This window comes from Antechinus flavipes, chromosome 2 (genome assembly GCF_016432865.1).
Source record: "Antechinus flavipes isolate AdamAnt ecotype Samford, QLD, Australia chromosome 2, AdamAnt_v2, whole genome shotgun sequence".
Lineage (NCBI taxonomy): Eukaryota > Metazoa > Chordata > Mammalia > Dasyuromorphia > Dasyuridae > Antechinus > Antechinus flavipes.
The window spans coordinates 497,056,955-497,201,133 of NC_067399.1; the positions used below are offsets into that span (position 1 = coordinate 497,056,955).

At 39.2% G+C, this 144,179-nt stretch overlaps 1 protein-coding gene across 1 annotated transcript; it reads right to left on the bottom strand.

Annotated features, from left to right (window-relative positions):
- Positions 1-861: 861 nt before the first annotated feature.
- Positions 862-115,833, bottom strand: ZNF618 (zinc finger protein 618). Its single transcript, XM_051979976.1, has 14 exons — positions 115,794-115,833; positions 71,177-71,433; positions 43,168-43,245; positions 42,383-42,421; positions 39,740-39,829; positions 38,849-38,884; positions 38,659-38,736; positions 37,527-37,616; positions 26,619-26,870; positions 22,847-22,930; positions 21,418-21,462; positions 18,570-18,647; positions 10,177-10,278; positions 862-9,468 (listed from the first exon to the last, which is right to left on the bottom strand). The coding sequence occupies exons 2-14, from the start codon at positions 71,340-71,342 to the stop codon at positions 7,952-7,954; spliced, it is 2,655 nt and encodes an 884-aa protein (XP_051835936.1). The 5' UTR covers positions 71,343-71,433; positions 115,794-115,833; the 3' UTR covers positions 862-7,951.
- Between the last annotated feature and the right edge of the window lie 28,346 nt (positions 115,834-144,179).

The following is a 144,179-nucleotide window of genomic DNA, read 5'->3' on the forward strand; positions in this document are numbered from 1 at the left end:
CCCTATGCATGTGGCCCTCTGATCTAGTACAACTTTCTTTTCATAGATAGAACTTGCCAGTAGCACCCTCAGCAAGTGATGAGCTAACCTCTGCTGGAATAAGGGGAATTCTAGGAAGCAATCCACATCATTGCTGGGAGGGAAGGAAGGAAGAAGGGAGAAACAGAGGAAGAGAAGAAAGGGTAAGGAATAGAGGGAGGAGGGAAAAAAGAAAAGAGGGGAGAAGATAGGCTGGGGGAGGGGGAGAAAGCCAAAAGAACAGAGAGAGGAGGAAGGGAGAAAGGGTTCTGTCCTCCCAACCACCATGTTCATGTTGATCTTGGTGTACAACCCAAATGGTTTAACACATGAAAGCTCCTTGAGCACAGGACCTCTGCCTTCCCTGGAGCAGGAATCCCCAGGCACACTCCTATCAGCTATCAGAATATTCTCCCACAAACCATATGCTTTATAACTTAACTCTATTAGCCCTGATTCTGCCACTTGGTTGTTAGTTACTTTGGACAAATCATGTAACCTTTGTGAACATCCGTTTCTTTATCTGTGAAATGGGCTGGGAGAAGGTGTCACACAGCAAATTTGGAATCAGAGGCCTTAGCTTTGAAACTTACATACTCCCTATGGTGTAGGGGAAAAGGGGCTGGGCCTGGAGCACCAGCCTCATAGGGGCTACCTCCACTATGGGTGAATTCTCCAATCCCAGCCCCAGCCCCTTCATCTCCCTCTGGCACACTGGGGTTTGCAGGCTGTCCTCTCCCTCCTGGCTAGCCTCCTCTGAGAAGCCTCCATCTCAGCAACATCTCCCAGACCTGACACCATCACTGGCATTTTAGAAACAAACCACAGCACCAGATGCAGCCATTTTCCTAAAGGTCGTTTTATTGTAAAACCATAAATACAACACTGACATGAAAATCATTAAGCAACTGATCCTTTCTAACAGTTACAGTATGTCTTTCCACCTTGGCATCAGCCACTGGAAAAGAAACTTGTAGGAACGCTTGAGACCCATCTCAAAGCAGGGTCACTGAATTCTGGACAAGGGCTTTTGGCTTACAGATAAAGAACGGAAAATGGGAACTGCTCCTTTTCTCACTGGAAATGCCCCGCTTTCCGACAGCAACAGACTGGTTAAAAACAGCAACATTGACACGGCTCAATTTCCTTTTTTTTTTTTTTTTTTTTTTTTTTTTAACCTTTTCTTTTCTTTCGTAATTTTTTTCTAAAAATCTTCCCCCCTCCCCCTCCATCTGATATCAGTCTATATTTCAAACAGCACTAAACGTTTTTGGCTGCAAAAAGGGAAAACAGAACCGTAACGTTTAAGGAGAACAAAACGAAACAAACACAATAAACCAAAAGAAAAAAAACCTAAAAAACAAAATCCAACAAACAAACAGAAAAACCCTAAACCCTTGAGCTGGCCCCAAGCGTTTAAATATCACAATGAGAACTGGGAACTCAATCGTGCAATTTGGCTCTCTAGAGAGTCACTTGATCCACACCAACAATACAGGAGACTTCAAACAATTTCTTTTGTTTATTAACACAGCAAGTGTGACATTAGGTAACCTTTTATTTTTATTTTTTTTAAATACAGTACACGGTACACAGGGCCCCCATGGGTTGCCCTGTGCATTCCCCTCATGAAGACATAGCCAAGCGTTGGCCGTTTATAAAAATATTGTGTTGCTACAAAAGTATAAATTAATGCTACCGGTATTAAGAAATATTAAACACATAAAACTTATAAGGATTAAGAAAAATATTCATTAATACCTGTAGAAAACTCTGGCCTAAAAAAGATATTTTGTTTTTTTTTTGTTTTTTTATATTTTTGTATTTTCTCTTTTTTTCTTTTTCTTTTTCTTTTTTTTTTTTTTTTAAAGATGACTTGAGTTTCTTACACTCACAGAGAAAGACACACCCTCAGGTGTGTCTATGGTATTGCCTAGAACGTCTGTTATCTACAGAAAGAGAAAGGAAGATGGATACCCACAGTTACTGAGGGAAGGGAGCAGGAGAGAGAGGGAGAACAGTTGGTCATGGGCTTGACCTGATTATGAATGACTCATAATTCAACTCCAACAGAGGTCATAGGGGAAGGAACACCGACAATAGTGACAGCAACAAAAACTTTTCCAAAAATAGTTTTACTTGGGTTGTTATATAAAAGGTTTTCCTGACATTTGTCCAAGTGGGTTTGCACCTTGACTTTCCCACCCCACGGGTCAGTGGGTTTCCCCTAGCCTTCTTTGCACAGATTCTCCTAACCTTTCTCTCTTAGGGAATGCCCTTAGCTCCCACGGAGGGAGGATGCCCAGGAGAAAGGTCCCTTGCCTCTCCTTCTTGCCCTTCTCCCCCCAGACCCCTAGTACAGCCGGTCTTTTCTCTTGTTGGTTACCAGCCAGCTTGGATTTCAGAAAGCACCGAAGGAATCTGAGACCCCTGAGGTTTTACACGAGGCTAGGCCATGCCCCAAATTTAAGGAACTTTGGTTATAAAAAAAAAGTAAGTTGCCCATTAGGACATGATCTGTCCTGTGTCCCTTGGATGGGTGGGTGGGTTGGGTTCCCTAGCAGATGAGTGGGCAGGGGACCCACGTTTGAACAGTGATGTGAATACCCAATGACAAATCTATCATATCTTCCTCCTTCAATAACAAAGATGAACACAACTTGGTTTTTCATTATGACCAAGGGAAAAGAACAGTAACTATCTTCATGCAGCTGCCTACACCACAATTTGACACTCTTAGCAAGTAAGAGAGTGAGCCCTGCACCTCAAGGCAAACCTGGAACTCCTTCTGCTGAACCCAGGGCTCTAGCAATAATAGTTCTGCAAACAAAACCAACAAGTAAAACAAACAAAAATCAAAAACAATGTGAAAAAATCCAACCATTCCCCAAACCTCAACTCCAAACCCAAACAAAACCCTAAAAACAATTAAAATTAGGGGGAAGGAAACTCCAGGACAAACATGCTAAATCATTGGTTTACCATACCTGGCCTAGCAAACAAATGCTACCGTCACAGATGAGGATTGAGCAGAGGGAAGGAGAGGAGGGCAGGCCAGCTAACTTATTAGACTTGCTCATTCAGAATGACCCATGTTTCTTTCAGGACAAGGCTGGTGGCACGGGGTTGGCTTGGGCCTCCTCTGGGACCACGAGCCTCAAGGTTGCAGGAAAAACTGAACAAAATTTCTTGGTTTTGATTCCCAGGCAATGGGAGGTGGGGAGTAGTGGAGGGGAGGATCTAGCAGCCAGCTCCTGGCCTGGTAGACAGGCAGGAGATTCTCCTCAAACCCTAAGTCTCATCCTTCAGAAATTTCCCCAGAGATGAGAACACAGCAGCTATTTGAGACAGAAACAAATGTTAAAAAATCACAGCCTAATTATTTTTGGGGGAAAATGGGGATGGGGTAGAGGTTCTGTCTAGTTGGGTTCAAAGCAACTGACAGAGCAGTTAAGATGCTTTGAATTATGGCCATTTCCTTAGAAAGAAAGCCTGTCTTTCTACAGAGCAGCATCCCATCAAGTTGCCCCAACTTTCTTTGCTGCTCCACAGGAGCCAACTCTCGCTGGCTTTTATTCATGTCCGACCCATCTCCAGGATTCTCCCTGTTCGCTCTGTGTCTGCCCATCAGGTACACTCAGCTTTTTGTGTTTCTCTCCAGAAGCCTGCTTTCCCAGACTCAGAACTATGAAGAACTGACCTACTCTCCTGCCTCCTAAGGCTGGACCCCAAAGATGGAGCCCAGGGGCATTTATGGCTGGGCCCCTTCTCTGTCTCTCAGGAGACTGGGATTGGAGGGTTCTATTTTGTCACTCACAGAGACGCTCACAATGATCATCCACCCCTACATCCCCTTCTTCCCCTATCCCTCCATGAGGACTCCTTGAGTCATTTAAAAGGGAGCTGACTTGGCTGAACATACCAAAACTTTCCCAAGGTAAAAGAATAAGGGAATAATACCAATTCACAAGAACAGGGAGGGGTTTAGTGTCCTAGCTGAAGGTATTCCCTGAAATTGTGTTTCTTCCTAAAGGTGAATGACATAAATTTTAAGAGCTCTCTCGGTAGGAGTCCACCCTAGGTAGGGACTTTCACAATGAAGAAGGGCCTCTGGCCCACCCCACCAAGAACCTCATCCTTTCTTGCCCAGTCAGAGCAGCAATACCCACAGCTGACTAAGACGGTAATGCAATGAGGTGGACACAGAGTGCTTCTGAGAGACAGAGCAGAAGCAGAAAGTTGTGGGACAAAAAGGGACACGTGGTGCTTCTCCGATGGAAATGCCCAGGTGGTCTAGTGTGGGTGGCCACTGTAGTCCCCCTGTCACTATTCTGGAAGCCTACACGCTTTCTTTGCCTCACCAGCATGAGAAATGAAGAACAGCATAATGACCTACATTCCTCTCATTTGGGTGTCTTACAGACTGGTCCCTACTAGCGTCTCTCAGGAAAGAAGGAAATAATGCTTCAGGATTGCTTTACAGGTGGTAAACTCCTAGATAGTGGAGAGGAAGAGGTACCCAGAGCAACCTTGTTGGCAAAGAGAGAGAAAGGGGATGAGGATGGAAATGCTGGACCACTATCCCTCACCTGGGAGTTTTATATTTCTATAAAACAAAACAGGCACAGAACATTTTTTATCCTGGAGATTCAGAGGTTCTGTAAGAACTGTCCTTTTCAAACCACAGGTACCATTCTGTGGAGGACCTGAGAACAATTTCACTTTAGATGTTGTCCTTCAGGCCCTGTGGTCAAGCGAGAGACATCTCATCAATCCCCAAGATCACAAAACTCCTATGACAGGTCAAATGCTGTGCTAGCGACTGAATGCTAAAGGAGTTGTCCAAATTCTTTGGCTGTGTTAAAATCTGGAACAACTGAATATTGCTGAGACTAAGAAAAGGATGGGGGTTGGGAATGGGGAGGGATTGGCTAGGCCATGGCTATTTTCTGGCTGTGACATGCAATTCTTTGTAATGGCATTTGTCTTGCATGAGAACTCTAGCCAAGAGACTCTTGTCAAGGTCTCTCCAGTTCCCAGTGCCAATTTCTGGGGAAGCAGAGGGAAGAAGAAAGAAATCTTCACCAAACCTATTAATGAATTGTTCCCCTTTCACAGCCCTTTGGAGACTAAGTTTACAAGAAGCAGTAAGCTTCCCAAGAAAGGAAAAAAAAATACAAAGTGGAATTCACTTAAAATCTCAAGAATGAGAGGGGACAGTCCAATCCCTGGATGTTGGTGAGGGAAAGCAGGGGATCAGGCAAAAACGAGGTAAGACTGGTTGTTTACTTTGAATTTAAAAATAAACATTTTCATCGCAGTACAGTTTCTAAGCTTCATAGTGGTAGGGGCCAAACACTTGTCTAAGAATCACATACAAAGTTCATTTCCCTGGGTACAGTAAATCATACACAGGAGCAACTTGGGAGGGAAAAAATACAGCAAAATCCCTCCCACTGTGCTCTCCCAGATCATCATCTCCTTTTAACAAAATGATACAATTAACTCAGATGCAGAAACCATCAATCACCTTGATGATTTTTCCTTTTTAAATATGGATGGGAAGATTAGGGAAGGTTGCAGAGACAAAATCTGTAAATCAAAGTGATTCCTCCTTTCCCTAAAGATGATGATCTGGGCCTAGGGCTCTCAGGATCTCACTAACTTTTAACCAAGCTCACTACTACTGATGGCACAGGGAAGGAGGGAATTCAAGAATTGCTTATAGACCAATTAAAAACAAAAGTAGATAGGGTTTCTACTTTCCTCCTCATGGCATGAGGCCTTTGATTGCAGAGGTATCTCATGGTAAAATAGGGTAATGCATAAGTTATTGATGATGTAGATATTCCTTACCTAAGCTGTTAGAATTTGTCTTTGAAAACAAGGCAAATCATGTAGGAAAACCATCTGGGGTCACTTTCTGAAAGGGCCAACAAGAGCCTCAACTCTTCCCAAAATAAAGATGAGCAGAGGAAGGCTACACCCCAGGAGGGTTACCTTAAACATGCAGATCAAAGGCCATACAGTACATAAGCCTCAAGAGACAGAGTTCTGAGCCTTTCCAGCCCATCTCTATCCAGTGAGGATGAGGGTACCAAGTGGAGAACTGGCATCTCCAGGATCAGCCCAGACAGGTCACCGCCCGTCACTGAGTCCATAGCTCTCAAATCCCCATGTGTAGGGAAGAGAAATAAAAATTTCACAACTGGGAGGGACCCCCAAAATGATGCAATCAAGCCAGCCTCAACGTAAATACACTCCTAAAGGCAAAATCCCCTGACACTGGACTTTGGCACGGAGTCTGTAGAGGCCCACAGGGCACCCAGTTCTATTGCCTTGTAGGAATGGGATTCTGAGTCAAACATCAGGAACCCTGGGACTGACCAACTTGCGCCCCCTGCTCTGAGGGTTCTGGGTAGCAGGGCCAAGGACAAGGGGGAAGCTGTGGGTCTGACATGCCACTGGACAGGAACTCTGATCAACTCACAGGCCTCTAATGAGCTAGAACAATTCAGTGATGTGATGAGTAGTGTAATGCACTATAGGTATTTCAGTTAGACATTCCTGGTCCTGGAGATGAATGAGGCAAAACGAACCAGGAGGGAATATGCTTTTCACTTACATTCAGAAAGTATCCTAAGCCACATGCTTCCACCAGATGCGATGCTATGCTTGTGAAATCATGGAATCCTCTGCATCGTTAGGCCCCAACCCCCCACCCCAACCCGCTCGCCCCATGCCTTCAGAAGGAATACATCCTTTGGAGATCTGGACTATACAGGGAAGGCTTAGTAAAACGTTAGGCTGTCGCTTACACCACGGAGATGAGCTAGTTTACAGTGTGACTTGGGAAGAAGGGGTAAAAGGAAGGGAGGAAGGGAAAAGATATATTTTTTAAAAAAACCATAAACATAAGTTACAGACATTCAGTGCCTCCTAGAGGGTTCTAAAATCAAACTTTAAAAACAAAAAAACAAAAACTAAAGAAAGGTTAAAACCCACTAAAATGTTAAAAAAAAATAACCTCAAAAAACTAAGGTATGGAGACAGTTTACTAGAGTAACTACTTTTCTGAAAATTTTTCTTCTCCATCTTATATTTTAAAAAAGCAAAAAATCCTATTTGTTTCCATAATGTCTCCTTTCCTGATCTGAGAGATAGGTGTGTTTCTAGAACGCAGCTGCCTTTATAACATGTGACAGATGTTAGGAAGGCGGCTGATCAATGCCCTGAAAATATACAAGGTAATTGGAAAAGCAAAGTCCAGTGCAGATATTGTCCACTTAATGCAGATTCAAATATCCATGGCAAGACAGCCCCAGAGGGGAGAGGGTGGGGGAGGAGGGGATGGGAAAAGGGAGAGAGAGGTTTGAAGGGGAAAGGGAAGAGAAATCAAAGAAACTTCAAGTCACTTTTAGATCTCAGCTGCCTGAAGACTTTACAACATCAGCCTCCTACTGGTCTACACACCTGAAAACATGGAGAGTCTGTTTTAAAAAAAAAAAAAAAAAAAGCCCTGATGGAGACAAGAAGCATTTTCCTGGTAAAGTACTCCCTCTCTCACATACACTCATTTTTCCTCGCATACCCCACGCAGTGCAACATGTACACACGGGTACGTGTCCATGAGCACAGGGGATATATGTGTATGTGTGTATGCGGTTCCACGGTCTGCACAAAGAGACCCACGAACCACATATTCCCATACACAATGTATGTGTATTTATCCATATGGTATACGTACATATGTACATACACGCCCGTGTGTCGCTACACACACTCATGTATATACACATAGAAAAAGCACTTAAGTTTCCAGGGGCATTTATAATGAGGTCCACAGTGTTTAGAACTTAAATTCCTTTTCTTTGATTGCGACAGTGTTTTATAGTTATTATTATTATTATTATTTTTAAACTAAAAGACAGTTTTAAAGCATGTTGGACTTCAAAAACATGAGTTTGTTCATGTCTTCGGGGCTAAGAAGCCGCCTCCTTTTAATGAGAAGTGCTTGCTCACACATATTTACACACTCACTCCTGGCCCCCACGGCGGGCACCGCGAGCAGCCAAAAGGCAAGTTTGGCTAGTTTCGTATGCTTTTGGGTCACGCAGGACCAGTACTGAAAGAGGTCGGGGGTGGACTGGAAGAGAGGTTCCTGCAAATAGTCATAGACTTCATTTTTCCCAAACCGGTCGTCTTCCTGAGCGGTGGCGGTCTCGCCGGCGGCCCGGGGCTTCTTGGCGGAGGAGGGCTCGAAGTCCGCTTCCTCCGTCCAGGACTCCTTCACCTCGTTGATGAGCTCACACACCTTGCCGATGATCTCCTCGTGCTGGTAGGGCGGCACGGGCCGCAGCTTCTGCTGGGGGTCCAGGATCATGGCGACCTTGTGGGCCGAGTGCACCTTGAAGTTCTCCTTCAGGGCCTCCAGGAAGAGGTGGCAGAGCTTGCTGACGACCCCGGCGTCGTTGGCCTTGGAGGTGAAGAGCTTCTCCAGCTTCACGTAGGTGGGCAGCACCAGCTGCAGGGTGGGCCGGCTCTCGTGGCTCAGCTCGATCACGGCCTGCTTCACGGGCGCCAGGATGGCGGCCAGGTTGCTGAGGAGGTGCTTGTTCAGGTTCTGGATGAGGTTCATCTTCTTGGCGCGGCTGTAGAACTCGCAGATCTGCTCGTAGCGCTCGTGCACCAGCAGCAGGGAGTCGGTCACCGAGTTCCAGCAGGGCGGGGGCGAGGTCTCCTCCAGGGAGCCGAAGGTCTCCTTGGAGAGGCCCGTGGAGCCGGCCAGGTCTTCGCAGACGTTCAGCAGCTCGATCACCTCGTGCATGTTGCGGGCCTGCAGCGTCCGCTTGTTCAGCACGCTCTGCACCACCGAGTTCAAGGCACAGGCCGAGCAGCGAAGGCACATGCCGGCCTTGGAGAAGGCGGCCGAGTTCACCCGGCAGTCCGTGACGTAGACCGTCCTGATCTCGGACATCACGAACTCGGACAGCACGTTCTGGACCCAGTGGTGCACGAAGTCCCCGCTGTCCCGGATGTCCACGCCCTTGATGCCCAGGACGTAGCTCTTGATGTGGTTGCCCTCGGCCTGGTAGGCCGTGAGGATGTAGCAGGAGTCGGGGCCGATGCTCTGCGAGTGGCAGGTCACGCCGATGCCCAGGCAGGCGTTGCTGCCCAGCGCGCAGGTGACCTTCACCTTCACCTGGTTGTACATCCGGGGCAAGTGTTTCAAGGCCAGCGTGTTGAAGTTGCCGAGGATCTCGGTGACCGAGAAGGCGCCGTAGCGGGCGCCGCTGTCCACCAGGGTCTGCGCCAGTTTGAGGAACTCCTTCCCGCTCACCACGCTCAGCGTGCCCAAGTCCGCGCACATCACGCGCAGCAGCCGCTCCGCGATGTTCTGCCGCTCCTTCTCTGGGATGGTGCTGTTGGGAGCCGAGCCGCTCACGGAAGCTACGGAGATGGGGGGACAAAGCAGAGAGCGATTAGTCCTCGCCCAGGACCCTCGGGGCAAGTGCAAGCCGATTTCCTTTCCTACACATGACATAAACACAAATGACGGCCCACACTTACCTGGCACCTACTATGTGCCAGGCCCCACACTAAGTGCTTTTACCCCATGCCCTCCTTTGATCCTCACAACAGCCTTGAGCGGTCCGTGCTCACATGATCCCCATTTTACAGAGGAGGGAATGGACTGAAGACTTTACCACATCAGCCTCCTACTGGGCTCCACACCTGAAAAACTGGAAAGTCTTAAAAAAAAAAAAAAGCCCTAATGGAGACAAGAAGCATCTTCCTGGTAAAGTATCCCTCTCTCACACGCTCATTTTTCCAGAGGGAAAACAAAGGGGAAGTGACTTGGCCGGAGTCATCCAGCCAGGGAGCTTCCTGACTCAAGATCCAAACCTATCGGCTTCAATGGGCCACAGTTTCTGCATCTATAAAGTGCACCTTTTCCTCTCCTGCCTCTCTTCTCCGAGGCGGGACAGCTTGAAAACTTCCGATCATAATTAAAGATAAAAATCATAATAGTGATGGCTCTGAGGCCCACAAAGTGCTCTATCCGTATCATCGCACCACGGGCAGAGGTACAAGGCCGGGGCGGCGAGAGAGCCCGGGACGGGGCGGAGGCCCCAGAGAGCCACCCTCACTACGTACTGTTGTTGGTGCTGTTCCTTTGAGGCTGTGGCTTCCACTTCTCCTCCACGACAGCCGGAGGCGACCGCGGCTGGTTGAAGGCGATGTTGTTCTCATTGTCAGCTGCAAGACACAAAAGACGATGATGGCTAAGCCTCAGCTCAGAAGGGTATTCTCACCCCCCCAGCCAGGGTCCGAGCTCCCAGATCCGGACAGGACCGCAGAGGCAGCCTCCCGTTAGGAGAGAGGGTCACAAGTTTATGTCCCCAGCTCTGGGCGGCTTTTCTCCCAATTAAAGAGATGGCCAGAATCCACCAGCAGAGAGGAAGACCACCTTGGCAACTTTTTCCCAGTGCTTTCCTGATCACTCTCACTCCGGCTCCACCACTAACTTGCTTTGTGAGCATGATCAGTCCTATTCCACTTCCTCTGATCCTCAATTTTGTCTTCTATAAAATGAGAGGGTTGGACTAATTAGTCTGGAAGGTTCCTTTCTGCCCTGCCATTCTCTGTGCTTCTGTATCCTAAAGTCCTTCCCTGCTACTACATCCCAAGGTCTTTTCTAGCTCTGATATTCTGCATTCTGAAGTCTCTTCCAGCTCTGACATTCTCTATTCTAAGCCTTTTTAGCTCTGACAAGCTGTATTTAAAGGTCTCTTCTAGCTCTGATGCTATGTTTTAAGGTCCATTCTAGTTCCAACATTTTGTGTTTTAAGGTCTCTTCTAGATCTGACAGTTTATGTTCTAAGACACACTTTTAGTTCCATCATCCTATGTTTTAAGGCCTTTCTTGCTTCACCATCTTTTATTCTAAAATCTCTAACATTCTGTGTTTTAAGGTTCATTCTAGCTTCAACATCTTGTGTTTTAAAGTCTGATATTCTGTGTTTTAAGATCCATTCTAGCTCCAACATGCTGTATTCTAAGGAATCTTCCAGGTTTGACACTGTGTTTTAAGGCCCTTTCTAGCTCTGACAACTTGTGTTCTAAAGTCTGACATTCTGTGTTTTGAGATCCATTCTAGCTCCAACATCTTGTATTCTAGGGTCTCTTCTACTCTGACATTCTGAATTCTTAAGTCCTTTTCTAGTTCTGACATTCTGAATTACATTCTGAGTTCTAAGCCCATTTCATTTCTGACATTGTATACCAATGGCTTTCAGAGGTCTAACACTCTCTTCCAAGGGCCCTTCTATATTCTATTTCCAAGGCTCCTGCTCCTTCAAGCCCTGATATTTGATGTTCCAAAGGCTGTTCAGGTTCTGATGTTCTAATTACCAAAGAAAGGCCCTTGCAGCTCAGACATTTTATATTTTAGTACACTGACCAACTCTATCAGTCTATGTTCAGGGTCCTTCTAGCCAGTATTCAGTATTTTGTATTTTGAAATCCTTTTCTATAACACAGTATAAAATTCCCTGGTTCTGGAGCCAGAAGACCTGGGTTCAAATCTCCTCTCTGATTTCACCGCCTGTGGAACTTGTGCAGATCACTTAGCCACAAAGTCCCTTCTAGCTGTGGTCTCAAGATCCCTTCCAGCTCTGTCATCTATGAGTCACAACCACGAACACACTGGCCACTGTCCATGGCAGGGCAGGGTGAGAGCAGAAGCTTTCTGGATAGGAAACTGAGAAGGTAGTTTATTAGAGGGAATTATCCTCTCTGATTCAATACCAAGTTAATGAGATTTATGTATTTGGGCTTGATCCTCCTTATCAGGCAGGTTGTGAACTGCACAGATCATGGCTCCTCAAATTCACTCAATGGCACCAAGCTTTTAATCCCAGTTCAGTCTAGCTGTCCCTTTTATTCCTGTGCACTGGATTGCCAGGAAGGCATTATACAGTAGCACCAGACCTGAACAAAGCAGTCTAAAGGAAGTCAGAGCTGTATATTGTACTGTATAATTACAGAATATGTCCCCCCCCTTTGTATTTTGCTGTTCTAGCTCAGAAACTCAGGCACCAATTTGCATTTTAATTGCTTCTCTCCATTGTGTTGCTGTTTGGGGATGAGGATGCACCTATAATCTTCCCTAATTACAGTTTAGCCTCTAAAAGTCACTAAGGGAAAGGCTGGAGGGCCAACAATTCTGCTGTCAAGAACTGGAGTTCAGAGGATTTCATTATTCTCAAGAGAAATGAAACCCAACCTGGAATATAACTGCTAATAATAATTAAAATAATAACAATAATAGCTAATAGTTATGGCGCTCTAAGGTATACAAAGTGCTTTATCCATATTATCTCATTTGATCCTTACAATAGCTCATGGCTTTGATATCATTATCGGCTGATTTGCCAAGTTCCTACAAGTCAATAAGCATTTATTAAGCATCCACTAAATACCTGGTAATGTGTTCAGTGCAGTCTCACAGGTCATCTAGTCCCAAGTGCTTACTCTATCAATTAGGAGGCTGAGGCCCACCGAGGGTAGACTGATCTGCCCATGTCGTACAGGGCTATTCCCAGAAGTCTCATGTCAGACGATTCAAGGCCTTCCTAACAATCCCTCCAGGTTTCTTCTCTCTCATAATCCCCTAAACCACACCCTCTGTTCCAGACTTCTGTTTATATCTGGCCTTTTGTATCTCTAAGATTTCAATTGAGGGGCTGTCAGTCAGGCCACTGTTTCTCTTCCTAGACCTTCCCTGAACATCCCAGGGCTTCTCTTCCCTGAGTTTCTGTAACACTTCCTGTTTATTTCTATGTCTCATCTGACACTGAGCACATGAGGCTTTCTGTTATTAGTGAACTTTTATAGGGCTATTTATCTTATTTTTCCTACTAGACAGTAAACCAATACAAGGTTTCACTCATCTTTGGAATAACCCCCACCCTTACCCGCCTATATCTAGCACAATTCCAGGTTGCCCAGAGTAGGTACCCTGGAAATATTTGTTGATTGATTCACTAAGTGACCCAATTAATGGATATCTGCACACACACAAATATCAAAGGAAATATTTCAAGATTGTTTCTTTTTTTTTTTTAACTTTACCCTTCCCCCGAATAAAGTCCTTATTTTGTGGAAGGCACTAGGCTGATTCGGGGATGCAAAGATAAAAATGAAAAATACACCCCTTCCTTTAAGCAGCATATATAGTCCTGGGGGAGCACACTATGTACACAGATAGATAAATATAAAATAATTTGAGAGCGCCATCTGATCTGAGCCCTGAAAAAAGCTAGGAATTTTAAGATACAAAACTGAGGAGTGGGGGCAGAGATGGGAATCCTGTGCAATGAGATGATACTAAGGTATCTCAAGCTTATCTTGTTGTGATAGCAAAGAACTAGAATTTGAGGGAATCCCTTTCCATTGGGAAAGGGCTAAACAAATTGCGAAATTGTGATGGAATATTATTGTGCTGAATGATGAGCAGGAAGATTTCAGAAAAATCTGGAAAGACTTACATGAATTGATGCTGAGTGAAGTGAGCAGAACCAGAACACTATACACAGGAACAGCAATATTTTAAAATGAAGAACTATGAATGAGCTAGCTCTTTTCATAAAGACAATGATCCAAGACAACATCAAAGGATTCAAGATGAAAAATGCTATCCACCTCCAAAGAAAAAATTGATTTGGTCTGAATATAGACTGAAACAACCTCTTTGTTTTACTCTTCCTTCCTTCCTCTTGTCTTCTTATACAAAATGACTAATATGGAAATATTGATATGACCATACATGTATAACCTTTATTAGGTTGCTTACTGTCTCAAAGAGGATGGAGAAAAAAGAATTTGAAATTCAAAACTTTTCTAAAAAATAATGCCAAAAGTTGTTTTTACATATAATTGAGATAAAATAAAATTTTATTAAAAAAAATAAAGGACACGGGGGGGGGGGGGAATCCCAAGCTGATAAAACTGTGTTTTATTCTTGAAGCAACAAAGAAGCACTGAAGATTTTTTTGCAGGGGAGTTATATCACCAGAACTGTGCTTTGGTAAGATATTTTACTAGCAACATGGATAACAGCTTGCTGGGAGGAGGAAGGGAAGATTTGAGAGAGAGATGAGAGAGGAGAAAGATCATTTAGAGGCTATTATTATAATGATCCATACTAGATGTAATGATAGTTTGAACTGGGACAGCAGTCATGTAAGTGGAGAGAAGGGAATACAAATATAGACAAAAGATATTTTGGAGGAAGAAAAGATATGACTTGATGACTGACTGAATGGAAAAGTAAAAGTGGGGAGAAGTTGTGAGTTTGTGGTTACAAACATGGAAGGTTTGTAAAGATGGATGATGACTGAAAGGACAGTAGGAAGAGGGGGATATAGCAAGAGATATTGTAAAGATAAAATATATATGACCTCATGACAGACTGGTGGAGGGAAGGATAATAGGAGTGGGGCAACAAAAAGATGGTGATTCCCTTAGGAGACAAAATGAAGTAACTTTGGGCACTTTAACCATTTGTCTAGAATCAAACTTCTGAACTTTTATCATTAGAAAGATCCTTTGAGAGCACCTAGTCCAAGCTCCTCAATTTACAAATGAGGAAACTGAGGTCCGGGGCAATGACCTGTCCACATTGTCCACATATGCTAGAACAAGATCCAGGGCTTCCCCACCCCAGTCCAGCACTCTTCTTATTACAAGGTGCTATCCTCTCATATATACTCCATGGTATGTGAGCCTTTTGAGCTGTTTTCTTCCTTAAAGACTCCTACCTTTGGAAACTTCTCCCTTACTCCTATGTGCAAGGCAGTTATGTCTTTCTCATCTGAACAGAAGTAAAAACGCCCATATCCTGATTCTTGTTATCCATGGTTAAACTCACAGACACCCAGGCCCTTGTGTTCTCGGGTCACTGAGTGACACCTGTCTCTCCCACTCAAACACACACTATCCTCACATTCTTAGTTTCCTGGGAAGCACTGAGATGTTAAGAGACTTAGTGAGGATCATACATCAGAGGCTGGATTTGAACTCAGGTCTTCTCGTTCTGGGGCCAAGGCTCTATTTCCTATACTACACTGCCTCTTAGGTAATAGATACATTAAATAAATTACTTTAATCTCTGGGCCTCAGTTTTCTCATCTATAAAATGACACAGTTGAACCAGATGATCTCAAAGTACTGTCTAACCTTGACTAATGGTTATTCCATGAGGTGGGGAAAAGGCAGAGTACAGAAACTAAGAAATGCTGAGAAGAAGGGAAAAGGATAGTGAAAAGAGGAAGGAAAAAACATGAGCTAAAGAAGAGAATGCCAAAAGTAGGAAGGAGGAGGAAGAATGCGCAGGAAACATTTCTTCTTTCTTCAAAGACACTCCAAAACTTGAACATCTTCCTCTAAAAAATTGTTACTGATCCTCAATCCCATTGCTTGGGTTGGGAATATCCTTAAGACTAGGCTTCCAAGCAACCCACCTGGAGGCCTTTCCAACCCCCAGAACCAACCTTCCCATGAAAGGGCCATTCCTGGGGTCCTCTCTGTCTATTTTTTACATGAACCATAGAAATGTAAACCCAGCCCCTATACAGACTTGGTTTGTCCAGAGAAACCTGCTTTTCATGCTAAGCCAAATAAAGACTTGAAAGAGACAATTGGATACTATTCTGGATACAAATGATCCAAGAGTAACTTTCTAACAACCCATCATCTAACACTCAGAGGGCAGGGGCAGCTGGGTGGCACCATGGACAGCGCACTAGCTCTGGAACCAGAAGCATTTGAGTTCAAAACTGACCTCAGATACTTGATACTTACTAGCTGTGTGATCCCGAGCAACTCATTTAACCCCAATTGCCACCCCCATGTCCCCCAAATCAAGAAGGCAGCAGGCAGAGTTTGTTGGGGGCAGAAGGGAACCTGTCCCAGTAGACTGATGAAGAAAACAGCCACAGGTACAGTGTCTGTGGCCTTTTTCAAACAGCTAGTTTAATAAATCTTATTTTATTACTGGGATATTCTGAATCCTGTTCACTATAATCACTCAGTCCAAGACCAAGAGTTAGGTTAATGATAGTTTCTTTCTTTTCCTTTCTTTTCTTTCCTCTAGCTTTCCCTTCCTTCTTTCTTCCCTCATCTCATCCTTTCTTCTCTCTCCCTCTCTCCCTTCCTCTATCTTTTTGCTTCTACCTTTCACCTTTCTCTCTTCTCTCTCTCTCTGCCCTGGCCCCTCACTTTTCTCAAAGACTCAGTCTCCCTATCTCACTCAGGCAGGAAGTACGGTAACCAATGAAAGATCCAATACCACGAGTGGCTGGCATAGAAGCACTTGATCTGTTCTACCTTTTTTAGGCAGCCTAGTGGCCTCTACCTCCTAGAAGCTCATTATAGTGAAGTTGATGCAATATGAAAATTTGATAAGTTTTGACCCTGCTGCAGTTCAGAACTCCTGAGTGCAATCAAATCAACAGCCTCAGTTTCCCTGGTAGTAGGAATTACATCTCTGTGCTTTACACTCAGCAGCCTAATGATGGTTTACAAGATAACATGGAAGGCAGAGGAGAACAGGACAAGAAGATTATTCTTGTGTCCAATCTCTAATATAAGGTGAAAAGTGATGAATGGTTAAAAAAAAGTCCTCACTAAAAGTAAGAGAAAACAGCAACAACCAGTCTGCAATGGGTAAAATAAATGCCACAGGTTGCTGACCTCTCCTATCCAAGGTTATAGCATCTGACTCTTGTGAAGACAGGAGAATCGAATCTTAATTTGTCCCTGGCTAGGGGAAGATGACCACTCAAAAGATTTAGAGACCTACATTGTCCCCTGAGATGACACTGTTGGAGGATGTAAGGATCTATCTCACAGGGCCATTCAGCTAATGAAATGAAGATAGTTACTATTCTTAGGATGAATAAGCTGGAGAGAGTTCTAATTTAATATGCTCCCGACAAGTTCCACTCTTGCCTTTGCACCTTTCTCAGCAGAGTGAACTTAATTAGATGCAGTTAAGTCCCCTGGGGGTATAAAGCTGGTACTCTTGCCAGAATGTAGAATGATCCCTAACCTTCCCAGGAGGAATAAAAGGGTGGAATTACTGAAGCCTCTGAAACCTATGGCACAGGAAACTGTTCGGGCCACTTGCCCAGGGCCACCATTAGCAATCCAAGTGTAATGTAATTACTAGCAGTACTGATTAACTTCATAAGCAGGCACCAAGAGATATAAGGCAGGAATTCCTACTCAAAAAAAAATGCCCACCCACTCTGCTGCCTGATATTTCACTCTCAAAACTATACTCCTCTGGATGTTAAAGATATTTCAGTCTCCAGAGGTGCCTACTAAAATAAAAGAGTAGCATCATCACCCATTACCCAGAATGTGGGGAGGCTGTAGGGGTTGTAGGAGGAAACAGCCAGATGATAAGCTGATAAGCCTGGCCAGGAAGGATGGAACGGAGAGGCAGAGGCAAGACCAAAAGATGTCTAGGAATGAGAAGTCACTAGTCCCTCTGCTGTGGGTCAGACCTCAACTGATAAACTGTGTTCAGGTGTGAGCCCACAGGGTAGAAGGATACTGATAAACTGTAGAGGAGAACAATGGGAATGGTCAGGGCCCCGAGTCTGTCACATGAGGTACAGCAGAAGGAAATGGGGTATTTAGTCTGAAGAAGAAAAGATTCAGGGGAAAACTGAGAGTGGTCGTCAAGTCTAAAAAATCTGACTTTCAGGAGAAAACCAGGAACAATGATTAGAAGCAAACTCAGACATGCTGACAGGAAGAACTTCCTTTCAGTCTGACTAGCCACCCAGAAGTAAAATGAGTTGCCTAGGAAGCTGGTGGCTTCTCCCTCCTTGGACACCTTTAAGTAAAGACTACAAGCCTCTATCAAGTTATGCTCTAGGAGACAGTTTTATGGTTAAACTAGATGGATGCTAAGGTTTCTTCCAACTCTAAATTCTGGGATTCATCGATTTAACAATTTAGTCATAGATCAAACTTTAGTGTTAGAGATAGGTTGTCTGGTGCTGTAGCCAGACCCAGGGCTTTGAAGCCAGAATTCAACCCTGACTTGGTTAGACAAGCTCTAATGACAATACAACTCACTGGAATAGTTTTTTAGTACTTTCACATATGTGATGATTGTGAAGTTGGGCGAGCTAGTATTATTATCCCCATCTCACAGATGGGTAAACTGAGGTCTAGGGGGCTCAAAAATGCCCAGGTCATATAGGAAGTGACTGGGAGAACCAGAACCACAATCTTTTATCTTCTAATTCCTAGGCCTGTGCTCTGTCTGCTGTACTGGATTTGAATAAAACTCTCATTTGGCTATGGGGAGATTTCCTGATGTGTGTGGGCCTCCCCTCCCCCCACAGGATAGGCTACCTCACAGGTAAATGCTGGCTGCCTTCGGGGGCAACACATACCCTGGGTCCTTGGCCTTGGCTCCCCTTGCCAGAGGAACTTGGCTCTCGGCCACCTACCCGCCCAGGGCTTACCTGCATGGGACTGCATGTGCTCCAGGAGATTGTTATAAAACTGGAACTGGATCCCACAAGCGCCGCAGGTGTAAGGTTCTGTTTGGGAAAAACCATTTCAACCTGGTTACAATCAGCACGAGGCTGCGCAGTGCATATGTTCATGCTGCTGTCTGCCGGCTGGCTTCCCTCAGAGTCCTGCACCTCCACCTGCCTAGAGCATGTCCATCAGACACCTGCCCTGCTGCCTGTCCTGCAGCTGCGTGCTTACGGCCTTCCAGATTTCTCCAGAAGAGAAGACTGACTTCCTGGGACATTTTCCTTTTGTATCTATAGCTCTTCTCCAACTCTGTATTTTTAAGGAGGGAACTGACAGATTCTCTTAGGCTATTTCCTTTTGACCTAAAAGTGATATATTTGGGCAGGTAAATGGCACCACAGGGAGATTTTAAAATAATAATAATTATCAAGCTCAGAGAGTGACTAAGGCCTTTGTTTACATTTCTGAAAGGAAGTGATGGAAGAACAGAAAAGAAAGGAGACCTGAGAAACCCTTCCTAAGCTGTGGGAGATGCGAAGGCAAGACTGCTCAACAACCAGGGAAACCAGAGCGCCATGGACTCCTAAGCTCCGGTTCTTCTTGGCAAGTGGCGCAGAGGCCCAAAGAACCATGGGCCCAAGCCCTGGGAAGTCTACCAGTCCAGGACTGTTGACAGAACTATTGAGCTTCTTTCAGGGACTGACTGATGGAAATAAAGGACAGACAGGACTGCAGCTCGGGGGAAAGACAAGACACCTGGTTAACCTTTCACTGAGAGGAGTCACTGGATGTCTTGGTGGCTTGCAAGATGTGCACCCTTACAGACATGCTATATAATGTCCACCTACAATATGCTGTCCCATCCTGATCCCATATCTCTTCTTGCATTTCCCCTGCCCCACTCTGTCCTTTCAGGCCCAGTCAGAATGCACCTGAGGATCACAGACTTCGAGGTGTGACCTCAGAGCTCAGAAGAGGAAAATGAGGGGAGGGAAGGGACTAGCCTGATTACACAGGGGATGGGATTGGAACCCCAGCACCCTTTCCACTGTAGCAGGCTGCTTCCCTTTCTTCTGAGCATCCCTGGAAGGGATTATTTCTCACATCTGCTTCCACTTGCCCCTCCTCTGCAGAGGCTGGTATTCTTTCTTGGTATCACATTAAGCACCTTTTCCTTTATGGGGCCTCCCTGACTACCACCACCCAACCGACAGTGATGCCCCCATGAAATGAGTCTGAATGTAATGTGTTTGCACTTGTGTGTGTCATTTCCCCAGAAAAGGTCTCCTTAAGGGTGGACTTTTTTTCTCACCCGCCTGGCTCACAGCAGCTATTTAATTCTTGCTGATTGTCTTATCTTGCTCCTACCACTATGTGAGCATTCTGATGGCACAGATTGTGTCTTATTTATCTTCCACACAACAGCAAGCATGGGACCTTTTATAGAGTGGCCAGATGTTGTTTAAAGTGAATCTTACACCTAAGGTCTAGGTTTGGGGCAGAAAACGTATGCTCCCTCCTGGGTCCATTCTGCCCACTCTTTAAGTCCTAACACTGGGAGATGCTGAAGAGGAAAAGGACAAGAAATGGAGAAAGGAAGAAAAGGAAGGAAAAGGCATGATAGGAATGTCTAGACAATGAAATCAGTAATGGAAGAGATGTCCAAGAAATTCCATTTGATAACCAAGAGGATTATTCGTAGGAGAATAAATTCACCAATCTCATTCTTGACCAGAAGCCCACCAATCAATTTGGGAACAAAAGGCCTGAAAAGTGAGGGGATAGCAACAAAACTCAGGGTTAAAATTGACAAGTGATTACTTCCCTAAATTATGCCTTCCATTCCTGGCAGATAATAACTCATTTAAGAATCAAGGACGGTTTTTCCCTACTCTTTGCAGAAACTGTTCTCTCTCCTGCTCTTTTAAAGCCAGTTGAACGCTGCCCTATCCTCCTTCAAAAAGGGTGGAGCAGAAGCCTTCCTGTTTGAGATCCAGGCATAGTATGCCCTCAAATCACCTCTCAGCCACAGCCTAAAGAAACCCCCCAAATCCCCTAAAGAAAAAAAAATAGCCAGACCAAGAGACAAAGAGAAAAAGCAAATTCCTTTTCTCCTCATTACAGTCTGCCTTGTGCTATGTTATCTGTATACATGTTAAATTCCCCTCTCAGTAGAACATAACCTTCTTGAGGATAAAGGGTAGGTCTTTGTTCATCATTCAGTACTCAGAGAAGTGTCTAGCACATAGCAAGTACTTAATAAGCATCAGGAGAATTATAGGATGTAGGAGTAAGGTAAGGGAAAGAAGACAGATGGGAAGGGAGAGGGGGAAGAGATGGGAAGTGTGGGGGGAGAGAAAGATGGACAAAAGGGAGAAGTCAGACCCCGAACTGCAGGTTTCAGAGGTACAAAGGAAGTAAGAACCAAGTGAAGAACTGTCTACCAGACACAGTTCTAGATATACAATGAAGTGTTTCTTTAATAGATAGTCAGCTTACTTGTAAATCACCACTGCCAGACAGGAAACTTGGGGAAAGTCAACATCTCCCATAATACCAGGCCCTTCCACAATCCAGCCCACTATCCCAGCCACTGCAGTCCAAGCAAGTGCCTCCAATTGACCCAGATGCCAGGCTCAGAGTTTGGGAAACTAGGTCATATTTTTCAAGAGCTCCTAACCAAGCCACAGATGCTTAGATAATGCCCATACCATACCTCCTCCCCACAACCTTCCCTAGACTTCCCAGGCATCCCAAGAGAGACATCATAACTGAGAGGCTGGTATCAACCAAAAGAGCCTGGGCACCATCCCGATGCCCATCACTTACTCTGCAAGAGCGGGAATGGGTTGGAAATCAGGGGGCTTGCAGCTTCTGCAAATAAGAAACAGATTTAGTGGAGACAGGCTCCAAAAGGCTTTTTTGTGCATGAAGATGCAGCCCATCCCACAATGAATTCCCCTACCTCTCCAACCTAACTTCCCACTGGTCCCCACTATGCACCTCTGTTGCAGCCAGTTATTCTTACAGTCTCCTAAACCTACCCACCCTTCAAGGACAAGCTCAAGCTCCATGTCCCTCTATAAAGATTTTCCTATCTATTCCAGCCCATAGAAAGCTCTCCTTTTCTAGGATTGTGAAACTTTTACTGTCTGTATCTCACAAGTCCCGTGTTAAGAATATCCTGTTTCATATTATTCTTGAACTGACCTCTAAATGGGCAGAGACAAACCACCTCCCTAGTATCCCACATTGTGGGACCATTCTTATCCAAAAAGATAGAAAGAGAAAGAGAAGATGTGGGACAGTAGAAAAAGTACAGGGCTCTAGGTCAGAAAAACTGAGGGCACAAGTCTGGGCTCTGCCACAAACTAGTGACCTTAACAAGGTCTTTGTTTATCACTAAATAGGAGAAAATATACCCTACCTTACTTCCCTGCATGAAACCTAGGGGACCCCAGATGTGAAAAGGCTTTGAAAAGATAAGACAGTGTGAAATGTAGTCTCCATTTTAAAACATTTTAGAAATTATTTTATGGTTAAGGCTCAAGTGCTATGGGTCAGGGCTTGTGGTTCCCATTAGGGATATCTAAACCTATGATTTCCTTGGTGTTTAAAGCTCCTAGTAAAGAAACTTCTTCTGCCATGAAAGCCAGAACTGTTCTATAACGTATCACAGAGAATTTCCTGGGAATGCCAAGAATTTATGTGACTCATACAGGATCCCACGGTCTCTGTGTCTATGTGTCTGTGTGTGAGAAAGGGAGAAACAGAGAGGAGGCACAGGCGCATGAAGCTTCGTCTGGCTGACTCTGGGGCCAGCTTTATCTCTCCCACCCCACTCTTTCCTCTTACAGGGACTATTACAAACAATATTACCCCTGGGTCTGTGTGGATAAGGCCTTACTTCACCAGCTTACTTCAAGGCTAACCTAAAGGGAAGAAGCGGGGTTATTTTTTCCATCACTGTGTCGGGATGAGTTTCTCTCAGTGCACTGGGGTGGATGGGCAACTTTTTGAATGTGACTGGATTCACAAGTTTCCCTTGGAAATGTAGAGAAACAATAGGAGTGCATCTAAGGAACTTGCTGGGTATGCTGGGGATAAGCATGCTCTACTGTGGGTCTATTAACTGCAAGTTGACTCAGGATCTGAAGCTACATGAGGGTTTGGGGGAAACCATGGTAGTCCTTATGGGGTAATGGTAAAGCAGGAAGGTCAATGGGAAAAGCTCTCTCTACCTGGGGCTTATACTCACCACTTGAATTCTGAGAACTGCTATTCGTTTCTTCAAAGTTGTTTTGTGCTTTGCTCTCGACTCTCCTACTGAAGGCGCTTTCTGCTGGGTAGGGAATAGAGAGATAAAAAAAGAATAGAGAGATAAAAAAGAAAGGTAGGGAATAGATAAAAAAGAAAGATAAAAGAAAAAAAGAAAGGGGGAGGAAGAGAAGGAGAGAGAGAGAGAGAGAAAGAGAGAGAGAGAGAGAGAGAGAGAGAGAGAGAGAGAGAAAGTGATTGGTCATCACTAGTCTTTAAAGGAAGATGATTAGAGGAAGGGAAACAGAGGTCCTTGTATCCCCTAAAACCCAATAGTGGCAACAAAACCTTGGAATATGGACAGAGAATGGGAAGAGAATGTGATCAATTAAATTACAATTGGTCCATAGAATAGTTCTTTAGCACTGTCTTGACAAGATGCCAGCTGATTAGCAAAAATGCTATGGTACAACATTTCCATCTTATGCCCATCTTCCAGTTGGCCAGGTCTCAGTGGTAGTAATAGCTCAGTGAGGGAGGGCCAAGTATGGATTCTGAATCTTTAAGAGGAAGATTTAGAACCAAAAAGACTAGGTTCAAATCTTCTGCTAATACACAGCTGAGGGAACTTTTAGCAAATCACTTATCTCCTCTGGCTCCCTCTTTTCTCATCTGTAAAAAGAGGGGTTATCTCTTTCTGGTCTAGATGCATGATTCTATGATATGGAAATAGATGATATAGAAAGAACACTGGGCTGCAGGTGATAAAACCTCAGTGTCTCATCCTAGCATTGCCATTCAGTAGCAGGGTGAACTGGGAGAAATAACTCAAACTCTCAGTGCCAACCTCAAACTTCCCAGTTTCCCCACATGTAAAATAAGAAAAAAAAATCACCTGCCCTGTCCAAATTGAAAATCTTGGTCTTTTAAAGTGCAAAACACTTCGAAAAAATGGCAACTTACTACACAATAGAAATTATCATCTAACACACATGACACATTTGATATATGAAGAAACTGAGGACCAAAAGGGGGCGGGGGGGGGGCTGGAATTCTTCCAGGGCCATACTGAGAAAGGCTCTGAGAAGATGTAGGTTTTCTGGTTCTCAATCCAGGATACTTTCCTGGGATCACTCATCTCATCTTTGAAGGGACATTCTAAAGAAGAATCTGGCTCCAGTTGGAAAAATTTTAAAGGAGGCAGTAGAAAAAGGAGGAAGGAATGAGAAAGAAGGGACAACTGGCTAGTGGGTCAGCTAACTATTTCAGCACAGGGTTCTAAACTTGACAAAACTTCTCAAGGATTCAAAGTTGAAAGGGGTTGAATCACTGGAAGAAAGGAGGAAATACTGTATTCTGAGTAGCAATAGAGTTACTGGCTCCATCAGCTTAAAGTCTTCTATTAGTTACCCTATGGAAACAAAGGGAATTTTCCTCTTGAACAAGGTGGGGAGCTGGAAAGAGAAGTATCCTATAGGATTTATTTAACACTCAGTTGTCAGGGAACTTAGACAACATTTCTCAATTCCTGTCCCAATCCAACTCTCCACTAGTTATGAAAACACAATGCAGCCCATTCTGCTGTGGATAATCAGAACAGAACCAAAGAACCTTGATGTTATCATATCCGATCCCTTTGTCTTAGAGATGAGAAAGTAACAGAAGCAGCCAAGTGGTGCAGTGGATAAAGTATTGGACTTAAACTGAGAAGATTTGATACTTATTAACTATGTGATACTTATCTCAGATACTTATTAACTGTGTGATCCCTTTACAAGTCATTTCACCTATGTCTGCCTCAGTTTCTTCAACTCTAAAATGAGGATAACAGCATCTACCTTCCAGAGTTATGATAAGAATCAAATGAAAGAGTATTTTTAAAGCATTTAATATCATGCACATAGCAAATAATATGGTCATAATTGCTTAATAAATGTTTCTTCCTACCTTGCTCCCCATCAACCCCCTTCATCTTAGAGTTGAGGAAATACACAGACTACAACAATCAAGATTTCCATTGAAGCATCCAGAATTTTCATTTCAAGATAACCTGCCACACCTCCCTTTCCCCTCCATGGTTCATTTTGCAGTGGGGATCATATGGAAATCTCTTTTCTAAAAGTACTGTCCACAAAGGTCTTCAGGCTATATAACTTACACAGAGTATAGTGGAGGAAAGGATATAATGGGACTGTTCATAAAGTTGTTGGTGAGGAGGGTAAAGTAAAAACTCAATGAGGGTTAGGGGACCCACTCTCTAGTATAACTTCTGGGAAGCCAAGATCAGCTATAATCATTCCTTCCATGGGGATGGGATGGAGAAGTACCTGAATCAACTGGAGAAGATACACAAACACAAAAGAAAAAGTCGACGGCAAATTCTGATTCAATGAATATCCTGTTCTTACTGCCTCATTAAAGGAGTGAAACTAGAGTGATTATGGAGGTAAAGAATAAAATAGGCTCTAAAACAAAAAAAGATGGTTATATAAGGAAGCTATAACAATGATGCTGATCAAAGGGTTAGAAATCACCTGCAATTTCATTCAGACCAAATAAAGTCATGAAAGAGAGCGTTAAATAAAACATCAACTGATTAAACACATATCCATGGATTTACAAAGTCCTCTGGACCCATCTGGCAGTTAAATGAACTGTTCACCTTTTAGATCAAGTATCTGGATTTTCTTTTTAAGGACTCAGTCATCTTCAATTCATTCCATGAGAAAGCTGACAGTGCATACAACTTAATCCACCTTGATTGGTCATGTCTTAGCTGACCATCAAGCTCACTCTACTGACCCACCTAAAACAAAAGTTTCTTTTTTCAAAGATAATGACAGTATTTCTGGAAAACATATTCAGTCTCTGAGAGATCCTCATTTAGAGAAATAGTAAATCCTAAGATTTCCAATATCAGGCCCCATGATAAGAAATGTATTCTTTAAACCATATTTATACAGTGCTGGCACATAGTAGGAAACTGATAAATGCCTGCTGAATGAATGAATTTATATAATTAACTTGACTGAACTAATATCCATCAGTAATGGTCAAATTAGGAGAGTCTTTCTCTATTCAGAATTCTGTTTATAACAGCCATTTACGCCAGTTTTTGTGAAAATGTAACACAACAGCCACTGTGTTTTCACAACTGCCAGGAGCCCAGAATAATTACTAGCCTAATGGTTTATTAAACTGCCGTTCTCATTAAAGCCTCTGAACACATCAAAAGGATGTTTTTCTAAAAAATAACCTTGGGAATCAAATGTAAACACAAGCACATTTTATCACTTTGCTACTTATCAAGCACTGTTTGGATGGTCTATTAGCCCCTAATGAGGGCTGGAACCATCAGTTAAAAAAGCCAATCATTATGTTGAAAACTTGACATGTCAGCACAAGGACTTTCTCCCAACTGGCTGATCTTTCATCAACTTTTATCAAACACAATAAACAATAATTTTCACTACTTAGTCCAAATGTTTCCCATTAGCTCAGGAACCAGATTTTAAACCAGATTTATTGCCACCCTTATAGTTAGTCTTGTCTTATCAAGGATTTTCCTCAAGAAATAGATATGTATGGGGGCTGCTGGTCTCTTTATTGACAGTTCACATTTCTGGAGGCTTCACTTCCATGCCTTTTTGCTATGTGTAGCAATGGGATTTGCTCTAAGACTGGGATACATACAGAGAAAGGCAGGGATCACTTCAGAGGTGGAAAGCCCACCCAACAGTTAAGAAAGTTGAGGGCACAAAAGCCATTGGTACCTGTGGTTGCCTTGCTTCCTGGGGATCCGGAATTTGGAGCGCGGAACATCTGGTTTTGGGAGGCTGGAGGGGCACCCGAGGAGGTGCGTTGTAGAAGGGTGGAGCACCGGACTATGGAAGCTGGTGTTTTTTTGCCCGACTGGCTCGCCTGTGTCTTCACTGCCATGAAGAGTGGAGATCGAGAGAACTCTGGATGTGAACACTCAGAACTAGTGTCCGGCTCGTCAGACGGCTCCCACCCAGCGGAGGTACCTGGCAGGATCGGGTCCTCAATGTCGGCTTGCCCGAGGCTCTCCTGTGGGCTGTGCCGCCATCTTGGATTGGCAGCCTCTTATGACCATGGCCTCCCCCACCAACAAACCTCCCCAAAAAGGCAAGGAGATGGGAATAACTTCACCAAATTCTATCCTCTCTCCTCATTCCTTGAAAAATGACATGGATCCCTCCCTCATACCCCCTTCTACAGGGAAACCTGAGTTACTCAGAATCACCAGACCATGCCGTGATACACTTTAGCCAAGTAATTACTTTGGGGGTGGAGGAAAAGGGAGGATAGAACCACTGTAAATGAGGACTGATCCCCACAAAAGAGATGCAAGGAATGAGAAAGATTTTCTAGTCAGCATGCTTAAAAACCTAGAACTATTTCCCCATCACTAAGTTCAAATGAAAAGATACAAGGTCATGATAAGAACAGATAATGCTGGTTCTTGATTTTTAACATATAAGGGACCAGGAGGCACAATTTTTGAAAAGTAGAACAAGCGAGATGTGAATGACAATTCTCATAAATCCAGAGCACTCTCTGGTTTTCCAAAAGCTCTGCAGCATCTAGAATCCATCAATTTCTAGGAATTCTTAATATTTTATTATAACATGATGCTGGGCAACCAGGACTTAACATCTATACAAAACATTAATCATCAAAAAGTCTCCTACATTCCTGGCCTGGGGCTAAGGCATCTACTTTTGACATGTGGCCACCTCTGGATGGATTCTTTGTACCCAGTAGTCTCAAAGGAAGAGAAAGAGCATGTCCCACATAGTCCTTCATGGAAAAGACCCATCACAAGGACCATTTCCTAACCCAACTACAACCAGGATATTAGGACTCATATTCAATAAATAAATTCAATAACATTTATTAAGAACTTATTATGTATAGGGGTGCTGGAAAAAAAACAAAAGAACATAATAGTCCCTACCATAATAGAAGGTAACATTCTATGGGATAGATATTTAAGAGTGCTTTAATGATATAATCCCAAATAACTAGATAATTTTGCTGTGTTATTTTCTTAGGCTATTATATTATTAGGCTATTCAGATACTGTATTCATTTCTGGGCATTTCTGTGAAAAACAAACCTGGTAGGGAGGTGGAAGGGGGTGGAAAGGAGTGGGAGGTGGTTTTCATTTATTCTAGGACTCAATATTCCTCCTTTTTGATAAGACAGTTACTCTAATTACAAGAAATTCACGTATCTAACACTTTTGGTAATACCAATAGGTATCCCTGATTGGACATAAGGCTACTTGGTACCTATGAGGAATTAAAACTCAAATATTTCCTATCTCATCTTACCTATGCAACAATCTGTGTGGTTCATATTTTTTCTATACACAATAATGGCTGAGTTCAGTGATGGCAAGATGATAAATAATTTTTCATAGCATTAGTCCAAGACATTTACTTCATCTACCATACCTGAGGTCACAAATTCTTCCAGGTGCCTTACAGGAAATACTCAACTCCAAACTCATCCCTCTAGTGTCAACAAACTATTAGTCTCTTTTTTTCTTTCTATGATAGTTGTACATACCTGAGGAAGTAGATAACTAATAGCTTTCTATTCCCTTCAGGTACTATCAGTAAGCAGTTTGTCAGGTAGGCTTCACTACCTTAATTTTGAGGACTCTCCAGTTCTCATGCCTTCCAAAAGTAGACTTTGGCTCAATGAATGCCATAATCTGGTTCAAATCACCAATTTCGTAAATCAAATCAAGGTTCAGAAAGAAGTGGTGTGACCTAAAGTCAGCCTACAATTTAATGGCAGAATTGAGATTAGAATCTAGGTCTGGGGAGAACAAGAGTTAAGCAAGTTACATCTTTACTGAGATGAGGCTAGAGAAGGTTAAACTCCCTTTGCTCTCATTTTTCATTATCTATTTTGACATGATTGTGTGTAAGATGTTGATCTAAACCTAATTTTTGCCCAACTGCTTTCCAGTTTTCTCAACATTTTTTTATTAAGTGAGGAGTTCTAACTCAAGTAATTTATGTTGTATTTATCTTTCAAAACAGATTCATTCCTCCTTTTCAGTAACTCTAGCTCATAGCCATGGGAAATGTGCTTTTCAAGGGAGAGGGAGCTGGCACAAAAGAATATATGAGAAAAGGATGATGAACTCTAGAAGAAAAAAGTAGAATTACTTATAATCAGCTTAAATGGTATCTGAAAGTACTTAGTAACATTCACGAAAGATGATGTACATGCAAACATGCTCACATCCAAATAATTGCAAAATAAATATGATAGTTAACTCTACAAATTTAACTTTACTAAGTTTGAAAAACCAAAAGTTAGCATTTTGGAAGTAGCAACATTAATTTACTCAGTCCTGGGAAGTGTATGAGAATACAATATTTATTAACATCATATCATACTCCATAAACTTTCAAAATTATTTTACACCTTTCCCTTCACTGAATCCTCACAATTACCCTGTAAAGCAGACAGGGCAGAAATTATTATCCCTACTGTACAGATTAAGAAACTAGGCCCAAATGAGTTGTTGTATATTATTGTGACAGAATAGTATTGTGCTATAAGAAAAGATAAGCAGGATGGTTTCCAAAAAATCTGATTAGATTTACATGATCTGATGCAAAGTGAAGTGAACAGAACCAGGAGAACATTGTACATTGTAACATAAATATTGTAAGGATGACCAATTGTGAAAGATTTAACTACTCTAATCAAGACAATGATCCAAGACAATCCCAAAGGACTCTTGATGAAAAATGCCACCTCTAGAAGAGAAAAGAAATGCTATCTACCTCCTAGGTTAACTGAAAACTGAACAATAGTATTTTTATTTTATTTGAAGCATTTTAATTTGTGTTTTCTTTTGCAACATGGTTATTGTGGAAATATTAAGAGAAGAGGGAAGGAGAGAATTAAAAAACTTTTTAAATGATGTTAAAATATTTTCTACACATGGTTGAGAAATATCAAACAAAATGAATAAAAGCATTAATGTTTAAAAAGTAAACTAAACCCAAGATGGTAATATGAATTATTTAAAGTCCATAGAACTAGGCAATAAAAGATTCAGCATGATGACTCAGTTTTTCCCATTTCTAGTTCAATTTTGTTACCTGAATTAATCTGTTTTTCTAATTCCTTATATGTCTGCTGATATGTCACATGCCAACTAATCCTAAATCTAACCTTGTTCCACAGAATCCTGCCATCTTCTAGTTAGCCTTCTTGCCTTTTCTTCTATATTCTTCCAAATTTGTCTAGGTCTTATGGAACAGGGTCTTTAGTCAAACTTTTGGATTAAATACAACTTGGTAAAGCTATCTCTTGCAGTCACTTTCTCTATCCACAATGATAGCTGGGTTTTGTGACGAAAAGATGGAAGCCCCTAACAATTATTCAATACCAAGCCACCTACTTCCTCTCCACCTGGTAATCCCAAATCTTTTCAAGTGCTTTAAAAGAAATATACTTAGCCCCAATTTCATTTTTCTAGACCAGGATTCTTAACCTGAGGTCTTTGGATAAATTTCAGGGTATCTACAAATTTGGACAGGAAAAACATTACATCTTTATCTTCATTAACCAGTAGCTGAAATTTTCCATTTCCTATAATGATGAATGTAGGCATGTACCTAGGTAGGTTCACTAGATTGCCAAATGGGTCCATGACATAAAACATTTAAAAAAATGCTCTAGCCAACCTTAGAAACAATGGAGAAATCACTAATATCACATGTTTCTTTCTAGATTACCCCCAAACCCCAATAAAATGATTATTTTCTAAGCTGAAACACCATCAAGAAAAGCTGCTATTAATTTGGAACTATGCTCAAAAAGTTATCAAATTGTGCATGCCCTTTGATCCAGCAGTGTTACTACTGGGCTTATATTGCAAAGAAATTTTAAAGAAGGGAAAGGGACCTGTATGTGCAAGAATGTCTGTGGCAGGTCTCTTTGTAGTGGCCAGAAACTGGAAAATGAATGGATGCCCATCAATTGGAGAATGGCTGAATAAATTGTGGTATATGAATATTATGGAATATTATTGTTCTTTAAGAAATGACCAGCAGGATGAATACAGAGAGGCTTGGAGAGACTTACATGAACTGATGCTGAGTGAAATGAGCAGAACCAGGAGATCATTATATATTTCAACAATACTATTTGATGATCAATTCTGATGGATGTGGCTATCTCCAGCAATGAGATAAACCAAATCAGTTCCAATAGAGCAGTAATGAACTGAACCAGCTACACCCAGAGAAAGAAGTCTGGGAGATGACTATGAACCACTACATAGAATTCCCAATCCCTCTATTTTTGTCTGCCTACATTTTGGATTTCCTTCACAGGCTAATTGTACACTATTTCAAAGTGTGATTTTTTTGTACAGCAAAATAACTGTTATGACATGTATATTTATATTGTATTTAACTTATACTTTAACATATTGGTCAACCTGCCATCGGGGGGAGAGGATGGGAGAAAGGAGGGGAAAAATTGGAACAAAAGGTTTGGCTATTGTCAATGCTGTAAAATTACCCATGCAAATAACTTGTAAATAAAAAAATAACTATAATTAAAAAAAAAAAAGAAAAAAGAAAAGCTGTTATTTGCCATCCTGTTATCAGGAGAGTTTGCTTGGTCCTAGTTGAAGTCTCTTGTATTGATGCAACAATGTATCTGAGTATTCTGCCATCTAAGTCTTTATCTGGTTTTCCAGACAGGCAGAAGCCCAAAGCACATTTCTGGACATCTCAAAAATACATGGGCTATTTCTCATGCTCCTCTATGGAAAATATGACATCAAAAACTCATAGCATTTAGTTCTGGAAGATACCTTTTAGTTTAATCCATACTGAAAAAAGAATCACCATCGTAACATATATGACAGATAGTTATCTGGGCTCCACTCCCTCCAATGAGGAACCTCATGAAGCTTTTCATTCTACTTCGGGACAGCTCCCATAGTTAGTAAGTGTTCCCTGTAATAAAACCTTAACATGCTTCTTTGCAACTTTTACTGGTTATTCCTTGTTCTACCTTCTAGGCCAAACAGTCAAAATAAATCTTTTCACAAACTTCAAATACTTAAAAGATACGTTTGTGAAAAGATTTATATCACATTTATATTTTATACAAGTTCAATCCCTACTCATATCCCTACTATGTCCTAGAGACTGTGCTTGGTTTTAGGAATAGGAAAACGAAACAATCCCTGCCTTTAAGGGATTCACATTCTAAGGAGCAAGATGATGTGTATATATACATCTTATATACAAAATAAACACAAGGTAATTTTTTTATGAGGAGGAGCACAAGCAAACGGAGACCCTTGAATTGAGTTTTGACAAAAATTAAAGATTCTAAGATTGAGAGGTAGGAAGGGATGCATTTTATTTCCTGGGCTAAATATTCCAGTCCTTCCTCCTTAAAACTAAGAGGGAAGAGAAGATGGTGGCTAGATGAATGGATAAAAGGGACTAGAAGGAGAGTAGAAATTCTTGGTAGTCTGTCCTATGGGGAGTTAATCTATAGAGAGCAGGATTAGAAGCTATGATAAAAAAATTGCCGGGGATAGACTTGTTATTGTTGAGTTATTTCAATCAAGTCCAACTCTTTGTGACGCCATTTGGGGTTTTCTTGGCAAGAATACTGTGGTGATTTGCCATTTCCTTTTTAAGCTCATTTTACAGATGAATAAATAGGGTTGAGTGACTTGCCCAGGAAGTTAGGAAAGCTAGGAAGAATCTGAGCTTGGATTTGAGCTCACAAAATGGAGTTTTGTAGACTGTAGGCCCAACACTCTATCCATTATACCACCTAGATGCTCACAGAGATCATCCTACCCGACTCCTAAAGTTGGGAGATTTTGTGATCTGGTATTAGCCCTGGAGAACTAAGACTCAAAGACTGGATCATTTCACTTCTTTCATGATATTTTTTTGGAATGCCTAGATCAGACATCAGGCTTTCCCCCTGAGAGTTCTCAGGATTTCAGGGAAGGAGGACCACAATTAAGCTTCACTATATAGCTAGGAAAGTTAGATTGGGTAAGCAAAATTAGATTTCTGAAAACAAGATGCTGCAACAGTGCATTCTGAGAGTGTGGGGTTTGATGAGGGATGTGGCCTATCACAGGTGGTCAAGTGAGCCTCTCCATCAAGCCTAGAAAGTGGTTCAGTCCAAGCTAATGAAGATAGAGGAAAAACTTGGAACTCTAATCTGGATGAGGCTAGAAAATAAGCAAATGAAAGTAAAAGGGAAGGAACTGATCAAGAGGTGTCTCCAAATGTCCAGGAGAACACATGGTGGTGTCCTAGTAGAAAAGGAGGGAAGAAGAACAGGAAAGATGAAGTGTTTCCAAGGGGCCCTCTGTACAATTAGAAATGCTATAGCACCTAGACTAGGCCCCAATCTGTTCACTAGAATCCTAGAATCTTAGAGCTAGAAGGACCTCAGAGACCATACAGTCTAACTCATTTAATGTTACAGATGAAGAAGTAGGGCCCAAGAGAGAGGAAGTGATTTGCCCAAATATACACAGTGAGTTGTTTGAGACACTGATGAAGACCCTCAGGCTGGTTAGGGTTCTGCAAAGACACAGGGATAAGGCTGTCAGAAGGTGGATATTACCAGAAATTGCTGAGTAAAGTTGGAAAGGAGTGAAGTGAGGACTGGAATGAATGGGAAAGACAGAAGGCAGCTCTTCCCAAGAAATAAAGACAAGGCACATTCTTAGTTGGTTAACAACTTTATTAAGTGACATAATTAAAAATTAATTGAGTGTAAACACATTCTGGACATCCTATCCCCAGGCCCTCAGCAGATGTTCCTGACTGCTCCATTAGGGACCATGTAGGAGAGGCCCAAATGTGCCAGCTCCCAGCACCTAGAGTCACTGGGCGAGTGGGGAGAGGGCACCGTGCACTGGTTTACAGAAAATCCCAGGATATATATTTTTCCAAGAGAACCTGGCTTGTCTGAGGAAAGAGCCCTGTGACAGGGATGGGAATCAGCTGACAAAGAGGGACCTAGAAAAGTCAGTCTCTTGTGAAAGGCCAAATTTCCTCTCCCCAATCACCAAACAACAAAGCAATAGACTTGGACAGTCATCTCTCCTCACCCCAAGTTTGCCCAAGAAAAACTTCTCAAGATCATCTCAGAGAGAACTGGACATTGAGTCTCCTCTCCTTACATGTGAGGTTCTCTCCCTCCATGAACCTCACAGCTATATCAGCTAGCTACCGGTCAAAGCCCAGCTTTAAGGACCCTTGGCTTCTTGTCATGTAGTGGACACTGACAGATGCTTTCTTCCCAGTGAGCACTGACACACAAAGGCCCTCTTCCTGCTAAACATCAGCAGATGCCATCTGCCTAGTAGACAATGTCAGGTGAAAATGACAACCTGTCTGGCAGGTACTGAGAATCTCTCCTTCCCAGCAGTTACTGACATACAGATGCCTACTGGCTGGTGAGTGCTGCTCTGCAAAGATACTCTGTCCAGGAGACATGGGATTGAAACTGATAGATGTCCTCTGTCTAGCGGGTACTGAAAAGATATGGGTAGCCACAGATGCTTATTCACTGGTAGGAACTGACACACAGATGACCTCTGTCCAGCAGATATCATCAGCGGATGCCCTTCTTCCTCATGGGAACTGATGCTAATAAATGCCTTCTGTCTGATGGGAATTTCTTTCCAGTAAGCACTGATACACAGATTCCTATTTCCTAGTGAGTAATGATACATACACAGGTGCTCCCTGTCCCTGTGTGTCCAGCACACAGACAGAAACTTTCTGTACAATGGCAGAAACCCTCTGCCCAGGGCATCCTGACACATGCATGAATGAGCATCGGTACCTTTACAGATACACACAAAGAAGCTATCTCACTGTACCATCTTACCAGTGGCCCCTTTCATTTCTGCCATCCACAGGTTTCTCTCTGTGCTATCCACTCCTCTGAAGTACAACCTGAGTGGGAGGCTTTTGCCCTTCTTCTCTTGGAAAAGTCAAACAGGGGTCTGACCTACTGCAATGGATATAGCCTGCATATTTCCCTCATGACATAAATACAGCAGAAGGGACTGACTATCATGGGAGTGGGGGATCACAAGATCATAAGAGTTAGATCCTAAGACTTAAGATCATCATCTAGTCCAATTTCCTCCTTTCACAGATGAAGTCAAGGTTTAAGAAAGCCAAGTGTCTTGTCCAATGATATACAGAAAGTAATCTGGGAGTTCAACAGAAGCCCTCCAATGCAAACCCAGTCTTCTTTCTACTAAATCCTCTGCTTCATCTAGCCCCCTCTCCAGAGGCTTCTGGGCTTTCAATCCCATGGCCCTTAACTTTGTGTGTGTGTTCTCTTCTTAAAGTCTCCCAGATGTGGCTCCCCTGAAACTCCCACCTCACTATGGAAAAGATTTTGATCTGAAGGCTTCAGTTAGGAATTCTTGGGGAAGCTGCCCCACCTTTCCCCAGGCTTGGTCTGGACAACTTTTTGCCATGGAAGATGGAGAAACTGGTTACCATTGCCATCTTTAGATGATATTTCTTGGCCCCAGCCTCATGCCATCCCTGTGTTCCATGTATATGGCAGTCCAGAAAACAACACTTGAAGAAGGTGAGATTTCTTCTGTGGGCCCCCTTTGCCCTTTTCATACCTAGGAATCATGGTGAATATCTCCAGTCTTCCTTCCTTCTCAACTTTCTGTCAATTGTCATAAGACAAAGCCTACCCTGGGAAAGGAGAAGAGGTCACCACTATCCCTTTTATCCCACACCCACGTCTTCAATACCACTATGCAGCAGCACTCATCTGGGGGTCTAGAGCTAGCATATGTATAGAAGGGAAAGAGAGATGGGACAACTAGAGGGTCAATCTCCCCAGAGTCCTATAAAGAAACGCCAAGAATGCTTCTATCCAACAATCTCTGTGTAAGAGACGATACATCTGAAATACCCAAGACAAGTGGAAACCTTTGTTACATTTACAAGGCACGAAAACCCAATGGGATCTAAGGCCCCCTGTCTACCAAACACAGGTCTTTGGATTCTCTGAGTGGCCCTGATAGCCCAGAATAGCAAAAGGACATGGTATCAGGTGGAGAGACAAAGCCTTAATGAAGGATGCTTGAATTAGTCCATGCCCAAAAGCTCCACAGTAGAAGGTCACAGTCAAAACTCACCCCTCTGAAGAGAAGAGAGGGGCTTTGCAAGCCCAATGGCCCTAGCTGGGTTAATGAGACAAAGGTTACTACAGGGATCAGACACTCTTATCCATCCAACACAGGCCAGAGAGAATAAAAGAGAATCACAATTCCATCTAGAGATGGAAAAAGTCTCAAGACCAACTATTCCAATCCTCTTTTTTTACATATGTGAAAACAGATATAGAAGAAAGTGATTTGTCTAAGGAGAGGGAACAAACAAGTAGCCGAGAGGGGACACAAGCACAAGGCTCCAGCTTGCCCATCAATGTCTTTTCTACTACAATGCGTTGTCCCCTTACTCCATTCAATGAGTACAACCAGTGGATACATTTCCAGAGTCCTGGAACTAAAAGGATTTGGGATGGCAGGATGGCTCAGCATCGGTCCAGTTTCATATCCTATTTCAGATAATAACAATCGATTAATCTCTCAGGACCTCAGTGAGATAGACTCAGCAGTCTCTAACGCTCCTTTCAGTTCTATGTTGATAATTCTAATTCTGAACAGGAGCTTAGACTTCTATCGGGAGGAAAGGAGAAAGAAGAAAGAGAAACAAGGCCTTTCCCTACAAAGGGCATCCCATAAACCCAGCTGGAAAGCCAAGTCACCTCCATCACAGGGCCCAGAAGCAATGCCCACCTGTCAGGGGGCCCAGAGAGAATTTTCACCTAGGGGCATAAGGCTGGACCACATACCCCTAAAGTCCTTTCAGTCCTGAGATCTTCATGATCCCCTAGGGGCCAGAAGCTGCCGGGGCTCTCATCCCAGGAGACTTCCTAGGCAGCTCAGAGCACAGCCTGAGGCTTTTGGAATTAAGGGGTCCTGGCTACATCCATCGCTCCATGATGTAACTTAGCTGAACAGCCAAGAGAAGATGCACCCCGCCCCAGAGCAAGTCAGGCCTAAGGATGAGGTCATTTCTCCTCCTCCCGCAGCAGTCCAAGCTCTCCTCCCCAGAGATCCTCCGCCCAAAGGGGTCCCATCTATCACAGGATCACAGACTTAGAAGCACAAGAGACCTCAGAAAGCATCTAGCCCATTTTACAGATGAGAAAACTGAAGACTGCCCAGGGATTTACCCAACACACCCAGGTACTTAAATAGCACAACCAGGACTTGAAGCAGGTCCGACTTATAACCCAGGGCTTCCCCCCACAGAACCAGGCCACTGGTGCTCCAGGGTCGGACTTTAGGCAGCTAACAATTCTCAGTGGTGGAAATTGCCAGCTATGACAATGTCCTGCCACCAGGTGGCTCCATGTCACATGCACCGTTAGGAGGAGAGGATGCAGCTTGCGCACTTCAGCCGCAGCAGGACCCGGGCTCCCGACTCTCCCCCGCCCCCCCAGGACCACGACACCGACCCTCCCCTCTCCCCCACCCCGGCTGCCCCTTCCTGCCATCCCTAGCAAATACTCACTGATGGGGGCGTGAAGGGCCACGTGCTCCTGGTAAGGGGTGTAGTACTTGTACTGCTTGCCACAAAATTCACAGGTGTAGTTACCAGTTTCTGTGGAAAAGAATAGAAATGGGTTGGCAGAGGAATCGCCTTTTCACCATCGACTCCCTCCTCCAGGAGAATCTGGAAGTCCAGGTCGGATTGTCTCTACTCTAGCCCTCATGCCCACTGCGCCTGCCTTCCCTCCTCCCGGAGCCTAGGGACGCCAGGCTCGGATGCAGGAGATTTCGTTTTATTGCCTTGGAGCCAGGCCTCCATACCATGTACAAGAGACTTCCTTACTTTTGTTCTTCCTTCCTTTCTTCCTCCCTTCCTTCCTTCCCAAGCTTGTAGTTAGTGACATCTCAAAATTTCAAAAAATCTTTCCTTCCTTCCTCCTTTCCTTCCTCTCCTTTTTTCCCCTTCTTTTCTTCCTCCTCCTTCCTTTTCTTTTCCTCCCTCTTCTTCTTTCTTCTTTACTTTTCTTTCTTCCTTTCTCCCTTCCTCCTCCTTTTTCCCTCTCCTTTCCTCCCTCCTTTTCTTCTTCCTTCCTTCCTTTCTTCTTTTCCACTCTTCCTTCCTTCCTTCTTTCCTTCCTCCCTTTTTCCTTTATTCTTTTTTATTCCTTCCTCTTTCCTTCATTCTTTCCTTTCTTCTCCCCTTTCTCCCTTCTTCCTTTTATTCCTTCCTAACTTTCTTCTTTTCTTCCTTCCTTCCTCCTTCCTTCTTTCCTTTTTTTCTTCCTTCCTTCTTCACTCCCTCCCTCCCTTTTTTTTTCTTTCCTCCCTCCACCCTTTCATTTTTATCCACTTATCACATGAAGATGAAAGACAAAGAAAACATTCCAGGGCAAAGTGTGGTAACAACATCAAAGTCCAAAGGATTTCAGGTATTGACTGGTGCCTTATGTTAGAAAGATGATTAACAAAATGAGCAGCAGGATCAGGCTTTAACATCAACTACTGAACACCGTCCACCTGCCTTGATCCCTTCGTCCTCCCCATCTCTCTTTTAAGAGTTAGTAAGCCACTTTTTGCAGAATCCCCTTTGAATGACTGGCCATATCCGCAGGGACCCCTCCCCCAAGCCCTTGAACCCTCCCAGGTGAGCATACTTGGCCCAATTTTCTGGAATGGCTCTGGAGGCTCCTCCTTTACTTCATCTGTAGCCACGACAGATTGCTCAAAAGGGTCTGCAGGAGAACAAATGTCATTTAGCTTCCCAAGGATGCCACTCCGTGCGAGGGCCGGGACCCTGGTCATGGGAGAGGGGAAGAACAAGGGAAGAAGAGGCCAAGGACTTACCTGCCCGATTTTCTGGGGCTCCTTCGACACTAAACACTGAGCCCGGGTAGGAGGTGGCGGCAGTAGCAGAGGGAAGGAAGGAAGCAAATGAGTGCTAGTATTTCACCCCAGGGAAGGGCTCTGATTCTCTCAGGGGCACCTCATCCCAGGGACCTGAGCTACCACCACCAACCTGCCCTGGGGAACCTCACTACTCTTGGAACAATCAGCTTCCTAAACAGAAGCCAAGAAACCTAACACGGGGAAGGTGGGACAGCAGGACCTATCTCAGCAGGCAATCTCCAGGCAGTAGCCAAGGACCAGGGGGAGACATAGCTGGCTATGAGGATGCCCTCACCCCACCCCAGTCAGGCGCAGACCTTGCTTCCTTATGGAGAGATCTCCCTGAGATCACCCTGCCTCCTACAGGGATCACACTCATGTTCTCCTTGTGCCCAGCAGTTCAAGGCAGTCTATCGTTTGGCACCCCACAGACACATAACAAATGTATTATTTAATTTATTTGTGGTCACTACTCAAGAGAAAGAGGGTCTTTTTTATCTTCATTTGTGTCTTGGCCTGGAGCCAGGACTGTGTTTCCAGTCCAGAGCTCAACAACTGTCATGGGCAGGGGAAGAGAGAGACAGATGGTTTAAAGAAATAACCAATGAGCCATTGAGAGGAAGAAAAGATAAAGGAGAGAGAAGGAAAACAGAAATGAGGAGAGATGATGACAAGAAGAAAGGAATGAGGAAAGAGTCTGTTATGAACCAATTCTTCTAGCAGGATGCTAGGGACAGAGACTGGGAGTAGCCCATGGCTCCCCTATGCAAGAAATGGGTCATCCTGAATCCTTCCTGGTCAATCTCATAATCTCTAGGAAGGCCCTAAAGTAGGAGTTGTCCCACTCACCATCCACAGCATGGAGGTCTCGGTGCTCTTGAAAACAGCTGTAGTATTTATATTTCTTCCCACAGATATCACACGTGTACCTAAAGTTGTCTGTGGGAGCAGTGGAGAGAAAACGGAAATGTGAAAATCTTCTGGGCCGTTGCGGGATGAGAGCAGCAGGCTGGCTGAGGGGCTCAGGTTAGTGTCGGTCAGTCTGAGAGAGCACAGGGCCTTTAGTCATGGCTCAGCATCCCATTTCTATTTTAACTTGACACCACCATCCTATACCATGCCCATCTCTTGAACTAGGGGTGCCCCGAAAAATGTCCTCAGGCCTTTCTGCCACCTGGCAGTGCTCAAATGCTCACTGCAGAGGGCTACGGGATATCTGTTGACCTCTACCTATCCTCTCCTTCAGCCGCTGATAAACTCCAATGAAAAAGCCCTTCAGTCTGGCAGAATTTACCGAGCTATTTTGGTTTCAAGATGAAAACTGTAAGCCCGGAGAGCTACTCTTACAAACTTCAGTCTGTGGGGAGAGCACGACTCACAGGCAACAAGGAGCAAAAAGTACCAGACGGAGGTCTAATAAATCAGAGGCAGCGAGGTGGCAGCAGACACAGCGCTGGGCCTGAAGCCAGAACACCTGAATTTAGATCTGGCCTTGGACATTTGTTAGTTGTGTAATCATTTCACCTTTGTCTGCCTCAGCTCCCCCATCTGTAAAATGGGGATAACAAAAGCACCCATCTCATGGGGTTGTGGTAAGGATCAAACAAAATCACCAGCAGGATGCCTTACGCTCACATGTCGACTTCTTTCACAGGGAACAGCCAGTTACCACCAACTCAAACATGGGCAAGCCACTTGCCTGCCACCCACCACAAAGGCCACGGGTGACCGGGTGGTTTTCTCTGCAGGAAGAACGTCTGCCTCTTAATTAATTGAGCTTGGGAACAGAGAGTGCATTATTCATGTGCACATTACAGTTACAGCCTCATGCTTTAAGTGCTTAAGCAAACACTTAGGGAAAGAGACTAATTGTCCTACATGTGGGGAGCTGGCAGTCCCATTCCTGATTGATATTCTGAGCTTGGCAGGCAATGGCTAGGGACAACCCGCCAAGGGGATGGACAGTAGGATGGGCTTCTGAAGATGCAAGCCAAAGTTCACAAGAAATGTATCAGTGACAGCCCTGAATTCTAGTCCTGACACTGCTGCAAGCTAGATCTAAGACCCTGGGCAAACCACTTCCTTCAGCTTATCTCCAGGCACCCCTAGGATTATTTTAGGCCTTTTTATCTGTCCAGAAGTTAAACCTCCTTTTATGGACTGTTTCTCCAGATCAGAAAAGGAGCTCCTCTATTTGTAATATTCAGTGCTTAGCAAAGTACTTGCCACATGCGTAACATGTTTTTGGTTTGTTCTTGGTTTCCTGAGGCAATCAGGGTGAAGTGATTTGCCCAGGAACTCAGGTCCTCCTGATTCTACCACCTGTCAGCCATCCACTGGGCCACCCTGCTGCCCCTGCTTAACACTTAACAAGCCCACCCTCCTTCCTTCCCTCTCTTCCTCTCTCTGTCCTTCTCTCTTGCTCTTTCTGTGGCCCTGCATCTCTGTCTCTCTCTCTCTCTCTCTCTCTCTCTCTCTCTCTCTCTCTCTCTCTCTCTCTCTCTCTCTCTCTCTCTCTCTCTCTCTCTCTCTGTCTCTTTCTGTCTCCTTGTCTCTGTCTCTCTCTGTGTGTCTCTGTGTATGTCTCTATGTTTCTCTCTTTCTCCCTTATTTATTCATTCCTGATCTTTAAGATCTGTGATTCTAATATTGCTGGGTTCTACTGTATGACTAACTCACTCCATGACAGGCCACTGGATCAGCTGTAGAGTCGAGGTGATTGGGCAGGAAGCTAGCAGCAGTTGCCCAGCCCCACATACTCTACTTGAGTGGAGGCAGGCTCTGAGAAAGAGGACAATAAACATGGGGAGAAAGAATGAGTAAGACTGAGCTGAGGGAGGAAAGAGCAATCGAGGAGGTAAAAATATCCCTGGCCATAAAGACCACAGCAACCAGCGAGTCTTTCCACACAAAGGAAGCCAAGAGGCGTACAAACCAGGCCATTGAGGGGAGGGCTGGAAAGGCAACAGGGACCCAAAATAGCAAAGGAAGGAAAGATTAAATGGGGAAATGCTTTAAATACACTCAGGCAAATCAACGGCCCAAGAAAAGAAGGGAGCTATTGAAAGCTGGGAGGACAACTGCAGGCTGAGGAGGACAGCGGAAGGTGCCCTCGCTGGGCTTCAGGAGGACTGGCTGCAGGCTTTCCTGTGACTTAGAGCTGGGGAGATCACATGGTCCAAACCTCTCATTTTACAAAAGGGGGAAACAGAGATCCAGAGAGGGAAAGTCACTTTTTCAAGGTCATGGAAATGCTGGTTCTCAGTCTCCCTCACCCTGAATCCAGGGCACTACCAAAGGGAAGGCTGGTCAGGATCCTCCCAGGGCTGCTGCTCTTATCCCTTACATAGCTGCTTTCTCCAGACAAGCTGGCCCAGATCCTGACACACACCCTTCCATAGCTGAGTCCAAAACATCAGCCTTCCCTGGGTTCCCTGATTCAGCCTCCCCCTGCCCTTCCCTTCTTTCCCACTAAATCTGCAAGATACTTACTGCCCTGGGATGCTCCTTCACCTGAGGCTGCTTCAGTGTCTGTAAGAGAAGGTGGGACAGGCTCGTGAGTCCATATAGGAAGGGAGCGGAGGACCAGAAAAACTGCTTTTGAGGCATTCCCCTTCCCATCAGACACCTTCCACTGTCTTGATCTCCCTCAATCTTCCTCCCTGGTTCAATTCCAGGTCATGTCCTTACCTAGAGGCAGCTGGCCCTAACCCCTCCTGTAAGATACAGGGAAGAACTGTAAGGAAGCACAGCCCAGAAAATTTGGGCTGCTTGTCTGGCCCAGAGTACCACCAGGATCAAATGCTTCAACCACGAGGAACAGGGGCTGAGGCACGGGCCCTGCCCCCAGGGAGCTTCAATTCAGCTGAAGAGCTGAGACACACAATCCTAGAGGACTCTGGCATTGCCTAAGTATCAAAGGAGGAGGATGCCCTAGAAAGACTCCCCTGCCAGTCCAATAAGGCCTCTCACACTGCCCCCACTTTTCAAAAGCCTTGGGTTTTCTCAGTCCTTTACCTGCATCACACTACAGGGTCAGACTAAGGGAGCCATGCTCCCCATTTCAGAGAACGCTGAGTTCTCCACATTCTTCCCCAAGAGGTAGAGATCAAGGTTCCGTGACTTTATTTTGTCCAGCCCAGAGCCTATTTGAGGCCAGAGCAGGGTCAGAAGGAAAAGTGGGGCAGAAAGAAACAGAGAGACCAGTTTCTCAACCACCCTACCCCCTCCTTCTTGCACCAATCTGAGACCAAAGCCAAGGCTGCAGAAAAGCTTACCTCGATGTGCTCGCACATGGGTCTGGAAACAGTTATAATATTTGTATTTCTTCCCACATATTCCACACTCGTAGGACCCTGGGGAAAAAAAAAGCAAGAGAAAGGAAAAGTCATTCCCTTTCATCTGAGACCAACAGCCAGGCCCAGTTGCAGTTGCAGGAGAAAGACTGAGAAGGACTCAAGTGGGAACCCTGCAGGTTTTACCTCCTGGAAGAAGCTCCAGAAAGAAGCTCCCCAGACCCAGTGGATCACTTGGGCACAGAACGCAGGAACAAATTTTAATTATGTTCGATCTCAGTTATCCACTTGTGGTTACCACTTTTGTCTGTATCGATTTGGGATTTTCTCCCCTGCCTGCCCCTCCCTGTCTAGTCATGAGGAACTTGGGGACCACAATGGGAGGCAAACACATATACAAATCTCATTGCAGGTAAGACATATGCACAATGCTCCAAACAAAAATACACTTAAGCCTGTGGAGACTCAAGTAATTTTTTTTTCTTCTCGTCTTATTCCATATTGTTTAAAACAATATTTCCCTTTGTGAATACAAGAGTCTCTAGTCCTGGCTTCACTGTGAACTAGCTTTGTGACTTTGAGTAAGACTTCCAGTCTCAGTTTTTCTCTCTAAAAAAAGAATTAATTGCCTTAGCCACTTCACTGTAAAATATAATTATCATGGATTTGAAAGAACACTGAAAAGAAAAAGAAACATACAAATATTGTTGTTAGTTATTATTGTCTCTGTCCAAAGTCATCCATTATTTAGAAGAAAGAATAAAGTTCTTTCTAAGAAACTTCTTGCTATCAATGCTGACCACACCATTTTTGCTAAAAATCAGGAAAATCTCCAACCAGTTTTTTCCATTGGAATCAATAGGAAATAAAACTGCCCACCAAACAAATCTTTATGCAGGTAACAAATGGTACCTTTTACAGTCTTCCTGGTCCAAGACAGAGCCAGGAAAACACCTGACCAGTATGGCTCAAGCCACACTCTGGACACTGCCAGCCATGGAAAAGAGAATACTATTTGCACAGAAAGAGCCAGAGACAGAAGAATGGAGAAAAGGAAAAGTTAGAGGATGCTAGCAGGCCCATGAAATGCAAACCTTTATCTGGGCAACTCTTTCTGGAGGAGTAGGAGGAGCAAGACTTTTCTTCTTCACGTATGTATGTTTTGTTTTAAAATTCTGAACTGAAGAAACATCCAATAAGATAAGCAGTTCCATATGGCTTATGTAGGCAGTTGCCAACTTGCCCAGCTTGCTTCTCCCTCCACACACACAAGTATACAAATTCAAAATGTTACATTCAAAGCTTTCCTGCTTATTAATGTTTCCTACTAACCTTGTCCCTATTCTTTTATGTGCATTTTTTTTAAAAGTGCTTCAATGACCCTCTTACATTTTACTATTACATTTTCTTCTAGTAGAGTTTTAATCATCTCTGGCCCCATATGTAGTAGTAAAAACAACTTTCATCCCAGGGAGCTGTATTAACAATAACAACAGGAGCACAGAATAGAGCCTGAGATTTGGAATCAGGAAGACTATAGTTCAAATCCTGACACAAGCTGTGTGACTTCAGACAAGCTAATTAACCTCTATGTGCCTCAGTTCTCACACTTATAAAATGGACACAATTCCTCTCAGGGTCGTTGTGAGGCTTTAATTGTTGGGACACAAGACAGTGCCCCCAGATATTTCCAGGGAAGCAGGCAGAGAGGACCCACTCAGTGACACCTTCCAAGCAAGCTTCAAGTAGCTCAGCCATATTTCAGGCTCTTCCAGAAATCAGTGGTATGGATGAGTGGATTCAAGATGGCAGCATTGACAGGTCTTTATCTGAATTCTTCCTGGCATCTCTCAGATCAAAACCAGATCAAGCTTCTGAACTGGTTTTGGAGTGATAGAATCCACAAATATATGGAGTATAACAAATTTCCAGCAGAAGATATTTTGAAAGAACTTCAGAAAAGGTTTCTTTCAATCAGGTATGGGGCGGGGAGGGGAGAGAGGAGGCAGCCGAGCGCAAGTACCTAGAGTGGTGTGGCATAACAGGGAATATACTGGGAGGCTCTTAGATAAAATATAGCAGCACTGGCTACTGTATCCTGGTTCAGAAGCCAGTGAATCAGTAGATTAGCTATGAGACATTCAATGCAAATATAAAAGGCAAATAATGAGCCTCTGAACCCCAGAATAACATGGGACTTGGCCACACCTACCCAGCACAAGAAGGAAGTGAGCAGCTTTGGTCCAAGGCACTGTAGAGGAAGCTTGGAACAATCTCCCCTTTGCCCTAAGATCAAACCTCAACCTTTAAAAAATGAGCAAAAAAAGTGAAAAAGAAAAAAAACTCTGACCACAGATAGCTTTTTTGGAGACAGAACAGACCTCAAACCCTGAGGATACTAAAGGCAAATTATCTCCAGATGAAGCCCCAAAAGGTGACAAGAGTTGATTCCCATCTCACAAAGCTCTCTTGGAAGAATTCAAAAAGTATTTTAAAAGAGAGTTAGAAGAAAAATGGGGAAAGGAAATGAGAACTTTGCAAGAAACTTTGCAAAAGGAAAGACAGAAATTATCTGAAGAAAATTCCTTAAAATAGATTTAGTGAAATGGAAAAAAATCATATAACTCCTTACAAAATAGATTTAGTGAAATGGAAAAGGCATGTAACTCCTTACAAAATGGGATTTGAAAAAGAAACCAACTCATTGAAAAACAGAATTTATGGAATGGAAAAAAAAATCCAATGAACAAAACAGCTCGTTTAAAGTTAAATTGGCCAAATGCAAAAGGAGATTAAAAAAAGCTAACTGAAGAAAATAATTCACTAAAAGTTAGAATTGAACATATGGAAGTGAATGACAAAATGAGATTTCAAGAATCAGTCAAACAAAACCAAAAAAGAAAAAGAAAAAACAGAAGAAAATGTAAAATACTTCATTGGAAAAATAATTAACATGGAAAATAGATCCAGGAAAAACAATCTAATAATTATTGGGCTACCTGAAAAATACAATGAAAAAAAAAAAGAGCCTACACATTATCGTTTAGAAAATCATGAAGGAAAATTGCCCTAATGTCCTAGAACCAGATGGTAAAATAGTCATTGAAAGAACTCACTGATTACCTCCTGAAAGAGGCCCTCAAATGAAAACTCCAAGGAATATCATAGCTAAATTTCAGAATTATCAGATCAAGAAGAAAATATTGCAAGTAGCTAGAAAGAAACAATTCAAATATTAAGGATTCACAATCAGGATTACCCAGGACTTAGTAGATGCCACTCTAAATGATCAAAGGGTCTGGAATTTAATATTCTGAAAGGCAAAGGAACTTGGATTGTAGCCAAGAATCAACTATCCAGCAAAATTATTAACATTATCTTTCAGGGGAAAAGATGGACATTCAATAAAACTGATGAATTTCATTTATTTCTGTGAAAAGAACAGAGCTGAACAGAAAACTTGATCTTCAAATACAGAATTCAAGAGAAGCATAAAGAAGTTAAAAAAAAAAGAAAGGAAAAAAATCTTTCTTTTAAAAGTTAAAAAGTTTACATCCCTATATGGGAAGATGATATGTTTAACTCTTGAGATCTGTATCTCTGTTATGGATATACTTAGAGGATACAGGCATAATTTGATTTTATTGTGATAATATAAAAAGGAAATTAGAGGGGGAAAGGGGATTGTCCTGGAAGAAACGGAAAGGGAAGGTAAAACAGGGTAAATTACATCTCATGAAGAGGCAAAAAAAGACTATTAATTGTGAATGTGAATTGGAACTCTCTCATAAAATGGAAACAGAGAGCAGACTAGATTAAAAGTCAGAATCCTACAAAATATTGTTTACAAGAAACCCATTTAGAACAGAGTGATACATACAGAATAAAGGTAAAAAGGCTGGAGCAGAATCTATTATTCTTTGGCTAAAGTAAAAAAAAAATCATTGGTATGGGGGTCAAGTGACCTGAGTTTCAACAGTTTGAGTTTGAGGTGTCAGGTGTAAATGGTCAGACCAAGAGAACTTGGCCACCACTTTCAGGATGGGAGACTGTCTTCTGCCTCTCTTTGTATCCCCAGAGCTTGGCACATTACCTGGCACACAGCGGGTGCTTAATAAATGTTTAATGTCTGCTGAAGATGTAGTGGGAACAGTTGGAACCTGGATTGTTACAGTCCTAGCTCAGTTTCCAGTTCATTATATGATCCATCCTTTATGGACCTCCATCCCTCCCTCCCGCTAAGATGAGCAAGTTGTACCAGGAACTCTCAAGGGCTCCTTCCTGTCCTAAGATTCTATGACTCTACTCTCTTGTGATGGCAATGACTCTGTCTTTTGATGACCCATGCACTGTGTCCAATCCCACCCACCAGAATGTAAACATCCACAGACAGTGTATGCCTTCAACACAAGTCCATCCATTAAGTCCAAACAAAAGAAACTTAGGGATTCCTGGGATCTCTATTTACCCTTATATGATAAAAACTAAAGCTCAAACCAACTATTTTCAATTTCTTTTTCCTCTGTCTTAATAAAAATTAAATCAACATCAAACAAGCTCGTTTGGTCAAGGGATTTTGTATTAAACAAGGTAATTTCTCTGTTTTCTGTGGCCTACTTATCCTGTGGTTCTCCCAGGAAAAGCAACCAGGGATGTAAAAGTAAAACAGAGATGACTTCAAGGCTGTCTTCTAGGTATACAGAGCGATGGGTCCAAACCAAAACATTGCCCCAAACCACACCCCTTTGCTGAACTAAGAAGCAGGTTGTAGGTTTATCAAAAGGAACCCTCTTTCACTCTCTTTACGTCTTTCCAGGTATCCCAAACTAAATTTACTTAGCCAATACAGCTCCTCATTCATCTGTCCTGGGTCCCAGCCTCCTCAAGGCCCAGGTCACAGAGAGATAGCCAGCCCAGGAGACTGGCCCAAAACTTGCCGGCAATGGAAAAGGCAGGTGATAGAGAGGGTCTGGTCTGTGAGAGCACAAGAGAGAGGAGTAGTAGAGAGGGACAAGTTAGGGAAACTGAGGACAAGGGGAGAAAGGATAGAGGAAGGGCAGGGAAGAAACAAAGAAAGGTAAGAATGGGAACCATGATAAGGAATGGATAAGGGGACTGGAAGGAAGATACTATAACAGGAAAAAACAGGGAGGAGACAATATGGCAGAATGGAAACAGCACGAGAGAGGAATTTGAGAAGCATGAGATCTAGTCCCCATTTTGCCACTAATTTGAGCCAATGGCAATTGAGATCTCAAACCAAGCTACTGGCTAGAAGTGTTTCCTGAAATTAGCCCAGGAGAGCTCTTACCCACAGGTACAGGCTGGTGTGAAAGGCTGGTGCCAAGGAAAATCAAGAAACCAGCAAGCTAGGAATGGGCAGGTGCCATCTGGGACATCCATCCTACTGCCCACTTGGCTGATGCTTCATCTATGTTGGCAGTCCTGGGGTCTCTGGGAGCACGGCTTGCCAAACACAGGCTTTAGGGCCAGGCAGCTAAACAGAGACCACAGAAACCACCACCCCACCATCCAAACCCAGATTTCCTGTACCACGTCTTTCCCGTTACTGGCTAGTCCTAGAGTTAGGCTCCTGGGCTGGCTATCTCTCCAATGATCAGGGCACAGAAGAGGATTTTCTCTCCTGGTTTCTGACAAAGTCTCCCAAATACACCTATATTCACACTAAAACCAACACATACTTCAAGTAAGGGCTGAACTAAAAGATGCAACTTTTAACTCTGAGAGGATATAAATTCTACTCTAACACTGTTTTTTCTTGTTGAGTCATTTCAGTAGTGTCCAACTTTTCATGACTCCATTTGGTATTTTCTTGGTAAAGATGCTGAAGTGGTTTGCCATTTCCTTCTCATTTGGCAGATGAGGAAACTGAGGCAAACAAGGTTAAGTCTTTTACCCACATCTAGTAAGTGTCTGAGACCAGATTTTAACTCAGGAAGATGAGTCTTCCTGATTCCAGGTTCGGTGCTTTATTCACTGTGCCACTTAACTGCCCAGATCTATAGAATGAGGAGTTTAGAATCTAAGCATTTAGAGACTCAAAAAATTCAGTGTAGGCAGACAGGGAATTCCCCACAGCTACTCTAAGACAAAGCAGTGTCTTTTTTCTTGCTGAGTGATCCCATCCCTCAAAGGTTTAGATAGTCAACAAGATTCATGCCAAGAAAATGGCACTAAGTCCTGCCAGCCCATTCTATTATCTTCCCTTGGAAGGTGAAAATGCCTGAAAACAGCTACTGAGAGATGTATCTGATTGCCAGTGTCTTCAGAGGCTCATTCTGATTGTTCTCTTGTGGTGTCCCACTCAAAATATCTCAAAAATCATAAATCTCTAAGGGAGCTTAGAGATCATTTGATCCCCCCTCCCACCCAATGCAGGAATCCCTCTTTCCAGCATTCTCAAAGAACAGTCTTTCACAGTCTTCCTGAATAATTGTAGTAACAAGAGCTTGCCATCATCCCAGTTCTGGCTAGCTTTAATCATTGGGAAATTTTTGTCTTGTATGAAGTTGACTCCCATTAGCTTCCACGCACTGGCTCTAGTGTCTGGAGCCATACAGAATGAGGCTAATTCCTCATATCTATGACAGCCTTTCAGATATCAAGACAGAAATCATGACTTTCCCCTCTCCTCAAGAAACAACTTAACTAAAAACTCCCATCCCTCAAAACATTCCTGAAATGTTTTACAGATCCTTCACCTCACCATCTTAATTTCTAGAATTTTTGCCCTCTTCAAGAATTGTTCCCAGATTATTCACACAACTAATCATCCTCTTTCCCTGCACTATATCAGCATTTATGAATCTATGTTTGATGGCAACAAGAAGGAACTGTTTACTGAATTAGAAATCATGGGAACTTTGGAAGGAAGTAACCACTCCACATTTTAAATTATGATTTAAAAAAAAAAAAGAGGAGGCAGCACGTACTCTAGAATTGAGAAAAGAGATTTCAAAGATATGAAAGAAAAGATAGATGGGATTCTATGGAATAAAAATTTATAGGGGAGAAAAAAAGAAAAAAGGAAATCTTTAAGAAGAAAATTCTAACAATGCACCAACTCTGTGGAAGAAGAAAGGGGAGCTGTACAGAAGAGGCTGATGTGTATGCATTCAATCAATAGTCAACAAGCACTGTTTAAGCACTTACAGTGTCCTAAACAAGATGCCAGAAATACAAACAAAGGCAAACATGTGGTTCCTTCTCTTAAAGAGCTCACAATCTAATGGAAGAAACTATGTAAACAACCATATGTATACAAGACACATACAGAAATATATACAGATAAAAGATAATCTCAATGGAAAATTGAGGATGAACAACAAATGTGGGACAACATAAGAATAACATCAAGAGGTTGGCAATGAACACTAAGAACAATAACTACAAAAGCATTTTTAAGATCATCAAAGAAGAGAGATGATTACCTTGTGGATTGAGTGAGGTGTTAACAACAGATGAAACAGAAGGCAGAACTACTCAACTCTTGAAAGACAGAACAAAATTGGCAATTGAACATAAGATGAGTAAGGAGAAGATAAGTGAGCACCTGTTGAATTCATTTAATCAGGTTCCTAGTAAACCACATCCCAGGATACAGAAAGACATAGGGTGCTGCTGAGTCACTATAAGTAACTAATGGAAAAGGTACTACATGACTGGAGACAAACAAATGCCCTGAATTTCCAAAAAAGGCAAAGGGAAATGTGTCCACATATTTTAGGTCAGAAAGTTTGACATCAATTCTTTTTTGATTATTTTGTTTTTGTTTGATTAAAGCTTTTTGTTTTCAAAACATATGCATAAATAATTTTTAACATTATAAAACCTTGTGTTCCAAAGACAGCAAGTAATCCAATATATATTAAATATGTGAAATTCTTCTATATATATTTCCACAATTATGCTGCACAAGAAAAATCAGATCAAAAGAAAAAATGAGAAAAAGAACAAAATGCAAGTAAACTACAACAAAAAGTGAAAATATGATATTGTAATATATACTCAGTTCCCACAGTCCTCTTTCTGGGTACAGATGGCTCTCTTTATCACAAGATTATTGGAACTGGCCTGAATCACCTTATTGCTGAAAAGAGTCACATCTATCAGAATCGATCATTGTATAATTTTGCTGTTGCTATGTACAATGTTCTCTGGGTTTTATTCATTTCACTCGGTTCATGTAAATCTCTCCAGGCCTTTCTGAAATCATCCTGCTGGTCATTTCTTACCAAACAATAATATTCCATAACATTCATGTACCATAACTTATTCAGCCATTCTCCACTTTTTTTTCTCTTTTTTTTAAATTTTATTTTATTTAATAATAACTTTATATTGACAGAATCCATGCCAGGGTAATTTTTTTTTACAACATTATCCCTTGCACTCGCTTCTGTTCCGATTTCCCCCTCCCTCCCTCCACCCCCTCCCCTAGATGGCAAGCAGTCCTATATATGTTAGATATGTTGCAGTATATCCTAGATACAATATATGTTTGCAGAACCGAACAGTTCTCTTGTTGCACAGGGAGAATTGGATTCAGAAGGTAAAAATAACTCAGGAAGAAAATCAAAAATGCAAATAGTTCACATTTGTTTCCCAGTGTTCTTTCTTTGGGTGTAGCTGCTTCTGTCCATCATTTATCAGTTGAAACTCAGTTAGGTCTCTTTGTCAAAGAAATCCACTTCCATCAGAATACATCCTCATACAGTATTATTGAAGTGTATAATGATCTCCGGGTTCAGCTCATTTCACTTAGCATCAGTTCATGTAAGTCTCGCCAGTCCTCTCTGTATTCATCCTGCTGGTCATTCCTTACAGAACAATAATATTCTATAACATTCATATACCACAATTTACCCAATCATTCTCCAATTGATGGGCATCCATTCAGTTTCCAGTTTCTAGCAACTACAAACAGGGTTGCCACAAACATATTGGCACATACAGGTCCCTTTCCCTTCTTTAGTTTCTCTTTGGGGTATAAGCCCAGTAGTACCACTGCTGGATCAAAGGGTATGAACAGTTTGATAACTTTTTGGGTGTAATTCCAGATTGCTCTCCAGAATGGTTGGATTCGTTCACAACTCCACCAACAATGCATCAGTGTCCCAGTTTTCCCGCATCCCCTCCAACATTCATCATTATTTTTTCCTGTCATCTTAGTCAATCTGACAGGTATGTAATGGTATCTCAGAGTTGTCTTAATTTGCATTTCTCTGATCAATAATGATTTGGAACACTTTCATATGAGTGGTAATAGTTTCAATTTCATCACCTGAAAATTGTCTGTTCATATCCTTTGACCATTTATCAATTGGAGAAGCCATTCTCCAATGGATGGGCATCCACTCAGTTTCCAGTTTCTGGCCACTACAAAGAGGGCTGCCACAAACATTTTTGCACATGTGGATTCCTTTCCCTCCTTTAAGATCTCTTTGGAATAGAAGCCTAGTAGAAACACTGCTGGGTCAAAGAGAATACACAGTTTACTAACTTTTTGAGTATAGTTCCAAATTTCTTTCCAGAATCATTGGATCCATTCATAGTTTCACCAACAACATATCAGTGTCCCAGTTTTCCCACATCCCTTCCAACATTTGTCATCTTTTGCTTTGATGTCAATTCTTGGCAACATCCTAGAACCCATTATTAAAAAGATAGCTTGGGAACACTTAGAGAAAGAGGTGACTGCTAAGAAAGAGCATAGCTTCATTGAGAAATATAATGTATGGCAAGCTAATGGGGATGAAGGAAGAGAGAAGGGACAACAGCAGGAAAAAAGGGAGAACAGGGAAGAAGGGAGGGACAAATAAAGGAGGGAGGGAGGGAGAGAGGTAGAGAAAGAGAAGGGAGGGAGAGAGATAGGGAGGAAAAGAGGAGGGGGAAGGGAAAGGGAAAGGAAGGAGGGAGGGAAGGAAAGAAGGAAGGAACAAAGGAACGAAGGAACGAAGGAGGGAAGGAACATTTATTAAGCTTGCACTCTATGCCATGCACACTACTAAGCTTTTTACAAATATCTCATTTAATCAAGAAAAAGATGAGTTAATTACAAAATTGAGAGGCCTAGTTACAACACTAGATGACAGAGTAAAGAACTTTTTAAAAAAATCTTAATAATCTAGAATAATGATCAGATTTGATATTTAAATTTAATAGGTATAAAAGTGAACATGAGTAAAAAAAATCAAATGCATTAATAAGATAGGGGAGGTGGATAAACAGACAGTCATGTGAAAAAGATTCAAAGATTTTAATAGACTGCAAACTCAGTATGAATCAACAATGTAACATAGCAGCCCTCAAAAGCTAATATAATCTTGACTGGTTTTAATAAAGAGAAGCACAGAAGGAGATACTCCCACTGTGATCTTCTCTGGGCAGATCACATCTGGAGTGCTGTGTTCAATTCTGAGTGGACACTGATAAGCAGTATTGGGGTTCATAGGACACTAAGGGGGTCAGGAGGCCAAGAGATCATGGCTGAGAATGAATTTCTTAAAGAAATTAGGAGTGTTCAAATCAGAAGATTATGGCAGAAATGACAGCTGTCTTCAAGGTCTTCTACGGAGGACTGTCATGAAGAAGACAAAAAGATATGAGGAGGGATTAGCCCTGTGCTGCATGGCCCCAGAGGGCAGAATGGAGATCAATGAGTAGAAGCTGAAAAAAAGCAGGTTTGGGTTCATTGCAAAGAACAAGGGGAGGGGGGAATCCAGGCTGCGCCCAGGTGTCTCTATTCCAGATTCCTGTGCAGGTCAGGCACAGACTGAGTTATATAAGATCCAAGGTACCTTCCTACTCTGAGATTCTGGGACATAATTGTCTGCTTTTTTACCATGGAACAAGTCTTGTCTTTTATAGCTCCTTAAGAATACTGAGGACATGTTCCTTTTCTCTTTTTACCCCATAGCACATAGTACAGGTGCCTCTATACATCGGATACAGTTTGAGAAAGAAACAGGTTTAAGAGAGAGAGGGTTCCTGGATCCAAAGCTCTGCAGAGAGGGGAGAAAAAGAATTTTACTACCTATTCCCCTCACTGCCCAGATTAGGCAGCCAAATGGTAAAGTGAACAGGCCTGGAGTAAAGGTGGCAAGAGATCAAATCTTGCCTCGGACACTTAGTGAGCAAATCACTTAACCTCTATTTGCCTCCGTTTCCTCAACTGTAAAAATGGGGATATAATACTTCTTTCATAAGAGTTGTTGAAAGGATCAAAATGAGAAAATATTTGTTAAAGCGCTTATCACTGTGCTGGCACATAGTAGAACCTACATAAGTGCCATTATAATTTCCAGATGGCTAGGTGGCACAGTACATAGAGCTTTTGGCCTAGAGAATTGGAAGACCATTCATTAGCTATATGACCCTGGACAAGTCACTTAACACAACACAGAATCCTCCAACAACAACTTTGCCTCAGTTTCTCCAATTGTAAAATGGAGACAATAAGCACCTATCTCACAAAGCAGTGAGCATCAAATAAGATATTTGTAAAGTGATTTAGTATAGTGTCTGGCACTTAATAGGTGTGTAATAAATGCCTATTTCCTTCTCATTGCCTAAAGCATTTAGCAAAGGGGCAGAACACTGGGATGAAGTGGGTTCGGACCATCAGCTAATTATGGTAACAACTTGTCAGCAGGGAGAAGGAGTTTTACAGAGGCCAGTCACGTACCAGAAGGACACAGGGAAGATGAGCTATCTTGTATATCCTGCTTCTGGAACATCTGTGGCTGGGCTGAGGCTCTTCCCCCAAGTCTTCATACTACCCCCAGTTTAAGGGTCACACATTCAGCTGTCACATACTCTAAGTTTATCTTGATGCACAGCCAAAAATCCAGATCTGCCTTCACTTAAAATCCACTATAGGGACTGCATCTAAATGGTATAAGGAACTAGAAAAAAGTCCTCAAAGCTAGGGATTTGGGGTGTAGGGATCCAGGCTGCAGTTGGGAGAGCTAGGTTCTAGAACCTGCTATGCTGTTAGCAAGCTGTGAGATCTTGGGCAAAGTTCTCCACATCCTGAGTGCTGGTTTCAGTATCCATAAAAGGAGAGATTTTGCTATTGACACAAATACTAATAGTTAGCTTTTCTGTAGTGCTTTAAAATCTTCCTTGGAGAAGGAGGAGTCACTAATAGGTCCATTTTACAGATGATGATACAGGGGCTGAAAGAAAGAGTTTGTGAAATGTGGAAGGATTATGAATACAGGTTCTATTCAAGCCCAGTAGTCTATCCACGGAGGTAGTTAGTGGCTCCTGTCAACGCAGCAAAGGGCCAACTGCTGTTATAAAAGATCAGCCCTGAGGAGGAGCGTGAGCCTGGCAGCAGCAGCAGCAACAAGGCTTCCTAGCCTTGCAGATCTCAAGGTGGGGCTAGTCAGGGGCCCGCTTCCTAGCCTCTGGGAGCTGCTAACAGAAGAAGAATAACTACAAAGTCTAGGGTATCAGTTTTAGGGGTAAAGCCATCACCCTACAGGGACTAAAAAGACAGTCTTAGAAACAAATAAGAATCTTAGAAAAAAAGGATCACAGAATAAAAGCATTCCTAGAATGCTAATGCTATAAAGGTCTTCAAAATACAAACAAATTTAAGGAGTCTTAGGAGTTATTTGGTCTAACTCTCTCACTGAACTGACATGGAAACTTAGGCACACATTTATACCATGAAAAAGAAAAAGAAAAAAAGGAAAGGCAATTCTGAGTCTAAGCAATCAATAAACATTAATTAAGCACTCAGTATTTACCAGGCCTTGTGATATGTGCTAGGGATGCCATGAAAGGCAAAAAAAAAAGCCCTGCCCACAAGAAGCTTATTAATTTTAACAAGGGAGATAAATAGGAATATTCAAAATACATAAAGAGTATATAACCTTAGAAAAGGGGCACTAGCAGCTGGTGGAGGAAGAGGGAGAGGAAAAATGAGGAGGGTAGGAAAGACCTCCAAGAAAGCAGTATTTAAGTCTCTGAATTCTAAAGGAAGTCAGAGATTCTTAATCACATAAGGAAGTAAAAAGGGACAGTATTCTAAGCACAGACAAATAGCTAGTGCAAAGAATCTAAGTGGTGCTACGCTTCCCAGGGTAAGCTTGGGACAAAGACCTCTTCTGGGGATAGAGAACACAGGACTTTCAAGAGAAGACAGACACAATTGTCTCTGGTAATTGCCATGTAGTGTTGGTGAAGCTAAAAGTTTGGAATGGAGGGTACAAAAGGAAAGAAGAGAGAAGAAAGGAAGAAATAAAGGGAGAGGAAGAAGAAGGGAAGGAAGAAGGAAAGAGAGGGAGAAAAAGGGAAAAGAAGAGGAAGACAGGAAAGAAAGGAAAGGAAGAAGAAAGAAAGATCAGGAGGGAAGAGAGGAAGAAAACAGGAGGAGGAGAGGAAGAGGAAGAAGAAGGGAAGGGAAAGGGGAGGAAGAGGATGGAGGGAGGGAGAGAGTGGGAAGAAAAGGAGAGAAGGAAGAGGAAAGGAAGGGGAAGAAGGAGAGGAGAAAAGAGGGAGAAAAAGAAGAAAGTCTTCACTATAGTGTAGAAGTTCTGTAGTGTTTCCAAAGGTTGTTGACCTAGCAAGATATAACCTGTTACGTGTGATGACTCAGATCACAAGATTTTTCTGTCTTGTGCAGCCAGATTGAGCATCTTCACTGAGGTGTGGGGGCATGGTACTGAGGGTGAAAGACAGCTGGAGTGAGACCCAGCCCTAACGTGGGAACTCTGGGTCAGCATCATCACTGGCAAGAGATCATCGGACTAGTTAATGATGCTTGTTGTATACTTACAATGTTTATGAGGCATTATATAGACAACATTTTCTTTGCTCCACAGGCATGCATCTTAAGGTCACAGGAACAAATAAGGATGAATTCCAAAGCCCCAGAAGGGATTGGGATGCCAGCCAAAGTAGATGATTTTTGGAGGGAAAAAAAAGAATCAGGGTTTCTCCTAGACAGTGATTAGGCTAGAAAAGATAGGATGAGAATGTGAGTGTGTCTCAGTTTCATTTTTAAAGGTTCAAGCCAACTAAGTGATCCCTGCCTGTCAGGGAGACACAAATGCCCACAAGCTCTGGGCTGTCAAACACTGTTATTCAAATTGAAATGAGAGGAAGCAACCTGGAAGAAGCCCAAGTTATACTGCTTGTACCACCAATCAACTCATCAATCAGGACTAACCTCAGGAGTCAGGCACTGTGCTGCACACTGTGGTGAGAAAAGCCAAAATGAAACAGGTCCTTCCCTCAAGGGTCCTACATTCAACCAGGGAGATGCCATACATATAGAAAAACTAGTTGTGGTAGATAGGGTGAAGTGGTAGCAGTTGGGGAGGAGCAGGAAAGACTTCATGCAGAAAAGGATGTTTGAAGGAAACTAAGAATTCTAAATAGTTGGAGATAAAGAAGGGTGACTTCCAGACCTGAGGAAGCCATGCAAAGGCAGAGAGATGAGAGGCAGAGCTTCATGAAGGAAGAACAGCAGCAAAGTTACTGTGGCTAGGACAGCAGAATGCACAAAAGGGAACAAGCCAAACAAGGCTCCAAGAGGAGGTTGGATTTGATCCTAGAAATAACAAGAGTTCCTGGAGATTCATGGTCAAATCAGCACTTTAGGGGAAAAAAGTTGGGTGGTGGGGAGGGATGAAGACAAGATGGAGGAGAGTAGATGGGTCTTTGTCTGAGCTCTTCCTGGCATCCCTCAGATCAACACAAAATCAAGCCTCTGAATGGGTTTTGGAGTGACCGAGTCCACAAATATTTGGAGTATAACAAATTTCCAGCAGAAGATATTTTGGAAGAACTTGGGGGGAGGTGGCCAACCCCAATGAAGGGATCCAGGATAGAGTGGCTTCAGAGCAGCAGGAGAATATACTGGGAGAGTCTTAGCCAAAATACATCAGTGTTGGCTACTCTGTCCTGATTCAGAAACCAGTGGATCAGCAGATTAACTGTGAGGCCTCCAATGCAACTAGAGAAGGCAAATAGTGAGCTCCTGAACCCCCAGAATAACATAAGATTGAATCATATGCACCCAGCACAGGAAGAAAGTCAGCAGCACTGGCTCTAGGGCAGCATGAAGCCGCTGTTACCCGTAGAGGAAGCTTGGAACAATCTCCCCTTTGCCCTAACGCAGACCTTAATCTTTAAAAATGAGCAAAAAACCCCCAAAAGAACTCTGATCAAAAAATAGCTTTTATGAGACAGAGAACAGATCTCAAACTCTGAGGACATTAAAGGCAAATTATCTCCAGATGAAGCCCTAAAAGGTGATATAAGTTGTCTCCATCTCACAAAGCTTTCTTGGAAGAATTCAAAAAGATCTTAAAAGAGTTAGAAGAAAAATGGGGAAAGTAAATGAGAAGTAAATAGAAATTATCTGAAGAAAACTCCTTAAAAATAGATTTAGTGTAAGACAACTCTGAGATACCATTACATACCTGTCAGATTGGCTAAGATGACAGGAAAAAATACTGACGAAAGTTGGAGGGGATGCGGGAAAACTGGGACACTGATGCATTGTTGGTGGAGTTGTGAATGAATCCAATCATTCTGGAGAGCAATCTGGAATTACACCCAAAAAGTTATCAAACTGTGCATACCCTTTGATCCAGCAGTGGTACTACTGGGCTTATACCCCAAAGAGAAACTAAAGAAGGGAAAGGGACCTGTATGTGCCAAAATGTTTGTAGCAGCCCTCTTTGTAGTGGCTAGAAACTGGAAACTGAATGGATGCCCATCAATTGGAGAATGGCTGGGTAAATTGTGGTATATGAATGTTATAGAATATTATTGTTCTGTAAGGAATGACCAGCAGGATGAATACAGAGAGGCTTGGAGAGACTTATATGAACTGATGCTAAGTGAAATGAGCTGAACCAGGAGATCATTATACACTTCAACAATACTCTATGAGGATGTATTCTGATGGAAGTGGATTTCTTTGACAAAGAGACCTAACTGAGTTTCAATGAATAAATGATGGACAGAAGCAGCTACACCCAAAGAAAGAACACTGGGAAACGAATATAAACTATTTGCATTTTTTATTTTCTTCCTGGGTTATTTTTACCTTCTGAATCCAATTCTCCCTGTGCAACAAGAGAACTGTTCGGTTCTGCAAACATATATTGTATCTAAATTCTTTTTGAATTCTTCCAAGAAAGCTTTGTGAGATGGAGACAACTTATATCACCTTTTAGGGCTTCATCTGGTATTTCTTACCAAATCCATTTATCAAATGGAGAATGGTTTGATTTCTTATAAATAAGAGTCAATTCTCTATACATTTTGGAAATGAGGCCTTTATCAGAATCTTTGACTGTAAAAATATTTTCCCAGTTTATTGCTTCCCTTCTAATCTTGTCTGCATTAGTTTTGTTTGTACAAAAACTTTTCAATTTGATATAATCAAAAATTTCTATTTTGTGATCAGTAATGATCTCTAGTTCTTCTTTGGTCATAAATTCCTTCCTCTTCCACAGGTCTGAAAGGTAAACTATCCTGTGTTCCTCTAATTTATTTATAATCTCATTCTTTATGCCTAGGTCATGAACCCATTTTGACCTTATCTTGGTGTATGGTGTTAAGTGTGGGTCATGAGGATGTATTTTGATGGAAGTGGATTTCTTTGACAAAGAGAAGATCTAACTCAGTTTCAATTGATCAACGATGGACAGAAGCAGCTATATCCAAAGAAAGGACACTGAGAAATGAATGTAAACTGTTTGCATTTTGGTTTTTCTTCCCGGGTTATTTTTTACCTTTTGAATCCAATTCTTCCTGTGCAACAAGAGAACAGTTCGGTTCTGCACACATATATTGTATCTAGGATATACTGTGACGTATTTAACATGTATAGGACTGCTTGTCATCTGGGGAGAGGATGGAGGGAGGGAGGGGAAAAGTCAGAACATAAGTGAGTGCAAGGGATAATGTTGTAAAAAATTGCCCAGGCATGGCTCTGTCAATAAAAAATTATAATTATTAAAAAAAAAGATTTAATGAAATGAAAAAGTCGCATAACTCCTTACAAAATAGATCTGATGAAATGAAAAAAGCATATAACTCCTTACAAAAAAGATTTGACAAAATGGAAAAAGAAACCAACTTGGTGAAAAACAGAATTTGTGAAATGGGGAAAAAATGAACAATGAACAAAGTAGAATCAAACAGATGGAAGTGAATGACTCAATGAGACATCAAGAATCAGTCAAACAAAACCCCCAAAAGTGAAAAAATAGAAGAAAATGGAAAACAAATTTAGGAGAGACAATCTGAGAATTATTGGCCTTCTTGAAAACCATGATGAAAAGATAGCCTTGATAAGATCTTTCAGGAAATCATCGAGGAAAACTATCCTGATGTCCCAGAACCAGAAGGTAAAATAACCATTGAAAGAATTCACTGATCACCTCCTGAAAGAGACCCCAAATGAAAACTCCAAGGAATATCATACTTAAATTTCATAATTATCCGATCAAGAAAAAAAAAAAGTAATGAAGGTTATATTGGATGGGGAAAGATTTGAAGCCAGGAGACCTAGAATGGAGCAATTGTGATAAACCAGTAAATAGGAGATGATGGGGCTACACTGGTCTGGTGATTACATGAGATGATAGAAGGAAAAGGTCACAGTATAGCTCGTACAGGAAGACTCATCAAGAGGGGGCAATTGACTACATCTGAAATGAAGGGAATGGAGGCGTCCACTCCAAAAGCTGCAAAACTGACTAACTAGAAAGATGATGGTGGTCTCATTAGAAATAGAGAATTATTTTCCATTTACACTGCATATAACCTCTCTGCATATTTTTTACATGGTATTTCTGCCATTAGATTATAAGATTCTTGAAGGAAGGCATTGTATTTTTGCTGGAGTTGTTTTTTTTTTTTTTTTTTTTTTTTTTTGGTACACCCAGCACAGGGCATAATACCTAGCATGTGGAAAGCACTTAGTACAAACCAGAGTTCAAATCCAACCTCAGGCTCTTGTTAGCTGTGTGTGATCCTGGGCAAGTCACTTAAGCTGTCTCCTTCAATTTCCTCATCTTAAATGGAAATAACAATAGCACCCAGTTGCCAGGGCTGTTGTGAGGATCAAAGGAGATAATAACTTTAAGTACAGTAAGTACTATGTGAGCTCATAAGTCATATGTAGTTATGTTAGCTATTGTTATAGTTAACTATATGTTAACTAAATTACTGTCTAGAAAAGTAGGGGGAAGAGGGTAGATTTGAGGAGAAAGGGAATGAGTTCTGTTTTTCATATGATGACTTTGAGATGCCTATGCAACATCCAATTCAAAATATGAAATAGGCAACTGCATCTGCAAGTCATTTTAAGAGAAATGAACCCATGGCATGGAGGAAGAGAAAGAATGAAACAGAGACAAAGAGAGAGAAATACTGTGTGTGTGTGTGTGTGTGTGTGTGTGTGTGTGTGTGTGAGAGAGAGAGAGAGAGAGAGAGAGATAAACAGAGAGAGAGACAGAAACAGAGACAGAGGGAGACAGAGAGAGAGAGAGAGAAACAGAGACAGAGAGACAGAAAGAGACAGAGAGACAGAAAGAGAAACAAAGGGAGAGACAGAGGCAGAGGCAAAGATAGAAAGAGTGAAGACAGAGATAAAGACAGAGACATTTGACACGGAGATAGGAAGAAAGAGAATGTATGGGAGAGAGAAAGATAGGACTAGACAGACAGAAACAGAAAGAGAAGCAGAGAGAAAATACACAGAGAAGCATAAAGAACCAGTACAGCCATAGTTAGAGGGTATGAAATGAAAGATGACCAAAAAAAGAAGACTGAGAAGGAGCAATCATAAGAAGAAAACAGTGTCACAAAAACACAAAGAAGAAAAATTATATAGGAAGCAAATGGTCAATAATATTGAATGTTTCAGAGAGGTCAAAAGAATGAAGACTGGGAAAAGGCTGAAGACTGGAAAAAGGGCGAAGACTGGGAAAAGGCTGAAGATTGGGAAAAGGCCGAAGACGAGGAAAAGGCCGAAGACTGGGAAAAGGCCGAAGACTGGGAAAAGGCCGAAGACTAGAAAAAGGCTGAAGACTGGGACAAAGCCAAAGACTGGGACAAGGCCAAAGACTAGAAAAAGGCCACCAGAAGAAAGGAGATGGATCCACCTTCTGTGGGTAGATAGGCAAGCCTCCATCAGAGCCACTGTGAGCAGAGCCCCATAGTGGCACAGGCCATAGCAGCCCAGAGGTTCCGAAACAATGCTACCCACACTCATGAATTATAGAGCAAGCCTGGCCACAGCCCAAGGAAGAACCTCTGTAGACTTGGAGTACAAAGGTTCTGATCCTGCAAAATTCTCCGCCTACCCAGAAATAAAAGCCCTCAGATGTTTGGTCATTAATTCAATAGTGATTACCTCCCTTTAGTCTTCTGTTATAGCCTTAGGAGAATCCCTTCCTAACATACTTGACCAACAGAGCTGGTCCTGTTACTTCTGTGACTTCAGCCCTCGGTTTATTTTGGCCACATACACAATGAGAGACAAGAGGCCAGACTAAATTCCTTAGTGAGGAAACTCTCCTAATAACAGTTGGCACTTCAGAGTCAGAGCACTGAGCGGGGCCCTGACAGTCAGCATGCATCACAAGCAGGTCTCACTGGTTTCAAGGACATTTCCCTCACCCCCCCCCCCATGCCATGGTGCTGCTCAAGGACATCATAATGTTTTCATCCAAGTCTTCTCCTACTGGGTAAGAAGGCAAGAACAGCTCTGGCAGGTGCTACCTGCTGAGAAGGCTGCAAGGATAGATCCAATGATAACTTGATGTCTGCTGCCCTCAGCTCAGCCCCAGTTAAGAGAGCCTCAAGAACAGGCTGGTTATAATATGATGACCACAGAAACTTATAAAAGATTACAGATTTAGAGAGGGCAAAAAAATCTCAGAGGTTCTTATAGATTGTTTTTTAGATGAGGAAACTGAAGCCCTGAGATGTTAAATAACTTACTAATAAGTATCTAAAGCAGAATGTAAATACAGATCTTCTTAACTCCAGCACTGTATCCCTCACATTGTGCTTTATGTTATTACAGTGACTAGAATACTGGAGTTTTTAGAAAGACCTGATTTCAAACTTTTATCAAAGAAATCTGATGGCTATGTGACTTTAGGCAAATCTGCCTCAATTTGTTCATCTGTAACATGGGAGTAAAGATGGAGCCTTACCTTACAGAATGTAAGGTTTATATGAAGGTCAAAATATAAATATTAAAAGATTATATAAATGTTAGCTATTTAAGTTTGTGTGGAGGGTATAAAAGGAAGTTGAGGGAGTGGAGGAGACAATGGAGCAGAAATGCAATGGAGAGAATAACCACACTAATATAATCAAAAATCTTTGAAATAAATGCAGTGAGTATTTGCCCCTTCTTCTCCAAAAAGGAACTAAGCCCCTCCTAACAAATGCAGGGAACTCTTGGGCTGCAAGCTCCAGAGAACTACTTTCATGTAAAACGTGTCAGCCACAAAGAACATACCCAGATGGTGAGGCAACAGCAGCCCAGACACAAAGGAAAGCAAGGGATAGATGTGCTGAGTTTTGCTCAAGATCACTGCACCCAGCTGACCTTTGGAGGCAAGTAACCAGTGCAATATGGAGATGGGAAACTGTGTTCAAAGTCTATGTGGCCTGCTGAACTGGCAGAAGAATGCTGGCAAGGGGAGACAGCTCAGGGCAGCAGGATACCATGAAACCAGGATCTAGGGGAAAGGCTAGCACCAAAAACCAATGAGATGCAGAACCACTATGAGGAAGAGCCAAGCTGGACCCTGCCCGTTGCTGGACCCAGGAATCATGTGAATGTCTGCTTGGGGAGGAGGTGAGAAGGCTGACTCCAATACACAGTGTCTGGAGTCACACAGTGCAATGCCCCAAGTTAGAAAGACAGGATAAGTTCTCTCTCTCTCTTTTTTTTTTCATTATGATGTTTGTTTGTTTTTTTTATAATAATTTTTTATTGACAGAACCCATGCCAGGGTAATTTTTACAACATTATCCCTTGCACTCGCTTCTGTTCCGATTCTTCCCCTCTCTCCCTCCACCCCCTCCCCCAGATGGCAAGCAGTCCTATATATATATGTTAAATATGTTGCGGTATATCCTAGATACAATATATGTGTGCAGTACCAAATAGTTCTCTTGTTGCACAGGGAGAATTGGATTCAGAAGGTAAAAATAACCCGGGAAGAAAAACAAAAATGCAAGCAGTTTACATTCATTTCCCAGTGTTCTTTCTTTGGGTGTAGATGGTTCTGTCAATCATCTATTAATTGAAATGGAGTTAGATCTTCTCTTTGTCAAAGAAATCCACTCCCATCAGAATACATCCTCAAACAGTATCATTGTTGAAGTATATAATGATCTCCTGGTTCTGCTCATTTCACTCAGCATCAGTTCATGTAAGTCTCGCCAGTCCTCTCTGTATTCATCCTGCTGGTCATTCCTTACAAAACAATAATATTCCATAACATTCATATACCACAATTTACCCAGCCATTCTCCAATTGATGGGCATCCATTCAATTTCCAGTTTCTAGTCACTACAAACAGGGCTGCCACAAACATTGTGGCACATACAGATCCCTTTCCTTTCTTTAGTATCTCTTTGGGATATAAGGCCAGTAGTAACACTGCTGGATCAAAGGGTATGCACAATTTGATAACTTTTTGGGCATAAGACAGGATAAGTTCTTAACAGAAAGCTGAGGAGAGTTTTTTCCCCTATCTTCTGGTTCAGGTACAGGTCTTTCCTGCATTTTTTGTTACCTAAATAAAAAAACTTTTTTGGATTTAATAGCCTTGTTTTTCTGAGTGCTAGCAGGGAAACTGTGTGCCCTTTGGGGGGGAAGCCAAATGAGCCAGATACTGAGGTCCCTAGGATTTCCCTGGGCAAAGCACATTCCAGAGGGATTTTCAAAATGAGCCAAGATCTGAACATTCCCAGGATTTTCCTGGGCGGAGCACAAGCCAGAAAAATTTAACAAGAGGCAATCCCTAAATCATTTGCTGGGCCCCTAGTTCAGAGGGGTTGCTCCAACCCCAGGATTACATAAACACTTCCTTATCTGTTTGGCAGATAAGGTCTAGCTCTTTTGGATCTATCATTTCATTTTATTTTCCTAATAAAATTATGAGGCAAGTAGCACAATTACCACAACTGTCACTTGACAGACCAGAAAACTGGCAAAGACAAATGATTCGCCAGAAGTTACTTGTCCCTGTCTCCAAATGCTCCTCACTCTCTGGAAGGCCTGGTACCTGAAGGCTGGGCTCGGTGATGGTGGCAGCGAGTGGCAGAAACCAGGCAGGTCTGAGCCCCGGCGGGCCCTCCTCCTGAAGCTGCAGCCTTCTAAGAGGCAAACGAAGAAGAGGCAGGGAGCTGGAGGCCATGTGTTGACTCTGGCAGACTCTACATACCTTGTCATGCCAACAGAGCTACAGAAAGTGAAAACTGTCAGCCGGCACTGTGGGGAAGAGTTGGCCCAGCCGCTGCCAGCGTCACGTGCCCGGCGGTTGGCTCAGTGGCAGAAAGCCCACGTGGGCTGCATCTGAGCGGAGTGCGCTTGGCCGGTTCCCCTCCAGAGCCGTCTCTGGTCCCTCCTGAACCCCCGCAGCCTTGGATAACCTCTCTTCCTCCCAGCGGTACTTCTAACATGACAGACCTGCCCCGGCTCCCAGGACTGCTAAATCCTCAATGAGACGTATGTATTCCAATCTCTGCCCTTACGTGGAGTGCCCTCTGTTCATCCTTGACCACTTGAGCCACCCCTCCTCATGGCTTTCCCCTACGTCCCTCAGCTTTCCCACCTGATCTCTCTAAATCATTTACTATCTAAGTAGACTAGGAATCCCTCCTTGTGTGCTATTTGTTAGTCACTTTTTAATATAAACTAATCCCCCAAGTAGATCCCAAGCTCCAAGTCTTAAAGTCAGACTGTATCTGATGTACTCTACTCCAGTCCATTCACAAGGAAACTGGGATCCAGAGAAGTTGTCAGATTAAGTAACTTAATGTGGCACAATCAATCACTGGTAGAGCCAGAGTGAGCGCACGAGTCTCTTAACTGCCCAGCTAATGTGGTTTCACTACAATTCAACAAACATTTAACCGAGCAGCTGTTGCATGTAAGACCATGCTGGGTTCTAAAAGCATCCTTGAGTTAATAGCATCATAAATCTGGGGCTGGGAGGGACCTCAACTTGATCAATCCTGTCATTTTCCAGATGAAGAAACTGAGATCTAGAAAAGTTAGATTCTGACCTAAGTAGTCAGCATCAGGAGGACTCTTTCTCCAAAATGCAGGCTCTTTCTATTGCGCCTCTTCTTTCCAAAAAGCTCTCTTTAATAACTTTAATCAAAACCAACATATATCTTCACTTCTTTATGTTTCCAAAGTTCTCCATTCCTTCCCCCTTATACTATAACATTCTCCTTTTTCTCTATGTTTCTGTACTCCTCAAGCTCCATGAGGGCAAGGAGATGATCTTAGTCACTTCTGTATCTCCCACGGTTCTTTGCTTGCTAAATTGTATACAGTAAATGCTCAGAAAAAGGATTTACTAAATTGAATCATTAAGCCACCTACACCCATTCTAAGTCTCATGCTCATGGATGTTGGCAGATGCTAATCTAGCTCAAGATGCACATCTTCAGCGCAGGGCTTCCTGATCTGGGATCCACAGATCTCAAAGGAAATCATTATTTTTACTATATTTTTGTTTTCCTTTATAGTTCCCTGCGTTTTATTTTATCATTAAAAAATTTATTCTGAGGAGGGATCCATAAGCTTCATCAAAGAAGTACATAACAAACAAAAAATCTAGGTGGGTAGTGTAATCTGTCAGTCTATCTAGGCCCTGACTTTATAATCTCCTTGAAGGCCAAGGATAGAGTTGCACAGTAGATAAGATATTAGATGTGGAGTCAGGAAGATTAAAATTAACATCCTGCCTTGGGCCCTTTCTAAGTCTCAGTTTCTGGATCTGTAAAATGGGAATAATAATAACAATAATAATAATAACAACTACTTCACTAGGTTTCTGTGAAGATCAAAGGAGAAAACATATGTAAAGCACTTTGCAAATCTTATAATGTGATGCAGAAATAATAGCTATGTAGTATTTTAAAATAGGACCAAGTAATAAGCCTTGCTCCTTTTATAAGCATTTTTTGTTATTGCTGCTGCTGAAGATGATGACCAGGATGATGAGTGAAAATGGAAGACTAAGGGGCACCTGCTCAACCAATGTCCCAGAACCAACTGGAAAGTTCTATTTTTCCCCAACAGGCATTCATAAGAACCCGAGTGTTAGCAGCCCAGTTAGTGGATGTCTGTCTTATTTACAGCAGTATCCCCTAATGGTAGTTTTCAGAGTTTAAAAAATGTGAAAGGCCAAAGAGATTTTGGAGATCCACTAAGTCCTAGATTTTACAGATGAGGAAAGAAAAGAAGTGCACATTCCTTACACAGCCAGCGAACCCCAGAACTTGAACCCAGAATTTCTAACTCTAAGGCCATAGCACTTTCCAACAGGCCTCCCCGCCTGACAACCTTGCCACTGAGCCAGCTCTCTTCTGGGAGCACATCGGACATTCTGGGAGAGCCAGTCATCCTCTCAGTTACTGACTGACAAGGAGAGCTGGCTTGTTGCCTGCCTTGTCAGTCTTTCCCCATAATTAAAATCTCCATCTTTAACATCGGCCACTTTGTCCACCAAGGTCTTGCCTGGATTTCCCTCTGGTCCCCCAGTGAACCATACCACAGGAATTCTATTCCATGCACATTCTGAACAGGGTTGAGGGGAAACCCTCATCAAATGATTAATTTGGATGCTGTGGCTTCAGCCAATGTGGCAGCCGGCCTCTGCTCCCCAGTGAAGGCCATGGAACCAGCCCAAAGTACCCCCAGCTGCTCCAGAAACATACGTGCCCCTTCCAAAAGCAACATTCCCACCCTCCTCCCCCACTGGAGAAGCTGCCAAAAGCCAACCCTGAGCCTCAGGCCTCAGGCCTCACCACCAGGGGAAGCTGCACAGATAATGTTTGCAGCTTTGGGAACACTGTTTGTTTGACAGCTAATAGGGGAATGGGCGTGGGAGGGAGAGGAGAAGAGGAGGCTCCAGGGAAGAGGCATCCGGGGGCTCAAACAGAGAGCAGCCTTGAGTGATCGAAAAGGAGAGCTATTCATCCACAGAGCCAGTCCGGGGGCCTCCCAATACTGGGCAAGCACTGTGCAAGTGGCCGGATGAATGGAGCACTCAGGGCCTCTCAGCTCTGTGGAACTGAGCGCTCCCTGCCAACTGCCTCCGGACTGTGCCGGCCCCGGAGGCTCCCAGTAGCCAAGGCATGAAACGAAGCATTTGGAGGGGAAGCACTGGCCCTCAATCGCTCTCCTCCCGAGTCCTGGTGCTCCGGGGGCCTCCGCAGGTGCTCTCAGCCCATTTCCAGCTTCAGCCCTTCCTCTTCTCCTCCTCCCCATCTCACATATTCATAGGTACCTCAGCTCCCCTGGCACTGCCCCCTTCCTGCCATCAAGGACCCTCCACCTGGCCGGAGCTCTGCTGAGGTCCTGAGCTCAGAAGGAATGCCCGCCTTGCTCTCCCAAGACCGGGGAGTCCTGGAATCATGAGGGAATGCAGGGAGATGGCCGCTAGAGGGAGCTCCTGGCTCATTTTGGCAGGTCTGGCCAAAATGGCAACTCCCCTCCCTTTAGGTTCTCATTCAGGGGTTCTCCGAGTCATTTGTAGGCAACAAACAGGAGGCCTGGGAAATAAGCAGTTTCACAAAGATCCTCCAAATTCCTAGAGGCATCAAATGTCAGAACTGGAAAGCTCAGAGACCGTTTAGTCCAACCTCTTCATATTCTCTCTCACAGAGAGAATAATAAGTGGCCAAAAGTCCTGTTCCTTTAGTGGAACTACTGAGCCTAAGAGCCAAGTCTTCCCACTCCCAGACCAGGATCCTGCACTGCCTGGCAAGTCTGAGAACTTCAAAGAGAATTCCAAAACCATCTTTTCTCTCCATCACTTCTAATTTCTTCCCTGAACTCTGGAATTCAGACAATAACAATCCTAGTCCCTTAGATTAGCAGAGAATTTCCCACTCATTACCCCCACTATTTACTCACAACATCCCTGTGAGGTAGCCAGGGAAGGGGCCATCACCCCAACAAAGAACAACTTTTTAAAAAGTAATTTATAAGGTCACTCAGCTAGATACAAGACAACTAGTCCTAGAACTCACGTCTTCTTGCTCTCAATCTAATGCTTTTCCCATTCTTTCACAAGGCAGATAATGGGGCCATACCTGGCCACGTGAATCTAGCCCTGTCTTTCTCTTCCTCCGGAGGGTATAAAGTGGAAGTTCATCCAGGAACTAGGAAATTTCTTATCTGCCAGTCACCCCATTTGTGTATGTGCAAAGGATTGGGGTTACCTTCAGAGAATGCACCAAGGATGGATGAGAATATATTTAAATGTTGGCATTGGGGAAGGTTGCTCAAAGCTCTGACCTGTATATGGACTTATGCTTCACAATACTGGTACTGAATAAAAGCCCTATTTATAATAAAAATCCATTCCCTCTTCATTTCAGGGATGGGGGGGCTATAAATATGGAATATATACATAGGTTAGCAGATGTGATCACTATCCTGATTAGTTTGGCTGAAGAGCTTATTTCCTCCCCTTTAAAAATTTCTGTAGCAAGGAAAGAATCACTGGGTAGGAGAGGGATATGGGAAACAATATTGTTCGCTGCAAATGTAAGGAATGAGGATATATATTTGGAAATGAATATGATATAAAAATAAAAGATATCAGCACATTAAAAAATAAAAGCAGGGAAGTACTTTTTGTGGTAGCAAAGAAGCGGCCACAAAGTATGTACCCACAGAGTGGAGAATGGCTCAACAAACTGTGAAAGATGAATGTAACAAGAATACCACTGCACCATAAATGACTAAAATGAGGAATCTGGAGAATCATGGAGGGATAATGGTAATTGATACAGAGTAGGAAGTAGATACAAGAAAGCAATATATACAAGAAAGAAAACAAGCAGAAAGAACAAGAAAATGAAACTAAACATCATAAAATTTTGAACAAGAAGGTAGGGAGTCTAGAAAAATGGGGTGAAGCCAGATTGTGAAGGGCCAAAGCATCAGAAAATCAGAGCTGAACATGACCTCTGAGGTCATCTAATCTAATTAGGGCTCTCATTTTACAAATTCCCGGAAAGTGACCAGTAGTTGAATCTTGTTTTTCTGATTCCAAATCTAAGACTCATTTTTTCCATGGTTCCCAAAAAAGTCTTGAATGCTGAATTATACTTTAGTCTATAGGCAACAGTCACTGAAAATTCTGCCATAAATAAATATTCTACACAAGTTTCTTTGAGAAGGGGAGGATATACTCATAGTGGGTACTCAATTTTAATACCCCTAGGATTCTAATGAAAGAAAAGTGGGGAAAGGAAGGAGGCCAGGAATTAGGAAAACATTCTAACATAATGAACAACTAGCTAAAAGAATATCCTGAAGGAATCCAAGGGGATGTTTGGTAGTAATCTGATGAGGAACAGTTCTATTGCCTCAGTGAGTGGTAGAAAGAAAGACCAAAAACTATAAATATGAGAATCAAGGAGACATTCCCCTTGATTCAAGAGGCAAAGGGAAGAAATAGAACTTGATCTGAAACCCACTTTCACTGAACTCAAAAATTCTCCATACAAAGAGACTCACAAGAGAATGCCAAAAGAGTAAGAAGATAGACAGGTGGTCTTGGCTAAGATGATGGACAGGAAATAAACAATTATTCCACAGGATCCTGCTCCTATCCTGCCCATTCCCTCTGACTTGCCACTAAAACTACTCAAGACAATGGAAAAGCAGGAAGGGAGCTTCCCTCCCTTCAGCAGGCACTCTGGGCCACTCACCAAGGGTCTGCTGGTTCCGGACCCCCCCAATCACCACACAGATCTCGGCTGGCACATCCCCAGACCCGTCCTTGACGTTCTTCTTGGACTCTTTGGCGTCGTCCTGCCAGATCACCTCCTGGATGTAGTCATCAGGAAGCTCGGTCTTCACCTTCACGTCTGTCATCGTCCCCTGCTCTGAGCACAGTGAGGTCTCTGCTGGCGCAGGACTGGAGCCCTCTGCCTTGGCACTCTTTGGGCTCCTTTTTAACCTCTCCCTGCAAAGGTAAAGAGAAGAAGAGATCAGGGGACCGCTCGTCATTCAGGAAAGGATCCTCAACATTCACCTAGGGAGCCTGTAATATATTCCAGATATTTAATCCCTCAATCCTCGGGCCCCCTGACAGTTAGGGGGTTATTAAGATGTAGGAACTAAGACAACCCAATAACATGAAGAATGTTTCCATGTCAGATAGGGTAAGATGGAATTTGAAGAAGCCTTCAATCACCTCTATTCCCCAGTATTATGCTTTAAAAATAAGATCATTCTTTTAAAAGTAAATACCCTTTAAAGAATGGCTGAGCACAGAATAGAAGAAAATAAGAGAATATGACTGTGCTATATAAAAAACAATAAATATGAACTCAGAAAAATATGGACTTATATGAAAAGATACAAGATGAAGTAAGCATAACCAAGAAATAATATATACAAGATGGTAATAATCTTGATACATAAAGAATGCTGTAAAGTTCTAATGACCAAATATGGTCCCAAAGAAGAAATAGCTTCCCTGTTTCTTTACAGAGGTGGAAGATCCTGGTTGTGAAACACTTCATATAACATCAGACTTTTCCATGGTGTTGCTTAGTTTTGCTGAACTATTTCTTGCCCTTAAATTTTTTTTTGTTGTTATACAACCTTAACTCTCAGTATTCTAGGTAACTCCTGAGACTCCAAACTGCAGAAAATGTGCTGACCTGCATTGTAGAGCTCCCTATCCTTATACCTCCCTACTGGGAGTTCCCTATACCAATCAAATCATAGATTCCATCACTCAACCTTATTTCTATAAAGGATAATTCTCTGGGAGCAAAAAGGAGCAGGCATACATTGGGAAATGAACATGATATAAAAACAAGAGATATCAATAAAATGTATTTTAAAAGAATGAAAAAAGTCTAATAGATGAGCAAGTTTTAACACAGAGCATTTCAATTAATTAAAGCAAGACTAATTTAATTAGCTAGCATAATTTATTCACTTCAACTTCAAGAATTTTTAAGTTGGTGCATATGAATCCTACCTCCCTTGAAACATATTAAGACTCCTCTTTGCCAGTACGCTCTTGGAGAACAGATACAGCCTCAAAACTCATTATCCTACACAACCTGAGGATGAAACTCAAGAGGTACTTCCATGAAGAGGTTGTTCAATACACCATTAAAAACACTAAAGATGACTTTAACATGGATGATTTTGAAGGCTTTGAAGCCATGAAAGCAGCAGGTGCTAGATCAGCATAGCTACAGAGAACAATATCTTTCCCTATCTTGTCTTAGTTTTCCCCCTCCCTCAAAAGCCACATATAGCTCTTTAACTCAAGCAAGTTCTTCCTTCCACTCTGTCTTTAATTTACCAATAGAATGTAAGCTCTTTGAGGATGGCAGTTTTTTCATTTTGTCTTTTTATTTCTTACATCTACCAAGGTCTTGCAATTAGCTAGTCAAAAAGTATTTCTTAAGTACATTCTACTATGTATCAAATATTGCACTATCTACTGGTGATACAATGAAAGGCAAAAACTCTGCCTCCAAGGAGCACATATTCCAATGATGAAGCGACCTGTATAAGATAACCAGGTGATATATAAAGGCTAGATGGAAGACAATGTGGAAGAGGAAAGGGAAGGTGTAAGCTGCTGGACAGACTGAGAAAGGCATTCTGCAGAAACTAAGATCTGAACTGAGTCTTGAAGGAAGCCAGAGAAAGAGGTAGAAGTGAAAAAAAAGAAAGGGAATTGCAGGTAAATAAGCATCTAGACAGGAAATAAAATGGGGTGTTCAAAGAACTGCCAAGAAGAGGAACGACTTTAGAAAACTGGACCTCAGAGTGTGTAGAGGTAAGTGAACTATGAGAAGATTGTGTGGAAGGAAGGGGGCAGTTTAAGAAGCCACAGAGAGGACTTTACATTTGCTGCTAAAGGCCATAGGGAACCACTGAAGCTCACTGACCCAAGCCATGACATGGTCAGACCTCTACTTTCGAAACCTCCACCTTGGAAGCTAAGTGGAAGATGGATGCGGCGGAAGGGACATTTCAAAGGCTACTATAGTAGACCAAGTGAGATGCAATGGGGGGCTGACTAGGGGTGTAACTCTGGGAATTTTTTTGCAGTCAGAAATGACAAGATATAGTGATGTATTTGAGAGAGAGAAGAGTTAAGGGTAATACCGAGGTTGCTGGCTTGGGTGAAGGAAGGAAGGTGGAGTCTGTGATACTAATGGAAAATTATGGAAGAGAAAAGAGCAAAGATAATGAATTCTAGAACACACTGAATTTGAGATGTCTGAAAAGCAGGTAGTGATAGATCTGAAAAAAGGAAAGAGATGAATATGCTAGTTCTGGGAACATCTGAGAAGAGGCCCCAGGAAAGAGTTTTGAGGGACATTCTTGCTTAGTAAGTGTGACACTGATGAGGAACTAGCAAAGGAGATGGAAGAGCAGGAAAGAGTAATGGTACAAAAAGCAAGTGAGGGGACAATATTCCAAAGGCAACCAACAGTATCAAATGTTGCAGAGAGATCCAAGAGGACCAAAGATCATTGGGTTTGTCTTTTAAGAAACCGTTAGTTACTTTGGAGGTGACAGTTTCCATCAAATGATATGGCTGACTGCCAGAGGAGAGAGTGGATGTACCAAATATATATTTTTTAAAGCGTTAACTAGGAAGGATGATAGAATCAAGCAGGTGTGTGCTAAAATAATTTTGAGGACCCACATGTGCAAAAATGTTTATATAAATCCTTTTGGTAGTGCAAGAAACTTGAAACTGAGTGGTAACCATCAGTTGGGGAATGGCTGAATTAGTTATGGTACATGAATGTTATAGAATATTATTGTTGTATGAGAAATTATCAGCAGAATGCTTTCAGAAAATCCTGGAGAGACTTACATGAAGTGATGCTAAGTGAAGTGAGTAGAACCAAGAGAATATTGTACACAGCAACAAGATGATTATGTGACAATCAACTCTGATGGATGTAGCTCTTTTCAACAATGAGGTAATTCAGACCAATTCCACAAGACTTGTGATGGAGGGAACCATCTGCATACAGAAAGTGGATTGTGGGAACTATGAATCACAACACAAGTATTTTCACCCTTTTTGTTGTTATTTGCTTGCTTTTTTTTTCTTTCTCAGTTTTTTCTTTTTTGATCTGATTTTTCTTGTGCAGCATGATAAATGTGGAAATACATTTAGAAGAATTGCATATATTTAACATATACTGGATAACTTGCTGTCTAGGGAAGGGGGGAGTGGGAGGAAAGGACAAAGAAAAATTTGGAACACAAGGTTTTTCAGGGTGAATGTTGAAAATCCTCTTTATGTATATTTTGAAAATAATAGACTATTATTAAAAATAAATTTAAATAATTTTTGACATTTTAAAAAAGTTTTGAGTTCCAAATTTTATTCCTCTCTCTCCTCCCAGAAATGATAAGCAATCAGATATAGGTTATACATTTGCAATAAATAAAACATTTCCACATTTGTCATTCTGTACCAGACTTGAATAAAAAGAAAAAGAATGAAAGCAAGAAAGAGAAAAATAGCATGCTTCAGTCAGTATTTCAAACAATATCAGTTCTTTCTCGGTATCATCAATATGTTTCATCATTAGTCTTTTGGGATTGTCTTGAATCATTGCATTGCTGAAAACAACTAAGATATTCACAGTTCTTCATGGAACAATATTGTTGTAACTAAGTACAAGTTCTTCTGGTTCTGTTCATTTTGTATCACTTTCATATAAATTTTTCTAAATCTTTCTGAAATCATCCTGCTTGTCACTTCTTATAGCACAATCATATAACCATAGCTTTTTAGCTATTCCCTAATTGATGGGCATCCCTTCGATTTCCAATTCGTAGCCATCATAAAAAGAACTTAAGATTTTCTTTAATAACAGGGAGATATGAGGGTGTTTGCAGGCATCAATAAAAGAACCAATAGATATATATACAGCAAAGATCAATGAGAGAAAGAGAGAGAGAGGGGAGGGAGAAGAAGGGAAGGAGGGAAGAGAGAGGAGGGAAGAGGGGAAGGAAGAGGGGGGAGAAAAATGGGGGAGGAGCAGGAAAAGTATAACAATACGAATGAGGAGGAAGAAGAGGAAGGAGGAAAAAGAGGAAGGAGGGGATAATAACTATGGAGAATATTAAACAAGATGATATCACAGGTGCTTGAAGAATAGAGACATAATAAACATTTGTTGAATTGAACTGAATTAGTACTCAAGAAACCCATCAACACCAGAATCTAAAGGGAAGAGGAACAAAAGACTTGTCAATGGATGGACTGTTTAATCACATATTCTTTCATGTATTCTTTTCCTCAAAGTTCAAGAGCTGACTAGAAGAAGGGGATTGTAAATCTATGCTCTTAGAATCTACCTGCACCACACCCATTGAGATTTATGGAGAAACTATCTCCTTAAGGCAAACAGTGGGATGATTTGTCTTTAAGTTCTCTGGTTACCTGTACCTGAGTCTCTCCCAGTTCATTATTATCACAATGACAATGATGATGATGACAATGATAATGATAATACTGACAAGTCAAGGATGACTTCTGACATGGATTGTTTTTAAAAGAGAATCAATCCTTTGAAAGTTATGTAAACAGCTGGAGCTAGGCCATTGTGACAACACAAAATACTCTCCTTTGTTCATGTCCCACTAATTTTTTTAAAGAATCAATACAAGTAAAATGTTTGTGGCAGCCCTGTTTGTAGTGGCTAGAAGCTGGAAAATGAATGGATGCCCATCAATTGGAGAATGGTTGAGTAAATTGTGGTATATGAACGTTATGGAATATTATTGTTCTGTAAGGAATGACCAGCAGGATGAATACAGAGAGGACTGGCGAGACTTACATGAACTGATGCTAAGTGAAATGAGCAGAACCAGGAGATCATTATATATCTCAACAATGATACTGTTTGAGGATGTATTCTGATGGAAGTGGATCTCTTCGATAAAGAGAGCTAATTCAGTTTCAATTGATCAAAGATGGGCAGAAGCAGCTACACCCAAAGAAAGAACACTGGAAATGAATATAAACTGCTGGCATTTCTGTTTTTCTTCCCGGGTTATTTATACCTTCTGAATCCAATTCTTCCTGTGCAACAAGAAAACTGTTCGGTTCTGCACACATATATTGTATCTAGGATATACTGTAACCTATTCAACATGTAAAGGACTGCTTGCCATCTGGGAGAGGAGGTAAAAGGGGGAGGGGGAAAATCGGAACAGAAGTGAGTGCAAGGGATAATGCTGTAAAAAATTACCCTGGCATGGGTTCTATTAATAAAAAGTTATTTAAAGAAAAAAAAAGAATCAATACAAGTTCTTTCTCCTCCATGAAGTCTTCTCCCAAATATCCCAAGCTACAATAATTCCCATCCATGCCCCCCAAACTCCTATAGTGCACACAGTTCGCATTGTATGACTGATACTTAGCATCATGAGTCAGTGGGGCTCAGTGGATGGGACACTAGATTTGGGATCAAAAGAACTAGATTCAAATCTAAGCTTTTCTATTTATTACCTGAGTGAACATGAGTTATTATTTTGCTCTCTAACCCTCAGTTTCTACCTCTGTAAAATGAAGGTTTCTAAGGTACACTCTGGTTCTAAAATTCTATGTTCCTAAAAACATTCTAAGACATGTCCCACTTTCCCAAATGAATGTAAACTCTCTAAGTTCATTCTGTCTCATATAGAGCCTAACATAAGGCAGGAAATGTATAAAGTGCTTTAAAAAGGTTTGTGGATGATGATGAGGATGGTGACAGGGAACTTATAAACTTGTAAGATAATGAAGCTATGAATCTGTCATCTGCCTTAGGCCATTTCCTGGCTCTTGTACTAACTCTAAATCTAAGGAGTAAGAAAAAAAAAAAAAAAAAAACTGGGAAACAGGATCCTCCCCTGAGCTCCAGACTGAGCCATAGTTATTTTTCTGGGAGATGGTGAAGAAAAAAAGCTCCAACCTCCTCTGTGAGATAGAAGGAATGAACTGGGAAAGAAAAGCAAAATCCCCAGCCAAACAGCAGTGGATAAAGATCTTCCTTAGAAAGGCAAAGGAAAGGAAATTACCCTGGGGAAAAGGGCAGGAGGTAGGAGGGAGAGTGCCAAAGACAAGGGGAAGCGTCTTCAGTAACAATTCCAGCCCAGCCTCCTACAAGGAGAACACAAAGCTTCTCCAAGTGGGTCAGCCACGTCAGAGCTGTCAGTCCTTACAGCATTCATCTCGTTTGTTCATTGAGGAAAAGAGAAGTGTGATTAATAGCTCCCTATTCCTGAAGCCAATCCCACAGCCAACTCATCAAGCCCCTCCATCTCCTCCCTCCACCTCCTTAGCAACTCGCCAAACCATTCAGTTTCCTTAATGGCAAAAAAGATGAATGAATGAGGGAATGAGTAAGTCAGTGAGTGAGTGAGCCAATGCAAAGGAACAGCTGGGCCTAGCTGGCTTTTTTTCAGCTGCTCTCGCCTCCTGGGGTATGGATTGGTTCCTATCAGGATACAACTGGCTGGACCGGTTCTGACTTTCCCTGCAACACTTGTGGTAGATGGACCACACTTGAGTCAAACATAATCCTCATCTGAGCTCAGGAGATGTGTTCAGAAAACTCACGGTGCTCAGTCCCTACCAGTGTCCTGATCTCCATCCTATTCAGTTAACTCAGAAATGTTCTTCAGAGCCTCAGAGCTTTAAGTAAACCCTACTTGACATGTCCAAAAATGAAAGATATACAGTCAAGCAATTTGAACTCTATAATGTTGGATTGTTCTCTAGAAACTAAGACTGCAATTCTGGGCCAATTACTTAATCTCTGGACCTCACTTTCCCTCTCTGTAAAACAAGGAATGTGGTCTAGATTATATGTAAAAGTTGGGGGGAAAAGGGAGAGGAGAGAAAGAGGGAGAAAGAGAGATAAATTAATTTCCAGTGCTTTTTTACTACCTACAAATGAAACTATATCCTTAAAAACTGACATTCGAGGCTTTTTATAATATTTCTGTCATGCTCTATATTCCTGAAACAGATGACTCTCACTCCCTTTTAAGTGCTTTGCTTATGACATTCCCTGTACCCAGAATAGAGGAGGAATTCCCTCTCCTATCTTTCAAGCCCCAAAGGTCCCCTTCTTCCCTGGAGCCTTCAATAAAAATTCCTTTCCTACACCCAAAGTAATCTATCACCTAATTTCTCACAGTCCAGATATATCCCTGATATATATAACACTCTCTGTTATGTTAGTTACTTGTGTACCAACCAGCCAGTCAGAACACATCCTGTAAGAGTATAAGCCACTTAAAAGCAGGGTCAGTATTTTAAGGCTATCCAGCACATAGCATTGGGTGCTGCACAAGGATGTGGTTAATAAGTATTTATTTAATGAATCTGAAGACCAGGCCTTCAGAAATATCTTGTATAAATGCTTATTAAATTGAATTGCTTATAAATATCACATGTATATACACATACACTTATACACATGCATACACACATTCTCTCATTCTGGCAAGATTAAAGAACAGTAGCAGAATACACTTTTAGCAGTAATAAGAATCATAAACCATCAAACAGCACTCTCAGGTACACCCTGGGAAACCATGGAGAGACATTATTACTAGCCAAATGGCAACACACATTACTCTTCCAAAATTCCTAGCTTCTCAGTTGGGAAACAAGAAAATGCACTTGCTCCCCTATCCCTACGAATCTCCTGCCTCCTCCCATCATACACATTCAAAGCTCTAGGACAGGGTTCAGCAGCCTCTTCAAGCTCCATATGGCTTAAGTGACAACAAGGGAATGGAAAGAGATAATTTCTAAGGTCCCATAGTATTTCCAAACCCTAAGATCCAATGAGGAGATGCTAATAGGTAAAAGCAAGAAAAGGAAAAAGAGAGTGGGCAAAAATCAACCAAGTAAAGAGATAGAAGGAGGTTAGGACAAAAATATAAGAAAAGTAACAAAAGGAAAAAAATAGGTTTGTATTGTTTAAAACCAGGAAAAAGGATTCCCTACAACAGCTTGGATTTAAAACTTGTATTTACTTACTTAGTACCTGTGTGAATTTAAACAAGTCTTATGAACCTCCAGTTTCCTCATGTGTAAAATGAGAAGACTGAACAAAATGACTGAAGTGACTTCTGGTCTTCTGCAATTTCTTTGTATAGTCTAGGTAGCTATGTTGTAAATCCCTGTTCTAAGACATTTATATGATAAGATTTCCATCAATCTGTTATTATGATTTAATTTTCAATTTTGAGGTTCTAAGTTAGTTTATACCCCTTTCTCTTTTACAAAGCAAATTCATGTCTATTAATTATTTCATTTGATTCTTACAACAGCCTTGGGAACCACGTAGGACAATAAGATATCTTTTCCTTACTCCAAGGGTAATTTTTTCCTAACGCTTTATTGTAAGAGAAAAGAAATTTAAGATTTAATAGATTCTGTGACCAGTTCACAGTTATCCAGCAAATTGGTAATGGAGCCAGAATTTGAACACAGATCTCCTGACTTTCCTCTCAGTGTCCTTTCACTTACATCATGATCACCCATATAAATATCAGAGAACACCCTACAATTCCTATTGGTCATGCCCAGGAAAGGATGGTTGAGGAAATGTATCATCCCAATCAAAGGAAAGTAGAAATCCAATATAGCTAGTCACACCACAGTGAAGTGAAGAGTACTAAGATCAGTGGTACCCTTTGGAATACAAAAGAAAGGTTAAAATAAAAACAAAAAAAAAAACCTGGAATTTACAGCACTTTGGACTTGGCTTTAACAAGATAATAATCATTGACTAGGCACTGGGGATGCGTGGAAAGGCAAAAGTAGTCTCTGCCCTCAGGAAGCTTACATTCTAATGGAAGAGATATGCTAACAACTAGAAACATATGTAAGCAAGCAAGCAAATCAGACATCATCTCAGAGGAAATGCACTAGAATTAACAAGGACCAAAAAAGACTTCTTGTAGAAGATAGGATCTGAGTCTCAAAGGAAGCCAGAGGATAGAACTGAGAAGAAAAGAGTTTCTAAGGTATAAGGAATGATCAGAGATAGTATGAGAAAACAGCAGAAGAGCAGTATTACTAATGTTACTGAATACATAGTACATAGAGGGAGTAAAAAAAGTGTTCTTATAGAGGACCTGGTCATAAAAGGTTTTTACAAATCAAACAGAGGATTTTATATTTGATCCCAAAGGTCATAAGGAGTCACTGTAATTTATTGAGAAAGGAAATAATGTGCTTTAAGAAGATCCCTTTGACAGCTGAGTGGTAGATGAACAGCATAGGAGACTAACTTCAGGCAAAGAGAACAGTTATAAGTCTGGAGATGAAGAGGATGTAGAGATGTTACAACAAAGTTCAAATTCCACCTCAAATATTTCCTAGTTGTTTAACCCGGATAAGTTATTTAACCTCTCTAAGCCTCAATTTCCTTAACTTAACATTTTCAAAATGGGGATAACAACTGTACTTAATATGCAAGGTTGTATTGAAAAACCTAATTGCAATGTTTAAACTTAGCTTGGCTTGGCTGAAAAACCAAATTTATTTAATGATTAACTCAGGACATCAGAGTTTTGCCGACACCCTGCAAGTTACCCTGACTCCTCCTACCCCCCCCCAAAAAAAATCTTTCCTAATAGAAAAGTCAGTGGCAGAATTGTCAGTGGCAGAACTTTCACCTGCAAATAGAATATATATATATATATGACAAAGATGTATAACACGAGGAAATTTCTTACATTTCTTGCAGCAGTCTTCAGATCCCTAAAAAGTTTTTAGGGTCAGCATAACCTGGAAGTACTAAGTTAAGCATTAAATGAATCCAGTCTCTAAGCAACAAGTCTGGTCTCTCAGCCACACAGGGCTAAGGTTCAAACAACGCAATTAAGTTTTCCTCCACTTTTCCCCCTTTGGAGCTTTGTCAAGGCCAGCATTCCTAAACTATGGAAAGGACAGTTACCAAAAGCAAAGAGCTAGTTTAAATAACCTGAGTTGGTGAAGAGCAACCCCTTCATTATTTATCTAGAGCTTGATTAAATTCCTTTACAGAGGGATAGGGACCAGAATAGGAGCAATGTATTATCAGGGGGATCAAAAATTAGTATAAACAAGGAGCTATAAAGTCAGAGTACTTACACTTGTAACAGGAAACAAATGTACTACACAATACAGGAGATTTCCCAGGAATTGAAAGAATATATATGGCCATGAGAATCAGCCAAAAAAAAAAAAAAATGTTCATTAAAAAAAAAAAAAAAGATTCAAAATCCCATGTTTGAAAAAACTTAGTTAAGTAATGTCATAATCCCATATATCCCTAAGGAAACAAGTCTCGTTAGACAAACTCTAGAGGTAAACTAACTCAGGCTACTGAGTAAATTACATTTAAGCAGATGCTACTTCCTTGTGACTCAGTTTTAATTGTATAAAAGGTAAAACTTAGATAGACTCAGGGGGAAAGGGCAACCTTTTTCGCTCACCCCTCTGCTGGATGCCTTAATAAATTTCTTTCTACAACTTATTTTTTCCAATTCTGAACCTTGAAAAATGTGGGACTTGGCTATGCCCACCCAGCACTGGCCCAGGGTAACATAAAGCCACTATCGCCTACAGAAGAAGCTTGGGTCAATCTCCCCTTTGCCTTAAAAACAGACCTGAATCTTTTTTAAAAATGAGCAAAAAAAAAAAAAAAAGAACCCTGACCTTACATAGTTTTTATGGAAACAAGAGAACAGACCTCAAATTCTGAGTATACTAAAGGCAAATCATCTCTAAATGAAGCCCCAAATATGAGTTGGTCCCCATCTCACAAGGCTCTCTAGGAAGAATTCAGAAAGGATCTTAAAAGTTACAAGAAAAATGGGGAAAGGAAATGAGAACTTTGCAAGAAAGTTTGGAAAAGGAAATAAAGTAATTATCTGAAGAAAACTCCTCAAAAAATAGATTTAGTGAAATGGAAAAATCATATAACTCCTTACAAAATAGATTTGATGAAATGGAAAAAGCAAATAACTCCTTACAAAAGAGATTTGATGAAATGGAAAAAGCAAATAACTCCTTACAAAATAGATTTGATGAAATGGAAAAAGCATATAACTCTTTACAAAATAGACTTGACAAAATGGAAAAAGAAACCAATTTGTTGAAAAACAGAATTTGTGAAATGGAAAAAAAAAAAATGAACAAAACAACTCATTTAAAAGTACAGTTGACCAAATGTAAAAGAAGACCAAAAATCTAACTAAAGAAAATAATTCACTAAAAATTAGAATTGAACAAATAGAAGTGAGTGACTCAATGAGACAATAAGAATCAATCAAACAAAACCCTAGAAATGGAAAAAGTAGAAGAAAATGTAAAATACCTCATTGGAAAAAGAACTAACCTGGAAAATAGACATAGGAAAGACAATCTAAGAATTATTGAGCTTTTTGAAGCCATGATGAAAAAAGAGACTAGGCAACATCTTTCAGGAAATCATCAAGAAAAACTGTCAATATCTTGGAACCAGAAGGTAAAATAGTCATTGAAAGAATTCACCAATCATCTCTTGAAAGAGACTCCCAAATGAAAACTCCAAGGAATACTGTAGGTAAATTTCAGAATTATCAGATCAAGAAGAAAATATTTGAAACAGCCAGAAAGGAACAATTCAAATATCTAGCAACCACAACTGGGATTACCCAGGACCTAGCAGCTTCCACTTTAAAGAATCGAAAGGCCTGGAATATGATATTCTAAAGAACAAAGGAACTTGGACTACAGCCAAAAATCAACTATCTAGTAAAATAAGCATTATCTTTCAGGGGAAAAAATGGACATTCAATGAAATAGATAAATTTCATTTATTTCTGATGAAAACACGAGAACTGAACAGAAAACTTGATCATCAAATACAAAACTCAAGAGAAGCATAAAGAGGTTAAAAAGGAAAGAAAAAAAATAACTTTCTTTTAAAAGTCAAAAAGTTTATATCCTTATATGGGAAAATGATATGTTTAACATTTGAGAACTATATCTCTGTTAGGGGTATACTTAGAGGGTGCAGGTATAATTTGATTTTATTTATCACCACAATAGATGATATAAAATAGGAAACTAGAGGTGGAAAGGGGATTGTACTAAAAGAAATGGAAAGAGAAGGCAAAATAGAGTAAATTACATCTCATAAAGAGGCAAAAAAAAAAAAGACTTAAAACAATTGAGGGAAAGAAGAGAGGGGATGAATACTGTGCGAACCTTATTCTCATCAGATTTGGATCAAAGAGAGAATATCAGACATATTGAGCTCACAGAGACATTTGTCTCACCCTATAGGGAAGTAGGAAAGGAAAGGAGATAGGAAAGGGGAAGGCTAATAGAAGAGACAACAGAAGTAGAAGAGGAAAGGGATAAAAAAGGAGGAGGGGCTGTAAAAGGGGAGGGCTATTTGAGAGAAGTAGTGATTAAAAAGCAAAACCCTGGAGAGGAGGGAAAAAGAGAAAGGAAAGAGAAAAATATAACTTGGGAAAATGAGAAGGTGGGAAATACAGAGTAATTTTAGTGGAGAATGTGAATGGGATGAATCTTCCCATAAAACAGAAGCAGATAGCAGACTGTATTAAAAGCCAGAATCCTACAATATGATGTTTACAAGAAACACATTTAGAGCAGAGTGATATATACAGAGTAAAGGCAAAAAGCTGGAACAGAATCTATTATGCTTCAACTGAAATAAAAAAGCAGAGGTAGCAATCCTGATCTCAGATCAAGCAAAAGCAAAAATAGATCTAATTAAAAGCGATAAGGAAGGAAATTATATCTTGCTAAAGGGAGTAGGAAAGTAGTAAATGAAGTAATATCAATACTAAACATATATGCATCAAGTGGTATAGCACGTAAATTCTTAGAGAAGTTAAGAGAGCTGCAAGATGAATTAGACAGCAAAACTAGACATGGAAGATGTTCCTTATTCTATCATAACCAGATAAATCAAACCATAAAATAAATAAGAAAGAAGTTAAGGAGGTAAAAAGAATTCTAGAAAAGTTAAGTATGACAGACCTTTGGAGAAAACTAAATGGAGACAGAAAGGAATATACTTTTTTTCTTGGCAGTACATAGAACCTACATAAAAACTGACCATTTATTAGGGCATAAAAACCTCAAAATCAAATGAAGAAAGGCAGAAATAGAAAATGTATTTTTTCAGATCATGATATCATAAAAATTACATGCAATAAGAAGCCAGGGGAAAATAGATCAAAAATTAATTGGAGGGGGCAGCTAAGTGGCACAGTGGATAGCTGTGTGACCCTGGCAAGTCACTTAACCCCAATTGTCTTAAAAATTTTTTTTAATTGGAAACTAAATAATCTAATACTAAAAAATGAGTGGGTGAAACAACAAACCATAGACACAATTGATAATTTCATCCAAACAAATGACAATAATGAGATCACATACCCAAATTTATGGGATACATCCAAAACAGTTCTAAGGGGAAGTTTTATATCTCTAGATGCTTGCTTGCATAAAAAAGAGAAAGAGAAGATTAATAAATTGGGCATATAACTAAAAAAGCAAGAAAAAGATTTTTAAAATCTCCACAATTAAACACCAAATTTAAAATTCTGAAAATAAAAGGGAAGATTAATAAAATTAAAAGTGAGAAAACTATTGAATTAAAAAACAAAACTGAGTTGGTTTTATGAAAACACCAAAAAAAAAGGATAAATCTTTAGTTAATTTGATGAGAAAAAGGAAAGAAGAAAATCAAATTGTTAGTATGAAAAATGAAAAGGGAGAACTTTCCATCAATGAAGAGGAAATTAGAGCAATTATTAGGAGTTTTTTTTGCCCAACTATATATGTCAATAAATCTGATAACCTATGTGAAATGAAGGAATACTTACAAAAATATAATTGTCCATATTAACAGAAGAAATAAATTATTTAAATAGTCCCATTTTAGAAAAAGAAATTGAACAAGCTATTAATCAACTCCCTAAGAAAATCTTAAAGCCTATATACATGTTAACTATTACTACTACTTCTACTACTACTTCTGCAATGAAAGAAAATGACTTTTTATGTAAGAAAGATCTAAAGATATTTAGTTAGCTACAAGCTTAATATGAGGAGCCAATGATAAAAATTAATGGGACCTTCATTGGATACTTGGAGGAATCTGTGATCTCAGTGATCCACATTTCCAATGACAAAGAGGATTCTAACCTAGTAGAATTCCTGTCCATTCAATAGACAAGAGGCACCTGACACTGCATGACTACCAGTATAGGCTGTCCATTGGATAGCTTCATTCACTATATAATTGGTCCATTCTCATTTTTGACTACCCAACCCTTTTTTTTTCCTCCACCAGTTCTATCTATCTATATCTATCTATCTATACACACACACACACACACACACACACACACACACACACACACACACATATCTTTGTATTTGCAAGATATATATACATGGGTTAATTTTTTTCAGCATTGACAATTGCCAAACCTTTTGTTCCAATTTTTCCCCTCCTTCCCCCCCCCACCTTCCCCAGATGGCAGGTAGACCAATACATGTTAAATATGTTAAAGTATATGTTAAATAAAATATATGTATACATATCCATACAGTTATTTTGCTGCACAAAAAGAAACAGACTTTGAAATAATGTACAATTAACCTGTGAAGGAAATCAAAAATGCAAACAGACAAAAACAGAGGGATTGGAAATTCACTGGGTATAGCTGGTTCTATTCATTATTGAACAAATGGGACTGATTTGGTTCATCTTATTGCTGAAGAGAGCCACGTCCATCAGAACTGATCATCATATAGTAAGTATTGTTGTTGAAATATATAATGATCTCCTGGTCTTGCTCATTTCACTCATCATCAGTTCATATAAGTCTCGCAGGCCTTTCTGAAATCCTCCTGCTAGTCATTTCTTACAGAACAATAATATTCTATAACATTCATATACCACAATTTATTCAGCTATTCTCCAATTGATGGGCATCTATTCAGCTTCCAGTTTGGGGCCACTATAAAGAGGGCTGCCACAAACATTTTTGCACATACAGGTCCCTTTTCCTTTTTTAAGATCTTTTTGGGATATAAGCCCAGTAGTAACACTGCTAGATCAAAGAGTGTGCAGAGTTTGATAATTTTTTGAGCATTGTTCTAAATCACTCTCCAGAATGGCTGAATGTATTCACAATTTCACCAACAATGCATCAGTGTCCCAATTTTCCCACATCCCCTCCAATATTCAACATTATCTTTTCCTGTCATCCTAGCCAATCTGAGAGGGTAGTGTTATCTCAGAGTTGTCTTAATTTGCATTTCTCTGATTAATAATGACTTGAAGCATCTTTTCATATGGCTAGAAATAATTTCAATTTCTTCATCTAAAATTGTTCACAGAATTGCTTGATTTCTTATAAATCAAATTCAATTCTCTATATATTTTGGAAATGAGGCCATTGTTAGAACTTTAGACTGTAAAAATGTTTTCCCAGTTTATTGTTTCCCTTCTAATCTTGTCTGCATTAGTTTTATTTGTACAAAAGCTTTTCAGTTTGATATAATCAAAATTTTCTATTTTGTGATCAGTAATGATCCCTAGTTCTTTGGTCACAAATTCCTTCCTCCTCCACAGGTCTGAGACATAACCTATCCCATGTTCTTCTAATTTATTTATAATCTCATTCTTTATGCCCAGATCATGAACCCATTTTGACCTTATCTTGGTGTACGGTGTTAAGTGTAACCCTTTTAAGAGATCTTTTGCAGTGTTTCTCCTGTGCTAATAACTTGATTCTGCTCGCACATGTCCATCACATATGACCATGCCTCTCTATTGTCCCTTGAATGATCTACAACTCTGTTATTGTCTTGCGTGTCACCAAAGAAAGAAACATGTACTGGCCAAAAGTGTTTATTACTATGATGGCTGAGGTCCAACCCTGAGAAGTTTCTCCAATATATTCCTGTTTGGAAATGACATTGTCCTGCATAATGTCAAGTTTCCTAGTGGTTACTGGAGATTGTCTTAAAGAGCATTGCCCAGATCCTAGAAAGAGATTGTCCAACTCTGGCCTGGTCAAACCACATTAGGAGGAGTATATTCATTTTGAGTATCAGTTTCCTAAGATTTTTAAGACAGACCAGAACATATCCCAAAGAAGGAAGCCAGGTTGCAAAAGGATACAATCATGTTCTATGAGAATCAATGGGAGAAACAGGGAGTTTTGGCTCAGAGAAAAGAAAATTGAACAAGAAGATGATCACTGTGTTCAAATACTCAAAAGATCTTTTGCATGGGAGAGGGAATTAATTTACAAATGTATCCTGTGATGGGAGAAAGTTACAGAGAGGCAGACTTCTGCTCAATATAAAGAAAAATTTTCTAACATTAGACTGACCTAACAAGAAAATGGCATGCCTTGTGAAAGGTCTGGAGATGTTCCTGTCAAGGTTAAATGATCACCTGTCAAAAACACCATCATTAACTGATGATCTTAAAGGTCCCTTCCACTACTCAAATTCTGTGATCCTGTGACTAAATCATGGGGACTCCATTTTTAGATTTCTAAATGTATAATATGAGTTCACTCATGTACTTACAATTTACATATTTGCTTTAGCATCATTAGCCTTCTTAATTGGGCGTAATAAGGACATAGATTAAGCTGTGGCTATTTCCAAGGGAATGGAGGTTGAGGCCAGAAGAGGCTGGCAGTGACAACAGATCCTGCAGATAAGGTAAAAGATAAACAATTTGGCGATAGGTTAGACTCAAAGATTTGAGAAACAAAAATGAGCTTCTCTGAAGAAGCATAATTAGGGTGCAGAGAGCCAGGAAGCTATTTTTGCTTTCAGGGAAACTAAAGATAGAAAGAAGACAAGGTTGGGATGTGTGTGTGTGTGTGTATGTGTGTGTATGTGTATGTGTGTTTATATAGATGTATGCATTATATCTTACATTTTTATATACACATGTGTACATAAAAACATATGCATATTTATATTTGACCAATGCATATTTATGTGTATGTGTATATATGTCTATAATACATATATATTTCTATAAATATTTTCTCACTCCAGTAAACCACTCCAGTATCTTTGCCAAGAAAATCCCAAATGAGGTCACAGAAGTCAGACACAACTAAAAATGATTGAATGATAAATTTTACATATATTTACATATATGTGTGCATATATGTCTTCTTATTATTAAACGTTACAAATATATTTTGCATATGTGGGTATATACATGTATATGTGTATAACAACTTTGATACATATCTTTTCTCTTCTAACTGATTTTCCTACTCCTAGTCTCATATATGTGTGTATATAATTGTTATTCATTCCTTTTGTTTGTTTTTGCTGAGGCAATTGGGGTTAAGTGGTTTTTCCAGGGTCACACAGCTAGGAAGTGTTAAGTGTTTGAGATCATATTTGAACTCAGGTCCTCCTGACTTCAGGGCTCTGTCCTGGTGCTCTATCCACTGTGCCACCTAGCTGCCCCTCACCATGATGGGGGGTTGACTTGGATTTAGTGAGATAGTTACACAAAGTCGTCACCTCTCACTCTCTCTTCCTGAGACATATAGATACACACATAAATACATCATCCACATATATGTATGCACACATGTAGGTAGAGAGAGGTGGGAAGCAAGTATAAAGTTGCACACAACATACATGACAAGCAAGGCTGAATGGCAAAGCGAGTGCCAGTGGATGAGACTGTTTAGGAAGAAAGTCGGGGTAAGTCACTCCTTTGAGTCTCAATGTTTTTGTCTATAAAATAAGCGGGTTGCACTCCATTATTTCCAGTTCTGTTGTTTTAGAACTCAAGGGTTTTGTGGCAGGTAGAAGTTTTGTAGAATTCAGCAATCATTACCAAAAGGAAAAGAGCCAAAAGGAGAGTACCAATTTAGGAGTAAGGATATCTGAGTCTGAAATCTGATGCCTATGGTCACATAAACAGGAGGGAATAGTCAGGATTTAAACCTAGGCTTCTGATTCCAGGTTAACATGCTACCCTCTAGTCAATGCTAAGTGAAGGCTCCAGTGAGGAAGCATGAAAGAAACCAAGTCAGGTTTTTACCTTTAAGTAATGACAATAACAATAATAACAATAACAAACATTTATACAGCTCTTTAGGATTTCTAAAGTTCTTTACATACATTATCTTCTGATTCTCACAAAGGAGGAAACAAGCTAGGTTATTTGTTCCGAGTCACAAAATTAGTAAGATTCCTGGAGCCTAATCTGTTGCTCACCCTATACCATCTAGCTGCCTATACAGAGGACTTCTTAGAAGGCACAATTTAGGAAGCCCTTGAGAAGATCCTTACCTCTCCCTACCTTCCAATAATCACCTGTCTCCTACCTGATGCCTGAAATTTCTCTCTAACAGGAGAATAATTTTAAGTCTGCAAAGAAACATCAGGCCAAAATGCCCAGGAAGGGAAAATCTTATTTTATATTCTAATAAAGGTTTAAATGACCAATCTGGATCTTGTGCTGTGAGCAAGGTATATTTTGAGAATAGAGGGGCAGCAGGTGTGTAAGAAGTGTACGTGAGGGAGTTCAGGGAAGAAGGGCAAAGTAGGCAACAGTGTCAAACTGGGGAAGCTACAGAATCAGGCTAAGAGGGAACAAGGAAGGAAAGTCACTCAAACTTTTATTGCGCATTTAGCTGGCACCCTTTGCTTAGCCTAGTGCAAACGTTCCCCACACAGGGAGTCATCAGCTGCTCCTAAGCAATCCCAGAAATCAGCATTCAGGTCTCCATCAACACAGAGACCACCAAAGAAGAACCGGACATATCCTAGCTTCACCGCTCAGGCTTCAAGGCCATCTTCATGTCACCTGTGTCGTACACCTGTTATATTTTCGCACTATTAGTCATCCTCTTTAACACCATGCCCTTGAGTCCTCCCCATGCTGAGGGGAGGGCCTGCCACTGCAGCTATTTCTTGACTTCTGCATTTTAAATTTACAACCCAAATGTTGCTTTCCTCCCAATCTTTGCATTTAATTAGGTATCCTAATAACAAAGGCACCACAAAGTAGTTATATCACTTTGAATTAGTAGTGCAGATACTTCTAGTTCCATTTAAAAATTTTTTTCATATATCACTTTTAAAATAGAGCTCATTATTTTAATTATATCCATTTAAAATGTACAGTACAGTACTTGGGTATTCTCAGCACGAATCATTAGGTATATTAGTGAAAAAGCACTCTGAATCTATCTACATGCTGACATTCCATAATCTATTCTATTTGCGTCGCTGTAAAATAGATTTATATATAGATAACTACAAAATAGTTGCTCAATATATGCTATGAATTTTATATTTAACCTGAGTTGCACTCAGCTAGAACATCAAAAGTTAAGCAACAAAGGGGAGAGGAAGGGAATATATTTTGGAGGGAAGTCCATAGGAAATTGGGTGGTTTGCTTCTGTGGGATTCGGAATTTGAGAAAAGCTACTCTGGATAGGGTGGGGTCACATCATCTGCTCACTTTTAATAAGGCAGAATAGCTCTTTTGATTTTCCCTTTCCATATATGTTGGTTGTTTCCCTCTGCCTTCCTCACTCTTCACCTCAATTATCCTGTCAGGACAAAGCAAAGTATATTCTGACCTTGGCTGAGTGGAATTTGAGTATAATAACAATAACAGTAATAGTAATGATAATGTTGTTGTTCAGTCTCATCCAACTCTTTGTGACCCATTTGGGGTTTTCTTGGCAGAGATACTGGAGCAGTTTGCCATTTTCTTCTCCAGCTCATTTTACAAGTAAGGAAACTAAGACAGAAAGGATTGATTCACTCAGAATCACACAGCTGGTAAGTGTCTGAGGTCAAATTTGAACTCAGGAATGTGAGTTTTCCTTACTCCAAGTGTTCTATCCACTTTAAAAATCTAGCTGTGTTGCTAGTAATAGTAGTAGTAATAGTAATAGTAGTAGCAGTAGCAGCAAGAGCAGTAGTAATAGTAGTAATCTATTTAATAACAGCACTTAATGTTTGCAAAGTGCTTTACAAATATGCCATGTCCTTACCCTTATAACAATTCTCTGAGAAAGATAGTACCATTATTCCTGCTTTATAAATAAGGAAACTGAGGCCAAAAGAGTTATAAAGTAACAACAATAACTAACATTCATAAAGTACTGCTACATTCCAAGTACTGTGCTAAGCACTTTACAAAGATCTCATTTTATCCTCAACAATCCCTAGAGGTAGGCACTTTTATTATCTCATTTTACAGATGAGTAAACTGGGGCAGGCAACAGTTAAAGTGACTTGTTCTGTCACACAGCCAGTATGTGTCTGAGCTTAGATTTCAGCTCAAATCCTTCTGACTCCAGATCCAGCATTCTAGCCAATGAACTACCTATTTGCCTTGTAGGCAGAGATTAAATGATTTGGCCAAAGACAACCAGCTAGCAAACATCTGAGACAGGATTTACATTCATGTCTATTTAATTCCAAGTCCAGAGCTCTAATGTACTAGCACTCTAAAAGTCGAAAGTGGTCTATTGTCTTTGAATTGACTCTAAGCAAGATTTTGAGCTTACCAACCAATGCCATTTGTGCCACCCACTTTGAATCACACAGGGCCCAGGTCTCCATTTTCTAATCCCTAAAAGCACCAAAGAGCATTCAGAGTGCTGCACTGAAAAGGTGGCCGTTCAAGATTCTAAATATAGTCATTGCCCTAGAAAGAGGAGATATAGATAGACCTGGACCTGAAATCAGGAAGATCCAGGTCTCAAGCCTCCCTATGACATATAATAGCTGGACTGTGAGCAAGGGTACTGAAGGCAACTCAGTAAAACTCTGCTGACCTGTATTGGGAGAGCAGCTTGAGAGTTCCTCCTATCAATGAATTCACAGGGTCAGTCCTTACCCTATGAAAACATGTTATCCTAACTAAACTACCATTGTACACAAGGTTGCAGGAGAGCTGTTTAACCTACTATAGGGAACAAACATTTTCAAGTATTTCAATAAAACTTATTTATGACCACAATGTGCTAATCACAAATTATTTTAATCTATTTATTAAAACAGGATGCCACTACCACAAATCAATACCTGATTCAACATATGAATCAACACCCTGTCCTGATCATTGTTCAAATTAATTACTATATTCTCAAACACATTAATATTGGGTTTATATCTAAATATCTAATTATTCATAATTCTAATTCAGGGTGGCCTTTCATTTCCAGGTGAGGCACTATTCTACTTAATCTCTTACAACAATTTCCTTGTCTCCACTCTATATCTTCTACAATTCATTCTTTTTAGCACGGCCCAACCAATCTTCCTAAGGCTTCATTACCAACTCGCCTCTCATCTACTCAGAAGTCTCTAGGATCTAAATCAAGCATAAACTCCTGACTTTGGCATTCAAGATCCTACAGTCTCCTTCTAAACTATATCTCGAGCCTTATCTCAAGAATCATTTCCCTCAAAGGGCTTTACTTTCAAGTCAGACTAGATCATTCTCTGTCCACGGTTCTTTCTTTTTCTTCTCATTTCAATGTCAATCATTTCCCATTTCTAGAACTAGAACTCCTACTTCCTTTTCCTCAGGCTTTGACGCACCTCCCCCCCCCAAAAAAAAAATCACCTCTTCCATTAAGCCTAACTTTTCAGCCAAAAGTGATTATTCTTCTCATTGAGGTTTTCATATTATGGTCTTTGGACAACCCTCAGCACTTCTGTGTCATGATTACTCCTATAGTTGTTACAACATTACACTGAAAGATTCTTGAAAGCCAGGATCCTACTTACTGCTGTAACTGTATCTCCTAGGTCCAGCATGGTGACTCCCACGTAGTATGTTTTTAATAGTATTTGCTGAATTAAACTGAATTAAATTGACATCTTCTTTTGAAAATTAGTTCACAAAACCTCATCTAAGAAAGGTCTGCCACAGTCAATACAGGTAAGTCTTTTCTAGCAAGCAGCTAGGTTCTCTATCTTTCCCCTGAGGTAATCATTCTCCACTGCCATACGAAACAAACACCCCAACCACAAAACCTTTTCTGAATATCTGAGGCGTGGCGCGCATCACCACAAAAAGTAACAGCATCTGGGTTCAGTTTCTTTTAGGGAAAATCAACCCTCAATATGCACCACTTTAATCTGGCACAATGTGCACAGTAGGCAATTGATATAAATATTTGCTGCTATCAATTTATGTTTCTTAAACAAATTTCCCCTCTCATTTAAAGTTATTACACCCTTAAGTGCCCAAACTTTTACAAAGTTTAATTTGAATGATTAGAAAGAGAGTGTGGTATCATGTATGGAGTACTGATCTCAGAGTCCTCAAGACTTGGGTTAAAGTCAGAAATCTGATGACATATTGACTATGGGATCCTGAGTAAAACACAAACTCTCCATGTTCCCAGGCATCTCTAAAGTAGAGTTCTTAATTTTATTTGGGTTGTACATCCTTTTGGCAGTCTGACGAAATATACAGATCCCTTCTCACAATAATGTTCATAAGTGAATAAGATGCATACAATTACAAAAAAAAATTATTCTGAAATATAGTCATTGACATTTTAAAAGTTCCTAGATCTCATTAAGAACTTTTTGCTCTAACACTGATTAGATGCTGATTAGAGGAAGTTTCTTTACTACGAGTACATTATACTAGTATAATCACAAGTTTGAGCAATTCCCTTCCTCCCCCAAAAAATCATGTGAGTATGGAAAGAGAGCATATTATATCTGTCTCTATATATACACAAACATACACATATGTACATATATACAAATATACACAGATTTACACATACTTATACATACATATACAACTTTCAAGAAAAGTATTCTGTGTTCAAAAACAAGGAAGGGTGATCTGTGTGTGAATGTAAGATACAAATCTTTATAGCACATATGTGTACATGTATCTTATGCACATAAACTAAGTATATATTTTACTTCTAGGATGAATCACCATTCCTTGTTTTCAAAAACAAAATTCATTTCTTAAAAATTCAGAATCAGCAGCAGTTTAGTGACACAGTATATAGAGCAATGGCTCTGGAGTCAGGAGGTACTGAGTTCACATACAGCCTCAGATACAACTAAACTAACTAAAGTTATGTGATCTTTAAATCACTTAACCCCAACTGACTCAAAAAAAATGAGAAAAAGAGAAAGAAACAAAACTCAGGGTTATACTTATAAATGAATTCTTTGCTATTTCCTACCTGACCTTAGAAAAAGTCATTTCTCTTCTAAGGGGCTTCAGTTTCTTTATCAATAAAATAATCCTAAACTACATAATCAAAATTTTCTTCCAAATTTTACAGTCATTAGAAAAATGCCTTTTCAAGAACTAGGAAGGTACTTGAGATTATTTGTACTTTATTAAATATTTCCATAGGCAATTTCTATTATGTATTTCCATTGGTAGCTCCTGAGTTTCTTGTCTTATCGGTGTATCAACTTCTTATGATCTGCAACTTTATGGTATATTCCTTGCCTTTATTTCTTCATCTTCCGCCTCAATTTTTAACCCCTTGTAATCTGGTTTCCAATTTTACCACCTTCAGCTTATCTCCAAAATTACTTATGATCTTTTTTTAAAATTATGAATATTGTTTTCTTTACATCAGCTTTGTTTCCAAATATATATTACTGTAAGATCCGGACTAGCTCTCTGGTGGGCCTTGGGATCAACATGAGGCCTTTGACTTAGTGGAAGAGTGAAATGAAGGAGGTAGGAGAGACGCCACGTGGCTGGTCAAAAATGGAATCTGACCTCTGGGGTCTGGAGCCTAAAGTCCTCTCTGTTGCCAAGATCGCCACAGCCACGAGAACTCTTGTCTCTGGGATTCCCTTAAATACCCCAATATGACTACATCATGACACCACTGGACACATGCAGCTGTAGAACATCACATCACTACATTACCCTAAGTATACACCAACTAGATTGACACATCATTACATTACATCAAGTATGTGCTTAGAGAACCACCATCTCACACCTAGTAGGTACTTAACTGCTATCTTAGATTCAAGTACACCCTTTCAGATTTCCGGGCGCTACATATTATCTTTCTTCCCTACTCAGAGAGCCTCCTCTTATAACAAAAAAAGGAAGAAAAGGAGAGGTATCACATTAAGCAAAGCTGTGTATAGTGTTCTACCTCTTAATGAAGGGATGAAGAATATTTTCTCATCTCTTCTTCAATGTCACTTTGGTCATACAATATAATTAAAGGGTTCTGTTCCTTTTTTAATTCTTTCTATTTACATTGCTGAGTCATTGTATACATTATTTTCTCGGTTCTGTCTATTTTAATTTATATCAGTTCACATCATTCTTATGTTTCTTATTTTTTATATTGAAAAATGGTACAGTAATATTCCATTATGTTTGTGGATTGTAATTTGTTTACCAATCCTTCAATCAAGGGACTTCGACTTGGACCAACAATTTTTGGAATTCTGAACTTCTACAGCCCTTTTTAGTCATCATCTTTGACCCCTCTGTAGTATCTCACTTTGGTGACTGGCTTTATCTTGTAGAGATTTGCTTCTATACTGTCTGATTGTTCCTTTACTTCATCATTTGTAACCTATGCCCTATGCATGTATATGTATGTAAATGTATAGATATGTATAGATATAGATGTGTGTGTGTGTGTGTGTGTGTGTGTGTGTGGTGTGTGTGTGTGTGTGTATTTACCTCCATCCCAGGTCTCTGCCCTAGGCTTTCTTCTCTCTATACACATACTTATCAGCAATATCTTTATTTCCCAAATTCACTTATTATTTCTATTCAGATAACTCCAACTATTATAAATAAACAACTCCAATAGCCCTCACCTGTTCAACACCAGTCTCATATCACAAACTACCTGCTAATTTGGAACTATGCCCAAAGGTCCATCAAACTGTGTCCCTTTGATCCAGCAGTGTCTCTGCTGGGTTTATATCCAAAGAGATCACAAAAGGGGGGGAAAGACCCACACGTGCAAAAATGTTTGCATTAGCTCTTTTTGTAGTGGCAAGGAATTGGAAATTGAGTAGATTTACTCATCAATTTGGGAATGGCTAAATAAGTTATGATATATGAATGTAATAGAATATTATTGTTCTATAAGAAATGATGAGCAAGTTGATTTCAGAAAAGCCTGAAAAGACTTCATGACATGATGCTGAGTGAAATGAGCAACACTAAGAGAACAATGTACCCAGTAATAGCAAGATTATATGATGATCAACTATGATAGACTTAGCTCTTCTCAGCAATACACTGATCCAAGACAATTCCAATTGACTTATGATGGAAAAATGCCATCTTCATCCAGAGAGAAAACTATGGAGACTGAATATAGATCAAAGCATAGTATTTTCACCTATTTTATTTGTTTTTTTTTCCTTTCTTATTATTTTCTCCTTTTGTTCTGATTTTTCTTTCACAACAAGACTAATATGGAATTATTTTAAAATTATTGTACATGTATAACCTATATCAGATTGCTTGCTGTATTTGGGAGGGAAGTGAGAAGGAATGAAGGGAGAAAAGAAAAATTTGGAATTCTAAATCTTACAAAATGAATACTAAAAGCTAATCTTTACATGTAATTGGAAAAATAAATAACTACTGAAAATAAACATATATGTTAGACACATCTCCACTTGAATAACCCATGGACATCTCAAACTCACTATGTCCAAAAAAGAAATCAATTATTTTCTCTAAAGGCCTATCTTCTTCCTAACTTCCATATTTTTGCCAAGAGCATCACCATCCTTCTCATCACCCAGATTCAAAACCTCAAGGTTATCCTCAACTCTTCCCTTTACCTTAATCCCCCCCAGGTTTAATCAGTTGATCAATTCTACTTCTAAAACATTTATTCGACTATCCCTTTCTCTTCATTCTCATAGATACCATTACAATTCAGACTCTCATCATTTAGACAATTGCAAAATCCTTCTACCTGGTCTCCCTAGCTCTATTCATTTCCACTTTTAATCTACCTTCCACAAAGCTGCCAAATGAATATTTTTAAAAACAGGTCTGATAACATAAAGTCCTGCACGTAAAAGCTTTAATGGGTCCCTAGATTCTCTAGCATTTATACATTCCTCCGCCATTTAAAGCCTCTCCCAATTTGTCTCCAACCTCTCTTTCGAAACATCATTCACATTACTTTCTCCCTGCCCCGCAAAGGTGCTATGTTTCAGACACACTGATCTTCTTGTTCTCAATAAGAAACCCTCCCACTGCCTCCAAGACTTTGTATAGGCCATCACCTGTAAAACTGAAATGTTCTACCTCTTCAACTCTATTTTGAATCTCTATTTCATTCCAAGCTAAGCTCAAATGCCACTTTCTGAAAAGCCTTTCCTAATTTTTCTAGTTGTTAAATTCTCCTGCCCACCCCCATGCTGTATCTTCCCAGAATCAATGTTCATTTTCATCTTTGTGTATCCCATGCCAATATTTAAATAAAGTCTATATAAAGACCCGAGGGCTGTTTCCCCTCACGTACAAATGGAAACACACAAGCTTTGTGACAGCTATTGCCTCTCAGAGGCCTGTTTTCACAGCTTCTAGCTTGACAGCTAGGTTCCAAGGGGGTGAAGCTGCTTGAGTTTCAGACTAAGTGGGTGGCACTGAAAATACTTTTTTAAAAATATTACAGTTTGCTTTTAGCTACTATAATAAAAACCATAATATGAGGCATGTTACTCTTGCTACTATCACCTGGGTACAATCAAATACACCTCACATCAAATATACAAACCTTGCCACCATAAATGGCCTTTCCCCTTACAATTCCAACTCCACGTCTCCTTTCTTCATGATGTTACTCATTCCTTAACAACATTCTAAATCATCTGCCTTTTTAATTCCTGTCATATATCACTGAGATATTTTAATAAATAGTCAAGTAGAAAAGATTAGATTAATGGATTAAAACTATTAACCTATTAAACAACTTTAACAGTTCAGAAATTCAAAATAACTTACAGTATATAAATACATCATTAGTCTGAAATAATTCTTATACACTTAATTGTCTTACATGTACAATGTCAGTCAGCCACAACGCAATGTAATATTACAAGAGGGGAAGGGGAAGCTCAGATTTAGTCATTAAGAGTTAATCTCCTAGTTAATTTCATAAATAATGAAAGGCAGTTTCTGCAGGAAACCCCTCAATGGATAACCTCCAAAATTTGGCCTGTCAGAGCTTTCTATGAAACACTGTAAACCTCAATTCCAGCTGTCTTGGCACATGAGAGACAACTGAGTGTCCTTAACTACAAGTTATACTTACTGAGTGTGTTGTTCCAAGAAATGTCTTTAGTTTTTCCACATCTTTGGCAACACCAGTTCCATCCAATCAGTAACACAACATACATGGCTCTGTAGATACAATCTCAAAATACCCTCCTTGAAGAAATGTACTGACTATCCATAAAATCACAGATTCCTAAACTTGGGAAAGAAATCCTGGCATGGTGAAAAGAACCCTGATTTTGAATTCAGACAATCTTTGATCAAATCCTGCCTCTATTTAGGCCTTGAGTAAGCTCCTTTGACCCCTGTAGGACTTAAATTCCTCATCTATATAATGAGAGATTTGGACTACATGGACTCTTCCAGGTCTAAAATCTAAGTCAATGAAACTTATCTACAAAAATTCATTTAGCAAATAAATACATAAAATAAAATAAATAATTGAGTTCCCATATAATTAATCTGGGCTTCTGAGGTTTTTGTTTTCACGTTGGAAGGGACGACTCATCAATCCTCTCATTTTAAAAATGAGAAAACTGAGGCTATGGGAAGGAAATGGATATTCCCATAATCACATCCTTAATCAGCAGACTCCCTGTCCAGAGCCAGGCTGCCTCTCACTGTTATAGGACCTGGAAATACAAGTATCAAACTGGTCAGTCCCTGATATCCATCACTTCTTTGGCTAGAGATTCAATCACAGGACAAACATTCCTCTTCATAGTTCCATATCTATCCTGAAAAGCAAACATTTTAACCTCAATGCATTATTATTCCAGGCATAAATCCTTAGTTCAATAAAGTCAATGAGAGAAATGCATGCTTTTCTTATGTATCTTTATGTGCCCTTCTAAAGAAGCTGTGACTTGAGTAACCTCCTTTTTTCTCCCACTTAGTTCCTAAGAACTAAGCTCTCTTTTTCTACTTCCTCCTCCTCAGAGTAAGAATTGAGCGTTTTCAGTTCCTTTCTTCCAAAGCCATCTTTCTAGGACTGGAAATCAATATCCAAACACATCAATCTTCAGTCTTCTTCTATCATCAGATCAGAACCAGATGAAGGTTACAGATTCTTAGATGTGTCCTGGGGGGTCAATGTTTTCCATATATTATCAGTGCTATGCAATGACTGGAATAATTTTCCTAAAGCCTCAATCTGAACATGTTCTTCCAAGACATGAAAATCTGTAAAGACTCCTCACTGATTACAGAATAAAGTCTAGGCTACTTAACTTGACTTCAAAGTTTGCTATAATAGTGAAATAATCATCTCTCATTAGTGAGTTCCTTCCTTGACTTCCATTTTAAGGAAGGGCCCAGAGCAGCTATGTTTCATTCTCCAAATCCATCATTATGCTACAGTTGCCTTCTTTTTTTTGCCTCTGAAGACTATTTTCCCACTTGTGAGTTCCTCTTGGAACTTCCAATTTTTTATTGTAGCTTTTTATTGACAGAATATATCATGGGTAATTTTTTTTTAACAATGACCCTTGCAATTACTTCTGTTCCAACTTTTCCCTTCCTTCCCTCCTCCCCAAGATGGCAAGCAGTCTCATACATGTTAAACATGTTAAAGTATATCTATAATACAATATGTATGTACATAGTTATATAGTTCTCTTGTTGCACAAGAAAAATCGGATTTAGAAATGCAAAAATAATCTGAGAAGAAAAACAAAAATGCAAGCAGTCCACACTCACTTCCCAGTGTTCTTTCGTTGGGTAGAATTGGTTCTATTCATCACTGATCAATTGGATCTGAATTGGATCCTCTCACTGCTGAAGATAGTCACTTCCATCAGGATTGATCATCATGTAGTATTGTTGTTGAATTGATTATGATCTCCTGGTTCTGCATCAGTTCATGTAAGTCTCTCCAAGCTTCTCTGTATTCATCCTGCTGGTCATTTCTTACAGAACAATAATCTTCCATGGCATTCATATACCACAACTTATTCAACTATTCTCCAATTGATGGGCATCCATTCTGTTTCCAGTTTCTAGCCACTAAGAAAAGGATGCCACAAACATTTTTGCACGTGTGGGTCTCTTTCCCTCCCTTAAGATCTCTTTTTGATATAAGCCCAGTAGAAACACTGTTGGATCAAAGGGTATATACAGTTTGATAACTTTTTGAGTATAGTTCCAAGTTGTTCTCCAGAATGGTTGGATCTGCTGGAACTTCCAATTTGAGGAAATGCCAAGACTAGTCATCCCTAACTATTACATGTCAGCATTTCACCTGGATAACCTCTCACAGCTTTTTCAGTTCCTTTTTATATGCTATCTTCTCCCATTAATATATAAGCTTCTTGGGGACAGGGGCTACCTTTTTTGGCCATTTCTTATATTCTCAGAGCTTAAACCAAGTATTTGGCACATAGTAAGCACTTAATAAATGCTACTGATCTGAGTTTAAATCCAGCCTTAGATACTTACTAGCTGGCTCTGAGCCCTAGACAAGTCACCTAGCTTCAGTTTAATTCAGTTTCCTTGACTATAAAATTAATATAATAGCACCTACCTCTCAGGATTTATCAAATGAGATAAAATTTATTAAAGTGCTAGAACACAGTAGACACTATATAAATCCTTATTCCCTTCTCTTCTCTAACTAACTAAACATGCTACATATTTTTTCTGACCTTGGACTTTGCATATATGTTCTTACCTACTTGGAATACCCTTCTTTGACCTATCTAAATAAATCCTGCTCCTCCTTTAAAGTCCATTTTAAGTTTCATCTCCTCCAAGAAGTCTTCTATGATTATTCTATGTCACAACAAGCTCTCCTTCTTTGAAACTCCTACAGTATTTGTAGCCTCTGTATATAAAACCCAGCATATACACTCCCTTACATTATCTTTTAACATCTATCCAGTCTTCTCTAATCATATTCAAAATTCAAAAAATCCATCTGATTCAGTCAATAACTTCCAACATTGCCTAACACTAATGACTCAATAACTGCTTGTTTGTAGATTTTACTATCCCTACTTTTCTTTGCCTTGACCTAATCCTGAATCCTTTACTCTCAAATCTGCCTCACAATCCAGGCTCCATAAAACTTATGTACCATAGTCCATAGAAACCTATTTTTCAGGCCAAATCTTTCTCTTCCACCAGGTTGTCTCTGCCAAAATTGCATCCTTTCTTACTTGATACCCCTTCTTCTCTGTCCTATATTTTTCTGGTACATCAACTTTTTCTACAATCTCCAGATGAAATCTTCTACATGAGTTAATTTCCAGGGAAGAAGCTTCCCTTTTTCTAGATAATTAGAGCCTTCTCTCCCTCAACGCAAAAAATGAGAAAGCAATCAACCTGTCCTTAGAAAGTACTTGGACTTTTTCATTTGCCAGGAAATGCCCTGATCCCCAAATTGCCCACATGAATGGAGTGAAGATAGAAATGGACATCCTATCCACTAAACTGGTGAGAGCTCATATAAAGTCCTGAGGGGAGTTTCTTTCAAGACCATCTTAAATGAGCCTAAAGAATATGGTGCTTGAAACTCTCAGATAATATCCCTGGTTGTGTTCTTTTCCTTCCTTTCTCATACTATTCTGACGGTGTTTGAAGGTCCACTGACGGGGAAGGTATATGATCATTTTGGAGGTATGAGCTGATATTCTTGCTTAGGGGTTGAGCATGCTGTTCCCTTTCTTTGTTGTCCCTACCTTGCTCTCTTGTGCTCCCTTAGGTGTCTTGAGTTATATATTACTTTCCCTTAAATCAAGGGTCTTTAACACGGGTACTGTGGGCTTGTCTCTTTTAAAAATATTAACATGACTGTACTTCAACATAACTGATTTTTTTCATAACACGCTGTATTTTATTTTATGCATGTAAGACCATTATTCTGAAAAGAGGTTCATAGGTTTCACCAGACTGCCAAAGGGGTCCAATATACACAAAAAGTGTTAGCAATTTCTGCCTTGATTTTCAGAAGAAATCAAAGCTATCAATAGTCAAATGGAAAAAAAAGTTTAAAATCACTATTGATTAAAGAATTGCAAATTTAAAAACTGTAAGATACCATTTCACACACATCAGATTGGCTAACATGAAAGAAACTGAAAGTGGCAAATACTGGAGAGTATATGGAAAAATAAAGATATCCATGCACTACTGATCAAATTGTAAACAAGTTTAACCATTTTGGAGAACAATTTGGAAATATACACCAAGGACTTTAGTATAACTAGGTCTATATTTCAAAGAGATCAAAAAAAAGGGGAAGGGGGGAAGAATCTATTTTTACAAAAATATTTATGGCAGCTCTTGTTCTGTAATAGCAAAGGACTGCCCACCAACTGGAGAGTGCTTGAACACATTGTGATGGAATATTATACTGTTTTAAGAAATAATGTGGGGGAGGCAGAACCAAGATGGTAGAGAGTAGACAGGTTTTTGTCTGAGCTTTTCCTGGCTTCCCTCAAATCAACATAAGATCAAGCCTCTGAACTGGTTTTGAAGTGACAAAACACACAAATATTTGGAGTGAAACAAATTTCCAGCAGAAGATATTTTGGAAGAAATTCAAAAAACGTCTGTTTTAATCAATTGTGGGGGTTGGAGGGAGGGAGGCAGCTGAGTGAAAGCCCAGCACAGGAACCCAGGGCTGTGTGGTATCTGGGCACCAGAGGAATCTACCAGAAAGCTCTTAGCCAAAATACACCAGTGTTGGCTACTCTGTCCTCGTTCAAAAGGCAGAGGATTCAGACTCTGAGACATCCAACTCAACTACAAACGGCAAATAGTGAGCCCCTAAACCTCAAAATAACGCAGGACTTGGCCATACCTACATAGCACCAGAAAGAAGTCAACAGCACTGGCCACAGGCAATTTGAAACTTCTGTCATGTATAGAGGAAGCTTGGGACAATCTCCCCTTTGCCCTAAGAGCAGACCTCAACTTTAAAAATGAGCAAAAAAGCAAAAAGAACTCTGATCATAGATAGCTTTTATGGAGACAGAGAAGAATAGATACCAAATCCTGAGGACACTAAAGGCAAATCATCTCCAAATGAAGCCCCAAAGATTTCATATGAGTTGGTCCCCATCTCACAAAACTCTCTTGGAAGAAATCAAAAGGGATTTTAAAAAGAGAGAAGAAAAATGGGGAAAGGAAATGAGAACTTTGCAGGAGAGTTTGAAAAAGTAAACATAAATTATCTGAAGAAAACTTCTTAAAAATAGATTTAGTGAAATGGAAAAAGCATATAACTACTAACAAAAGAGATTTGATGAAATGGAAAAAGCATATAACTCTTTACAAAATAGATTTGATGAAATGGAAAAAGCATATAACTCCTTACAAAATAGATTTGATGAAATGGAAAAAGCCTATAACTCCTTACAAAATAGATTTGACAAAATGGAAAAAGAAACCAATTTTGTGAAAAACAGAATTTGTGAAATGGAAAAAAACTCCAATGAACAAAACAACTCATTTAAAAGTTCAGTTGGCCAAATGCAAAAGGAGATTTAAAAAGGTAATTAAAGAAAATAATTAACTAAAAATTAGAATTGAACAAATATAAATAACTGACTCAATAAAACATCAAGAATCAATAAAAAAAAACCAAAAATGGAAAAGTAGGAGAAAATGTAAAACACTCCACTGGAAAAACAACTAACCTGGAAAACAGATATAGGAGAGATAATCTACGAATTATTGGACTTCTTGAAAACCATGATGAAAAAAGAACCTAGACAACACTTTTCAGAAACCATCAAGGAAAACTGCCATGATATCTTAGAACCACAAGGTAAAATAGCTATTGAAAGAATTCACTAATTACCTCCTGAAAGAGACTCCTAAATGAAAATTCCAAGGAATACTGTAACTAAATTTCAGAATTATCAGGTCAAGGAGAAAATATTTCAAGCAACCAGAAATTGAAACAATTCAAATATCAAGCCACAATTGGGATTGCCCAGGACTAGCGGCTTCCACTTTAAATAATCGAAGGGCCTGGAATATGATGTCTCAAAGAACATAGAAACTTGATGGCACCCAAGAATCAACTATCTAGCAAAATTAAGCATTATCTTTCAGGGGAAAAGATGGACATTCAATGAAACAAGTAAATTTCATTTATTTCTGATGAAAACACCAGAGCTGAACAGAAAACCTGATCTTCAAATATAAAACTCAAAAGAGAAGCATAAAGAAGTAAAAAGGAAAGAAAAATATAATTGTTTCTTTTAAAAGCCAAAAATTTACATCCTTATATGGGAAAATTATATGCTTAACACTTGAGAACTATATTTCTGTTAGGGGTATACTTAAAGGGTGCAGGTATAATTTGATTTTATTGTTATGATATAAAATAGGAAACTAGAGGTGGAAAGGGGATTGTACTAAAAGAAATGGAAAGGGAAGGTAAAATGGGGTTAATTACATCTCATGAAGAAGCAGAAAAAGACTTATTACAATTTAGGGAAAGAAGAGAGGGGGAAGAATACTGTGTAAACTTTACTCTCATCAGATTTGGATCAAAGAGAGAATATCAGACAGATTGAGCTCACAGAGAAATTTGTCTCATCCTATAGGGAAGTAGGAAAGGAAAGGGAATAGGAAAGGGGGAGGCTAATGGAAGAGAGAAAAGAAGTAGAAGAGGGAAGGGATAAAAAAGGAGGAGGGGTTATAAAAGGGGAGGGCTGCTTGAGGGAGGTGATGATAAGAAACAAAACCCTGAAGAAGAGAGAAAGAGAGAATGAAAGACAAAAGTATAGTGTGGGGAAATAAGAAGTGGGAAATAAAAAGTAATTTTTAGTAATTTTAACGAATTGTGAATGTGAATGGGATGAATTTTCCCATAAAATGGAAGCAGACAGCAAACTGGGTTAAAAGCCAGAGTTCTACAATATGTTGTTTACAAAAAAACACATTTAGAGCAGAGTGATACATACAGAGAAAAGGCAAAAAGCTGGAACAGAATCTATTATGCTTCAGCTGAAATAAAAAAACAAGGGTAGTAATCCTGATCTCAGATCAAACAAAAGCAAAAATGGATCTCATTAAAAGAGATAAGGAAGGAAACTACATTTTGGTCTACCTGCTATCTGAGGGAGGGGGTAGAGGGAAGAAGGGGAAAAGTTAGAACAGAAGGTTTTGCAAGGGTCAATTTTGAAAAATTACCCATGTTTTTGTTTTGTCAATAAAAGCTATAATAATAAAAAAAGAAAGAAGTTAAGGAGGTAAATAGAATTTTAGAAAAGTTAAGTATGATAGACCTTTGGAGAAAACTGAAGGGAGACAGAAAGGAATATACTTTTTTTTCTCAGCAATACATGGAACCTACATAAAAACTGACGATATATTAGCACATAAAAACCTCAAAATCAAATGCAGAAAGGCAGAAATAGTAAATATATCTTTTTCAGACCGTGGTGCAATAAAAATTACATATAATAGAAGGCCAGGGAATAATAACCAAAAATTAATTGGAAACTAAATAATCTAATCCTAAAGAATGAGTGGGTGAAACAACAAATCATAGACACAATGAATAATTTTATCCAAGGGAATGACAATAATGAGACAACATACTAAAATTTATGAGATGCAGCCAAAGCAGTTCTCAGGACAAGTTTTATATTGCTAGACACTTACTTGCATAAAATAGGGAATGAGAAGATCAATAAATTGGGCATGCAACTAAAAAAGCTAGAAAAAGAACAAATTTAAAACCCCCAATTAAATACCAACTATGTAAAGGGGATATTAATAAAACTGAATGTAAGAAAACTCCTGAACTACTAAACAAAAATAAGAGTTGTTTTTTATGAAAAGCAACAAAATAAACCTTAAGTTAATTTGATTAGAAGTAGGAAAGAAGAAAATCAGATTGTTAGTATCAAAAATGAAAAGGAGGAACTTTCCATCCAATAAGGAGGAAATTAGAGCAATAATTAGTTGCTATTTTGCCCAATAGTATCACAATAAATCTGATAATCTAAGTGATAAGATAAACCTAATACAAAAATACAGATTGCAGATTAACAGAAGGGAAAATAAATTACTTAAAATAGTCCCATTTTAGAAAAAGAAATCAAACAAGTTATTAATTAATGGCCTAAGGAAAAATCTTCAGTGCCAGATAGATTTACAAGTGAATACTACCAAACACTTAAAGAACAATTCCAATACTATGCAAACTATATAGAAAAATAGGGAAAGAAAGAGTTCTACCAAATTCCTTTCATTCACAGATATGGTGGCAATACCTACACCAGGTAGGGTCAAAACAGAGAAAGAAAATTATAGACCAATTTCTCTAATGAATACTGATGCAAAAACATCTTAAACAAAACATTAGCAAAAAGATTACAGCAAGTTATCCTCAGGATAATATACCATGACCAAATAGGGATTTATATCATGAATGTAGGACTGGTTCAATATTAGGAAAACTATTAGCATAACTGACTATATCAATAACCAAACTAATAGAAATCATATGATTATCTCAATAGATGCAGGAAAAGCTTTTGACAAAACCAACCCCCATTCCTATTAAAAATACTAGAAAGTATAGGAATAAATGAGTTTCCCTTAAAATGATCAGTAACATCTATTTAAATCATCAGCAAGCATCATATGTAATGGTGATAAATTAGAACCATTCCCAATAAGATCAGGAGTGAAACAAGATTGCCTTCTGTCACCATTACTATTCAGTATTTCATTAAAAATATTATCTGGCATTAAAAGAAGAAAAAAATTAAAGGAATTAGAATAGATAACGAGGAAACCAAATGATGTGATGGTATACTTAGAGAATCCTAGAGAATCAACAACAACAACAAAAAAAACTACTAGAAACAATTTATAAGTCTAGTAAAGTTGCAGTATACAAAATAAATCCACATAAATGATCAGCATTTTTATGTTACCAAGAAATTCCAGCAGCAAGAGACACAAAGATAAATTCCATTTAAAATAATTGTAGATAATATAAAATATTTGGGAGTCTATCTGCAAGACAAAGTCAACAACTATCTGAACACTTTCCACACAAATAAAGTTAGATCTAATCATTTGGAAAAATATCAAGTGCTCATAGTGAGTTAATATAACAAAAATGACAATACTACCTAAATTAATCTACTTATTCAGTGCATTACCAATCAAACTTTGAGGAAATTACTTTATGAAGCTAAAAAAACAATAAATAATAAAGTTCATCTGTAAGAACAAAAGATCAAGAATTTCAAGGGAATTTATGAAAAATAAAAAACAAATGAAAGTGGCCTAGCTGCACCAGACTTTAAACTATATTATAAAGCAGTGGCCATCAAAACTATTTAGTACTGTCTGAGAAATAGATTCACAAGACACAATAGTCAATGACTATAGTAATCTAGGCTTGATAAATCCAAAGACCCCAGATTCTTGGACAAGAACTTATTATCTGACAAAAGTTGTTGGGAAAATTGTAAATTAGTACGAAAGAAACTAGGCATTGACACATACTTAACACCCTATACCAATATAAGATAGAAATGAGTTCATAACTTAGACATAAAAAGTCATACTATAAGCAATTTAGAAGAACAAAAAATAGTCTACCTCTCAGATCTGTGGAGAAAGAAGGAAATTGTAGCCAGAAAAGTACTAGAGTACATTATGGAATACATGGAATGAATGGATAATTTTGATTGTATTAATTTCAAAAGCTTTTGTACAAACAAAGCCAATGCAGACAAGATTAAATGGAAAGTAATAAACTGGGGGAAGGGGGGGAGGGAATTTACATCCAAGGGTTCTGATAAAGGTCTCATTTCTAAAATATAGAGAGAACTGACTCAAATTTATAAGAATTCAAACCATTCTCCAAATGATAAATGGCCAAAGGATATGAACAGAAAATTTTCAGAAATTAAAACCATTTCTAGTCATATGAAAAAATACTCTAAATCACTATTGATCAGAGAAATGCAAATTAAGACAACTCTGAGGTACCATTACATACCCTTCTAATTGGCTAAGATGACAGGAAAAGATAATGATGAATGTTGAAAATGTGGAGAAACTGGTTCACTAATACATTGTTGGTGGAGTAATGAACTAATCCAATCATTCTGGAAAACAATTTGCAACTATGCCCAAAGGACTATAAAACTGTGTATGCCCTTGATCTAGCAGTATCTCTACTGGGTCTGTATCCCAAAGAGATCATAAAAAAGGGAAAAATACCCACATGTACAAAAATGTTGTAACAGTCCTTTTTTAGTAGCAAGGAACTGGAAATTCAGTGGATGCCCATCAGTTGGAGAATAGCTGAACAAGCTATGTTATATGAATGTTATGGAATATTATTGTTCTATAAGAAACGATCAGCAAGACGATTTCAGAAAGGCCTAGAGAGACTTATGCTGAATTGATTTTTAAGTGAAGTGAATAAAACCCAGAAAACATTGTACACAGCAACAAGATTTTGAAGGACTTGTCTCTTTTCAATAATGTGGTGACTCAGGCCTCTTCCAATAGACTTGTGATGCAGAGAATCATCTGTACCCAGAGAGAGCTGTGGGAACTGAGTGTAGATCACAACACAGTATTTTCACTTTTCATTGTTGTTTGCTTGCATTTTGTTTTCTTTCTCATTTTTTCCTTTTTCATCTGATATTTCTTGTGCAGCATGATAATTGCTAAAATACATATAGAAGAACTTCACATTTTTAACATATATTGGATTACTTACCAAGAAGTGGGAAGAAGGGTGGGAAAGAATTTTGGACAGAAGATTTTGCAGGGGGAAATGTAGAAAATTATCTATACATGTGTTTTGAAAATAAAAAGCTTTAATAAAGGGGAAAAAAAGAAATGATGAGCAGGCTGATCTCAGAAAAACCTAGAAAGTCTTATATGAACTGAAACAAAATGTAATGAGCAGAACTTGAATACTATGTACAATAACAGCAATATTATAACAATGATCAACAGTGAAAGACTTATCTACTCTGATTAATATAATGAATCAAGACAATTCCAAAGGAACCATGATGAAAAATGCTCTCTATGGATAAAAATGAACTTTGAATGCAGACTGAAGCATTCTTCTTTTACTTTCCCTGTTTTTCTTGTTTTTTGTGTGTCTTTTCTTTGTAACATATTTAATATGAAAGTATAATTTGCATGACTTCACAAGTATAATAAATGCTGCTTGCCATCTCAAGGGATAGGAGGAAAGAATGGACAACTCAAAACATTAAAAAATGAATATTAAAAATTTTTAAATTAAATTGGAAAATTGTTAACAAATAAAAATAAAAATTTTAAAAAGAGAACGTAAATTCATAAAATAAAAACACATACTGATCTCAGCACTGATTAGCTCATCTGATTCTTGGCATTGTTCCTCTGAGCTCTAGCCACAAACTCACTAATACAGACTCTAAGCCACACTCTACTAGGATCAATTGAGAGACAAGGTTCAGGACAAAGTGGGCTATAAAATCACAAGATAAAAAAATCCGATGGTGGCAGGTGTGATCACAGATGATACGGTTGAGCAGTTTCCACTGTCTTCCACTGGTTATTGTATATCCCCTGATATACACATAGGTATGCACATGAATGTAGTATGAAGCAGTATTTTCTGGATTACAAAAAATACCAGCAAAAATCTACAAATGAAGATTCTTCAGACCTCAAACAAAATTTCACCAGTCTGTCAAATTAGCAGTGACTTCAACACATCCCACCAAATTCACTAGATTTCCCAACTTATGTCTACACATTTCTTCCTTAATGATTAGAAAGGGGTGTGATACCCTGAAGCTGACATACTCAAAATCTTAGTAGAAAAAATATTAGTCAGTTGAATGAAAAGAAGGAAAAAATTCCACTGCCTTCAAACAGAAGCTAGATGCCCATTTATTGAATGTTGAAGAGATTCCTGCTTAAAGTAGGGGTTAGGCTAAATGACTTCTAGCACAATTCTTTTAAGTTTCCATAATTTAGTGCATTTATGACACTTTTGGGAGGGTTAACAATTTTTAAAATCTCCATCTCATTTCTCAGAATCCCCGGGAACCTGAGAATTGGTGCTGCTTTAGTTGTGTGTGCCACTATATACAAACAAAATGTGGGTGTTGAGGGGGAAGGTACACAGGAGAATCAAATTTTGACTGGCTCATCTTAATATTACTCAGAGTTGGATATTAGCTCTTTAAAGAACAAACATAAATTTGTATTGTGGTGAACAATTAATAATTCTACATGGGGAATTAAAACCACTTCAAAGGCAGGAAAAGATACCTTTTTAAAGTCCTGTTAAGTAAAAATTTTCTGGGTTTTTTTGTTTGTTTCAAAGATGGAGCATCAGGCTACTATTTTTCACATTAGCCATTTTGCTGGTAAATTACATCCACACATGCAGAGATCAACACATACTTCAACTACAAATAAGCATCTCGAACCAGAAGGAACCTATTGAAAAAAAACTACACTCTTAGTCAAGAAGCCTAAATCAACTTACCGTAGAAACTCATTAATTAACACCATACTAATTCATAATTTGAGATACCTCTGATAATGGCTGGACTGAAGTTTCCCTGTGCATTATCAGTAAAAAAAAAATGGTTTACTATGCAAATGAATAGTATAAAAGAAGATGACAGGAGTCTTTAAGCTATCAGATTGCTTTCACACACTTCTAAAACAAAAGATCTCTGGAGAGAGCTGGCACAGACCATAACAGGGCTATCTAGTCTAACCCCCACACTTTACAGAGGCAGAGCCTGAAGCCTCTGAAGACTGCTACATTTACCCCAACTCACACGGGTACTTTACAGTAATATCTGATCTGCCCACAAATAAAGGAGATCATGTCACATACTATTTTGTCTATTTCACAATACCTAGCACAATGGTAGGCACATCAAGAATGCTTAATGCTTGTTATAAATCAATGTGATAAACACAAAAGGCTCTTGTGTCTCTTGAATAAAGGAGATGTGGCAGGAATTATGCTTGGAAGTAATATTAACAATGCCTTCCGTTTGTATGGTACTTTTACAAACTACAAATATATTTTTTGCCTTTGATCATCTCACCCATTCTAGGAGGTAAACAAAGTAAGCATGGTTATGCTTGTTTTTACAGAGAAACTAAGGCAACACTAGCTATAGTGAAAACAGACCAAGTTAAATCTGAACCTCAGTTTGCCTATTTCTCTAAGATGGAGATAATCTTACTTTGGCTATCATTTCATAGTGTGTTAAGGATCACTGGAGAGATTATGTCCGAGGGCTACAGAATTATATAGACAGTTATTCTAGGGAATGAGGTAGGCTCAAAGTGGTGGTAGGGAAGAAGTCAGTTTCATTGGAAGAAAGAAATACAAAATGGTCCACAAGAAAAAAGGTTAATATAAAAGCTGTGCATTTTTTTAACATGCAAAAATATGCAAGTGGCAAATCTATGCTGACCTAATTAGTTCACATTACTCCAAATACCAAAAAAAAAAAAAAAAACCAGGAAAATGACGATTCTACAACCTTCGAAAATTCAGCTGTTGCTAACTCAAGTCTTCCCTTCAATGGATCTGAATGAGCAAAGTTTGGCTGCATGCACAATTATGTAATGTGTAGCTTTTACACTGGTTCTATGTTAACCCCAAGTGCCTATAATGCTGGACTTATAAAACTGGCTCCATTTTGGTTACAAGGGAGTAAAATAAAACTGCATTAAGTTGTTTCCTAGGATCAGAAACACCAAATCCCTCCTGTCTTCTAATTCCTAAGTAGCCTATGCTGTTGGTTTTGGTCTCTAGCCAGAGGCCTTTCAGGGAAAGATCAAACAAAAGTACACTCCGGGCCAAAAGGAAGAAAAGTTGGACAAAGGTGAAGCAGTTTGTCATGTTTCCAGTGAGTGACAGGACCAGGACCAAAGCCTGGGTCTCTCTCTTGGCTTCTTTTGGGCTGGAATTTCTTGACACCATAACATGACAGGAGTGAGACTCTGAAGGCCCTCTCAGATCTAATATTCTACGCTCTAAAATCCCTTGGACTCCAATATTTCACATCTTATACTCTAATATGTCTTCCCTACTCAAACTATCAACTCCATGTCCTTCCCCCACTTTCCAACCCTCTATCAGTAACCTGGATTCTACCCCTGGGATCCCAAGGCTCTGACAGGTTGAGCTTCCACTTTATCTTGCCCTGAACTAGGCCTTCACTTCCCAACTTTCCCCTAGCATGTTGCCCTGCATGTATATTTGCCCTTTCTCGCTTCCTTTTAATATTTGTTCTCTCATTAAAATATAAGCACCATGAGACCAGAGACCTTTTCTTTATTTAGCCCACTACCTAGAATATAATTAGCATTCAATAAATGTTCTATCTCTCATCTTTCAAGATATCTGACAAGTCTTAAAAATTTTTTGGTGGCCAAGATATCAAGCACACAAGTCAGAATTCACCATTTCTAAAATAATGTTAATAACAAAAGGCTCTATTTTTGCACCTCCCTACCCATACCAAAATGTTACAAATAAATGATTTATTATGCTAAATAGATGTTATTTGCTTAGAGTGCCCTCATGTGTCTCTACATTGTAACACCATCCTAGGTGTTTCAAGGATGTAACACTACTTTTCATCACAACATCCATGCAAAACAGACCATAAGCTCTTGAGGAAGAAAAATATTATTTTTCATCTTTGTATCCCACTGCCTAACATGGTGCTGTACACAGAGTATGCACTTAATAATTGTTTGAAATGGATCATGCCTTTTGGTACTCCTCAATACCTCTAAGATATCAAACAAAAAGAGAAGATAACTTTTCAAAAGCCCATCCCCACCTCAGCTCCTTCTCCATCTCTCAGGATGTGGACAATTTTCCCACAGATTAACCAAAAAAGAAAAAGAAAAGTGATGGACACTTCAAACATCAATTTAATATTATTGGGAGGGAGAGACAATGACAAAGGTTCCCTGGAGAAAAATGAGGAAGAAAAATTTAAGAAAAATGAAGGAACAAAAGTCTGGTTCAGGTCTCAGGTAGAAGTATGTGCTAGCTGAAAAAGTTCCTTATCTCTTCTGGGGAGTACTTTGGGTTAGACTGCTGCTCCTACTAGTTTCATTTTCTAGAGAATAAAGTAAGATTATGACAGTGTGTGGCTGAGGTTTTTGTCTTATACAAACTCACAAATGAGACATGGATGAGATTTTAGAACTGAAGCTATTAAACTGTAGTCTGTGAATTCAAAAAAATTTATAATTGTATTTCAATACAAATGCCTTTCCTTTGTCATGCTATGTATTTAAGCATTTAAAGGTGTTATTCTGAGAATGAACCACTTCAGACTGCAAAAGGGAGTGGATGACATAGAACAGGTTAAGAATCCTTATTTTGCCTCTGTTCTCTTTTGAGAAAGCTTGGAAAAAATAAAATGTTATCAAGGGAGCTTCTTTGCTAAACAGAGAGTGTAGAAGGCTGAAAAATGGGTTAGACGAATAGAAGTTAAAAATCTTGAATAAGAAAAAAGTAGCACCATCGCTTTTCCATGTGATTTTTTCCTTTCTCTTGAAGCTCTTCAGCAAATGAAGTCCCCATTTTTGAAACAAAAGTACCACTCTTATAAAAGACCACCAAAGATCAGAAGACAATTCTTCTCAGCCTCCAAAAATACATACATACTTGTAAAAAAAGATGACTATGACTCTGGGAATAATTTCTCTTAGAGTTAAAGTTTTTCTTTGTATAAATGTGACTATTTCTAATTTATGACTTTGGACTTCTAAGAATCTTGCTTTAATCAGATGAAGACAATGGAAGAGAAGATATAGAGAAGTGGCAACTCCTGCAAGAAGCCTTTCTGGATTCTCTAATTAGTTAATACTCTATCCAGGAGTCCTCAAACTTTTTAAATATGGGGCCAGTTCACTGTCCCTCAGACTGTTGGAGGGCCGGACTATAGTAAAAACAAAAACTTTGTTTTGTGGGCCTTTAAATAAAGAAATTTCATAGTCCTGGGTGAGGGGATAAACATCCTTAGCTGCTACATCTGGCCCACGGCCGTAGTTTGAGGACCCCTGCTCTATCCCTTTTCAAATGATCTTATGTTTCCTTTTCTGTGCACAGGTTTTATTCATATTCTACTCCATCCCATTACCAATCTCAATAATGTTAAATCCCTGAGACAGAGACTGTTTTTCCCTTGGTCTTTGGATCTTTAAGATCTAACCCAATGCCTTTTGCACACAGTAAATGCATAATAAATGACTTCTGAAATAACATTACTAGGTCTGTATCCCAAAGAAATTTTTAAAAGAAAAGGATCTTTATGTAAAAAAATAATTCCAACAGTTCTTTCTGTGGTGGCAAAGAATTGGAAAATGTGGGTGTTTGCTCATCAACTGCGGAATAAGTATATGATTGTGATGGAATAGCATTATGCTATAAGAAATGATGAGCAGGATGCTTCCAGAAAACCTGGAAACTCTTACATGAACTGATACAAAGTGAAGTTAAGTAAAACCAGGAGAACATTATATAAAAAATATAATATATATTATATACTTATATATAACATAATATATAAATATAATATATGTTATATATTTATATTATATATAAAATAAAGTAATATTACATAAAATGATGCCAGATAATTCCAAAGGACTTATGATGAAAAATCCTATCCACCTCCAAAGAACTAACGGAATATGAATGTAGACTGAAGCATACTATTTTTTATTTCTTTATTTTTTCTTGGTTTCTTTTTGGTTTGTGTTTTCTTTCAAAACATGACCAATATGGAAATATGTTTTGCATGTATAACCTATATCAAATTGTTTGCGATCTCACAGAGGGGAAAGAGGAAAGATGGAGAAAATTTGGAACTCAAAATTTTTTAAAAAACAAATATCAAAAATTGTTTTTACTTGCAATTGGGAAAAAATAAAATATTTTTAAAAAATAAATAAATGCCTGATGAATTGAATTCAGAAGGAACATACCTGCCAGCTGTGTTCCTCCTTCCGGTAGCACCGGCCCCTTCAGCCTAAAAAACAAAGAACAAAACAAAACACACCCATATCAAGGGATGCCAAAAACACACCAGATTTACCCTCACCAGCAGGAATATTCAACCCAGCCAAGCATGTACATTCATAAGCCAAATCTATAGAGTAGCTTCAGGGATGAAGTAAAGATGTCCCTGATCTCTGACGATAGCATCTGCCTTCCTTTTAATAGATTTGTTAGATACAGAGGGCATCATATCCTGATGCATGGAAAAAGCTACTAGCTCCCTTCCTACTAAATCTAACTCTAGTACTAAGCTGGAAGAACCTTGTCCTCTTTCTACTTCTGCTGCCTTAGTTCTGCTCCTTTAAATTCTGTCTTGGTGCCCATCATTTCTGCAAACCCCAAACACCAACTACTGCAGTGCCCAAGGGACTTGGTTTAAAGTAAGTAACCAGCTAAATCTGAGATTGAATTGCACCATTTTTATTTTCAGCTGGGATTTCCAATAAAACAGGAACAGCAGATTTATTCCTGCCAACTGGAGAAAAATCCTATTACATTAAAATATTCTATCCTTCCAACGTGAGTGCAGGCAAGAAGCGCAAGGATAGTGGAAGGTATTTTTTAATATCTTGTTGGAATGCTGACAAATGAAAGATGCACAGATGAGGTAATAGCAGGTGATGGACATGGGAGAAAGCAGGACTCCTGGGTTCTCAATCCCTACTTGGCATATGACTCATTTGCTGACTTTGGCAATTCATTCCTAGTCACCATGAATGCAGAATGAAAACAGTATGGCTCCTGTATCTTTCATTAAGTAATGAAACATTCAGCAGTAATGTTAAGGATAGAAAGCCTTTTCTGAGAGTTACAGAAGAAAAGGGTTCTAAGAAAGACTACTAAGTTGTATTTCCAAAAAAAGACAAGTTCACTTTTAAGTGTGTCTATTCTACCACAATTAGGAAGGCGGGACAATTGAGCTATGGGGACGGAAAGACAGCTGTTGCTTGTAATAATTCTGATGAAGGCACCAGCCCCTTACTCTTGTGCTCTGAAGCAAAAAGATACAGGACCTCTTGGCTGGTGGTCTAGACTGCAATTATTCCACTAAATATAACTGCACAGCTAATTATCTAGGAAGAAGGAAAAGAGAAAAAAGAAAAAAGAAAGTGTCTATGTGAGAACACATACTCATGTCGGGTAAGGATTCTTCACTATGGTGCAGGACTGCTGGTGATGTCTGTAGGTGGTTTTCCCTGTTTCTGTGCTCTTTTGTGTTCTGTATAACCCTGACTATATGCTTTGTGCTGCCTGAAATCTCAGACATAAAAACAAAGGGTTTTCCATAATGATTCTTTTCCTCCACGTTCTGGGCTCTTCTCTCTACTCTTGGGATTGTCTTGCTAGAGGTTATAGCAGTCTCTCTTTTATCCTTCTTACCCCGATCTCTCTGAATCTTCATCTTGTCATTTATAAAATGGAGATAGTGAGGCTATATTTTAATTATTAAGATAATATTATTAATTATATTGGCATTGCACTTTTAACTTTGTGAAGCACTTTCTTATCTATAATCTTATTTGATGCTCATAAAACCAAAACGGGAAATGTCATCCACAATTAACAACAAAGGGGCCTCAAGAGTTGCAAAAGGTCACAAAGTTAGTTACCTGCAGAGGAGGGATTCTTTTCCTCATAATGCATCACCTGCATACCTCCTGTGTACAAGGTACTTTTTTCTGGGGATAGGGAATAAGAAGATAGCCCTTGAGGAATTTAAGAAGAAATTTCCAGTTGAAGGTTTGCAAAAGTTAACTCTACTAGTTATTAAACCAGAAAGTAAAGTCTGATTTCAGTTTTTCATTACTGCTAGCCATTTCTTAAAGGCAGGTATGATCTCACCAAGTTATCAGAGATGACTGTTGGGAATTGTTATACCTAAGCTTTGGAGCTGGGGACCCAAGGTTAAACAAGATCAAGAAACAGCATATACTTTATCTGTAACCAAGAATGGCATGCAGAATCTATCTGGGGGAAGCCATTGATTTCAAAAAACCTTGCATCCAGCAATTTCCAATCCTGCCTTTAGAGGCTGTATGGGGGATTCTGCAAAAATTCTCAAAAAATGGTATTAATTTTAATTAGCTTTGATTTGAAAAACCTATACACTCAATGGAACCCTTTGACAGATGAAATCAAGCCAATAGCATGAGAATGGTGATCACAAAAAGAATCAAGAGTAAAGAGAATACTTTTAGCCCTCCTTTCAAGTAGAGTGGATACTACCAATCCCTTCTACTGATGAGCCCATAGTTAATGGTCAAAGATTTGTCAAAAGAAAGCCACAGACAACTCCTCCAGAAACCCACCAAGGATTGATCAACTATTCTTGCTCAGATCTGTGAATGGCCAACTGGAAAAAGAAAGTGTTGATCAAGATAGTTGGATACATTAGACACAACCTTCACTCTTCTATGACCTGAGTAAAGAAGGTTATCCAAACCTATTCCAACCCAGCCCCATTCTTTCAGCTACAATCATACCTAAACACAATTTTCTTAGAATTTGGTTCAATGAGATATGCTATCATCCCTTCTCCAGCCCAAAATCTGCCCCTCAGTTACTTTTTTCCATCCTCTTATTACAGGTTTTCTTGGAAAGACAATATTATTCCAAACCCAGAAATTTTATTTCTGAATTTGTGCAAATGTAAGTTATAAGACATTAGCTGCATTTCACATTTTGAGCAAATGGCAGGAACAGGCAATTCGTGTGCTACAGGATGGGGGCCAGCCAACGATTTCGATAAAATAAACCCTTTTTTAATTTAAATGCTAATGCACTGAATTAAAATTTAATAACTGAGGAAATTGAAAAGCCGAGCAGGAATATTGGAAATAAATCCAAGCAGAAACAGCTGAAATTAAAAATTCTAGGGAGTGGGAGGATGGCAACTAAGCTGTCTTATATGATTACATTTTTTTTTTCAGAATGAAGAAAAAAAAATCCTATCTCTGGCTGGCTGTAGGGCAGTAAATCCACAGCACTGTGATTTATTGCTCAATTTTCCTGAGGGAAAAAGGCTTTCTTTCATGCTGAAATATTTCATAAATTTCAAGCCAGCATAAATTCTTAATTTAAAAGTTATGGAGGTCACATTTAGTGCACTGGGATGTTTCTGAAATCTTAAAGGAATAGCAACCACCATCACCAAAAAAAAAAAATCACAATTTTATTTCTTTTTAAAAAAATTCATGAGGTGAAATTTCATTATTGAATATTCCTCTTGCCTCACTGAAATGGAGGCACTTGGGGGACCAATGTGTATTGGAAGCTTGCTGCAAGAGATGAAGAGATAAAGATTTAATTCAATTACCAAAAGGAATAATTTTTTTTTATTCTTTCTCATTTTTTTAAGCCACTTGAGAAATTTCTGGTAAAAATTTCCTTCCTTCATTGCCCGGGAAAGTCCGGGGAAGGGGGAAGGGCTGCACCAATGTAATTGCTTTGGCTAGATCTCCAATCTTTCACAAGCACTGATATGTTCATTTCTCATACAGCTGTTCAGCTACAGGAAGAATGGCGGGGCACCCACAATTCCAAGCAATCCATCACAAATTAATGATTTGTCATGCACACACAATGGGGGAAAAACAGCTTCATGGGTCCCTGCAAATAGTAGACTGCTCAAGATTGTAGCACGTCCTCATGAAAATTAGATCTATGTCAAAAAGAACCTAACCACAGAGTATAGCTCCAGGGACTAGAGAAACTATGCTGGGATAAAAAAAATATCCAGTTCAGCTAATTGATCAAAGAACATGATCTATATGAAGATAATTGAATGACAGCTATAGTATTGAAAACGCTATGTAGTGAGTCCTAATAGCTTGGGGAGGAGGGGGAAAGAGAGAGATAGGAGGAAGCCAGGGAAGATTCCAGAAGCATCTAAAATATCCCTAACTCACTGCTCAGGAATGGGAAAAAATGTTTGCCCTGGTATTTGCTGATGATTCCAACAATGAAATTGGTCAAGGACAGTGGATGAAATTGGTTGAGGCTAACACCACACATTCCCAAATCACCCATTTATTAGGACAATTTCCTGGAAATTTTTTGCCTCGTTTTAAATATACAGTTTGCCTTCCTTTCCCAGACAAAATCATGATGATCAGGGATGATGGGACCCTGTGGTCTTCAAAGAATATGCATCCTCTTGACACTCCACCCCATGTAGTCTTTTTTGTCTACTCATCTAAATAAACACATACTTGGATATGGCTGTGATAATGATATAAAGATCAGTTTACAACTGAATAAAAATCATTCTGATTTTTCTGAGATTTTTGGGTAACAACTGATTTGTTTCTCCCCGTCCTTTCCTATCACAACACTGGTTATAAGGCCATTATATAAATTTCCACAAAATTCCTCCCCTGTTTAAAATGAGTCTCATGTAATGTTAAAGTCCTACCGGGAATCAACATTTTTCACACATGACTTGAATCAAAACAGGCTTGAGATCATAGATGACAAAAGCTCTTTGGAAAGACCAAATTGAAGCTGAAACTAAAAATCAAGTTCTTCATTTCCAATATGCAAATGCAGAAAGAAAGAAAAAAAAGACCAAAAAAATCATTCAACTGTGCTAGTACTTTCATGTTTGGAGTCCTTTTTTAAAAATTTGGGTAAATGTGATAGGATGCAGAATTATTTTGTTCACTGCTATATTCATCACAGGAAAATACAATTTTTTTGTATTGTTCTAATATTTACACTACTCAAAGTGTGATGGAGGTCTCTTAGAATAACATCTGATCTTTAATTAAAAAAAAAAAAAAAACCTCTCTTACTCTAGATTATCTGACTTCCAAACAATCCAGATTGTGCCTGGTTGCAGTCAATCTGAACATACTAAATCCTATTCATCCTTCAAGGTTCAGTTTAATTCAATTCAACTAGCATTTTTAAAAATCTGCAATGTGCCAGGATCTGGAATTACAAAAATAAATACAAAATGGATCCTATTCTGAAGGAGATGACAATTTTAAGAGGGGAGAGAAGGGTGAGGAGAGAGATCTGTATGTAACTATTATACAAAAGAGAGGTTAGAATAATCTTTATATAAAAATGCAAGGCAATGATCAATCATTCTATTGAAAAAAGGGGACACCAGTCATGCTTCAAAAAAGAAAAGACCTTCAACACAGATCACAGAACTATAGATATAAAACAAGGAAAGTTCTTGGAAGACATCTACTTCAACCACCTCATTTTAAAAAGGACAGACCTGGGGATTTTAGTGATTAAACCACAATCACATAGGCAGCAATAACCAGAAACTAGCTTTGAACTCAAGTTTTCTCACTCTAGAACCAATATTTTTCCTTGCCTAGTCAATCACTAATTAGACATTGCTTCAGTCAAACTGAGACCATTTGGTCTCCCACTGCCTCCAACGCCATCTCCAGTCATGCTGATTATAGCTTACTACTGGACCGCGACAGTTTTGGAGGGGAAAGTGAGGCAGGTGACCTTGCACAGCTCTCCCTCATTTAAACCCAATTCACTTGCATGTCATGGCATCACCTCCCTGAAGTCATGATTCTTTTTGAGAATGAAAGACAAACATTACCTCCTTGTGATGGAGAAGAATCCGTATCAGATAATAGAGACCAACATTAAAAAAAGGCCATGAAAACGGGGAAATAGATCAGTTTGACTGAAAGTATCAGAGAAGGCTGTATATTAAAGTTCCTCAGGCAGCAGAGAGGAGAGGTATGAGAGAGAAGGAAGATCCTGATAGTAGCAGAAACCAGTTAGGAGGTCATCACAATAGTCCAGATGAAAAGAGATGAATGCCTGAATAAGACTGGTTGAGGAGAAGAGGCATTTAAAACAAGATTAAGAAAGTAGGTTGATAATATAGAGAAGAATAATTATCACATGACAACTTCCCCATCGCAGTTACAATATATCACAGGCTGGCATAAGGAAGTAAAGGGAAATTTTTAAGTTTCGTGGAAGATGCAGACAACACAGAAAATGTTTAAATCAGAAATGCATAAAATATGTATATAGTATTGTGTAGTATCAATGTAAATTTTACAATAAGGAATTGTAAAGATTCCATAAAAAAAGAAAAAATTCAGACTACTTCTTCTGTGGTATAAATAGAGAGCCAAAAATTTTTATGTGAATTTTGCTGATCATAATGACCCCCTCAATGTGGAAGGGATAACTGAAATATCAATTGCTGGGACCATATTGGTACCATCAAGAAAAACAACAGTTTTTGGTTTGATTTTGTTTAGGCGGGAGGAAGGAGGTATGACATTCAGTTGTGTATAAATTGACTTTGAGGTGCTACTGTGACAAGTTTCTTGTTATACTCATGGGAATTACGAAACTAGAATTCTGAGGGTAGAAGAATTGGAGCAGGACTGGTTTTTACATTGTTCCTCAGATACTCTCCAAGTTCTGGGCTTCCTGTCTACATCAAGAAGTCTCCAGGAATACTTCACAGGCTGCCTTCGAGTAATTTCTTTTCCCTTTTCCTAGACTTTTGGAGATTGTCATTTACACCAAGAGGATCTTATCCCAGGCTTCTACAACTTTTTTTTTTAATATTCTGATAACTATATTTCCATTTAATTGGAAATTTAATTAATTTCCTTTGTAATCTTATATGTTTTATTTTATGCATTTAAAAGCATGATCCTGAGAAAGGGGGTCCACAGCCTTCAGCAGACTGTCAAAGGGTCTATGACATACCAAAAAAGAGTAAGGATCCCTAATTTAATTCAAACCCTTTATTTTACAGATGAAGAAACTGAGTTTAAGGAGATGATAGGGACTTCATCCCCCTCACTCTATACAAATAAGATTTGGTTACCTGGCATGAATTACTGATTGGACACTAAATAGCCCCAAACCAAGGCATGCCCACAAGCCAATAAGTGGCTATAAAATTACAGGATAAGATTTAAAGTTAGGAGAGGCTTTAGGACTCATCTAGCCTAACCCTTACATTTTATAAAGGATGAAAAGTAAAGCCCAGATAAGGGAAAAGATGTGTCCCACATCAAATAATAAGACCCAGACTTGAACTCCAGATATGGCCTTTACAAATTCTCTTTCCACTTCAAGACTGTAGTCTTCATGGTGACTAGAAGAAATCCCATCTAGAACTATTCACTCAATAGGATGGTCTGTGTGGCTTCCTTGGTTTTTGCTGGGGAAGCCAAGGATTCTTCTATTTGGGACTGGAGAATGTGAAGACAATTCCCTGTTGTCACAGAAAAGCTTCTTAGTGAGCCCACAGATAATTGGTGTCAGTAGTGAGATCTGAATCTAGGTGCTCTGACTATAGAGCAAGGTTTTATAAGCTAGAGTCCACAAATTTGTTTTATTTTTAATATTCTGATAACTGTATTTCAATATAATTGGTTTTCTTTGGATTCCTGTATATTTTCTTTTATCCATTAAAACTAATCAGTATACATGATGATCAATTCTGATGGATGTGGCTCTCTTCAACAATGAGAGGATCCAAATTAGTTCCAATTGATCTGTAATGAACAGAACCAGCTACCTCCAGAGAAAGAACACTGGGAAATGAGTATGAACCACAACATAACATTTACACTCTTTCTGTTACTGTTTGCTTGCATTTTTGTTTTTTTCTTCTCAGATTATTTTTACCTGCTCTCTAAATCTGATCTTTCCTGTGCAACAAGATAACTATATAAATATGTACACATATATGGTATTTAACATATATAGGGCTACCTGCCATCTAGGGGAGAGGATGGGGAGAAGGAGGGGAAAAGTTGGAACAGAAGTTTTTGCAAGGGTCAATGTTGAAAAATTACCCATGCATATGTTTTGTATATAAAAAGCTATAATAAAAAATAAAATAAAATAATTAATATGAGAAGGGTCCTTAGGCATCACAAGATTGATAGAAACACATGCCATAATGCAAAATAAGGTTGAGACCCTCTTTCCACTGTTTCATCTAAGAAAACGGAATGGGAGGACGTAGGGAGAGGGACATAGTGTGATTTGCCTTGCACCTTCACCAATGGGATCTGTTATCCACCAACATGGCTCTGTTATCCCAAGTACCACAGTTCTCCCAAGCCATTATACTGTCAAGTTTCTCAAGTCTCATCAGCATTCCCAACTTGAAGAGTTCTACCTTGCTAAAACTACTCTCTTACACTTATCCCATAGGTAATATTCACAAGGAATCACTCAAACCTTCCCCATTCTTCTAGACCAGGGTAGGAGGGAAGAAAGCTCAGGTTATATTTGGATACTGCCAGAAAAATTCAAGGCTTCCTCTGGTTCCATTCCAAGGATGCTTGATTTATTTTTTTGACATCTGACCTCAGAGAGCAAGATTCCAAAAAAAATGCATCTCAATGAAGACAAAAAGAAACCAATCATTTCCCACTTGGTTTTCATTTCAGCAGAAATATACATATAATCAATAAAACACATCGACTCTTCTCCAAAGTTTCTCTTTCATGTCCAAGGTCAAGGTCACCAAGAAGCTCTTCTGACAACAGGGAACTGTCTTCACTTTCTCCAATTCCAAACAAAAGAATCTCTGGCTCCCCAAGCAAATGCCAAAGAAGACATACGGACCATCCTATTGAGTGGAGAGTTCAAGAAGGGACTTCCTCTAGTTACCCCGAAAGACTACAGTGTTAAAATGGAAAGAGAAGTGGCTATGAAGTCCACAACAGGCATTCAAGTACTACCTTTCCCTTCTCAGGGCCTCAGTTTCATTATCTGTAAAATACAGGGGTTAAACTGGACAATTCCTAAAGCCCCTTCTAACTATAATTCTATCCCACAATCTAAAAGTCCAATTATTGGCTTGAGGGCATACTCCTGTTTGGGGCTGCCACATATCAAATCAGTAATACCTGCCAGTCATTGGATCATATCTGGACAGAGGGCTGGGGGCTGAATTTGGAAGCAGAAAATCTGGATTTGAGTACTGACCACAATAGTCATGTAACTTTAAGCAGATCACTCAATTCTGTTAAGTTATTCTCCTACTCAAAAACCTCCCTATTACTTCTAGAATCAAATACAAGCTCTGGTTCTTACATCCTTTTAGCTTCTGCCCACCTTTCCAAACTGACTACATGTGACTCCCCATCACATACTCCATATTCAGGAGGAGCCAGCACAATAGCTCTACCTCTCACATAATCTCTCGTCTTCAAGTCCAGAATATTCTTCCTCTGGGTTCACTTCCACTTCTTAGATCCTTAAAATTCAACACAAGTATGACTTCCAATATGAAGTCTTCCTGATGCCCTGAGCCAGAAGTGACTCCCTGTTGCCTCCCATTCACTTTACATATATTTGTTTATATGTACCATTTCTTTGATAGACTATAAAATCTCAGAGGTCAGGGACCTTTTGGTTTAAGACACCTGGATAATTACAGGCACCTACATACTAGTTGACTGACTAATAAGCAAGACTCAGTTTCCTTCTCTATATAAAATAGAGATAATAATCATTCTATTACCCACCTCCTCATGTTATGAGGAAAACAGTTTATAAATTTATGAATTATAAATACGATCCATTATTATTAATGAAAGCAATAGGAGAAAATGTGGGTAAACCATAATAGGTGAGTGTGTGATAGGGATATACTTCTCTTCTAGGCCTGGAAGCCTCATTTAAAATTCCCTTTTCATCCACAAGCCAGATTGTTAATCATGCTATAATTACTCAGAATGTTAAAATGATCCCTGCTCCTGATCAGTCTTCCATTAAAACATGTTCACGCTCACCTCACCTACAGCCAGACAAGGGGCAACAGGATGCAAACTTGGATCCCAGAGAGTTCCCCCAGTCTCAAGTAGCTGACACTAACCAAAGGTTGATGGGCCTTTGAATATGGCCTTGTTTAACCGCTGTAATTCTCAGACAATTATTGGGTATCTAAAGGAGGGAGGGATGGGGGGGAGGGACATTGGTCATTGAATACAAAGACTGGGACTGAGACCTAGTTTCAATATTTACTAGTTTCATGATCCTGGACAAATTATTTAACTTCTTTGTAGATATTTCCTATCTATTTAAACTGGGAAACAATCAATTTCATGGAGCAATAGAGAAATGTGAGCTGTTGTTTCTCTATTTCATGGAAGTTCATTTTGCCTAACTAAAAAGAGGGTTCTTTAGCACAAGGCTGGGCACGAACCAATTGTACAAGTCATTTGGCAGTCACAGACCGGATTACATACTTTGGAATATATCTTCTTCCTTGTTGCCATAAATGATCTGTCTGTATATTATTTTTTAACTTTTCAATTTATTTACCTTACATCTCATGTTTGCTTCATGAGGAGAGGATCCAATTGTTATGGGTCCTTTTACTGTCCCCAGCATGTAAATACAATGCTAACACATACAATCCAAGTACATACACATATAGATATAATAATCTGAAGAAGAGGAGAGGGCATTAACTACTAGGGAGAACAAAGAAGAAGATACATGATCTAAACCTCCAAAGAATCAAAGGATTCGAAGACGTTCACATAGGGAGAGAGTAACATCCTATGCATGAAGGATGCACAGGCAAATGTGGGAGACACAAATAGGCCAATGTGACTGGGACACCCAAGGCATGAAGCACTGTGGGTGTGCAACAAGTGTTTAGTGATTTGATATGGGGTTTCAACTAGTTAATTTCCTAGATATTCAGATTTTTCTAGGATTATGTAAGGTTCTTAAGGGAGTCATAATGGAAAGGTGCTAAATGATCCATCTTACAATTTGATCTTAGTTTAAAAGTAAAATCAAAACTATAAAAAATCTTTGGTTTTGGGGGTATACACAAGAAAATCAATCTCATTATGATTAAGTCACACCTCATTTATGAACACAATCCATATGGTCTCAGCTTGAAGATTAAGACTTATTTACTACCTGACATCAAATAACTTTTGACCATTAAAAAAAAATCAAATCCCTCTTCAATGGTTGAATATTTGCTATCCAGGTTAATTTTACAGAACAGGTCACATACTCCAAAGGTAATTCTCAACAGAGAATACTCCCCAAACCACCTCATTTTACCCCACCCCCAAAATGAACAATGGCATTCTCATTGGAATAGGTTTGTGGGTTAAGAACAGTTTACTCTGTCTAAATTCTGCCCTGTTTGTTTCTTTACAGTCAAGCTCCTTATTTTGCTATTATGCTTTGCACAATTTATTTCTCAATTTATAAAAGATAGGATCATGTGATTAGATTCCAAAAAAATTCTCCTCTCTCCAGGTTTATGATTTTAAAGAAACTCCAGAGAAAACTGCCCAGAGCAAGTTAAAACCAGATCAGCCATAAATTACCTCCTGGTGTGCGGCCTCTCCAGGTCTCCTCTGACTCAGATTACTCATTAAATATGTGATAAATATTCAGCTTAAATAAACAGGAAGCAAAGAAGGAAAAAACTGATTTTTTTTTAGGGTGGGGGAGGAAGACAATTTTAATCCACATGTGTACACAGGAGGATGAAAGCACAAGTTAGTCCTCTCTCTATAATTTGGGGTTGCTAGGAAAAAGAAAAAGTGTTGCTCCTAGGATACAGACATTTCCCAAATCTCATAAAGAAAAATGAAATATAAGTAATGCAAAATAATACATGATTTAATTAAATGTAACATGTTCACGATGAAGTAAACATTTTTACAAGAAAAAGAGGGGTTTAGCTGCCTGGAATCTAAAAAGGGAAAATTTAGGTAGAAAGAGATAAAAATGAAAACAAGGTTTTAGTTCTTTAGTGTCCTCCTTTTACTACCATAGTCTGGACACAGAAAAGGGGGCAGAATACTAAAAAATCACCCATGTTTTTAGAGTACAAACATTGATTTAATTATTAGTATTTCAAATGTGAACTCTTTGTTTAATGGCTGATAAGCTAGTCAACATGTCAACAAACATCTATTAAGGATAATGTCAGGTACTATGCTAAGCTCTACTAGAGGAGTTAAATCCTGTAAACAGAGGAAGTATTCCAATATGCTATGGAGTAGGAGAATTTATGGAGCTCATAAACAGAATCCACAGGATTACCAGTTTCAAGATGGAATGGATCCTGGAAGTGAAACCCATCCATTTTAGCGATGAGAAAACTGAGGTCCAGTTTCCCAAGATTACAGAAATATTGAATAGCAGAGTTAGGAGCTGAATCCAGATGTGATACACATCTGAGTATGGATGGATTACAACAATTCTAGATGAGAAGTGCCCTTGTAGATGAAGCTGATTGATTAAAGAAATACTGAAATTCCCCACACTGTATAGGAAATGAGGGAAGAAGTGACAAGTGCTTTTATTCTAGCCAGAAATATCTTTGGATTTAGGAAATATCTTTTGATTTAGTCTCCTGAGCAGACCAATATCCACCAAATTGGAGGGCTTTGTGCAGATAGTTCTGCCATCTTGTCAAATGCAACTCTCCATTATAAACTAACGTGGTTTATTATTAAGTCTTTTCAGAATCTTTGATTCACTCTTTGGATATACTGATAAAATCAGGTTCTTGGACTTACAAAGCTGAGGATCAAACTCTGAGAACTGAAGGAACCCTATCATGAAGAGAAACACACCATAAAACTTAGCCTAACCACTGCTAGGGGTGTGCAAATCATGGACTACAGCCTGAAGTCTTTACTATAGTGATAGGAATTGGGGATGGGGTGCCTCCCACAGACCACAAAATCCCTATTTTCACTATAACACATTAAATGAACCAGCCAATTCTTATTATTCCAAGACCAGTGACTCCAATAGCAGGGAAGAGTGGGCTTAGAGAGAAAACAAAGAAGTATATATTTTTGCAAAAAGGAGAAAAAAAAAAACAAGCAAAGATTTCAAGGCCTTTAGACCACATAAAACAACAACAAAATCCTATGGGAGGAAAACTGATGACTACTCAATGGGTGGTATTTTGAATAGTTGGGCAGAAGGAGAGGGCAAAATAAAGGGTCACAGATACCCAGACCTTATCTGGTAGCATCATAGTTCAAGTCAAGGAACAAAATTTTAAGTTATATTCCCATTTGTTTTTTAAAAATGGAAAAGTCACTTCATTTCTCTAGATTTTCATTTCTTTAGCTATAAACTGTTAGATTACATGATCTCCAAGATCTCTTTCACTTTTAAAAATTCTCTGTTTCCTGCCTAAAATGCCCATCTATCTCTCAGAAAACCCAAATCTTACTTACCTGGAGCCTTATCACTCCCTAATAGCCAAACTGCTGACTCCATGTCTTTGTTTTCATTGTTCCCTAGGCCTAGAATTCCCAAACTCTTAATCTGTTGAATTCTTCCTAAAGATCCTTAAAAGATCAACTCAAATATCATCTCTTTCCTAAAATTCTCTTTCCCTAAACTTTAACTCTTCCTTACCTTATGACAACTTTCCCTTCCTTCCCCACAAAGCCTTTGTTTTCTAATACCCTAACACTTTCATGTAATGATGTAATATGTTAGTATTTATATTCAACCCTCTTTGTATACTGGAAGCTTTCTGATGACAGTTACTGTGACTTACCTTAAACTTTAAATCTTCCTTCTTTAACTTTGAATACAACTCTGCCAAATGGGGAATGCTTAATAAATGTTGGCAGAATGAATCTTTGAAAGCCCAGCTGATACAGCTTTCCCTAAACTCTGCAGACTTCACTATTCCTCCTCTTCTCTAAAATCCAACAGCAATGTGACTTTACAATGTAGCCCTTGGTTATTACCACAGCTAATAATAATGGCATATACGTGTGTATATATGTGTATATATGTGTGAAGTATATATGTTTGTGTGTATGTGCATGGATATGTGTGTGTGTGTGTGTGTGTGTGTGTGTGTGTCTGGAGAGAGACAGAAACAGATGGAAAACTTAAAAGGTTCAAAAAGTGCTTTACTCACAACCCTGGAAACTATATAACAAATTCTACCTCCTTCATTTTATGAAGAAAACTTAGCTTCAGAGAAGTATGGTTATACAAAGTATCTCTCGGTAAGATGACACATTTTGATATCTTCATGCTACACTCATGCACTCAGCCCCATCATTCCTATCATCCTCCTATGCAGCCCTTATGTACCTAACTATCCCTTTCCAATCTCCCACTTCCATCCCCTACACACACACACAGACACACACACACAGACACACACACACACACACACACACACACACACACACACACACACTTTTTGTACCATTAATTCTAAGAACAGTAATCAAATCAACACTACTCTATCTGAAATAAGCATGTCAATCAATTGCCCTATAGTGATTCCATTAATTAAACCAAGGCCAGTTATCTTGACCTTCATCTTGCAATTAGACTCTGATGACACTGGAGGAGAGAGTAAGGCTGGTAACTCTGAGCAGCCCTGCTTCACTCAAATCTAACTCATGTACAAGGACCAGAAGCAATAAATTTCCACACAAAGTTTCGAGATAGAGAGAAGGACTTCCAGAGCAGATGATGTGAATTTAATTTTGTCAAACATATTTCTTATACCTGCGCCTCATTATTTACTCATTACTGCCTAAGTTTAAGACTGCTCCTTCCATAGATGCTGTGTGTATTTGAAGGAATATGTGAACCAAGTTCTTAGAAGAAAGTTTGTATTAACTGTCTTTGCCATCTTTACCATTTATCTGAGAACAGCGGTAGCTGCTTTCAGGGTTGGAAATACTGGTCTTCCTCTTCCTTTCCTCTTTCTCTTATAAAAAAGATAAGACAATTTACTTTTGCCCTGCCCAGTTTTCATTTTTGATTTCTTGAAATATAGTTGTGAAAAGCTGGCTTTAAAAATAAAGCCCATTGTAATTTTTTTATTAAAGCTTTTTATTTACAAGCATTTGCATGAGTAATTTTTTCAACACTGACTCTTGCAAAACGTTCTGTTCCAAATTTTCCTTTCCTTCCCCCCATGCACTCCCCTAGATGGCAGGTAGTCCAATACATGTTAAATATGTTAAAATACATGTTAAATCCAATATATGTATACATATTTATACAGTTATCTTGCTGCATAAGAAAAATCAGATCAAGAAAGAAGAAAAAGAAAATTTGATAAAGAAAACACAATGCAAGTAAAGAATGAGTGTGAGAATGCTATGTTGTGTTTCACACTCTGTTCCCACAGTTCTCTCTCTGAGTGTAGATGACTCTCTCTACTAAATAAGTGGAAATGGTTTGAATCATCTCATTGTTGTTGAAGACAGCCATGTCCTTCAGAATTGATCATCGTATAGTCTTGTTGTTGCCATGTATAGTGATCTCCTGGTTCTGCTCATTTCACTCAGCATCAGTTCATGTAAGTCTCTCCAGGCCTTTCTAAAATCATCCTGCTGGTCATTTCTTACAGAATAATATTCTATAACATTCATATACCACAATTTATTCAGCCATTCTCCAACTTTAGGGCATCCACTCAGTTTCCAGTTTCTAAAAAGGGCTGCCACAAACATTTTTGCACATGTGGGTCCCTTTCCCTCCTTTAAGATCTCTTTGGGATATAAGCCCAGTAGTAATACTGCTAGATCAAAGGGTATGCACAGTTTGATAACTTTTTGATCATAGTTCTAAACTGCTCTCCAGAATGGAGAGTCTTTCACAACTCCACCAACAATGTCCCAGTGTCCCAGTTTTCTCACATCACTTCCAACATGGATCGTTATCATTTCTTATCATCTTAGTCAATTTGATAGGTGTGTAGTGGTATCTCAGAGTTGTCTTAATTTGCATTTCTCTGGTCAACAATGATTTGGAACATCTTTTCATGTGACTACAAATAGTTTCAATTTCTTCATCTGAAAATTGTCAGTTCATATCCTTTGACCATTTATCAATTGGAGAATAAACTCACTGTATTTTAAATGGAGCTACTTGACTATGCCTCAGACTCAGATCATTCTGGCTTTCACTGGCTGACCAATAATAGACCCAGCTCAAGCCTCTATAGTACATTGGTTAGGTATTGATGGCTTAAAATGAGTCTAAATAACAATTATTTTCTATTGTGGCCAGAAGCTTTGAGAAATCTAAACTGATATCTTTAGGGATGATAAATTGGGTCATTTCATTTCCTACCAGCTCTTAGACACTGAATGGATATGACCTCAGACAAACTGAGAATTTAAAAAGATCTTAATTTTAAGAGGTCAAGGTTCACACTGCACCCTAAGCCATAGCTATTCATTTTGATCTTGCTTTACTTAACTACTCAGGGGAAAATAATTGCAGCATGAAAACAAAAGATGAGCAAAAAAATAAAATAAGTTAGCTGAGGAAGGATTTGAACACAGATCTCCTTAACTCCAAATTCACCACTTTTTCCATATCTTTTGTTATGTGTTAAAGTTTCCTAAAAGTAAGCCTTATCTCACTAACTAAATTCTATGGTCCCCGGAAGTTGGCAACTTTTCAAGTTTCTAGGCCAACAGGGAAGTCCAGCATATAATAGGTACTAAGAAATGACCTGCTAATGTGATTAAAGCATCCCAAAATTTATTTTCCACTTACAAAACTGTCAGTCTCATAGCATGTATCTCTTTTATTTGGAGGTTTGAAATGGTTACTTTATTGGTTTGTTTACTGTTGTTGTTGTTGTTGTTGTTTTTAACAAATTTTGTAGTTTTGTTTTAATGGGTGGGGATGAAGCCATTTTTAGTCTGGAGGGAAAAATACCAAGAAAAACAGAACTCCAAAGGAGGAAAAAAAGAAAAAAAAAAAAGACAGAGCAAAAGAAGAAATTATGCTTAAAGCAGAACTTACTTGGGTTTTAAAAGAAGTAATTACAGAGGGGAAAAAGTAGATGTTCTAAAAAAAGAAGCCCCCCCCCCCAAAAAAAAAGGAAAAAAAGAAGCCGGAAAACAGTCAAAGTAGAAATCTTAGAAATTCTTATTGCAAAATAACTCCTGGTCAGCCAACCGCAATCTCTATAAATATCACAAGATCAACTCTTCAAGCACATGGTTGGGGGTTGAGAAAGGGAGTAGGGGGAGGGGAGAAAGTCCTCAAGATTTTTAACAAAATTCAAAATCTTCTATGAAGACTCAAGGGGGAAAAAAGGAAGGAGTCAACATTCCCTCAGGAATGAAAGCCCCTAACAGAGAAGAAAACCAGAGGACTGCAAGGTCAACACGCCTCAGTTGACTCCTGCAGAGAAATTAGGAAAGCCAGGAATATTTGCAAACTATTTGGTGACTGTTTTCCTTTCCTGAGTCTTTCAGGCTGCTTTTCAGAAAAACAGGATACAGACTCCCTGAGAAGGTGGGTGGGGGTAGTAGTCCCTTCAGGCTGGAAGAGATTTAGATATCACCCAGTACAAATCCTTCATTTTATAGGTCCAGAAACTGAGTTCTAGGTTAGCAAAGTGACTTCCCTAAGATCACATAAGCTAAGTAGGAAGAGTGCTAATATCAATCAGTCCTTTTTTTTTTTCCCCATACCATTTTTCTAAGACAGGCAGGAAACCTCCACCTGAACAAACTGGTTTCTGAAAGTTCTGTATCCAACAAGTAGACTATAAGCTCTCAGAGGGCAAGAATTTTTCATGTTTATTCTTGTATAGTTAAGGCATCACCTGTGATATCATTGGTGCCTTTTTGAAAAAGGAAGGATGAACAACAATTAATCACACGCGATATTGTTCCAAGTTTTCCCCCTCATACATAAGTAATTTTGAACTTAAAAAAATTTTATTCATGTTATTTGTTTTTATAACACTATCATTTACCACTGTATTCCTTTCCTGGCCATTATTCAGAGAAAGCATTATTCATGCTTTGGAAGAGGGGTTCTTTATCTCTCCCCACTTCAAGCCAATCCATACTCCATTCAACTATTAAACAGATTTTCCTAAAAGACAAGTCCAGCCATATTACCCTTCCCCCCAAATCTTCATTCATTAAACTCTAGTGAATTCTTGTCTTCAGGAACAAATAAAAAATTCTCTATTTCAAAATCCTTTATAACCTAGCCCCTTCCTACTTTTCCAGTCTTCTTATACCTTACTCTCCCCAATGTGTATTCTTCATTCCAGTGACATTGGTCTCTGTCTATTCCACTAACAAGATATGTCATTTTTCAGTTCCAGACTTTTTCTCTGTAGCTGTCCTCTATTTCTCTCTCTTCCACTCAGGTTATTTCCCTGACTTCTTTTAAGTCCCAACTGAAATCCCACCTTTCACAGAAAGCCCTCTTAATTATGTTGCCTTCCTTCTTTAATTATTTCCTACTGTACATAGTTTTCTTTGTTTGCATGATGTCTTCCCCACTAAACTGTAAGCTCCTTGAGGGCTTTTTACCTCATTTTGAATCCCAAGTGTTGATTGTACATCATTTTGAATGTCAAATGCTTAGCACAGTGTCTAGCATAAAGTAGATGATTAATAAATATTGACTGATTGTGTCATTACCCTTTTTGTCAGTATACTAAAGTCTACAAATGTCTTCTAAGAATATCATTTTTAAATACATAAAATATGTTAGATTATAATCAATTATCTTTGGAAAAATTATCAAAAGAAATTTTAAGTTCACGGACCTCAATAACTCCTGCTTTACAACAAAGAAGAAAGAGAAGAGAAATAAGCAATATGACAAAAGCAAGCAGAGTCCAAGAGCATATGCAGTATTCCATACTCAAAACCCTCTAGTTCCACTAAGATGGAAGTAAAAAGAGCCTAAATATATACAATCTTTGTTGGATGAAAATAAAGACAATCTTGGTCCAAGATGGCTTGAGGCAAAAGTGATGTTTTTGCTACAAAAAAGGTTCTGAATGCTCTGAATGAACTTAAAATAGAAGGAACCATATCCTGGCCAAAAACTAGCTCCTCCTCATTATGTCTTTACCTCTGAAAAAGAAAGAACACTTGAAATAGTTTTAACCATGGGCACCACCACAATAAAAATCATGTATTATGCTTGAGAAGATGAGGGAGAGAGATACAAAAGTTAGATAAGATTGGCTGGCTCTCACTGACCTCACAATCAGGTAGGTAGAGAGATAAGTCATTAATATAGAGAACGCTAACACATAATAATCAGTGCAATGACAAGCTACAATCCCATCAATCATATACTATCACAAAAAACTTACCACTTGCTGTGAATTTCCAAGAAAACCTAACCTAGATAGGCCTGGACTGAGTGGTAGATGCCCCATAAATATCTCACGATCTGACAGAGAAGCCAGTGCTAGGTTCTGTTAGTGAACACATAAATAGAATATATGAGGACCAAAATGTGGCAAGAATTGATTCCAAGTAGCAAGCAATCAAGCAACAAAAGCGTATTGCATTAAGGACCCTCTGTAGATAAAGCCCTGGAACAAATTAATTTCTACCTTCAAGAAACTTACTCAGGAATAGAAGGGTGAACATATGCATTCAAGAGAATGTCTACATTTAAGGTGGAGCCAAGATGGCAGAGAGTAGATAGGACTTTGTGCAACTCTTCTTGGCTTTCCTCAGTATCAACACGAGATCAAACCTCTGAACAGATTTTGGAGTGGCAGAATTTACACATATTTGTAGAATAATAAATTTCTAGCAGAAGATAGATGAACACAGCCCAGCACAAACATGGCACAGGAAGGCCCAGGATGGAGAGGCCCTAGGTGGGGAATCTAATGAGAGGATCTTAATCAAAATACAGCAGGGTTGGCTACTCTATCCTGGATTAGAAGCCAGTAGATCAGCTATGACAATTAGCTGTAAGACATCCAATGCAACTAAAGAAGGCTATTTGGAAGTCCCTGAACCCCACCATAACAGGTAGAACTTGGTCAGATTTCCCCTTCCCAGCAGCACCACTGGCTTCAAGACAGTGTAAAATCCTTGTCACCCTGTAGATAAAGCTCAGGACAACCTCCCCTGTGCCCTAGGAGCAGACATCAACTTTTAAAAATGAATAAATAAGCAAAAAGAACTCTGATTATAAATAGCTATTATGAAGACAGGAAAGAATAGATCTCAAACGCCAAGGACACCAAAAGCAAAATCACCTCCAGATGAAGCCTCAAAGAGAGATATGAATTGGTTTTCAACTCAAAAGGTTCTCTTGGAAGAACTGGAAAAAGCATCTTAAAAGAGAGAAGAAAAATGGGAAAAGGAAATGAGAGCTTTTCAAAAGTTTGGAAAAATAAATACAGAATTGTCAGAAGAAAACAATTATTTAAAAAAATACATTTGGTGAAATAGAAAAAAATATACTGAAGAAAACCACTGCTTAAAAAATAGATTTGGCAGAATGGAAAAGAAACAACTCCTTGAAAAACAGAATTGGTAGGAAATGATGGGAAAAAATCCAATGAGCAAAAAACAACTCCTTTAAAAGTTCAACTGGTCAAATGCAAGAGGAGATTAAAAAAAGCTAACTGAAGAAAATAATTCACTAAAATTAGAATTGGACAAATGGAAGTGAATGGTTCAATGAGACATCAAGAATCTGTCAAACAAAACCAAAATAATGAAAAAAACACAGAAAAAAAAGTGAAATGCTTCACTGGAAAAAAACAACTGACCTGGAAAATAGATCCGGGAGAGACAATCTAAGAATTATTTGGACTACCTGAAAATCATGATAAAAAAAAAAAGAGCCTGAATAACATCTTTCAAGAAATCATCAAGGAAAACTGCCCTGATATACTAGAATCAAAGGGTAAAATAGCCATTGAAAGAATACAATGACTGCATCCTGAAAAAGACTCAAAAATGAAAACTCCAAGGAATATTATACCTAAAATCTGGATTTGTTAGTTAGTCTGGATTGCAGTTAGAAAATACTGCAAGCAGCCAGAAAGAAACAATTCTAATATTGAGGAGCCACAATCAAGATTACTCAGAACCTAGTAGCTTCCATTCTAATGATCGAAGGGCCTGGAATATCATAATTTGGAGGACAAAGAAGCTTGGACTGCAGCCTACAATCAAATACTAAGCAAAATTAAGCATTATTTTTCAAGGGAAAAAATGGACATTCAATGAAACAGGGGATTTTCAATTATTTTGATGAAAAGACCAGAGTTGAACAGAAAATCTGATCTTCAAATATATTCAGTAGGGGTTCTTAACCTGGTGGGTCTGTGAACTTTTTTTAAAATTGTGATAACTATATGTTAATAAATTGGTTTCTCTAGTGATCTATGTATTTTATTTTATATATTATTTTTAGAAGGCATCCATAGAATTCACCAGACTGACAAGAGTCCATGATACAACAAAGGTTATGAACCCTTGACAAAGGAAATAATAAAGCTCTCCAGAGAAGATAACACTGAGCTGAGATTAAGAATCTGGTTACCTGGAGAGTCCGTGAAATAGAAAAGCTTCTACAACTACTTTCACTCTGCCCTGAGAATTTGGAACTATAAGCAGATATTTCTTTTTTTTCTTTTTTTTAATATTTTATTTTATTTTATTTAATAATAACTTTATATTGACAGAATCCAGGCCAGGGTAATTTTTTTTACAACATTATCCCTTGCATTCGTCTCTGTTCCGATTTTTCCCCTCCCTCCCCCCAGCCCCTCCCTTAGATGGCAAGCAGTCCTATATATGTTAGATATGTTGCAGTATATCCTAGATACAATATAGATATTTCTTGATAATGATTTAAACCCAGTTTTGTAAACTGTGGGATCCCTATATAGGGTCTCACAACTGAATATAGAAGTTGTGGAATTATGATTTATAAATAGTAAATGTTTGAACTGTACATTTTATATACCTATATATCCAGGATCATGTAAAAATTTCTCAGGTGAAAAAGGGTAAGGAATAGAAAAATTTTAGTATTTCTGCTAGAAGAGGGTAGTTCTAGAAATTACTTACTGTCCAACACAGGCAAATGCCTAACTTTTGAGGTCTTTCTCTTGTTGCACTGGCTGTAAATAGAAGCTTAGTTCAAATGTACACAACATTTATTTGGAAACATTTAAAATTGGGATACCACAAAGGGATCTTCACCTTAAACTTCCACACTAGAAAATCTGAATCCAGACAAATGTTTGGCTGCTACAAAGTGACTTTTTCTGGTCTCATGAGCCAGTATTTTTTTCCAGTTAGCTGCAGAAATGTACCCCAATATACCTCCAAAGACCAAGGCCATATAGTTCACCATACTGGGTGATTCACAAATTCTTCTTTCTCTGTCCCTATGTTCTACCTCTTTTCTTCGTTATTCTGCTGCATAAGTTATGATTCCCCCAGTTCATTGCTTGTGTCTCAGAGCCTTAGAACAAGACTATCTGGCCCAACTCTTTCACTTAACAGAAGACGTTTTTTAGTGGCTCAGTCATTTACGAAAATTCAAATCAGAACTTCCTGACTCCAATTTTAGCATTCTACCCATTATTCCATTTTCCTTGTTTAATATATTCCATTTATTTCCTTTTCTATTTTCAAGCAGAATAACCCAATTTTGTTGATTATTCCTTTATGATATAGTTTGAAGTAAAGTACTATTCCTCCTTCATTCCTAGTCTTTTTATTTCGCTTGATACTCTAGATTTTCTGTTACTCCAAATAAATATTTTGTTGAACTTTGTAAACTAGCCCCCTGATAGTTAACACGACACTAAATCGGTACATCAGTTTGGTAGTAATATTATTTTCATTATAAATTGGCACAGCCTAACCATGAGCAATGACTATATGCATCTCCAGATATTTCCCCTTTTTTATTTCTTTTAAGGAATACTTTGCAACTGTAAATTATATAGGCATTAATTGTTTTTTTTTGTTAGACTGATTCCCATCTTTATTGTTTCCTTCTGAATTTTGTTGTTGCTGTATAGACCTGTTGTTGACATTTATAGGTTAATTTTGTAAATCTATTATTTTTAAAAATCTTCATTGTACATACCTTTCCCTCAAGCAACTGTCCTAATTGTTCCAGTTATTTTAACTGTTCCTAGATTTCTTCTCTTAAAATCTTTAAGAAGAAGCCATAGGATTATTTCTTGCCAATCTGCCTAATGAAAGTAGTAAAAGGAAATCATGCTTCATGTATAAGATTAGTAAGGTAGCACAAACTCTTTTGCAACTCACTTTCCTTACATGTAAAATGAATTTATCAAGCTCAATTATCTTTCAGCCAACTCTAAACTAAAATCTTATGATTTTATATAAAATATAACATGAAATGTAGTACAGTCAGTCCTATGAATAAACATGACTTCTAAGAAACCACAGAGCTTTAACATTCTATGTTTTAAGATTTTAGCCCTGCGCTCATATTTTATGAAATTGATAGTTTTCAAATATTTTGAAGTCACAGAACTTTTAAGTAGAAAATAAAAAGATATCATTTTGATCAAGTGATTAAAATTTTAAAGTTGTATTTATAAAGCAACTGGTAAAAAGCAAAATTTATGTTTATAGCCAATGATTCATGTCCAGGGCAGGATCTAAAATAATAATTATAGAAATAACTAAGCCTAACAAAATTAGTGTTAGAAACTATGGAAGGTAATAACAAAAACTACTCTTTTTCCATTTGTTATTGTTTCTCTTCTATCTTGATAAAATAGATGTAATAAATTTTCAGTTCACAGATGATCCTGGTGGCAACACATCACAGTATGATGATGGGCAAGTCAGTTCCCTTCAAGTCTTCCTATCCTTGTTTATAAAATGAAGGTAAAAAATAGTACTTGTACTATCTGTCCTACAGAGTTATTGGTGAGATAGGTACTTTGTAAACTGTAAAGTAACAAATAAAGGTGAGCAGCTATTGTAGAAAGCCTGTTGAAACAACATGTAATTAAACTATCACTAAATCACAAAATGTAAAGAGTTGAAAGGGATTTTAGAGGTCATGTTGTCCAACCTCCTTATTTTATAGATGAAGTCACTTTGACTAAGGTCCCACAACCAGTAGGCAGCAATTAAAAAGTGAACCTAGGTCTCCAGTCTTATTCCCTGTGTGTAATTCAATAACATAGTTTCTCAAGAGCATTTTTTAGCCCTCGTAGGGAAGGCACTGGAAAGCAGATTTCAGCTAAAAGGAAAGAAGAATTTCTAACATTTAAGATCTATCTGACAACAAAAGGGGTTGCCTCAGAGATAGTGGGTTCCCATCATTGGAAATCTTTTTTTTTCCCCTGAGGCAATTGGGGTTAAGTGACTTGCCATCGGTCACATACCTATGACATGTTAAATGTCTGAGGTCAATCTGACAGGTGTGTAGGGGTATCTCAGAGTTGTCTTAATTTACATTTCTCTGATCAATAGTGATTTGGAGCACCTTTTCATATGACTACAAATAGTTTCAATTTCTTCATCTGAAAGTTGTTCATTTTCTTTAACTATTTATCAATTGGAGAATGGCTTCAACTATTATAAATTTGAGTCAATATTCTATATATTTTGGAAATGAGGCCTTTATCAGAACCTTTGAATATAAAAATGTTTTCCCAGTTTATTGTGTCCCTTCTAATCTTGTCTGCATTAGTTTTATTTGTACAAAAACTTTTTAACTTAATATAACCAAATTATCTATTTTGTGATCAATAATGATCTCTAGTTCTTCTTTGGTTACAAATTCCTTCCTTCTGGTGGAGAGCAATTGGAACTGTGCCCAAAAGGCTACAAAATTGTACATACCCTCTGATCCATCAATAACACTGCTTAGGTCTGTAGCCCAAAGTGATAAAAAAAGGGGAAAATAGACTCATATGTATAATAATATCTATAACATGACTAACGTGGAAATATATTTAACATGATTGTACATCAATAACTTTTATCAGACTTCTTGTTGTCTTGGGAAGGAAATAGGGAGGGAGAAAAATTTGAAGTTAAAAATCTTATAAAAATTCATTTGAAAACTATATTAATACATAATTGGAAAAAATAAAATACTGTTAAGTGCAAAATAACAATAATAAACTTTAAAAGTCACTGGAAAATGTTTACTAAAATAAATAAAAATATAATGCAACAAAAATGTTTAAATGCCCCCATCCTAAAAATGTATTTGGGCCATATTTCAGAATATCCTCACATTAAATTTCAAATGGATCATTAATCCTCTTCTCTAAAATGAAGTACTGGACTCAGAAACCTCTATTCTTTACTAACTCTATCTACTAAGTGACCTAGTGCATCAAAGTTAAATTCAGTGATTTGTTCACTATCACTTACGCAGCAAGCAACAGAAATAGGGTTTTATTCCATTTTATTTATTTTTTGTTTTGTTTTTTCAACACATGTGAAGTACAAATGAAATAACAACAAAAAGTTAAATCTGAATTCTGTAAAATTATACAAACCAAGTTTGGCCATAAAGAAGAGATAAGAGAACATACTTCTCTCCATTACAGAAATTGTCTGAATGGAGATGAAATACTACAAATAATTTCTGATTCAGTTGATATGTTGGTCAGTTTTGATAAGCATTTTTTCCTTAAATAATCCTAGAAGAATAAAAGTACTTTGTAAACAGAGATTGCTTCAATCTTTGTCTCTGCATGCCTAGATACTTGTTGATTAATCAATTTCTTCTTCTATAGTCTTTATTATAAGAGCTAGTGCTCTCTAGAAGGAAGAAAAAGATTATATATAGTGGGGAAAATAAGTAATGTAAAAATAAAAGATATCACTGAAAATTTTTTAAGAAATAGTTTTTTACTTCCTCTCAAAGTTAAAAAAAACTTATTAACAAAAAAAGCTAATAAATGAGCTTTCTAAAAATAATGAAGTTATATGTTCTACAGTGAATAACAAGCACATGGAACTCATTACTCCCAAGTACAACTCATACTTAAAACAGGCTCAGACATTACTGGATGACATACTGCTAGTAAAACATGAAGGGTTTTAAGGATATAGAGTATGCCCCCCCCCTTTATTCTTTTTTTTATTTTTAAATTAATTTTTTAAAATTTTTTGATACATTTTGAGTTTCAAGTTGTTTCCTTCCTTTCCTTCCAGTCCTATATTAGAGAAGATCAGCATCTGATATAGAGATATCTATGTAGATAGATTAATCTCTAGATAGATAGATAGATGATGGATTGATGGATGGATGTTCGGACAGATGGATGGATAAATGGATGAACTGATATGTGGAACTATACAATACGTACTTCCATACTGCAATCCTTTTTCTGGAGAAGTAGCATTTTCCTTCCTAAATCCTTTGTAGATGATTTGAATGAGTATGTTATCCTATTTAAAATATAATCAAAATGATCACTCAAAATAGTTTAATTCATTCACAGTTCAATATTGCTGTCACTATATACAATATTCTCTAGGTTCTGCTTGTTTCACTCATTATTGTTTTATGCAAGTCTTTTCATGTTTTTTCTAAAATGCTCTGAGTCATTTTTTATAGCACATCACTATTCCATCACTATCAAAAATCACAAGTTATTTAGCCATTCCCCAACTGATAGGCATTCCTTCAATTCTAGTTCTTTGCCACCAAAAAGAGACCTGTTATAAATAGTTGAGAACATAAAAGTGCTTTTTCTTTTTCCCCAATCGCCTTGGGAAATGGACCTAATAGTGGTATTGCTGGGTTAAAGGATATAGACGAACTCTTTGGGCATAATTCCAGATTGCTCTCCAAAATGGCAGGATCAGTTCACAACTCCACCAACAGTATCCCAGTTTTTCCAATATCCCCTCCAACATTTGTCATTTTCCCTTCCTATCATTTTAGCCAATCTGATAGGTTTGAGATGGTACCTCAGAGTTGTTTTAGTTGGCATTTCTCTCCATCAATAATGATTTAGAGCATTTTTCACATGCCTACAGATAGCTTTGATTTCTTCTAAAAGAGGCATTTCCTTTTCTGACCAACTTGCTGGGTTCAGAATCTTGGGATGAGATAAATAACTATAATAGTTTCTATTTACACAGTGCTTTAAAGCTTTCAAAATTTCATTTAATCCTTAAAGCTGTGGGATATCGCTATCAATGCCCAATTTACAGAACAGGAAACCAAGGCTTGACCATGGACACACAGCTAGGATGTGTCTGAGACAGGATTTGAATCGAAACTCAATTTTGACTTCAAGACCAGTGTTCTCTGCACTACTCCATGCTGTCTTTCTACATTCAATCCTGACCTGAATTCTCTACATAAAGTTGAATGTAATCAGCTGGAAAGATCCTGGTTTTTCTTAATTCTGAGTTCTTTAAAATTATTCCTTGTCCTACAAGTCTGTCTTTCTCAAAAGCTACTTTAATAGCTAATCCATCTTTCAGGGAAATCTTAAAGACTAGATAACCATTTCCTTTCCTCTCTTGTTTTTGGTTTTATGAGTATAGTAAAAAGTTAATGAATCTATAAATTGCTCACTGGAAAAAACCGTTAGTAGAAATTTTAATAAAAACACCACATCAACAAAATTGATGACTAACTATGGGCTAAAAATATTGGCCACTCGATGGGTCTAATTTAGTTTCAGGAATGCTGTGTAAATGTTTATTTTTTAAAACTACAACAAGAATTTGGTTTAGAACTCAACCAAAATGCTCGTGGTGTCTATGTACCTATACTGGGAGAAGAAATCTCAGCATCAAGCTTTTGGGCATAAACTTCTCTTATAGACATGTAATAAAAAGCAGCTTCAATCCTCTGGATTGATCCTTTAGAGGCTACATTAATTTGGGAAAAGGTATGTATCACTGGAGAGCTTGGTGGTCTGATGGGACAATCCTAACTTCAACTGGAAGGTTGCAAACATGTGTTTTCAATCCCAGAACTTATGTCAAGTTTATGTAGAACTTTGATATACAGCATCAAACAGCAAACATTTATTATTAAGCCCCTACTGTGCGTTAGGTACTATGCTGGATATTCGGAACACAGACAAAAACGAAACAGTCCCTGCCTTCCAGGAGTTTGGTCTATGAAGGGAGACCACAGTTACACATAAATATTTGTGAAATATATACCAAATAAATATAAGCTAACTTCAAGCATGTGGAATAGCAGAAGGGAAGGATTCATATAGGAAGTACTTAAGATGAGTTTTGAAGAAAAAAAGAGATATTCTAAGAGGTGGAGGAGAGGAGGGGAAGCCATTTCAGACATGAGGAACAACCTGTAGAAAGACAGAGGCAAGACATTAAAATTAACCTGTGAGAAACAGCAATAAAGCTAGTTTGGGTGAGTGAAAGAATGTAACAAGCCATATGGAAAAATAAGGACAGTACCTATAACACATGGAACACTTTACTTTGCAATCAGGGAAAAGGAATATGCTTGTTTAAACAGTAAGGACTACTATGTCATTCCAAGAGAGCCACCATTGTAGTATGAAGTTGTTGCACAAATGCATA

What these genes read in the sequence shown, in the direction of transcription:
- ZNF618 (XM_051979976.1), bottom strand. Translation starts at nt 71,342, where the DNA reads ATGACAGACGTGAAGGTGAAGACCGAGCTTCCTGATGACTACATCCAG. An exon ending in CCGGAACCAGCAGACCCTTG is followed by an intron (nt 43,246 to 71,176) that starts GTGAGTGGCCCA and finishes TTTTTTCCCCAG; the next exon opens with GGTCCTACGAGTGTGGAATA. An exon ending in AAGGAACAGCACCAACAACA is followed by an intron (nt 9,469 to 10,176) that starts GTACGTAGTGAG and finishes CCATCTCCGTAG; the next exon opens with CTTCCGTGAGCGGCTCGGCT.